The sequence below is a fragment of the Pinus tabuliformis genome, chromosome 5_1, assembly GCF_031772625.1.
Source record: "Pinus tabuliformis cultivar Carrire ecotype Pingquan chromosome 5_1, CPIR1, whole genome shotgun sequence".
In the NCBI taxonomy this organism is placed as follows: domain Eukaryota; kingdom Viridiplantae; phylum Streptophyta; class Pinopsida; order Pinales; family Pinaceae; genus Pinus; species Pinus tabuliformis.
Genome location: NC_142305.1, coordinates 232,964,628 through 233,108,806, shown reverse-complemented (window position 1 = coordinate 233,108,806; position 144,179 = coordinate 232,964,628). Strand labels below are relative to the sequence as shown.

The window sequence follows — 144,179 nt, the reverse complement described above, 5'->3', positions numbered from 1 at the left end:
TCTCATTAGTTTATTGCATTTTTTATTATATTTATGCTAATAGATTGAGTTTGGTTGGTCATTATGCCATGGAGTCTAATGTGTGTTTAATGCAGATTTTTGGTCAATTTTGGAGACAAAGTCAAAGATTTCATGGACATTTGGCAGCAAATATTTGAAGAAGACAAGGGGGAGGATTTATAGGAGGGTATCCCCCTCATTTATGACTCCCCACTTCGAATTTTCCATCATGCAACTCGGAGCACAAGTAGTCACATCAATGCACCAAAGAGGCAGTTGAGCAAGTGGAGGATAACTTCTGTTTATCTCAAGTTTTGGGAGCCAAGCCTCCTTGCTTTTAAGGAAGTTGTTGGGAGCTTCATTTGTATAAGTAGAGAGGCCTAGGGCCTCATTAGGTTGTTGGAAGTTAGTCAAATTTTCGAATTTTTGTTGCAGCTTTGCTCTGCTCAACTTCGAACTTACTTTTGTTGACAGTTTCATGTAATCCTATTATTATTTTGATAGTTAAGATGAGATCTTGTTCGAACTAACACTGAGTTACCTCAGAGGGCTGAAGCTCTTGGGTTAGGGCCCAATCCAAGCAGCCAAGCTCCTCTTCTTTTGTATTTATATGCTTTGTTTCAATTTATGAATTAGTTGTTGTTAGATAGATTTCTGTCTTAGTTAAGAATAGGTTGCTTTTGGTGATTTAAAAGGGTTGTTTCCATTTCAGTTTGTTGTAGCAGGTTGAACAGTGATAGGAAAAAGATACAAAAAGGCCATCAACAGAGCCTTGGCCTCCTTTCCTCCCTCTGGGACCATGAATTGAGGCCAAGACCCTCTTGCTGCCACAAAAAAACACAGATTTGCCTTTTCCATAGGATTTCTAGTGTTGCAGTTTGTTAGAAGGTTAATGCTTTGCTGTAGATATTTTTCACCATGCTCATTTCTGTCTTTGTAATAAATTTCCTTCCATGCTTTCTTTCCATGTATCATTTTTCAGCATTTACTTTCCTAGATCATTGTTTAGATTAGCTTGATGAAAATTTTGTTTTTTGATGTATCTAGTTTCTTTGCTTGCTTAATTCCATTGTTTGATTTTCAGTTCTCTTGCAGCTAGTCCTCTTCTCACAATAAGTCAGCCAATCATCCATCACCATTTCTCTTTGATCTATGTCCCACAGGTCACCCAAAGTCCCTCACAAATTTGCCTTATTTTTCTGCACTTTTCTCATGAACTTTCCTTTCTTTCCTTGAACAAGTCCAACCATCTTTCTCTTCCCTAATCCTTTTTGATGAACCATAGACACCTTAACACATCACCCTAGCCTTCAGCTACCCTTTCCACCCGCTTTCCCACCTTCAAAACCTCCAAAACTGTTCTGGGCATCCTCCTGAAAACCTCCTGTAGATCCCCTGCAGTATCGTGTAGATTTTCCTGTAGGTGTCTTTGTGAACTCCGATTGCGGGAAAAGCCTCCAAAAGGCCACCTAGGACCTCCTAGGACCCATCCACACCTTCCTACACCTCTGAAAACTCCAAAGTCGTCCTCCATCACCACCTAATCATTGTCATAGTCACAAACAAATAAATTACATGCATGACAATTTCACCTAAAAATACATAAAAATCCAAAAAGATGTTTTTTTCTCATTTCCTTCTAGAAATAGCTTGAGTAGATGTTGTTTACTTCCTAGGTTAAGTAATGGCATTCATTTCATGGTTTTTATCTCTCTTTCTGCAAAAGTAGGATTAGTTGGTTAATTAGGGTTTGCTAGGTTTACCTTACATTTCAGTCTTCTTCTCCTTTCTGCAAGTAGAGTAGCCTATGTAAAGTAAGCTTTCCTTTCTTTCATCACATATAGAGCTTCTTCTGGAATCCATAGAAGTTGGCTTGAGCTCCTAGTGATCTTGCGTCGCTGACCAAGCGACAGCCTACAGTAAGAACTAGTACTTGTGCATACAACACCGTCGCTTCCAAGTTTGTTACGAACTACTGGGTTGATAAAAGTAAAGTAAGAAGCCCAAGAGTTGCAACATTATTGTTGCAATATTGGTGCTCACCATCTGGCTGAGATATGCTCCTCCCCTATTATGTTATTTGTCTAGGTGTATAGCCCTTTTTTTGGCTTGAAGTCCATTAAATCCCATTGTTGAATCATGTTTTCCACTAAGGGGAGGAGTCGGTCCCTGCTGCTGGTTCCTCCTCTTTTTTCCTTTGGGTCAAGGATTAGATTGAAGTCTCCGGCAATAATTATATTATTGAGGGAGTAAGCTTCCAAAAAATCAGTCAGGGTTTGCAAACATTATTCCTTTCTACATAAAGTACAGGAACATTGAGATTAAAGAGAGCAACGTTTATCTAACTTAGTAGGTGTCGGAGTTCGGTGTAAATCCAGTGTTGCATCTAAAAGGACCTTTCAATTTGGAATTTGTCAGCCTCCCAGAGAGTGGCTAACCCGCCGCATGTACCTCTAGCACTTACCGCTTTTCCAGTTTTTGTTTTCCATTTTGCTTTGCTGAGTTCCAAAAGGGTTTCTCCTTCTATTTTAGTCTCTTGGAGCATGAGGATCTTGGGAAGTTCTGTATTTAATAGGATCTTGACTGCTTCAGCTTTTGATGGGTTCCCTAGTCCTCTACAGTTCCAAGAGACAAATCGCATTATTGACTGGTAGGGGTTGAGGCAGCTCCTCCCTAAGCAGGCCTGGTTCTAGTATTTCTACCGATAGACATCTCTATAGTTGCCTGACTGCCTTGCATTTTTAGTCTCTCTGCTTCTTATTCCCTGGCCTCTCGATGAGATTTCCTCCCCACTCTTTTCAAGGGCCTCTCAGATGTTTCATCTTCTAAGGATCCTGATGTCTCAAGGGTCTTCTTTCTTGTCATATCTACATAGGAAAGGAAACTAGAGGCACCTTTTGGGGTTTGGACTAGTTCCTCTTGCCTTTTTCCTTCTTCCATGTTGTTTGTCTGTTATTCATTCTCTTTATCTACTGGATCTTGGTGATCTTCTGGTGTGTTGAGAATATCAAAGGGGTTGGTTGATATGTTTGCTATTGGAGGGACTGAACTTCCTTCTGCTTGGGGTTCTGGAGGATCAACTCTCCCAGTGGAGGCGGCTTTCCCTTTATTCTTGTTGCTCTACTTGGTTGGTCCTAATTTCTGGACCTAAGTCCATTGGTCTCCCTTCTCTTTCTCAACTACATCCTCTAATTTATTTTTACAAATGCTTAGCCAAGTGCCCGTAGCCATGACAGTGTCTGCATTTAAATGGTAGTTGCTCGTAATCTAGCAACTGTATGTGTGACCAATCGGCCACCGTGAGTTTAATGGCTTCAAGGAGACCTTCCTCCAGGTCTACTTCTACACAGATTCTAGCAAAGGAATACTGGTCTCTTCTTTCTACTCGGTCGATGTATTTGCCTAGCTTATTACCTATGGTTTCCAAGGATTTAGGGTTCCAGCAATGAAGAGGAAGGTGGGGTAGTCTCACCCAAACTAAAACGGCCGAGAGCGCATACTAGGTGGGTCTAAGTCTGGAGTCCATTTGTTTAGATAAAGTCTCTGAGGCCCCATGAAATACAGGCCATTTCTGAATATTAGGTTTCTGCCTTCTGCTGCTTCAAATACAAATACAAAGAATCCTTTGCCGACAAAATTGCTTTTTATTCCATCTTTGACCAAGGGACGCCAGTTCCTTTGAACCCAAGCTTCTACCGCTTTTAGCGAGGGCCATAAGCCTATGAACTGACCGATAAGTCCTCTTTCTTCTAGGTTTAAAGAAGCTTTGCAAGGCTCTTCAGTAGGCAAAGAAACTATGGGGATAGGTTCCATTTTTTTCACGAACTTCTATTGGTTTTCGAATGTTGGCCTTTTGTTGCAAGCTGCAACCAGATCCCTGAAAGCTGCTAGCTCTGGTGGCAGGGGAATTTCCTTTTCACGACCCCCTCCTGGGACCATGGCTATGACGCTTCACGCAATCTCAAGGTTGGGTGTGTCTCTTTGCGTGCTCCCCTAGCTTCCTCCTGCCAAACGGAGGTTGCCCCAGGTCCCGCTAACTGGTTCCTCTCGAGAGGGCTGCACTAGGCTCCCTCTCTGCTCCAAAAAAAACTATCCTAGTGTTTTTGCTTTTCATTTGTTTTTTCCTTGTTTTAATTACTGCCTTCAAGCGAAGTTTACAAACAAGTGGAAATGAATTTTTGAAAACCAAAAGAGGTTTTTTTGGGAACGAGATATTTAAAAAATATATCTCTTAGTTTTTACACAGATATCACGGTTTAGGAGATATGAAGGAATATTTGTAGCTCATTTTTCCAAATTTAAATATTAAATGATTTCTTGTTTTAGTCATTAAATTTGAGTGTGGTTTTTGAGAAGGTGAAAGATGCTTTTGTTGGGAATTGGGTGATTTACGAAAACCTCTTTAAGTTTTTCAACAGGTGTCATGGTTTAGAAGATTCGAATAACTCTTTAAATCTTATTTTTCAGGAATTCGCCAAAAAAAAAATCTTTCTATTTTTACAATCTTTCCCAGATTTTAAGGAAACACTTGAAGGGCAGTTGACATATTCTTTGGCACCAAATCAACTCCATATAAGAAAAAGATCATATCCAAAATTCAAGGGTAGAAAAAATTGAAAAATAGGAAGCGGAGAAGAAAATACAATCTTGTTAATGATAGTGATAATTTAAACTTGATATTGTTGTTCGTTTCCAAAATGTGCAAATCCATAGATGGTGTTATTGAAGGCATTAATGCAAGAGATTTTAAACATTACAACATACAGATAAGAACAAATGTAAACAAATCATCTTTCACATCATTCATATGATGTAAGTATCCTATTAAAAGGATAAATTATCCTATTACTATCATACCCAGTTTAGTTGGTAAGAGATTATATGTCCTTTTGATGATGGAGGAAAACCAATTTCTTGAACTCAAAAACCTTCCCTCCCTACAAAAAAAGGCTCTGCACTTGCCAGGGTTTGAAACAAATTACTATATACAATGTGAAGCCCTGATCATAGACAGATGGATCATCAAACTAACTTTGGTACATATAGAAAAGGTAATATAATAAATGAGATTAGCATGATGGAAATATAGATTTACTTAGAATAAGGTTCATCATCTCAGCAACACATCTAACTCGATGTCGTATCTTGTCTTGTCGGTCCTTCGCTTTCGTACTGCTCACTAGCTACCCCTTAGTCTTTCAAAGGAAAACACATAGAGATTCCAAGAGGGATGGCACCTAACACTACTGCAAGTCACTTCTGTAGCATGTACACGGGTTGATCCAATCTGCTCTCTGGGTAGGCCTAATTCCCGAGCTCCAAATTGCCAGGCTAGCAGTCACCTTTGTCCATCAATGTGTTTCACTTCGGCACCAATATTCACCCAACATTTAACTTCTCTTTGTCACTTCAAGATAGCTCATATAGGGCTACTTTAGGCTATCAACATGCTACCCTCCACCAAACCAATGATGCCCAATACTACATTGCAATATTTGCATCGATGAAGGCTCACGGTCACCCAATCACACCTCCAAATTGGCTCCCACGGGCTTCCCAATACTCAGATCCAAATCTGACCCAAAATCATGGATCCAACACCTCAAAAACGCATCTCGGCTCATTGTTTGAGGTCCTCTTTTACTACAACAATTTTGGGCCTAGTTAGGGCACTGTTAGCCCTGTTGGCATGTGGCCCAAAATGGATCCAAAACACTCCCGAAGTCTTCAAAATATTCTTAAGGATCATTCAAATATAAAAAACAATCACATGCCAAGAGCCCTTGGAAGGGTGGAAAAGCACTATCGGGAGGCAAAAACACATAAAAATAGTGAAAAAACCAAGTATTGGAGGCATAGACAGTGAAATGCACAGCAGTCGTCAGATATGGACGATCAATGGTCCAGATCTGATCGACGGGTCGCAATCGGCGGATTGGGGATGGACCATATGGAACTTGTGATGGCGATCGGCGACGCAACGTTGACCGTCGATCAAGCGCGCAGATCGACAGCCCACGTCGCATCGCAGGATCGCTATCAGAAAACACAAGGAGCGCTCACCATGGGCTTGAGGCATGAGCAATATGTGATTGCGATCAATCGCATCGGCGAATCACAATCGGGGAAACATTATGGATAGGACCAAAGTGACTTGCGATATGTGATAAGACCCGGACCTGAAAGAGTTTGTGAAGGGAAATGCATAAAATTTGAGATCCGCAAGAAAGACATTTTTAATGTATTTTCACGTATTTCGTTATTTAACGAAATACAAAGAGCAGCGCTGATGCAATAAGACCCAGACCCGAAAGGGTTCGTGAAGAGAAATATATAATATTTGAAGTCCGGAGGGAGCCATTTTCATGTTATTTTCACGATTTTTGTATTTCTAAAATACAAAGAAAATACACAGGGACAGGCCATGTGCGACATGCGACAACGGCTCAGAGGGGGGACCCGATAGAGGAATAGACAGTGTTTAAGGACTTTTGAAGTCCGAAATAAGCAGATCTTGGTGGGATTTCTCATTGTTGCAGTGTTTTCTGTGTAAAACATAAAACAGTCATTGTTAGCATTTGAAAGGATTTCAAAAGGCCCACAGACCCATTCCATCACATAACAGAGGCCAGGAGACAGAGGCAGAAGGCTAGAAGGGGAAAGGCAAAATTGCAACATAGAAAAACGAACATAAGGGATCATGGGGCATCGCTAGCATGAGCGAGCTCCTTGACAGCGTAGCAAACTACCAAAATGCAGTTACTCAGCTGTTAGAAGAAGAAACCTTCGAGCCCATGCGTGCCTAGTCATGGCATCAAATAGTTAAAAAGACAGAAAGGATAGATTAAGACCTCTCGAGCCTCAGAAGGCTCGAGAGCATTGTAAAAGGCCTATAAATATGTGAAAGTTCAGAGTAACAAGGGTTCAACTTTTGGAGACTGTGGATACTCTACTACTCTAGCTTCTCATCTTCATTCTAGCAATATAAGCTTCTTTTGATGTTACATGTTCAATTCCCATTTTCTCCTCTGTTCTAAGCTTGCACTTGAATAGGTTATTCATGTTTTCTTCTGTGTCTAATGCCAGATAATTGTCATCTTATCTCTGCGTTGATAAATTAGATTTGCAAACTTTATTTATTTCCTATAGCTAGCCATTCATATGTGTTTATGTATGCATCTGCTGGTACAGTCAGTATTCTCCATCTATCCATTGAATCTATAAATATTGAGCATTAGTGGTCTAAAGCCTTGTAAAGCTGAGGCTGTTCATGCATGTCTTGAGTGAAAACAGAGTTGAAACAGTCATCTGACTTGATTCAAACCATCATCCATTCCAATAGTTCAAAGAACAATATTGAAGATTTATATGTTACCAGGCATCTCCGAGCTACAACCTAGGAGAGCTTCCTGGAGTGATAACATAATTGGTGCCATTGTTGGGGAGAGGAGACTGAAGCTCAGCTTCCCTGGGAGATGACACAGATCCAGCTTTGATGATAGACAAAGTTTGGACACTTTTTCGGTTGTAATCATCTATCTGGCGAATCTACTGAAGGATGAACCTCTTGGAGACTCCACTTCATAGTTTTGGATCAGTTTGTGAGGCATACTTGGAGAAATCCTCAGAAGTCACAAGCTGACCCAGTACCTGACCCTAAAAAAATCATCAAAGAGGGAAAGGTATTGCAGAAAGGAGCATCAAGTTCAAGTAAATCTAAACAATATTCTATATCTCCTAAAGAAAATCTTGTAATAGAACAAATACATGTTGAGAGTATAGCATCTAATACTAGCAGTGAAGAAAAAATCTCAGAGATTCATAAAGCTCCTTATTCTTTAGGTTCTCCTTTTGTTGTAGGCCCAAAGGAAACCTCACCTCCTATCCATCAAACTCCTCTAATACTGCCCACTCCTTTGAATGCCATGCCTACTGGAGAATATCAAAAGTATAGGCGTAAGTTCACTGGGACTGAAGGTGTTACAGCTGAAGAACATCTTGAATCATTCTATAGCTATGCTGATAACCTGGACATTAGTGAAGATGACGTGTGGATGAGAGTCTTTGGCCAAAGCCTAGATGGAGAGGCTAGAAAATGGTTGACCCCAAGATCTATAGCAGATATTGAGGCTTTAGATGATGCATTCCTAAAGCATTGGGGGGGTAAGAAGGATCTACTCTACTACCACACCGAGTTTGGGAACTTAAAGAGGGAAAAGGGTGAGTTGTTGTTTGATTTCAATAAGAGATTTAATCGCATGTACATCAAAATACCAACTGAAGTAAAACCCATCACTACCTCTGTTAAACTCACATATGCCAGTGCCTTTGATTCCGGCTTCTGTCTACTGTTGAGGGAGAGGCGATGTGCTACTTTGGCTGATATGAAGGATGCAGCCTTGGAAGTATAATCAAACATCATGGCTGCAGATAAGCTCAAGGGGAATGGTGATAGAATGAGACAGAGGGGCGACTCTTCATCATCTTTAGATCCCAATATAGATCAAATGACCAAGATGATAAAGTCTTTAGCCTCTAAAATCTCCAAATTAAAGGTTGAGCAGCACCCTAGGAAAGGAAGAGTCCCTAATACCTTTTCTCCTAGAAATCCAAATCCAAATCCATATAGAAGAGCTAATGAGAAGTTGCAGATTTTGCAAAGAAGCAAAGATGCCAATGAAGACCAAAGGGTGAAGACCCCTTTCCAGAACGTAGTCATGGAAGAATAACAGCTAGAAGAAGATTATGAGATCCATTGTATGGAAGACAAAGGCAGTGCCTTCTTTTTTACCTCGGCTGCCTATGAAAAGTCATTATTCAATGACTAGAACAACCAAGAATGGGATGGTGAAGCTATCTGCAAACTGAAGATCAGCACAGATATAATCTGAGGTCAAAGATGAATAATGCCAAGGAAACTCCTATTCAAAGAGCTGTTGTCCCTACAGTACAGCAAGCTAATAATCAGAGGCGATTGGCAGTTGATCCCATCATCCTCAAATCTCCAGCTCACGAGGTAAGAGGCCTTGACAAGTCTCCTTCTCCTTTCAGTTTTCAATCAGAAATTCAGAAGCTAAGAATACCTATACCTCTGATTTAACTAGTGAAGAATGAATCCTTCAAGAGATCTATCCTCGAGGCCCTTGAGCTTAATACCATCCAAGACTCCACCAACTATGTAAATCTGCAAGATGACAAACCAGCGGTTTTTCTCAGCCCAATGATTGAAAATTGTGAAGACATCTCCCCATCATTCTCTGTCTCTTTGACTATTCATGATAAAATCCTTCACAACTACCTTCTGGACACTGGAGCCAGCCATAATCTAATGCCCAAGGCTATCATGGATGAGTTGGGTCTTGACATTACCAAGCCTTATCATGACCTATTTTCTGTTAACTCTAGAAAAGTGAAATGTTTGGGATTAATCAAAGACCTAGTCATCACCTTGTCTCAGTTGCCCATGAAGAGCATGATGATGGATATTGTGGTAGCAGATGTACCCCCCAAGTTTGGCATGTTGCTTTCCAGAGGCTGGATCAAGAGATTAGGCGAAACATTGCAAAATGATCTGTCCTATGCGATTGTCCCAGTTTTTGGAGGTGAGAGTAAGAGATTATACATAGAGGCTCAGTTGGCTTATATCATCAGTGATGAGAAGAATCCCACTAATCATCCCATCTATGCTGTTGAAACTGATTTTGGAGCCTGTATTCTTCAGATTGAAGAATCCCAGCTGGCTTCCACACAACTTAAGAAACCAGTTTGCCAGGTCACAGAGGAAGAATGCCCACAAATTTGGGACATGTTATTTGATGGAGCTCGCTCTAAGGAAGTTGCAGGGTTAGGTCTAGTCCTTGTGTCCCCCACACAGGAATGTATTCATTTGTCTTTCAAATTAACTTTTCAGGTCACAAATAACATAGCAGAGTACGAAGCCTTGATATCGGGCTTAAACACTGCTAAAGAAATGGGCATCAAAGGTCTGAAAGTGTTTGGAGACGCATACCTTATCATTCAACTGGTTAACAAGACTTTCCAAGCAAAGCATCCAAGGCTAGAAGCATACAAAGATGAGGTATGGAAGCTCAAGGACTCTTGTAATGTTTTCAGCATTTCTTACATCCTGAGAATGAAGAACCAGCTTGTTGATTCCCTTGTTGTCTCTGCTAGCACGTTTATTCCTCCTTTGCCTCCTAAGTTGACTTATGAAGTTCAAGTGAAATATAGACCATCTCAGCTTGACAATGTCAAATACTGGAAAGTTTTTGAAGACGATGATGAAATTAATAGGCTTTTACAAGTCTTTGATGAATTTGTTGAAATGCACATTGACTAAGGAAACGAAGCCATTGAAGAATTGGTGGACATGACTGAATCCATGGGTATTCAATTGGTGCATTCTACCTCATATTATCCTCAAGGCAATGGCCTGGCAGAATCATCTAACAAGAGTCTTGTAAGGATAATCAAAAAACTGTTGGAGGACAACAAAATGAGCTGGGATTCCAAGTTGAAGTTTGCACTGTGGGCTGACAGAGTAACCAACAAGAAGTCCATAGGAAATTCTCCATTCATGCTGGTTTATGGCACTGATGCTATTTTTCCTATCCAGCTGATTCTCCCTATGGCCAAATTCTTTCAAGAAGAACAGGATGAAACAAATAACATGGTAAGGAGAATGAATAACCTGGTTGAATTACAACAGATCAAAGAGAAGCTGGTTGAGAAGTCAAAAGAAAATCAAAGAAACCTTTGTCAGGAAGGCAAAAGTGGGCAATTTCCAAGTTGGTGACTGGGTTCTCAAATGGGATGCACTGAAGGAAAAGAAAGGTAATCATGGTAAGTTTGACTCCTTATGGACAGGTCCGTTTGTCATCGCTCAAATTCAGTAGAACAATACCTTTATTCTGCACAGTCTGGAAGGAGGAGATGTTTTTGGTAGCCCAGTCAATGGGCGGTTCTTGAAACTTTATTTCATTTAAGGCTTTAAAGCCTTGATATTGTAAATATGTTTTTCAGTTTTTATTTTTATGCAAAATAGACTCCATGCCCAATGGAACACTAGGAGATAGATTTGATTTTTGGTTTTACAGGAAAGGCATTGGTCTGTGGTTCTTGAAACCTCATAGGGAGGCTTTCATCCCCAGAAGGAGCCAATGTTAGCCCTGTTGGCATGTGGCCCAAAATGGATCCAAAATACTCCCAAAGTCTTCAAATTCTTCTTAAGGATCATTTAAAGATCAAAAGAATCACATGCCAAGAGCCCTTGGAAGCGTGGAAAAGCACTATCGGGAGGCAAAAACAGTGAAAAAACTAAGTATCGGAGGCATAGACAATGAAATGCACAACAACCGTCAGATCTGGCCAATCAATAGTCCAGATCTGATCGACAGGTCACAATCGATGGATTGGGGATGAACCGTATGGAACTTGCGATGGTGATCGACGACGCAACATGGACCGTCGATCAAGCGCGCAGATCAATGGCCCACGTCACATCGTAGGATCGCTATCGGAAAATACGAGCACTCACCATCGGCCCGGGGCATGAGTGATATGTGATTGCGATCAATCGCATCGGCGGATCGCAACCGAGGAAACATTATGGAGCAGTACCAAAGTGACTTGCGATATGCGATAAGACCCGGACCCGAAAGGGTTCGTGAAGGGAAATGCATAAAATTTGAGATCCACAGGAAAGGCATTTTTAATGTATTTTCACGTATTTCGTTATTTAACAAAATACAAAGAGCAGCGCCGATGCAATAAGACGCAGACCCGAAAGGGTTCGTGAAGAGAAATATATAAAATTTGAAGTCCGGAGGGAGCCATTTTCATGTTATTTACACGATTTTTGTATTTCTAAAATACAAAGAAAATACACAGGGATAGGCCATGTGCGACATGCGAAAGCGATTCAGAGGGCAAACTCGATAGAGGAATAGACAGTGTTTAAGGAATTTTGAAGTCCGAAATAAGCAGAGCTTGGCGGGATTTCTCATTGTTGCAGTGTTTTCTGTGTAAAACAGAAAATAGTCATTGTTAGCATTTAAAAGGATTTCAAAAGGCCCACAGACCCATTCCATCACATAACAGAGGCCGAGAGACAAAGACAGAAGGCCAAAACGGGAAAGGCAACAATGCAACACAATAAAACCAACAGAAGGGATCATGGAGCATCGTTAGCACGAGTGAGCTCCCTAACAGCGCAACAAACTACCCGAGTGCAGTTACTCAACTGTTAGAAGAAGAAACCTCTGAGCCCATGCGTGCCTAGTCATGGTATCAAACAGTTAAAAAGACAGAAAGGATAGATTAAGACCTCTCGAGCCTCAAAAGGCTCGAGAGCATTGTAAAATGCCTATAAATATGTGAAAGTTCAAAGTAACAAGGGTTCAACTTTTGGAGACTGTGGATACTCTACTACTCTAGCTTCTCATCTTCGTTCTAGCAATATAAGCTTCTTTTGTTGTTACATGTTCAATTCCCATCTTCTCTTCTGTTCTAATCTTGCACTTGAATAGGTTATTCATGTTTTCTTCTGTGTCTAATGCTAGATAACTGTCATCTTATCTCTGCGTTGATAAATTAGATTTGCAAGCTTTATTTACTTCCTGTAGCTAGCCATTCATATGTGTTTATGTATGCATCTACTGGTACAGTCAGTATTCTCCATCTATCCATTGAATCTATAAACTATTGAGCATTAGTGGTCTAAAGCCTTGTAAAGCTGAGGGTGTTCATGCATGTCTTGAGTGAAAACAGAGTTGAAACAGTCATCTGACTTGATTCAAACCATCATCCATTCCAATAGTTCAGAGAACAATATTGAAGATTTATATGTTATCAGACATCTCCAAGCTACAACCTAGGAGAGCTTCCTAGAGTGATAACAAGCACAATACACAGTCCTAACTGTTGGAAATACTGAGAGGGAGGGTGAATCATTATTCTTTTTTTTAATTGTTCTAGTGATTGCCAAAAGCATATATAGATATGTATATGTATACACAGAACACAGAAATCAACAGTTGGAATTAATGCTTTTATTAAAACTCAAGGCAGTGCAATGAAATAAATACAATATAAGTATATATCTGATTGTGAATAGTTGCCAAGCTCCAACTTGGACTTCAGTGAGGCTCCAACCTCCAAAGCACAAACTCTGTTTTGCAGTGGTTCTACACCTAGGAGCACCTGCCCCCAATGACTTCAGTCCTGTTCAATTCTGAGGCTCTAACCCAACCTTAGTATAAACTGGTATGTTGCTACACTCTATTCAGCTGAGGTTCTCTCACTCCTACTCTCCTGCCTCCACTGCTTATGCTGCCTCTGCTGCTTCTACTACCTCACACTCTGGTTCTTCACCACAACAACAGCACGAACAGTTCTCTGTTTTTACTGTTTTATACATTCCCATGCCTTTTTCCATTCGTTTACGCTTACACCGCCTCTTAGGCTTCCTCCTCGGTCGTTGCGGCTTCCTCTGCGCTGTGAAAGTTCAATGACTTTCTGGGGAACATAGATTCATTAGACTGGTCCAAACGATCCATGGAGAACACATCCTCTCGGTTTACTGTAACAGTGCTCCTTTTGGCAATGATTGCGACATACATAGATTTCTTTCAATTAAACAGAGATGTTTTGTCCTGATCGCAATCATAGTTGCCATGATTCACCCCTTTTCACTGACGCTTAGCCTTCTGAACCATCGGAACAGCCATCGTAAGCCTTTCGGATTAAAACACCCTGCGCAAGCCAGACATTCCATTACACAGAGAATATGAGAAAAAATAGTCAAACAGACTAAAAGGCGAACTTCAGGAAATATTACAATCGCACCTATTCCTGTATCGGGTCCGCGCTTAAATCACAATCGGCGATTCGTGACTCCTGGGGGTCCTTTATATATTGGACCCATGACTCCGCCAATGGCCAACGGCCGATCCTCCACTGCTCCGATGGACTGGATGCGATATGGTATTAAACCATAGTTAATATGCCCATCGGGTCCACAGCTTATCGCAGTCGATGCTTCCAATGTGGCAAGGCTTTACGGCTTGCATATGCGATGGATGCAATCCTTTTGAATAGATTTTGAATCCTTTTGAGCAAGCAAATGCCAAGAACATCTTGATAGCTTCCATACGGGCCACTGGTGCAAATGTCTCTTCAAAGTCAATTCCTTCAATTTGTGAATAGCCTTTTGCAGACAAGTCTTGCCTTGTTTCTGATAACCTATCCTTCCTCATTCATTTTATTTTTGAACACCCATTTGGTTCCTATTATGTTTTTGTCCTTTTGGACAAGGTACCAGCCCCCATGTCTTGTTCTTCTCAATTTGGGACATTTCTTCTTCCATGGCTTTTACCCAATGAGGATCCTTACTTGCTTCTGCAAATCTTTTTGGTTCTATCATAGATAGGAGGGAAATGACTTTTCTCTTGGGTGTGATTGTTATACTTCTTCGGGTCTGCACACCTTCATCTCTATCGCCAATGATCTGCTCTTCTAGATGATGTCTTTGGACATACTTCATCTTTGAAGGGGTATTAGGTGGTTCTCTTTCCTCTTCTTCTTCTTCTTCTTCCTCATCTATTTCTTCTTCTTTAGGTTCTTCTTCTTCAATGAGAAAGTCATCTTCATGTTCTTCAATTTTATTTTCTGGAAGATCTTCATCAACCTTTACATCAATGCTTTCCACTATTTTCTTTAGTAGATAATTGTAGCACTTGTAAGCCTTACTCCGTGTAGAGTATCCAAGAAATATCCCTTCATCAACCCAAGAATCAAACTTTCTGGGTGAGACATCATTTATTTTTATCAAGCACTTGCTTCCAAAGATCTTGAAGTACTTCACCAAAGTAGGTCTTCCTTTCCATAGCTCATAAGGATTTTTTTCACAATTTGGTCTTAATTGAGTTCGATTCAATGTATAGACAATTGTCCCTACTGCTTCTCTCCAGAATCTAGGCTGTAAGTATGCTGCTAATAGCATTGTTCTTGCCATTTCTTGGACTGTTCGATTTCTTCTTTCAACTACCCCATTTTGGTGAGGTGTTCTGGTAGCATAGAATTCCCTTTTAATTCCATCAATATTACAGAACTCACTAAATTCGTTTGATGTGAATTCTCCCCCTCGGTCTATTCTGAGGCACTTAATTTTTGAATCTTTTTCATTTTCTACAAGGGCTTTTAGATTCTTAAAACACTCAAAAGTTTCAGATTTAAAATTTATAAAATATATCCACATCATTCTAGTATAATCATCAACAAATAACACAAAGTACCTTTCTCCTCGGAGTCCCTGATTTCTAGTTGGCACACACACATCAGCATTGATGATCTCCAAGGGCTTCGATGTAGAGAGATCCTTTGTCTTGTGGTTGGTTCTGGTCTGATTTCCATGTTGACATGGACCACATACTCCTTGATTTGGTTTAAACAGCCTTGGGATGTCTCGTACAGCTTTGATCTTGCTGATATTGATCAAATTTTCGAAGATTGTATGTCCAAGTCGCTTGTGCCACAGCCAACTCTCATCTATCTGACTCAAGTAGCATTTATTTTCTTGAATCTTGTTCAGAATGTAAATGTTGTCTAATGTTCTCACCCCTTTTTCCACAAGTTCCCCTAAGGCAGAGTTCCTTATTTCACAGTCTTTGGTGCTGAAAACAACCTTATGTCCTTGATCACAAATTTGGCTGACACTCGGGAGGTTGTGTTTGAGTTCGTCAACTAGCAGAGCTTTCTGAGCTTTTCCTTTTCAATTGATCAGAGTAACTGTTCCTTTTCCTGCAATTCTGCCAGATCCGCTTCCAAAGGACACATTCCCTTCCTTTTTACTCAGTGAGACAAACTTCCTTCTGTCTCCTGTCATGTGTCTGGAGCACCCACTATCCACAAACCAATGGTTTCCATTATTTTGAGCATATAGAGCCAGGCCGCATTTACCCATGCTGGAGTTCTTGCTACTCGTCTATCTTCCTTTGAGTGGGCAGTCTTGTTCATAGTGTCCATTATTGTAGCGGAAATAGAGAATCAGATCAAATTTGGTCAAGGGATCAAATGAATTGAAGGTTTCGATTTGTCCCTACCTTTTGGGGGCATATGAGTTGATTATTCGGTCCTTTAGGTTTGTCTTTTCACTTCTGCGAGCCATACAATGTCTGGCTTGATGACCGAAGTTTTTACAGTGAAAGCACTGTACAAGAAAGATGGTTTTGTACCTATTGAAGCAACCATGGTTTGAGTCAATTTCCTTCCTGGGAATTACTCCTCCCTCGTTTTTTGGATTTGTGATGGGCCCTTGGTGGAGTACAGGTTTATATTTGCTGTAGTGTCCATGATTCGGCTCCACATTCTTCTTTGGAGTAATTCTCTCTTCATTCTTGGGATCTGGGATGCACTTTTGATAACATACTTTTTCATCTTTTGGATTGCAGGAAAGTGCATCGGCATAGCTTTTCACATTATTCTTAGTGCTTGAGGATTCTCCTTTGAAACCTATTCCAGACTTGTCATGTTGAGGTTTTTGATTTTTCAGAATAGTCTCAAGTATTTGAGAGCTTTTATAGCCCTTTTTAATTTGCTCCAACTCCTTTCTCAGAGACACTATTTCAACCTCACGTTCTTCACAAGTCTCTTCTTTTTCATTAAGCTTTGCTTCCAAGAGATCTTCTCTCCTTCTTATTTCCTTGTTTTCCACTTTGAGAGAAATAATTTTGTTCCGTAGTTTCTCATTTTCTTCAAGGGCGCTTATTAACAGTTCATCTACATTTCCTTCCAGCCCTGAGTCATCATCATCTGCGAGTGCAATGAATAATGTTTCTTGGCTTTCATCATGATCACTTTCCTCATCTGATTTCTTTTTAATGACCATAAATTCATCCTCATTAGACTCATCTTACTTGGAGAAGAAGTTTTTCTTATTGAACCCTTTATTTTTTTGTGCCATTCTTTTAGAATTTCCTTCATCATCACTGTCATGTTTATGAGGACATCTTGCTGCATAATGACCTATTTTACCACATTTAAAACAGATAAGAGGATCCTTGCCTTTAAGCTTAGATCCTCTCCTAAGCTTTCGTACAAATTGAGCCAATTCAGATTCCACATCTAACTCATCACTATAGTCATTCCTTTCTTTCCCCTTCTTTGACTTTGAGGCCTTGAATGCTACATCTTTGGAGCTTGGGCCACCTTTCCTCATTTCATAGGCAGTGAGAATTCCATGGAGTTCATCCATTTTGAGGGTATCTAGATCCTTTGCTTCTTCTATAACGCTTATTTTGGAGTCAAATATGTCTGGAAGATACCTTAATACCTTTTGAACAATGGTACTTTCTTCAATTTTTCCGTTCAATCCTTTCAGGGAATTTACCACTTCAGCTACTCGAAGGAGGTATGCTACAATATCTTCTTCATCTTCCATCCTCAAACTTTCAAATTGTCTTATGTGAGTTTAAAGCTTTGCCTTTTTTACTTTTGAGTCTCCATCATACAAGCCAACTATCTTCTCCCACATTTCGTTGGTAGAGGTACAGTACATGACTGTTGTAAACTTGAAATCAGTGATTCCACTAGTGATGGAGTTCAAGGCCTTTGCATTTGCGATGTAGGCTTTCCTCTCCTCTGGGTTTGTTGGAAGAGTGGAAGTCGTTTGGTATTCATTTTGAACAAAATGCCAGACTTCAGGTCCAAGGGACATTAAGTAGTAGGTCATTCTTTTCTTCCAGAAACCAAAGTTAGTGCCATCGAACAAAGGAGGTCTTCCTGACACTTCGTGATTTATCATCATGGCTGCGGATCCTTCTTCAAGCTGTTAAGATAGTATGAAGAAGCCGGCTCCGATACCAATTGTTGGAAATACTGAGAGGGGGGGTGAATCAACAATTTTTTTTTTAATTGTTCTAGTGATTGCCAAAAGCATATATAGATATGTATATGTATACACAAAACATATAAATCAACAGCTGGAATTAATGCTTTTATTAACTCAAGACAATGCAATGAAATAAATACAATATAAGTATATATCTGATTGTGAATAGTTTCCAAGCTCCAACTTGGACTTCAATGAGGCTCCAACCTTCAGAGCACCAACTCTGTTTTGCAGTGGTTCTACACTTAGGAGCACCTACCCCCAATGACTTCAGTCCTGTTCAATTTTGAGGCTCCAACCCAACCTTGGTATAAACTGGTATGCTGCTACACTCTATTCAGCTAAGGTTCTCTCACTCCTACTCTCCTGCCTCTGTTGCTTCTGCTGCCTCTACAGCCTCCACTGCTTCTGCTGCCTCTTCTGCCTCTGCTGCTTCTGCTACCTCACACTCTGGTTCTTCACCACAACAACAACACGAACAGTTCTCTGTTTTTACTGTTTTATACATTCCCATGCCTCTGTCCATTTGTTTTGCCTTACACTCCCTCTTAGGCTTCTTCCTCGATCGTTGTGCCTTCCTCTGTGCTGTGCAAGTTCACTGACTTTCTGGGGATACGTAGATTCATTAGACTGGTCCAAACAATCCATGGAGAACACATCCTCCCGGTTTACCATAACAGTGCTCCTTTTGGCAATGATTGCGGCATACACAGAGTTCTTTCAATTAAACGGAGTTGTTTTGTCCCGATCACAATCATAATTTCCATGATTCACCCCTTTCACTGAAGTTCAGCCTTCTAAACCGTCAGAACAGCCATCGTAAGCCTTTCAGCTTAAAACACCCCATGCAAGCCAAACATTCCATTAAGAAAAAACAGTCAAACAGACTAAAAGGCGGACTTAAGGAAATATTACAATCGCACCTATTCCTGTATCAGGTCCACACTTAAATAGCAATTGGTGATTCGTGACTCTCGGGGTTCCTTTATATATCAGACCCATGACTCCACCGATGGCCGACGGCCGATCCTCCACTACTCTGACGGATTAGATGCGATATGGTATTAAACCATATTTAATATGCTTGTCGGGTCCACAGCCTATCGCAGTCGGTGCTTCCAATGTGGCAAGGATTTATGGCTTGCAATATACGACGGATGCAATCATAGGTTAAGTCATATTTGTAATGTGAGGCGGGTCCGCGTGGATATGCATCGCAGTTGGGAGTTGCCCCTGGTGTTATAGACATTTTTGTGCCTTACAGCTCTAAGCATGAAATGTCCATAAACCAAGGGATCCTAAGTCCCTAAAAGTGTTGTTCCAGCTCCTAAAGAAATAAGGTCATCAAATTACAGCTTCTCCCAGAAGTTCTCCACCAGAAACTGCTCAGAACTAGTCAAATCAGGATCATTTCAACTGCTCCACTAGCTAGCTGCGTTGCAAAGCACCCAAATACACTAGCTAGGTGCGTTGCAACGCACCTAAATGCACTACCAGGGTGCGTTGAGCGGGAAATGACAAGTGGCAGATTCATTCCACGAGGTGGAGAGACAATGGAAGCTTCTAGAATCTTCCCCAATGACACTTGCCTCACTGAATTCGACCAGTGATGAGTAAGAGGCTCTCAGTCTCTAAGTGGAAGCAAGAACTGACAGAGAGAAGTCACTAATCAATTCATGAGCTGACTCATCCTCTTTGCATACATCTATATATGGATCCCTCACCAAGAGATCCAGAGGCTGGAATTTTGTACATTGCAGAGAATTGCTATTGGTTTTGAGATAGATATCAGAGTATTGGGTGATTTATGCTTTGTTGGAGGTGAAGAGGGGATTCTATGCTGGGAGGTTGATGCTGGATCAGGAATCATCGGTTGTAACTCCTCCTGGATCTTCTTGTTTTATCAATAAAACTATTTGAGTTTCTCCTACATGCTTGTATATCATTGATGTTGTTTACATTTGTATGTTTAGCTTAAATCTGATCCTAAGCTATTTATGAATATAAATCCATGTCTTTGTGTAGTTTCCTTCTTCTGTGATCTTACAGGAACTTGGTGAAGCTGGGCAAGTAAGGGAGCAGGTAGCTGGAAGTCGTCAAAGAGGAGAGAGATTGGATCAAAGGACTAGCGCAAGACACAGGTTGGTTCATCCTATTCCTCTTCGTTTATAGTTCATAAAGGAGAATACGAAAGTAGTTTTCCCTGTTTGTTTCTGAGGTCACTGTCACACCTCAGTGGGATAGGGTCGTTCTGAATAGACAATTTTCCCCTTAACACCTGGCATAGGTCCGATGTGATATCACTATCGGCGATTACAATAGACCGCTTGACATATTGTAGCTCCCACTTCCGAAGTTCCGATGCGATACTCGCTACTGGCGATCGAAAGTCACACAGGGTCAGGGCTCAACGTTAACATAGACCCCTCATAGCGATGCGATGTGCCGGACCCGATACAACTCAACACTCCCATGTATAGAGTTTCAAGTCCGCAATCTGCCTCCAATAGTGTTAAGCCTATGTATATGGGCTTTCTATCCACTGATAGTGTTAAAGCATGCATACATGGGTTTTACGGGCCCGATAGTATATATATATATATATATATATATATATATATATAGGTTTGTGCCTCCGATAGTGTAAAAACACATATGTATGATATATGCTCCTCCGCGTGTATCTTCATGCATATAATTATTTTGTGGCCCGATAGCTCCCGATAAAATAAATGCACCCATTGCTCCTCTGATGGCTCTGTCTGCTTCCTTATAGCTCTGCTTGTTCCTCTGTTGCTGCGATGGCTGTCTGCATCCTATGTTCTGCTCCTCTTGGCTCCTTTTTCTCCTCGAATATTTTTGTATTGACATCAATGAAAATCTGTGTCCAACACTAACAGCCCTCACAAAAGTGTTGCAATAGTCCCCCTTTTGTTGCAAATTCCCTTATCTAGCAAGACTCCAACTCCATGTTGCCTATTCAATGCACCAATTCCCTCAATTAGGCTTTACAACCCTCTTGTCTTGCCTAGAACATGCCTGTAGTGGCTTCTAGGGATTTCAGCTTGCTACAACAAGCCTTTTCCTAGTTGCCACAACCCTTCTAAACGGTTTGCACCCTTCCTTGGCCCTCAAAACAAACTTCCCTTCCTCAACCTCCAAGAACAGGGCATCGGCCTTCCAACCGGCATTGCGGTCCTCCTAAAATAACCCAAAACAATCCTTAAATTGACCTCGTTGTCTGTCTTCTTGGCTGTGGCCCAAAACAAGGAACTCTATCTCCTCCACCAAGTTCTTCTCTTGTGTATGAGTGTTGCATAATGGATGAGGAATAATTCCTCCGCTCCACCTCTATATATACACATAAACAGAGCTCCACGATTTCATTTGAAGAGACATGTCTCTTGGACCAATCCTACATGACTTGACTATCCATAATTAATTATCAACTTCAAAAATCCATATCTTCATTTCTAGAGCTCCAATTTGAGTGATATTTGGAGCATCGGAATCGACATGCCAAGCTCTATCACCTCAAATTTTCTCATGCTCAAATTATTCATGGTTTTGGCCCAAAACATGAAGGGTGGAAAACCCCAACCTTGGGTTCCAAGCCCACAAGTGACTCTTGTGGCGCTTTGTCCTCCAAACTCTGAACCCTAGGGCTTGGAGTACCTCCAAAGTTACACAAATAAACGGTCCCTCTTAGCGAGGAAGGTACTTCCAAAACTAGGAAGTAACTCATCATCATCATCACTGCTCGCAACACTTTCCCAACTCTTAGTGCTCACAATTGCAACAATAACAGTTTTGTGAACTATGCCTCTCTCAAAAGTGTCGTTGTCACTACTAAAAGCACCTTGGTTCTTCTTCTTATCCTATAATGTCTTCCATTCTCTCCATGATTCCTTCTTGGCAGTTGTAGGAGCACCCTTCCTCCCCACTAACCACACACACTTCTTGGACTGCAGAGTCTCCCTCTGAATTTGCAAGTTCCCTCTCGAAATTGACTCCCTCTAAGTCTCTGGAACCTCGACCTTCTTCTCAGGAACCTGTACCTTCTCCTATGAATCCTGCACCTACTCCTGCCTCTCTGGAACCTATACCTTCTTCTTTCCATGATCCATAAGCTTGCTCGTTAACCTGTAGAAATCATGCTCTCTAACTCCAAGTACAATTCCATCAGACTTAGAGCCTATGGGCCTAAGTCTTGCCTTCCCATCCTGTAACAAGACCTCAAACCCCTTTCTCTCGATTATCGAGACACGCTATATCTGAGTCCTGGTACAAATAGTATATCCTGGACCCACATCACTTGTATTTTCTCCATCCTAAATAGCACAACACCCGATCCTCAGATCTCCAACTAAATCTTATCACCCAACACCATGTCCAACTTTGAGTCCCATTTAGCTAGAATCTCAAAAACCTCTTGTGACCTTATCATATGCTTCATCGCACCACTATCCACATACCATCTAGCCTCATCGATAGTACCCTACGAGAAATGAGAGATCATAGAAAAGTATTCCTCCTCTAATCTCTTGGTGAGATCATCTATCTCAGCAGAAGTGGAAACACCGACGACTTGCTTTCATTTCTTCTTATCGTCATCTCCCTTCCTTTTCATCAGACATATCGACAAAAAATAACCCATCTTGCCACAGTTAAAACACTTGACCTTACTCAATTCATTCTTATTCTTACCCTTCATTCACGCTATAAGTGCCATGTCATCATCGAAAGTCTTCTTCTTTGGATGAGGATCCTCGTCTCGCAATTCTTCCTAAATGAATTCGTCCCAAAGCCTATTCTAGTCGGGTAACTTCTCACTGGAAACAATCCCCTTGATGAAGGGCTTCCATTCCTCATTGAACCCTTTCAAATCAATCCTCACCATATCTCCATCTGAAATAGTCACATTGACGACAACAAGCTCATTTTTGACCTAAGATAATCTTGTCAGATACAAATTCATGCCTTCACTCTTTATCATCTTGGTGGACTTCATCTTATCCTCCAATACCAATACCCAGTTCTCATTCTTATTCTGGAACAAATTCTGAAGATCCATCCACATCTCATGTGCGGTGTTCTTCTTGAAAAAATGAGGTACTAGGACATCCTTCACACCATCAAGTATGATCAATATTTCCCTCGTATCCAAATCATCGTACACTTCCAACTCCTTCGGGTCAATTGGCTTCTTGATGGCTTTCTCGGCGAACTCCCAGATATTATTGACCTACAAGACCAACTCGATCCTTTACTTCCATGGACTATAGTTGGATAACCCCTCCAACCTGTCCTCATATGGGATACCAGCCTGTAACTTCAACATTTTCACCTACAATGTGACCAACTCCCTATTAAGTTGTACTTCGTTGTGCTCAACTTTGATTCACTGACTTCCAAAGTAGCTCGGACATGCTCTGATACCATGTTGAATTTCCACGATCTTGGGTCTAGGTTAGAATCTTAGAATCTCTTACGCTACCAAACCAAGAATCTCAACAAGAACTACTTTGCACAGCAAAAAATATAAAGCAGTAAATTACATATGTACAAGTATACACAATTTTTAACAAATATTGTACAATAATGTACAATCCAATCTTCGTTATATCAAACCAAATCTGAATAATACAATAGTCTATGGTATAAAATATACGATGATAAACTTCAATGCTCAGACTTTATGTCGTATCTTGTCTTGTAGGTCCTTCACTTTCGTACTACTCACTAGCTTCCCTTTATTCCTTCAAAGGACAACACATAGAGACTCCAGAAGGGCTGCCACCTAACACTACTGCAAGTCACTTTTGTAGTATGTACATGGGCTGATCCAATATGCTCTTTGGGTATGCCTAATTCCCAAGCTCCAAACTGTCAGGCTAGCAGTCACCTTTGTCCATCAAGGTGTTGCATTTCAGCACCATTCTTCACCCAACCTTCAGCTCCTCTTCGTCACTTAACTAGGGCTACTTTGGGCTATCAACATGCTGCCCTCCACCAGACCAATAATGCCTAATACTACACTACAAGATTTTCCCCCATGAAGGCTCACGATCACCCAATCAAGCCTCAAAATTGGCTCCCATAGGTTGCCCAATACTCTGATCCAAATCTAACCCAAAATCATGGATCCAACACCTCAAAAACACATCTCAACTCACTGTTTGAGGTCCTCTTTGACTGTTGCAATTCTGGGTCTAGTTAGGGCACAATACACAGTCCTAACAACCCTCACAAAATTGTTGCAACAATCCTCCTTTTGTTGCGGATTCCCTTCTCCAACAAGCCTCCAACTCCACGTTGCTTGTTCACTGCACCAATTCCCTCAATTAGGCCTTACGACCCTCTTGTCTTGCCTAGAACAAGCATGTAGTGGCTTCTAGGGCTTGTGGCTTGCTATAACAAGCCTTCTCCTTACTGTGACAACCCTTCTCAAGGGTTTGCACCCTTCCTTGGCCCTCAAAACAGACTTCCCTTCCTCGGCCTCTGAGAACAGGGCCTCAGCCCTCCAACCAGCACTTTGGTCCTCCTGAAATAACCCAAAACAATCCTTCAATTGACCTTGTTGTCCTTCTTCTTGGCTGCGACCCAAAATAGGGAACCCTCTCTCCTCCACCGAGTTCTTCTCTTGTGTATAAGTGTTTCACAATGTATGAGGAATAAGTCCTCCACTCCACCTCTATATACACACATAAAGGGGGCTCCAAGAATTCATTTGAAGTGACATGTCTCTTGGATCAAGCCTACATGACTTGACAATCCATAATTAACTGTCAACTTCAAAAATTCATATCTTCATTTCTATAGCTCTGATTTTAGTGATCTTTGGAGCGTTGGAATAGTCACACCAATCTCTATCACCTCAAATTTTCTTATACTCAAATTATTCATGGTTTTGGCCGAAATATCGATGGGTGCAAAACCCCAACCTTGGGTTGCAAGCCCACAAGTGACTCTTGTGGTGATTTTCCCTCCAAACCCTGAACCCTAGGGCTTGGAGTACCTCCCAAGCTATACAAATCAACACATACCTTTTTGTATCTCAAGGAAGGTTATACATTTGAACAAGTCAATTTAGATTAGCATAATATATATATATATATATATAGTGACATCAACATATCAACATCATGCATGATAACACAAAACTGCAATAATAACCACATGCACGATAACCATAACCATCATAATGCATGCATAACAATATGAATTTTAGCCCATCTAGTCCAAGTGTTTGAACATGGAAGCTTTGATACCACCCTGTAATGACCCCTCCCACATTTACCCACTTTTACAAGCTCTTCAAAGTAAACATGAGCTTAGTGTCACTATGATATGACCCAACCTCTATGTTCCAGTTATGGAAGTGCAACCTACAAACTGAAACATCCTCAATGCCTACAGACCACTCAAGAGCTTGACAACCAACTCAGGTGATTAATCCCTGAGCTGGAACTCTTTTTCTCTAGCTTAATTCCACAACTAAACACATAACACATCATCCATGCGGTTGGGAGGCTACAACCGCACTCACAAATTTGTCTCCATGCGGTTATGACCCAAAATCCCCAGTTATGTGCATGCGGTGGTGACATCTATGCCAGTTTTTCAAGCCAGCCTTCAGGCCACTTCCCATAACTATCTGTAACTTTTCAGAAACATAACTACAATGATAACAATGCCAACCATTCAAAACTTGAGCAATATCTTAACCTAGACATGGCTAATATATGATAGACATTTCGTTAAACATATGATGAACATAGAAGCTATAGGTCATGAATGCATATATGATGATAAACTTCTTAACTTCATCTGTGAATCACCAAGAAATCTCTATGCCCTCTCAAGCTAGCTATAATAACACTTGTTAGCCCATGCATTCATCAACCATTCAATAATTTGTCAAATCGTGAAATATATCCATAGTAAGATCACATCATATAACTAGTATGCATATAACAAAAATATAATCCATGAAAAATTAGCCATAAAATCAACATAATAACGAGTACAAGTGCTCACAGATCACAATAGGAAAATAACTCATATTAACATAAGCAAAATCCAACCAAGTCAGGGACTCCCACGTATCACCGACCATAGATTGGCTAAACCAAAATATTTCTTTCAGCCAATCACACCCACGCCATATTCCAAGTATGAATGTGGGATCATGTGGGTTAAACCAAAATAAAACCAACGAGCACTTCCAGAGGCCAAACCACCTCAACCCTCAACCACAGTGATTTCACCTAATCGGTCCATAAATCACTAATACCAAACTAGATCGGTCTTTACCCAAGTTGTCTATGGCTCCAGGGACTACTAACTCAACCCACAGCCTCCAGAGAACCCAATCTATTCCAGGGCTCCAGATAATTTGTCCCAACCCACATCCATAGGGAACCTGAGAACTAATAAAAAATCCAAATGGATAACCCACTACATCATGGATATCCAAGAAATGGAAAGGCAAGGTTGAAACCACTATTAATCCAAGCAAATCTCCATGCCAGCGACAACACATAACCAAGGAACCACATGCACATACCATGCATCCAAAAACCAACAAGGAAATCTCACATGCAACCAGTTACTTGCAAAGTATCCTTGGTGCAGCTACTAATTCAACCTTCTCTTTCGTTGCCCACCAATTCCTTGCTTTCTCCAAGTCCAAGTGAATGCTTGAATGCTCTAAGAATTCTTTGTGTGCATGAGTGTAAGAGAGCAAAGCTAAAACTGACAAAAAGCTAGCAATTGTTTCTCTAATGCCTTGTTATCATTGATGTCTCATTTTTCTTTCATTTTCCTATATTTTTCGTCTAATTTCCCTTACATGCAAATTTGTGTCTCTTCACCTTACTTTTCTCCTATTCTCCTTTATTTTCATAATTAAATGTCATCTATTGCCTCTTTGCCTTTGCCAAATTCCATAGCCATAAATAAACGACAAGTGATTCCCACTATAATGTTTGCCCAAAATTCAACCTAGAATACATGTCCCATGACCTTGGTTTTATTTTATTTACATGGAAAATCAACCAAGGGTGGTTACACCAACCCACCATTGATTAATCCCTCACAGATAGTTGTCAACCCACCTCGGTAGGCCTTTAGGTGATACCATTCATAACATCAACCTAATATGAACTAACTCACCATTTGTATTATTTTTTTAAATGTAGTATATAAATGCCTAAAGACTGGTGGAGAAAGACTCCACTGATGTTTAGACTGTGCTCGATCTGTTGATGTTGTTAGTGATGTTGCTACCTTTTCCTTTAGTTCCAGATGAAGAATACATATGCCTTATAAACTATAGAAACAAAAGTTTTATTTCTCAAATGTGCATTTGGTTCCTCTTTTATTATATCAAGGGCTTAAGGTCTTCCTTTCCATATAACAATGCTCCTGGGACGAGGTCCTTCAAACCTTGAAGATAAACTATTTGTCTTACCTCACACACTTTGCTTTATTTACGATTACCCACTCAATTTGCCATTAACAATTGCCTATTGTTGTTCTTCTTGGGGTTGGACCCGAATTTGTGTCATTGGCTCTTTGATTTTGCTTTCATCTCTTATTTTTGCTCTTTTTTTAACCACAACTTCCCAATTAAAAATGAATGAAACACCAATTCAAATTCAATCGAAGTAAAATGTAGACCCACCTTAAAAATGCAGATGATGTACTTCAAAAACCACCACTGATGTTTTGACCTTTTGGTTCTTTTAAGGTAGATTTATCTATTTTATTTTTTAATGTAATGCTTCTGTACATAGACAAATCAAGTCGACACAGTCAAAGATACTACGCACAAGAATATTAATGAGAGTGTGAAACCAAGTCAATCATAGTGGTGATATATACATATTTAAATGCGGTGGATGGAGGTTGTTGAAGTGGGGTGTGAGGCCGATCTTTCCCATTATTACCTTTTCTCTTCATGAGTCTTATTTTCCCATTCCCATAGTAGTGGTAACCATAGTTAGTATGATGTCTTAACATAAAAACACCCTAATATTTAAAGGATCTTTCCATTTCCAAATCAATTGATACCACCATTTCCTCTATACATCCTCATTAACTACAGTTAAGGCCTCATATCCTAATTTAGTTGTTAACATCCCTAGAGAGTGATTCCAATACCAAACTAGAGTATCAGCCACATCCAACAATGAGAGTCCAAATATGGTAAGCCCACTAACAAAATCCTTCCATTATGAAGTCAACACACCTACTAGCCCAATTTCTTTTGCTTGAAGCCAAACCTATGAACCATCATTCCACACTCCTCTGACTCCAATATCTGTTGAAGTATACAACCCACAATCTGCTCTAGATGTTGTTTCAGATTTGGAGCACCCACAATCACCCTTGTTCAATTTGTAGGACATTACATCTCGGTAATTTTATCACCGATAATTTGCTTCAAATGGAGATCTAGCAAACTTGACAATTTTTAGTACTATCTAACAAAATGGTTTTTAGTATAAATTTTATAACAATGCAAAAAATCAATTTTTAAAACTCCACAATTTTGGTTTTTTAATGAAGGAACATTCGATTTCGAAGGAGCTTCCTTCTCACCATTTTGGAATCTTCATTCCATTAATATAATGTAGAAGATAAAACCTAAAATGTGGGGTTTTATTTTCAACATTATATTAAAATAATGGAATGAAGATTCTAAAATGGTGGGAAAGAAGTTGGTTTGAATCAAATGTTCAGTTAAAAAACTAAAATTGAGGGGTTTTATTGAAATAGAATGTCGAGGACAAAAACTAAAAATTGTGGGTTTTTATCGATTGGTTCTTTGCATGGTTATTGAAAAAAAAAAACTAAATTTGAACTTTATAGTACTAAAATTTGAAAAGTTCGATCTCTCCACTTGAAATAAACAATCAACAATAAAGTTGCCAAAGGAAGTAAAATTGGACTCCTCCTTGTTAAAGTTGGACTACTTTCTCATATGTCTTGATACAAGAATAAACCAAACTCTAGGCTGGTAACAATCTCCTTGATGATGTTTCAGATTTGGAGAGAGCAAGTAAATCTCCTCTCCTTCGATCCAGGGATCTTCCCCCAATCAAACCAAGAGCCTCTCCCCACTTTCCATGTTAACCATCTGCGCAATACCTAGAATGCATTCCATGATATAATTTGATTTTAAATACATATTTTTCATCATTTTGTCCTACATATTTTGATCAAACTTTTTATGGTCAAGGAATTTTCAAAAAAGAAATATATTATTCATTTTATTCATTTTTTTTTACAGGGATCAGAAAACAGATTAAACGTGGTTGAAAAATGGACATGATGCATTGAAGTTTCTTGTTATCCCAATCCAGGACAAGCAGTGATTATGTATGTGTTATACAATATTGCAACGAACAAAGTCCTCCAAAGGAAAAGGGATATACTCGAAGGAAAACAAACAATGAAGCATACTATATTACACCTATAAAAGGCTTGGGAACAACTAAGGACTATGGATCCAATGGCATTGTAGTTTTCACCAATGCTAAACTTGTGTGCAACAAGATGAAAGGCATGTACCAAGTAAAAAAGTAGAAGTTAAAACAACTACATAGAGAAGAAAAAAATATTGCTAGTCAATTTCAATCATTTAGCATAAGTCATTGTGCAAATGTCAATAGGATGTTTAGTGATCTATTGTATGGGGCAATCCCAACTCAATATTTGTGTGTGAAAGATGAATTGATATCAAGAACCATTCCATTGAAATTTATAGATGAACATTGTAAGATATCTATGATATGTGTGTGTTTTTTAGTTATAAATGTGGTGTCTTTAATGACCAAGTGGTTCTTTCAATACTATACTAAGTGTGCCCCCACTGTGTAATAATTACCCAGTGAATTATCAAGGTGACAAGTTTAAGAAAATTTTGTATTTAATTCTCATGATGTGCACTTTAGCATTTGCGTTTTTGGTCTTGAGTACATTTTAATTGAACATTTAAATAGGTTATTTACTTGTTTATATTTATCTTGGGTCGAAGAGAACTAAACACCAAATAATTTTGAAGAAACCCTTAAATAGTTACATTTATCTGTCTTATTAAAATTTTGAATTCTTTATCTTTTTAAATAGTATTTTTAAAGATTTTTAAATACATGAGATAACTTGGGGTTTTTTTTAAAGATCATATCACTATATATATCCATCCATATATGTGGATTGAGGGTTTGCATATCACATGAGCAGTCAGCACCTGATTGTTCGAAGCGTAAACATGATAGAGCATCAGGTGAGTCTCGAGCATCGACTCAAGCGCGAACTTCTATGCATTCCGACGAGATTGGTTGTGGATTAAGGAGAGAGCATCAAATGAATAAGGGGAGAACCATCATTCGTTACATCATCATTTTGGTATATATATGTTTATACGCAAACTTACTTAAATGATATTGGTAGAATCATACGTACATAAATATTGAATTGATTTTTGTTAATTTAACTTTATTAATTCATAAATTCCATATTTTTTTAGAAGCGTCTCTCTTTAGGTTGAGGAGAGTATCAAATGGATTACTAGAGGAACATTGTTCATTACATCATCATCTTGGTATATATATGTTTATGTGCATTCACTTCCTTAAGTGATAAATTTGAATACTCATATGTACATACATATTGAATTGACTTTTGTCAATTTAACTTTATTAATTTACAATTTCCATCTTTTTCAGAAGCATCTCTCACTAACCTTCTCTCAATTGTCAACAAGCTCAATCAACTCATGTGCATGCGCGTGAGAGTGCTCAACCATCTTCAGGTGGTCGTGAATCTCAATTGGATCATGTACCTCCATCTGGTAAATTATATAATTTAAATTTATTTATGTTAAAACAAATTTGTGTACGTAAATAAATTGTATGTCTATTTTTCATGTATATAAATACATTGAAATGTTTTAATATTTATGTAATTATATTAAAGTGGGGGTGAAAATGTAGAAGAAAGTCAAGGTAGGCGAAGGATGGTGTTTCAAGAAGAAGACTATACACCATTAACCACCTATTTGTTAGATGTTCCTCATGAGCTTCCTTGGGAGACAAATGTCCAAGAGTGTACGTTACAGAGGTGTACATCTCATTATTCAAAATTGAAGAACAATCTTGGGAAGTTGGAGCTCCCTGCAGAGAGTCGACAAAGCTTAGAAATATTTTTTCACTCTCTAAATACATTTATTGATATTTATAATAACCTTAGGCCAATAATTGATTGCTTTTTTGATATGATGAGGCGTCATAAGGCAACAATGATGGGTCCTGATAAATGGGACGAGGTGCATAGGAGGGTCACAAAACAACAAGTCAAATCTATGTTTAATTTTAAAGAAGGGCCAAAAAGAAAGATGTTGAAGGTGCAATATTTCAAGAACCCTGAAATAGCCCACCATTTGTATGATAGGTTCCTTGTAGTGTATGGCAAGTTTCCATGGAATGACAAGGTTAAACATTACTTGTTATGATTCTTTGATGCAAAGTTCTTCAAGAGTATGAAATCTAATTATACCGACCTTCATCCAAATATTATGGTGCTACAAAAGGTTATACATATGATCAGAAGGGTGCATTTAGGGATACTTAATTGCTTCGTCCTCTGCCTCCTTTGGTACCTCAACCACCACGTCTTGTAACTCTGCAATCAAAGATGGATGCCACTTCTCAGATTGGTCGAGAAGCAAGGGATGTTATTCTAGACAACGTACAAATTGCATTGACCATAATTGATGTCGGTTTAAATCGAAAAAGATGCACGCGTTAATTTTGTATTTAAACCAAATGTGGAAATTGATAACATGAAAATTGAAGAGGTTAGAGTGTATACAAAGGCTTGTCGTGATGGCTAGCGAGACCTAATTGGTCATGAGGAAGAGGGCATGGGATCGATATGTGTTAATGTTTAGAAGAGATGTTTTAATGTAATGTAAATTATGAGGATCTAATTTTATGTTAAATTGGATTCACATAAATTTTGTAATTTTTTTTTCAGATATAATCTATCACGAATGTTTTATATGTTCACCATTTGCAGTGAAATCGATTATTGAACGAAAATTTTGATATAACATTGTTGGGTTTAGGTTCAAACGAAGATATGTTAGAGATATTAGTTTTTTTTTAAGAACATGTCCATACTATTAATTTACTTTTTATTATATTAGTATTGTGAAGACATTTTTGTAAAAGAAATGATTACATAATTAATGTTCACAAATTTCCATTCCATCTGGCATATTTGGCACTGCGCGACTCTCTTCATCCATATTAGCAGATGTGCTAGAGATTGGCTTGTCACAAGGATTGAATATTTCAGCTTTGTTTCATTATAAATTGAAGCAAGTCATTTAACTATTCAAAGCAAGTTGTAAACTTTACAAATTTTAAAATAAAAAGTGAGATCTATCTTATAATTCTAAAAATTTTGAATTTTAGGTTTGTGAAGGCATTTTTCCCTCCCCGGGTATGTTAGCTATGGAGTCAACTATGGATATTAGATCGTCTAGACATTTTCAAAAAGTTGTTACAAACTTACGAGTTCATGCATTTTCATGTGTAATTTTAATATATATATATATATATATATATATATATATATATATATATATATATATATATGATATATATGCGTTGTCCAGGGCATCCACGAAGATACACTTCTGGGTGAACACCACGATGAAAGAGTGCACATGCATGTTGTTCAAGGCACTCTGGAGGTATTACGCAGAATTTGAAACCTTTTATAATTTTGTTTTGATGATAAAATTCTCATTAAATTAATACACTAAAATTTAATTTAAAAGTACCCAATCTTATGTATATATGCATATTAATATTACACATGTTTTGCAGGGCACCCATGAGGACGAGGATGATGATATATCATGGATGCAAGCAAGATTCTCCTTGATGCATATTTGTGTTTGTTAATATTTTTATTATAAACTTTTATCATGTTATAAATTTTGGACATATTTTTCATAGAACTCGAAGTTTATACATTTTGCATGATGAATCTTATAATGTTGTAGAAGATACAATGGAAGTGGGTTGACACTTAGGTTTTGCCATCTTATCTCGATTTTATTTTATTTTCAATTTGGTTCTTTTTCTTTTGATTTTAAAATATTCCCGAAATCAATCATTAAGTCCAACACCATCCCTTCACTGAGCTATATGTAGCGGTGGGTGGTCATGTATAGACTGTCCAATCCGTCATTCGTTCAAACCCGATTGTCTGTACACCACCACCCATTGTAGGCGAAAAGATAGGGTTCATGATTGTTAATGTGCGACCGCATTTTTTATGAGCAACCGAGACGATATTGAGGTAACATGTATTAAGATCACAAGTCAGGTGTCGAGAACGGGATGCAAGGTCATGCAAGGAAACTGCAACGCGTGCATGAATGTCAAACTGCAGGCCACTAATCATATTCATTGTTCGACCCTTCGACTCTTCACCACTCAAAATGAATAATCTTTTACATCAACCAAAGGTTTAAATCAGAAAGATTTCAAAAGATCTGCCGCGAGGAAGAATGCACCTGGAATCGAACCCTTGATCTTTATGGATCTGCAACGAGGGTGGCAAGGAAGAACGCACCTAGAATCAAACCATAATTAGCATGGAATCGAACCTTAAGCAGATCAAGTTCTAGTTTCCACTTGCCGAATCATCATTTATTGCCGAGATAAGCACCGATAAAAGCTCATTCACTAAATAATTCACAGAAAATCAGAAAGATTTCCAAAGACCTGCCATGAGGAAGAACGCACTTGGAATCGAACCCTTGATCCTTGTGGGCCTGCGATGAGGGTGGCAAGGAATAACGCACTTGTAATCAAACCATAATTAGCCTAGAATCGAACCCTGAGCAGATCAAGTTCTAGTTTCCACCTGCTAAATCATCATTTCTTGCTCAGATAAGCACCGGTAAAAGCTCATTCTTTGAACAATTCACAGAAAATCAGAAAGATTTCCAAAGATCTGTCGCGGGGAAGAATGCACCTAGAATCGAACCCTAAGCAGATCAAGTTCTAGTTTCCACCTACTGAATTGTCGTTTCTTGCCGAGATAAACACCGATAAAATCTCATTCGCTAAACAATTCACAGAAAATCAGAAAGATTTCCAACGATCTGCCGTCGTCCACAATTTATGAGCAATCTCGCTTAGGGTTTGAGCATTCAAAGTCCCCCAAATTTATGATACCATTGTGGGGGTATATATTTGAACTTTGATATATATTTGATCTCTGCGGATCTGCGACGAGGGTGAATTATTACGTGGTTTGATCTATGGCGAGGAAGAACCTTTGATCTCTACATATCTGCAACATGGGTAAATTATTATGTGGTTTGATCTGTGGTGAGGAAAAAACTTTGATCTCTGCCGATCTGCTACGAGGGTGAATTCTTACGTGGTTTGATTTGTGGCAAGGAATAACCTTTGATCTCTGCGGATCTGTGACGAGGGTGAATTCTTAAATACCTTTGTGATAATATTGGAACATGGCTCTGCTATGAGGTGATAATATATGGTTATGTGATAACATTATTTGAATCCGGTCTGCGATTCAATCCAAGGGCACGTGCGGTCTGCGGTCCGGTTTGCTAATATCAGGTGCACACATTCTTTATCTTTTTCTAATACATATCTACTCATATATTTTCAAGTATGAATAATTCACCACAACTACCAAAGATTACCAAAGGTATACCTAGCACAGTTACTCTACAAAGCCTTTATGAGTATATAGAGTCTTTAGAGAAATGTAGAGAAGAAAGAGAAGTCAAGCGACAAACAGAGTTAGAAAGTTGGAAAATAAATTCACATCTCTTGAAGACAAGATCCAAAAACAAATAGAAAATAAAATAGAACTATTAGAGAATAAAATGGAGGCAATGGAGACTAGGTTGCAAGTTATAGAAAAACAAAACCAAGATATGAACCAAACATCCCAGTAAGAAGACGTTGATACTTTAGAGAGTCTTAAAATGAAGGACATGATTAAAGAACTAGAAGAAAAAGTTAATAGTCGCCTCACCCTAAAAGTGTGGCAGGTAAATTAGATATAAAACCAATTAAAGATGAAATGAAAAAATTGATAGAATTAGACCATGAGCGTAACAAAGGGGCCTTGAACCTTATAATCTTCTATTTGAAAGAGGAGGTAGATGAGAATACTTTAAATGTAGCCCAGACAGAATTACATAATAGATTACAAATTGAAACAACACGTCTCACATAAGCAACAAGGTTGGGGAAATTAACTGAGAATAAAGGAAGGTTGACCCGAATAAAGGTGAGCTCTACTAACCATAAGTATGACATACTTAGTAAAACCTCAAGTCTAAAAGGAACGGGAATATTTATAAATGAAGATCTCATTCCAGAAGATCAAGCAGAATTAAGAAAGGAGGTTCAAAAGGTAAAAGAAGCTAGGAAGGAAGGAAAATGGGCAATAATCATAAATAGAAAAGCCATTATTCGAGATAGAAACCAAAAAGATAGTAATAAATAGCAATTCAACATGCTCCAGATTCTTTCTTGGAACTACCGGGGCTTTCCATGGAACAAAGGCCCCAAGCTAATTTGGATCTCGAATGATGTTGATATTATATTGCTTGTTGAAACTTGGGAACATGAAGAATCTAAGGTGCCTAACATAGATGGCTTTGCACTATGGTCTACCTGGAACAAGCGATCCTCCCGTAGAGGCATTGGGGGTATAGCTTGTTACATTAAGAAGAACATCTCCCCCCATGCTAGGATTTATAAAAATGACCCTTACAACCAATATAGTTGGATATATATTTCTAATATTAATGATAAAAATACCTACATAGCAATCTGTTATTTCCCCCGTCAATTCTAACTTCTATAAGAAAAAGAATCTAGATAAAAATAGTCCTTACAATGGTTTAGAGAATGATATTTCTAGCCTAAGGAATGAAGGTAATATCCTTTTAATGGGTGACTTTAATGCTCGAACTTCAAGCAACCAAGCGATTCTTGTAAGCAATAATTCCAACACTAATCCTCTTTGGTTATATGAAGACCTTACTCTAGTTAGCCAATACAAAAGGAGCTCTGAAGACCTCGGGGAGAATTTGTTTGGGTCGGAGCTAGTCAAGCTCTGTAGTGCTCAGGATCTCATAATTTGCAACGGTCTAAAGAACTGGCCCCATTCTAGCCAGATGACCTGCATCCATGGGTTTGGTAGCAGCGTGGTAGACTATATTATTTGTGATCTCCCTTTATACAATGAAATAATAAATTTTGACATCTTAAATGACCACGAGCCTGACTCTGATCATAGGTCTTTACTTATAACTCTCAATTTTGTCATGCATAGAGATCCCATAGAAGATAATCCTTATAGCCAAAAAGAACTTAATCTTTGATAGAAATAAAAACGATCTCTTTGTAAATGAATTAAAAACTAACTTGCTTCCTTTATCTAGCATAGACAACATAGAAGACCTCTATCATAATTTTACTACAACCCTCTCATACTCTATTAACAAGTTCTCAATTGAAGTTTCAATTAATAAAGGAAATAGCAAAACCAACCCACGACATGACAAAGATTGTAAAAGTGCGAGGAGAGCAATTAAGGAAGTTGTTGATGAATCTCTTAAAATTGGCAAGATAAAAATATACAAAGCCCTAACTAAAAGGAAAAAAAGGCATGATATTCGTAAAAGACAATAGAATCTCTTAAACCTCTCTAAGGTAGCTCCTAAGAAATTCTGGAGGCAGATTCTAACAAGGGAAACTAAAGATAATAATGAAATTTCTTTACGCGACTGGAATTCTTATCTTAAAAAGCTTTATGAATCTCCAAATGTCATGGATAACTTTGAAACCCTGCTCATAACGAAAGAAGTTTTCTCATTAGAAGACATTGAATTTGGGGTTAAATGCCTCGCAAATGGGAAAGCTAAGGAAATTGGAGGTTACTAGGCGAAAATCTTAAAAATTGGAGGTCTTGTCCTCATCCCCCACATCCACAAGCTTTTCAATCAAGCGGTCAAGAAAGGGTTCCCTAAACCATGGACTTAGAGCCTCATTATCCCTATATTTAAAAGTGGGGATACAAATAACCCCTCTAATTATCAGGCAATTATGATCAGCCCTCTCTTAGCCAAGTTATATGGTATTATTTTGGAAAAGAAGTTGAGCATATCGCTTGAAAGTAAAGGTAAGCGAGCTAAATTCCAAGCGGGTTTTAGAAGGCAACACTCAATGATAGACCACCTCGTTACGCTTAGAATCATTGTGGAGGAATGCCACAATGATAAATCCAATCTCTTTTGTTGCTTTGTGGAATTTAGAAAGGATTTTGATACGGTTCCTAGAAACAACCTATGGATTAGATTAGAAGAGCTAAAGGTTCCTTTCGAGTTGAGAGCTACCGCTATAAGGTTATACGAGAATGTAATTGCCAAGTTAAAGAGAAATGAGGGGTGGTTGAAAGATATTAAGTGTAATATCAAAGTTAAACAAGGTTTCCCCCTCTCCCTACCTTATTTGGAATTTACATTGACAAGCTAGAAGGTTGTTTAGAGGAAGCAGGTTGTGCTGGCACAATCTTAGCTGGGATAGTCATCATCCTTCTTCTCTATGTTGATGATATTGTTCTTCTCGCAAGGTTCCCATATGAACTTGATAAGTAGCTTAAACTCCTTAAGGATTTCTGCTCTACCATGGGTATGATTGTTAACGCTGGCAAAACAAAAGTTATGATTATCAAATCCAAGAAGGACACTTACGCTAATTTTATGTATGACAATAGTAACTTGGAGGAAGTGTCTTCTTACAAGTACCTAGAAATTGATATTCATCACAATCTCAACTGGAACTATAGCATTGAGAAAAGGATTAATGGGGGGTGGAAAGCTTACTTTGGTCTTGAAAATAATTGTAAAACGGAAAACCTCATAAGGTGGGATAGAAAGAAGTCCCTCTTTGAAACTTTAGTCACTCATGTTATCTCATATTCTCCTTATAGAAGTGGGTCTTTCCCCTATCGAGAGCTTAGCTATGACTAGGCTTATGTTGTACAAGAACAAACTCAATAACATAGGAGACCATAGACTTCCTAAGCTAGCTTTAAATTCCAGCCAAAACCACCTAAGGCTCAAATGAGGTTGGTATAAAGACACCAGGGCCTGGTTAAACCATTGGGAGATTAACGAGAATGTTGCATTGCAAAACATTAATAACATTAAAAATATTGTTACTTCTAAGTTCAAATAAAAAATGTGGTGTGAGAAATATTTAACAGCTAAAAGAAAATTAAGATATTATAAGGAGGTCATCAACCCCACTCTAGAAGATCAAAAGTATCTCTCTGTTTAACTAGCTCAAAGAAGAAAATTAATATAGCCAAGATTAGAACAAACTCTCATGAGCTCCATAGTGAAACGGGTCGTTGGGTAGTTCCTAAAACACCATGGATGGAAAGGATCTGCCATCTCTGTGAGAATATGAACATCGAGGATGAAAATCACTTCCTCTTAGAGTGCCCCGTGTACAACCACATTAGATCTCAATTTCATAATCTTTGTTGCAATACTGACCTTCCTAGCCTTTTACGATGTCAAAATTATAGTGAGCTCAGGAGGCTTCTCTCCAAGCTTTTTGAGCATAGGAATAAAATCTTAAATCAAACTAAATAATTTGTTTCTTTAGGTCTGATAGACCAAAGTTTGGTCTCAGTGGATGTTAACCACCATCATCATCATGAATCTTATCATGGTGTAGAAGTCTTAAAGCAATCACAACTTAAAATTGCATTATAAAACATAGTGTACATGTTGCATTCATGAATAGATTATCATCTTGTCTAAAAGAGCTACTATGGATGTGGGTTGAAACTTAAGTTTTAAAATAAAGTTGTTCAAAACAAACATATTATAAAATTGCATTATAAAACATAGTACATTTTGCATGATGCACGGTTTGATACTTCAAGGTTTTACATTTAAGTTCATGAATATGAAGCAATGAAAGTAAATTTTCATTTAGTTGGTACTTTGCATGGTTCACATATGTAGAGTTTTATAACCCTACTTTTGATACCCTTTGTAATAGTTACAGTTTCCCCATACCAAAATTTGAGCGATATATGTTTGAAGTTAAATGATAAGTAGAATGCATCAAGTGATAAATAGAATGCATATAGGTTAAATGTGGATAGTAGAATGCATCAAAATTGTGAACAAATGTAGTAACATATAAGTCACATTTTGGATGCCATCATTACCCACCATAGTTCTCATTGATCAACCTTTGCTTGGTTGTTCTAGTTAATTCCTAGTTACTTGATTATGTCTTAACACGATTACAAAATATAATCTCCTTTTCAACCAAAAAATAAAGACATGTATACACCCTTTTATGACATGTTCACTTTTCACTCGTTTACTTAACAAAACTTGCAAAATAAAATAAACTTGGTTTCAATAAAAGCTTTGAATGCTTTCATAACCAATTTTTCTCACCCTTTGAACCTTTCAATAAGGTCTTCTACCAAATATAGTTGACACATCAAATTCTGATTATCCTCCTTCTGTTAGAGGTAATGTTATATTGATCTAGTCTATTTGAATGCACATGTATGAAAGGTTTTTTCAACCTAGGGATAGAAAAGTGTTGAAACACATAGTTTTGTAATTGAAAGCATGACTAGTGGTGGCTTAAACCCAATGGTTAGGTTGTTGAGACATGAAAAATCTTGAGTGTTTGATGGTAGACCTTAAATTGTTGCAAATTGTTAGGTTAGTTTTGAGCTATTGCCATAGAAGATCTGGAAGAAATTCTATTATAGCCTCATGAACTTCTGTTTTATAAGTAGATTTGGAGTAGTAAGTGCCCCATATATAGTAGACCATTGTACTTTCTCCCTCCTTTTATGAGATTTATGGTACATATATATGAGATATGTGTTTGTACAAAGGACATTCCATCAAGCTTGTTAAATACATACATTCTAAAGTTAAAGTACCTTCTTTGTCTTAAAGTCTCTTACTATTGTATTTTTCATGAAATGTTGAATCTAACTGAAGTTGCATTAATCTCAAAGTGAGCCTAACTTTTGTCTTAGTAAATAAAATTTTCAAATATTAAATACTATATGTGGAGCATGCATTGTTAGCTAATAGGTTCATATAATGGAGATTATGCAATGCACATATAAATGGTGTACGCATTGGATGCATAGGACAAACACATAATAAAATGCATGTTTTTAACCTGTTTAGGACACTAATTTGATTCTATCAAGATGTACAAGAGATGCAAAACATTTGAAATTGATGGCAATGAGATTTTAATAAAGTAAATAATGTCACTAAGATAGCACTAAAAATATTTGAAAAGACACAAAGATGAGATAAAGAAGAAAAATGCATCGAAAACATGATAGAAGTATGATCAACAATAAACAAGAAGATTTGGATGCTACATCCTTACGTTATAGTAGTATTTGGGATCTTTGAATTCCCTTTTAACTTAACAACAAAGGCACCACGCTGAATCCTGCATAGTAGCTAGAAGGATAAAAAATGTGCTCAACAACTTCATGGAGCTTTTAGGAGGACTCCTAAACAACAAAAAATGCAGAATATATGGATGGAACGCCCCTCCTCGCACTCTTCAAAGAATATCTCAGATTTTGGATATCCCCTTCCAAGCAAGATGGAGCCATTTCCTCTATCTCGGCCTTCCTATATCTAAAGAAAACCTGAAGACAGAATTGTGGAATAATCATATTGAGAAAATGAAAAAAAAAATTCAAAATTGGGGGATGAATTGGCTCAACTTAGCAGGTAGAGTGATCCTAATCAAATCTATGCTCACAACTCTTCCAATCTATCAATTCGTAGTTATTTTAGCTCCAGCAAGCATCCATAAGCAAATCGAGTTAATAATAAGGGGATTTCTCTAGAAAGGAGGGAAAGTTGAATAAAAAAAGTTCAGCTTAGTAAAATGGGATCAAGTTGCCTTGCCTTATGAAAAAGGAGGCATGTGCATAAGACTCTATGCTCATCTGAGCTTGGCTCTTGGGGAAAAAATAGCATGGAGGTTTATCACAAGGAAGGATTGTTGGTAGAAGAAAGTCCTGGAATCTAAATATATGAATCATGCTCAATCTCTCCTTCTAGAAGAAGGCTTCCCGATCAGGCCATACACTCAAGTTTGGAATCTAGTAAAAAAATCCCTTCCTCTCATCAAGGAGAACTCATCCAAACTCCATGAGAATAGTAAAGGCATTAAATTTTGTGAAGATAGTATCATGGGGAACCCTCCCCTAGCCACCCAAATAAATCTCCAAAACTTAAGAATATGGATGAGCACAAATGGAATTTGCACTCTGGAAGATATCTCTCTATGGAAAAATGGTAATTGGGCAGACTGGAAGACCCCCAACCTTCCTCGAAATCTCAAATCTCAATGGAACTCATTAATAATCCTTCTAAAGGGAGTTTCTCCACTTAGCCTTGATTCCCAAGACTCATTTAGATGGGACCCTAATGGTGGAGAGTACTCGGTGAAATCTGGTTATCTGACCATTCAAGCACAACAAGATAAACAAGATTGGGTTCCTTGGAGAATAATGTGGAAATATGAAAGTTTGCCAAAGGTTAAAATATTCATTTGGACACTTCTAAAAGGCAAAGTCCTAACTGCTGACAATCTTAAAAAAAAGGATTCTCAGGTCCTTCCAGATGTCCAATGTGCTTAATGGCGGAAGAAAGCATCCAACATCTTTTTCTTGACTGCTCCTTCGCAAAAGAATGTTGGCATCTACTAGTAAGTCCCCTGGAGGTCAATCTGAATCTATCTTTGTCTTTCAATGAATTCTTTACAACTTGGAAAAGGGAATACCCTTACTCTCTAAAAAAAGGATACCATCAAAAGGTACTGGAATAGTTTCCCTTCCTTCTTGTGCTAGAAACTCTGGTTAGCAAGAAATCAACAAATCTTCAATGGTCGACCTCCTAAATTCCTATCTTAAAAAGGAGTAAAACAATAGACATCAATTAGATTCAACAAGAGGATAAAATCTGGATTAGATATGCAATGAGCAGGCCTAATTGGCCAAGCATCACCAAATTAAATCCAAATATTTAGAATTGGAAAATAAGGCTAAAAAATGAAGAATTCATCCTATGGATGAAAAATTTAAATAGAACCTGCCTCTTTTTCGATGGTGCTTCCAAAGCAAATCCAGGCAAAGCTAGAGCTAGAGGCATCCTCTTAGAACCAGGTGGAAATAACCCAATTACCTACGAATGGGGTCTTGGGGAAAATTCAAACAATAGGGCAAAGGCTTACGGACTGTTGTTGGGCACAATGATTTTAAAAAAAAGGAAAATACATAATTCAATAATATTGGGTGACTCGGCCATAATAATTCAAGCGATGGTGGAAAGAAGCAACCCAACAAACATGGCATTGAGTCAAATCATAAGAAGAATTAGACAAAATTTGGTTAATCTGGGCAAAGTCTCATTCAAACATATTTTGAGAGAGAATAATAAATCAAATGACATTCAAGCCAACATGGCAGTGGCTCGGTCTCCCGGTGAATCTCAAATTTCTCAAATCCTAATTCCATAATTCTCCCTATAGACAAATCATGCCAATGTCACTTCGTCATATGGATTGTAGTTTGACTAAATCCATAATTCCACCTTATTTTTTGAATCCAAATCTCCCTCGAATCCTCCTTGTCCTTCTTTCCTGCCCCTGATCGAATCCTGAGCCTGTTGTGTTCCCTTAGACTCCCTGGGATCTCTCTATTGCTCTCCCGCTCATTCTCTCCTTTTTTCTAGTTATTTCCCTCCTTAACTCTCCCTTCCCCATCTCCTGTTGTGGCATGATCTTTCCTATCTGCACCGCACTCTCCCCTCACTCTGCATTTATCCTCTCGCCTCAGTCATTATTTGTTTTCTAGTTAGCCTTTCCTCTCCTTTGTTCCAGGCTAGTTCTCCTGCTCCCCTTATCCCTTCGTGATTCTAAGTCTCTTTGCCTCCCCACTGTGCTCTATCTTCTTTCTAGACGCAACTCCATTTGCCTGCATGCAATCCTTTCTTCCTCCTTCTCCTCATTGGGTCTCCCCTCCATTGCACTCTCCTCCACCTCAATGTCACAACAGTTTTGTACAATCTTCTGTCATCGAAGAAGAGTTCGTTGCTCTTAACACAACTATGGATATGAATCCATTAGACAGAGCCTCCCAAAATGATAAATGTGTTGTTTGCAGGGAAAACAAATTCATGATTGATCAACTTCGTGAGATAGTTAAGGACTATAGGATTCAGTCCAAGTCTGAGAATGCTCTCCTGAAAAAACAACTCAATGATCAGAACTCTGAAATGGCAGCACTCAAGGACAAGTGCCAACACATGGAGGACTCTTTCAACTATCTCAAGGGCCTTATCATCAACCAAACTAGTGAGAACTCTAACTATTAGGGCAGCAGGATCCGATCTCAGCAAGAACCTTCAGTCAACCAGTTTTAGATGATCTGATCTAATTCTACTTCAAAAAATTTGGCACTGTTTTAAAGCTTTCATATGTTTTGTAAATGTAAATATTTGCTCAATCAGTTTGTAAGTCTCTATAAGCAGAATGTAGTTGCAAATCTAGGTAATTTTGGATGTAAGGCTTGGGGAACCCAGGACTGCGCTCCCTTTTCTTCCTATATCAAAAAGCTCTATAATGGGAGCTTGCTCTTTTTTCTTTTGGAATAGAAACCACAATAGCCGATCTTGTTTAAAAAACAACAAAGGTGCCACATTAATCAAAACAATTTTGTAATACCTAGTAGTAGCTATAATGGAGAGCTTAAGAGTTCACATAAATATTTCTCAACATAATATATTAATAAGAAAATAAATCTTCATAATATTTCACCAAAATACAATGTTCATGTAAGACATGCAATAAAAAATAAATGAAAACAAATATATAAATGACATCAAGAATAATTGTTACATTACCAATTATTAAGATTTCAACTTGGGTTTTTTGACATAAATGTCTTGCCCAACCACTAAACTCTCAAATAAGATCCACAATCAAAGTATGAGTTGTTATAGCATTCATAGGCACATTGATAAAAAACACATCTTATTAATATCAATAGGTTTCTAGATAAATTTCATGATAAAGATAAATAAAATAACTTATCCTTGATAGGCATGATAAATATATCTTATTATAAGGAGCAAAAAAAATTATTTTGGATGATGCTCTATCAAGTTCAATCATTAATTGACATTTACTCATCATATTTGAGGAATTTCTTTTAATATTTGAAAGACCATCAAATCTCATTGAATATCATTAGAAGGCATTTAACCTAAAGCTTACATTCAACATCTAATGTGGCATGAGATTAACAAAGAAATCAACTTTCTAAAGGCTCCCCTTAATTAGAACTATACAACATGAAATATCAAGCATGAACATAATTGGATATAATAACATACTCAATTCTTTGATACATTCAAAGGTTAAAAAAATAATTGAAAGAAGAAAACTTGATAAAATTAAATGAAGAAAAAAAGAGATGACAATAAATCCACTTGAAGACAAAAGAGAAACATGCCAAAAAGCATAGAAATTTATAATAAATGCATTATTTGAAATATTATTATTCAATGAAGTCTAAAGAACATTGTTGAAAAATCGAAAGCCAAAGGTTATGGAAGGCTAGCAATCTACTTTGACTCTTTCTAAGAGATGAATACAAGGAGAAGATATTGTTGGCTAGTTCAATTAAAAAAATTCTAATGGAATGCCATCCACAACAATATGGTTGGCTTTTAACATTCTCCATTTTTTAAATTTCGTTTTTTTTTAATGACTGAACTTTTACCAACTTTATGCACGTTGCACACACCAATTGACTATATTTACAACTTATGGCATTAGGTTGATAGTCTTGAAAGTAAACATGATTCTTGGTTTGATGATTTTCTTGGAAAAAATATCCTTTCAGTATAATAGACCCTCTTTCATATATAAAATTATTATCATCACAGTCCTCCAATAACTTTATCTTTCATTCAGTGCACCACATCATATAATACTTGACATTTTATATGTCGTTAATGGATGCAACTACAACAAAAACATCTCCTCCACAATAAAAACCAATGTGAAAATTCAAATCATCATTAACAAGAAATTAGTTATCAACATGTACAATTTTATTAGATCTAGATATAATTTAGCTATTATCTATACTTATACACAATGATTAAGAAAATAAAACATATATATCCTTTGAAAGCAATTGGAATGTTACCTTCTCTAAAAAGATCAAAAACTCTATCACCTTCGAATGACATTATAGTCTCCTCTGGTTCCATCTCTTCCATGTTTGCAAGCAACATTTTTCCCTATGTATTAAGTTTTGTATGTTGTCACGCTTTCACATACATACTGTTTTCACAAGCATCATTGAATTTTGTTTCCTCTATGCAAACAAGACAAAAATAAGATCTTTTTCTTTAATCAAATGCAAACCCATTTTGGTACTCTTTCATTTTAATTGAATGCAATTTTTGAGTCCCTTTAACTATTACAACTTCATGTGGAATCAATCTATATATATCTTGGACTCCAATATGCCAAAAAAAATTGTAGTAAATTCAAACAAGAATATAAATATGTTATTTAAAATGCAATTTATATATCAAAGATAATCATCGATTAGTTATTTAAGTTATACTTTATGATTTTTTAACAATTTAAAAATCAATAAAAATTATCATATATTAAAAATATATACAAGTTCATATATATATATATATATATATATATATATATATATATATATATATATATACATACCTGCATACCTCACTTGATGTGTTAGTCTCATGGCTTAGTGCAACAATGCACCATTAAACAACTTGATCACTTGAGACAAGTCGGTTAGCAGAGTGATCCATCTAATATCTTCAAAGTGCTCATTTTATACATGCCCCTGCGCCATCGTGTTCTCCTTTTCCATGATCGGTCTCAAAGAAATTCCAACAATGTTTAATGTGTATCACGTGTACGATCATCGTTGATATAAAAATGATATTCTTTAAAAACATGTCGATTGTCATTGGTGCTTTCCATATGATCAAAATTTTGTTTGGCATGTCTATATAGAACACAGATAAGCATAGAGACTTGGTCAGAATGATAATATTTACTTTGTATTTCATTTTGTGCAACAAATGTGTAATTTTTTGCAAAATCAACTATCGACAAAATTGTCCTTATTGGAAAAATTTCATGGGATTTTTTGAATTGCAGGTCATGCCATCAATCTCTGTGGTGTATTTATAAATTTCTGTTTCAAACTTATTCAAAAAATCTATCAAATAAATTTCATCTTCTTGTAAATCAATCCTTTTAGTACTTGTGCTACCACTTGCACCAATCGATCTATGGATATATTCATATCTCTTCCATTCCACTTTTATGTTGGACAATGACTGATCATTCATATCAATAGGAAATTTTTTTGAAACAAAGTAAAATTTCCACAATGATCACATGTTTTACCACCAACACATTTCTTTTGGAAAAATAATTCATGATTTTATCTTCCACATTCCTTTGCTTGCACACACGTTAGGGTTTCCTTTGAAGATGTTGTTGTTGCGAAGACTACCATTTTCTTTTTTACAAATCAATTGCAACAAGGGTTGGTAGTTTGCAGGGGCAATATTTGTCGGCAGCTTGGGCTGTTGTGCGGGATCCATATTGCCGCTACAACAAGGGTTAGCAACTCTGCAAGCAAACCCAAGGCTCTGTCCAATTTAAAAATAAATAAATAAATTATATTTTCATATCTTGTCCAAAAACATTTTAATAATTAAAAATAATAATAATAATTTGTATATTCAATTTTTGATATTTCTAAGTAAAAACAAATTATATTATTAATTGAAAATATTAAAAAATATATTATTATTAAATATTATTTTTATATGAAAATAAAAAACTAATTTACTTTTTCAGAGATAAGTTTTTCGAATCTATCACATAAATCTTTTAAATTGCCATTGCATTTCGAACCAGCGAATGTGGTTTGTCTTTAGGAGGATTAGATGAAGAGAATTTGATCTAGTACGAGGAATAAAAAAATGGGGAAAATTCCTACACGTTCAATGATTAGGTCAAAGGTCAAAGAAAATAGGATTTAGGAAATAAATAAAATAGAAATAAAACATTAAGTCAAAGGTCAGAGAAAATAACATTTAGAAAATAACTAAGATAAAAAACTAAATGATTGATTGAGTTTAGGCTTCCATATCTAGATTATAAAAAAAAGAAGATTGGAATCAATCACATCAAGAATATATGTCGACGCGTTTCGAACCAACCAATGTGATTCATCGTCAAATAAATTTTAAGGTTAATAATAGCTTAAATCAAATATATATATATATATATATATATATATATATATATATATATATATATATATATATATATATATATATATATATATATATATATATATATATATATATATATATATATATATGGGAAAGAGTCATGCTTGAGGAGAGTAGATAGGGAATGCAGTCCCCAGTTCCTGTAGACATGAATCCAAAAATTCTAGTGTTTCCAACTACATTTCTAGCATACTGTTGTACAAACTGAGAAAGCAAGAAAATACACTTACATAACTTTCAGAAACTAAGAAACTTCAAAACACTTATGAGGCATTTTAATATTTGTTACAGATTGATCTTGCTGAGATCTGTGTTTACTGCTCTGATAGTTGGAGTTTTCTCCCTCCTGATTCAAAGTAATGTTTTTGAGGTAGCTGACTGTTTCCTCAAGGTGAGTGCATTTGTTGGTAAGGAAGTCTATTTCAGCCTTCTGACTCTCTAATTGTCTCTTCAAAGCTGAGTTTTCAAACCTCATTTGAATCTTCAAGTCTTGGATTGTCTCTCTTATCTCAACGATCATGAATTTGTTAGCTCGGCATGTAGCACATTTCTCATTTTGGGAAGCTCGGTCTACTGGATTTAAGTCCATTGTTGAGGCATCTTCTGTTGTCTTATGATCTGAAATATGATCCTCTGTGGTATGTTGGTTCTTCTTGGTGTCTCTGCTAGGTGAAGGCACTATTGTTGTTCCCCGGAGCTTGATAGAATGATGCATATGTTCCTTCTTTCTAGTTGGACGAAGATCCAATTTCCCTTGATTAATGCACCAATCTACTGGCTTGATTCGAAATAGGAACCAAAAGGATTCAAGATTTACTGCAGAGAAAGTGGAAATGGAGGAGATAAGATAGAGGCCAAAGATGAGAGCAGATTTGGGCGAATAGGCAAAGGGAGAGCAGAGCAATGATAGCTTGGAGCTCATGAAAGGATTGTGAGCATGAGGGGAGAAGGGGAAGCAATCCAAAGGCAGCGAGCTTGCAGGAGGCTTGGGATCGCAGAGAGGGGGAGCGAGAAGGCACAAGATGGCAGATGGAAGGCGAAGAAGGAAGGATCATGGGCTGAGAAGAAAGGAGGGGACAACAGAGAAACAAAGAGCATGTTGGAGAGGGTGATCAACATGAAGAACAGAGGAAGATCGAGGAGTGAAGAGAGGAGAGGGAATCCCAAAATTTAAAGGAGAGGGGGGAGTGGTGGTAGGCCAAATCAGCTGGGAAGAGATGAAGACCTGGGAGAGCTTGATTAGAGGCAAAATGCATATCTTTGAGAAGATAGAAGGGCAGAAATTGCATAGTGTGATGCATGTGGAGTCACGATATCTCCATGACCTATCAGCCAAAAAGGATTCACTGCGGGGATAAGAATGGGTACAACAAATCACATATGCTTTGAAACTCGAAATATAATCGATGGAAGAGATTTTTGACATGATTTTCAGACAGGGATGAAAAGACTAAGGGATAGGTGTGAAGAACACCTCCTCAAGAACTCTTATTTCCCCTCCAGACCTGGCTACAACCAAATTTACATGGTGGTCAGCGGAGCTGTTGTTTTCCCGCAAGATGTGTTTAAAAGTGACATTTCCCAAGTCTTCCATATTTTGCCTTATTCTATTGAGGATTTGGTGCATGGTAGCATTTGGAGGGTTTCTTCTATTGATCATGGCTTTAATGATGATAGTTGAATCTCCCATGACCTGTCAGCCAAAAAGGATTCATTGCGGGGATAAGAATGGGTACAACAGATCACATATGCTTTGAAACTCGAAATATAATCGATGGAAGAGATTTTTGACATGATTTTCAGACATGGACGAAAGGACCAAGGGATAGGTGTGAAGAACACCTCCTCAACAACTCTTATTTCCCCTTCAGACCTGGTTGCTGCCAAATTCGCATGGTGGTCAGCGAAGCTGTTGTTTTCCCGCAAGATGTGTTTAAAAGTGACATTTCCTAGTTCTTCCATATTTTGCCTTATTCTATTGAGGATTTGGTGCATGGTAGCATTTGGAGGGTTTCTTTTGTTGATCATGGCTTCAATGATGATAGTTGAATCTCCCATTATAATAGGATCTTTGATTTCCTTTTTTTTAGTACCTTGGTGCCCATTAACAGGCCATAAACCTCGACCCTATTGGTAGAGGCTCCCCCCAACCCCCACTCAAAAGTGACTAAATTATTTCCCCCTTCTTTGAGGAGGATCCCTCCTACTCCAGCTCTACCCGGATTGTTTTTGGAGGCACCGTCGAAGAAAAGATAATGCATGTTCAAATTTCCTTTCCATGTTGAAAATTCTTCCTTATTTAATTTAATTTTCTAGTTTTGAGTTGGGGGTCTAACATTGGGACTGATATTCCAGTTACTTCTGATTGTTGCTTGGTTGATCCAATTCCTTTCTTCTTGCTGGAGGCTGCTACTGTCTATTGCTTTTAAGCCTTTCAAGTTTATAAATTCTAAAGTGAGGCCCCAAGTCTTTGACAAAACTCTTCCAATCTTTGGGGTTTGGTCTTTAAAGATGCATTGATTTCTTGAGAGCCAAATCTGCCAACAGAGAAATGACGGGAGACTTTCCCATAATATTTTGATGGTTTGCTTGTTTTTCAATGAATAAGGGTAATTTTTTTTCCATTCAATCAAGAAGTCATTAAAGGTTGTAGAGAAGTTGATCTCCATTTCCAAAGGAATTTTAAGCTGCTTCCAACACTCTCTAGTGAAGGGGCAATCCAAGAAGAGGTGTTGGATGTATTCTTCTTCATTTAGGCACATTGAGTACCTTGACTGGCCGGAGAATCTCTTTCTTTTAAGGTTATCAGTTGTGATAATTTTGAATTTTAGGAGAGTCGAGCTTAAAATATTAACTTTGGGGAGGCTTTATGTCTTCCATATAGATTTCCAGAGGGGCCAATCTTGTTCATCTTGCTGTGCCTGGAGAGTGATATATCCGGAATTGACTGAGTAAGCACCCCCACTAGGATCCTAGATAACTGTGTCATCATCTTCCATATTTGTTGGGGTTGATCATTTGAGATAGAGGACTAAGAGATCCCATTGGATTTTTGAATTTGGAGGCAGATTTGGAATGTGTCAATCATGCAAATTTCTGTTTTTCCATTGAGATACAGAGTGCAGGGAAGTTATCCCCTTATCTTGCATCCATTCTCTTAACTCATGGATACCTGAATAGGATGATAAAGGCTCTTTCCCCATGATTCTGTCTCCCCATACTTTAATACTTTTTCCATTTTTGGGCATCTTCGAGGTGTACTTGGTGATAGTAGATAACATTTTTGACTAGCTTCCATACTTGCGAGCATGGCCTTATTGGGACATTTTCATCCAGCAAGTGAGTTCTTTTATGATTCATATATTTTGAAGCCAATTTTTGTTTCCACCCGCTGTCCTTTCCGGTTATCATTCTCCGTATTATTTTGGCCCCTAAGGCAACATTCATAATTCTTGACAGCCTTATGGATAAACCTCCCTTCTCATAAGGTAAAATTACTTGTTCCCATTTGACCAAGTTGAACTTTTTGGTCTCGTTTTTCCCTCCATGTCATAGAAAACCCCTAATTATTAACTCCATTTGTTTGTGGATGCTGGCCGGAGCCATAATAGTGGCATATTGGTAAATTGGCAGCACAGTGAGCATGGCTTTGATTAGGGTCACCCTGCTCGCTATGTTCAACCACAACATGCCCCAACTTTGGATTTTTTCCTTCATCTTTTCAGTTTGTGTGCTCCATAACTCAGCCTTTAGATTTTTTTTTGATATAGGTAGTCCTAGGTAGAAGAAGTGACTCCAATTTTCCTGTATGGGAATCTCAAGGATCTGTGATATTCTTTGCATGGTGTGAGAGGAAGCATTCCAGCCGTATATTCTACATTTTGCATTGTTTAGGAGACCACCTGAAACCTCCATGAATTTATCTAGGATTTTTTTGAACCTTTAGGCAATAGTGCATGAGACTTCACCCATCAACAATGTGTCATCTATGGATATGATATCTGCAAACCAGTTAGTGTTCTTTCTCTCCCACTCTTTTCCAAAGCTCTACTTAATGAATCTGCCATTATTATATATAAGAAAGGTGAAATAGGACAGTCCTACCTCAACCCTCTTGAACTTTGTAATAAATCACTCGGTCTTCGTTAATCAACAGGGCTATCCATGGTCCCATAATGCAAGTGTTAATTACCTCAATGATGTTGTTTGAGAAGCCAAATTTCTTTAAGACAACAATGAGGTAAGGAAGACTTACACGGTCAAAGGCATTGGCCATATCCAGTTTTATGATGATTCCATGTTCTTTTTTCAGCATGCTTGAGTGTAGAGCTTCCTGGACAACCAAAACGTTGTCAATAATCTGTCTATTTGGAACAAAGCCTCCTTGGTTTTCCGAGATAATCTAAGGGAGAACTTTCTTAATTCGGTTGGCTATGATCTTCGTTATTATTTTGTAAGAAGAGTTGCACAATGATATAGGTCAGAATCTGCTAAATGTGGAAGGCCTTGCGTCCTTTGGAATTAAAGCCAAAAAGGAGGATTTAGTAAAACCTCCCCTTTTTTTTAATAAAGACATTCCTTATCATTCTTACTAAATCCTTTTTTATTATATGTTGGTGTTGCATGTAAAAAGCAATTGTGAATCTGTCTAGACCCGTTGCTTTATCCGGACGGAGACCCCAAACAGCTGCCTCGATTTCTTCTTCTTTGATTTCTTACATAATTTCCGAATTTTGGACAACACTTATCTTGTTTGGCACATGCTACAAAAATGTTTCGAAGTTTGCTTTTTCTCCATTTGCTGTTAGGAGGTTTTTAAAATGTTTATGTGCTTCTTTTTTTAATTCAGCAGCTCCTCTAATTTCTTGTCCCTCTATTTGGATTTTGTCAATCTAATTTCTAGCCCTTCTGATTTTCATAGTATTATGAAAAAGGTTGTATTTTTATCCCTTGCTTTTAACCATAGGCTTCTTGACTTTAGTCTCACCACTTCCTCTTCTTTCCGGTTTTCTCTGTATATTTCCCAAAAGAGGGCCTTTTCCTAAAGATGGTCCTCTTTGGTCTCCTCCTCATTTTCTTTTGCCTCTTGAAGTTCCTCCATTATTTTTAATAACTCAGCCTTTCTTTTCTTTGTTTGTTTTTCGTTTTCTATGGCCCATTTTTTTAGTTCCTTTCTCAAGTTTTGTTTTTTTTGTTTTGTTTTGTTTGTTTGTTTGTTTTTTTTGTTTGTTTTTTTTGTTTTGTTTTTTTTATTATTATTATTCTTGGTTTCCCACACATAATAGGGGGACCCCGTGACTTTTGGGACCACACATCCGCAATTATATTTTGAAATATTCATTGTTGTTCCATGTTTGGCAGTATCTGAAAGGTATTGGACCTTGATTTTCCATTAGCCCCATAGAAATTACCACCGGATTGTGATCTGATGTTGTTGTGTGAATGATTCTTGATCTTGCTGAATTGTAGTTGGAGATGATGTTGTCCTGAACCAAAATGTGATCTAATATTTCCTTTATATTGCTACTTCCTACCATTTTGTTGCTCCGCATATACTTACCATTGTTGGGAGGAATGTCTATTAGATTTTTTTCTATTATATTTTCGATGGCATCCTTTGAAGAGTTTGAATGGTAAACCCCGCCAAATTTCTCCTCCACATTAAGGAAAAGATTGAGGTCCCCTCGCAAAATTATTCTTCTATTTTGAGTATCATTTAAGGTCTCTTGAACCATATTCCAACATTGTTCTTTTTCCTTGAAGTGATTTTGTGCATATATGTTAACAATGCAGAATTGCTCATTAGTGGTTGTGTCTTTTAGGTCTATTCTAATCCAGTGTTGTTCCTTTTTTTTCTGAAGCAGCTCCCATTTTCCTTTCCTCCATAAGGTGCATATACCCCCTGAGGCCCCTATAGCTTGTTGAGTTGTTCCCTCGTAATTTTTTAGATTTTTGATCATTTTTTCTGAGTCTTGGCAACTAGTTTTGGTCTCATGAAGCATTAGAATATATGGGATTTCCTTTACTAGAAAATCTTTTGATGCATTTACTTTAAAAGGCATCCCCAAACCACGACACATCCAGGAGACCACAATCATTATTTATTTAGTTGATGGGCAGAGGGTCATTTCACTCTTTGGTGGTTTTGGTTTTTCTCGGAACTTTTCCCAAAAAAGGAGTCCATGGGCTACTGCGTTCCTAATGCCATTTCTTTTGTTGTCGCTTCATCTCTAAGTTCTTTTTTAGATTTTCCTCCTGCTTTCTTTTGGTAATCTAAGATTTGAAGTGATTCCTTTGATTGGTTTCTTGTCAAAATTCTATCAACTGAGGGGGGAGGGGGGCTGCGAGGGATAATAGGAGTCGAGGGGCTGATGATATGGGGAGGAGAGAGATGAGGGGAGGAGGGGTGGGATGTGGAAGGGATGGGAGGTTCATCAAGAGGTCTAAAGCGGTTGGGATTGATGAAAGATTAGGAGATTAGGGGAGGATTTCCTTGGGGAGGATGAGAGGGAAGGTGTTAGGTCCATATACTACTAGTGTAACCCCTTATTGTTATTAGTAAAACCCCCTTATAATATTGTTTTGCCCACGTAGTCCCCATATTGTTATTATTGTGCCCTTATATTATTATTGTTATGTCAGCTCTAATTATATTATGACCATTTAGACTCCTATATATAGAAAGGAGGTCTTGTCATTTGTATCATCCAAGAATTGTTCATTTATGTAATGTAAAGGAGGTTGCCCCCTCGAAGAGACTGAATTCTAAGGCGTTGATCTATCCTTTCTATCTTTTTGTGAGCTTGTTTCATAACATTTGGTATCTGAGCTTTGGATTCTATGGTTTCGCTGCTCCAAACAGGTCATCGTGGCATTTTTGTAATAATGTTTTTTCTGCAACGTTTCAGAAGATAAAAAACAAACCCATTTGAGACGAAATCTCGCTGAACCTTGATTCCAAATTTCAGATCTTGTGTCGCTACATTTTAGGATATATGATTTGAGGAAGTTAGGGTTTTTGCAAGCTCCAAAATTTCATATAAAACAGGTCATTGTGGAATTGTCGAGATAAGTTTTTCTCTAAGAAGTTTCAGAATGTAAAACAAAAACCCATTTGAGAAGAAATTTGTTTGAACCTTGGGTCCGAATTTCAGCTCTTGTTTCACTATATTTTCTTAGATACAATCAAAGACATTTAGGGTTTCTGCAGGCTCCCGAATTACATCCCAAACAGGTGACCTAGGGAAAATAGTCATAACTATCTCTCTGAGCATCAGATTGAAATTTCGTAAGAAGTGGAGGAAAGAGGATGGATTGTAGTTTCCTTTATATTTTTTTTTCAGATCCAATGGTCAAAACAATGACGTGTGGCACTTCATACAAGTTTGCTCTTCTGAAAATTTATATAATCAGGTCATCTTGGGAGATTGTGCATAACTGTTTCTTGGAGAATCCAATTTAAATCACATTAGTGGCATTGGAAAGAGAACGCAAAGGGCTACTGCTGATCATAATTTCAGAACTGGAAGATCCAAAATTACAGAGTTACAGTCGTTTCAAGATCAAGCTCCTAAAATCAAGGAAAGGCGATATTAGGAAGTTTGATGGCAAGGATCCGGTAAATTGGATACTACAGATGGAGAAATATTTTGATCTACATGAGGTGCAACTATTAAAAAAGGTACCTATTGCATCTTCATATTTAGAACCAGATCAATTTTTATGGTATAAAGAGCTTTGTTCTCGTAAACCACTTGTTACGTGGTCAATTTTCACGCAAGAAATGATAGCACATTATTAGGATACAAAGAGAAACAACTTCTTTAGCCAATTGATAAATCTCAAAGAAAAGTATTCAATGGAAAAGCACACTGAGGACTTTCAAAAATTAAATATAAGGGTAAATGATATTCCAAAGAAGAAAAGGATTGATGTCTTCATAGGTACTTTAAAGGATAACATTCAACATGAGGTTCGTCTTTGGGAACTTGATTCATTGGAAAAGGCATTTGGGTGGGCAAGAAAAATTGAAAGCGAAATTATGGAAACAAGGAATCCCACCACTCACAACTATAATTATGGAAGTGTTTTTCCTCCTAGCCTTCCACAACCTACAAGGTTTACATCACAACAATTGGAAGAAAAAAGAGAAAAAGGGCTTTGTTACAATTGTGATAGCAAATGCACTAAAGGTCATAAGTGTGATGAGAAGAAATTATTTTACATAGATTATGAAGAGGAGGAAGAAAAGGATCAAGAAACATAAAAAGAAGAGGATATACACTAGGAACTAACACCAGAGAAAGAATAAATGAATCCGACCATATCTTGTAAAGCATTGGCAAGAATTACCACTCCTCAAACTCTTCAAATAAAAGGACATATCAAGAAGAAAAAGGTTCAAGAAGTGAAAGATCACATCGAGAAAGAAGAAATGAATCCAACCATATCTTGTAATGCATTGGTGAGAATTACCACTCCTCAAATTATCAAGATAGAAGGACATATCAAGAAGAAAAATGTTCAAGAAGTGAAAGATCACATCGAGAATCAAGAAATGAATCTAACCATATCTTGTAAAGCATTGGAAGAAATTACCACTCCTCAAACTCTCAAGATAGAAGGACATATCAAGAAGAAAATGGTTCAAGCAGCGAGAGATCACATCGAGCATCAACAACAAGTTCTCCAAGTTTTAAAGGCTAACGCCACTTTGGTGCAGAATCGAATGAAACAACAGGCAGATCAACATCGGAGTGAAAAAAGTTTTGATGTAGTTGATTGGGTATTTTTACAGCTACACCTCAAGCAAGCTATTTATGAGAAGGAAATGTTGGCAATACTACATGCACTTAAGAAATGGCGACCTTACCCAATGGGAAGACACTTCAAGGTAAAAATGGATCATGATAGTCTTAAATACTTTTTAGAACAAATATTTTCTTTAGAAGAACATAAAAAATGGGTCACAAATATGTTGGGTTATGACTTCGACATCATCTACAGAAAAGGGAAGCAAAATTTTGTTGCAGATGCACTCTCAAGAAAGGATAAGGATGTGGAAGCATTGTTTTGTGTTATTTCTATTATCCAACCAGATTTGATAAATGAAGCAAGGGATGAATGGAAGAAGGACGAAGAAGTGTGGCCACTCATTCAAAAGTTACAGAAGATCCCAATTCAAACAATATTGCCAGAACTTGAAGATGAATGAAAAACCATATTGGAATCTGGAGTAGTCACAAAATCAAGAACCTAATAGCTACGAAATCAATCAATTTCAGAGTATCTCATCAAGTGGAAGAACTTACCCACTGAAGATTCCACATGGGAGGACAAGAATTTTATACAGAAGCATCAAGAACTATTCAAGCATTGAGGACAACACTTTTTGAAGGAGAGGGGCATGTTAGGTCCCTATACTACTAGGGTAACCCCTTATTGTTATTAGTACAACCCCCTTATAATATTGTTTTGCCCGTGTAGTCCCCATATTGTTATTATTGTGCCCCATAGAAGCCCACTATTGTTATTATTGTGCCCTTCTATTATTATTGTTATGTCAGCTCTAATTATATTATGACCCTTTAGACTCCTATATATAGAAAGGAGGTCTTGTCATTTGTATCATCCAAGAATTGTTCATTTATGTAATGTAAAGGAGGTTGCCCCCTCGAAGAGGCTGAATTCTAAGGCATTGATCTATCCTTTCTATCTTTTTGTGAGCTTGTTTCATAACAGGAGCAGCAGATGGGGGGTGGGGAGCCTGGGGTTGGCTTGAGGAGGGTAGGGGTTGTTTGTTTGTCGATTTTTTCTTTTTAACTTGTTCCCATTTTGCTTTTGACTCTTCTAAATTTTCACTTTTTTGTTTTTTGGGACATCTATTTGAAAAATAACCATATTCATGACATATCTTGCATTTAAATGGTATCTACTCATAGTCCAGTTGTTGTATGTGCGTCCATTGATCTACTTTGATCTTTACTGCCTCCGGTAAGCCCTTCCCTAGATCCACTTCGACACATATCCTCGCACAAGCATGCATGTTCTCTTTTGGTTCGCATCTATCAATATACTTCCCCACTACATTCCCGATGGCCCTGACAGATTCATCGCCCCAACAATGTAGGGGGAGATGAGGGAGTCTTACCCAAACCGACACTGTGCTAGGTACATCCATTTCAGGGTCGAAGTCGGGGGTCCATCTGTTTAAGTACAGGCCTCGCATGTCCATGAAGTATGGGCCGTTTCTAAAGATTAGGTCTCGATCTTCCTTTGTTTCAAAATGAAAGGTGTAATACCCTCTTCCAAAAAATCTTATGGAGATTTTTCCATTTATTGAAGAGGTCCAGTTCCTCTCAACCCATTTCTGAACCGAACGAGGTGATGGCCAGAGATCTGTAAACTGGTTGACCAATCCCCTTTCAAATAGAGACAGAGTCGCCCGGCGGGGAAGAGACGGAGGTAGTGAGATCTCAGGGATGTCTTCAAGTTTCTTCACAAACTTGGATATCGAAGGTCTGGCTCTTGGGGGGCCAATGACAGAGATCAGAGATGCAAAGGCATCTGCATTTTCATCGTGCTCATAGATAAAATTTTCTAGAGGAGGATCTTCATCCTCTGGTGGATCTGAAGGTTCCATGATTGCAACAGGAGTCCGCTCTGATCAAGTCTAAGCTCAAGACTAGGGAGGCCCTCGGGGCGCACCAGGGAGGGGCTCACGGGGAGAGCGCGTGCAACAGTTTAATGAAATCGATTACTTTGAGTATAAACAAAATTTTGATAGAGTTATTATAAATATATTATTATTAATAAATTAATAAAACAATATTTAGGGTAAATGAAATCCTAACCCCAAGGAATATAAAAATTAGGGAAATTAATATTAAAAATTAAAAGTAAAATATAAAATTATACTATTAATAAATAATAAATGATAATAAAAATTTGTATTAATCTAAAAAGTTAAAATATTATATAATAATTAAATATTAATAATATACATTAACAATGTCCACAGGGTCTTAGATAGACGGTGATCAGGTTCTTTGTTAAGGCACTTCTTGATGTGAAGTCACCGATTCAATTCCCCGTCCTGATCGGGGTGATATTGATCAGACTTAAACAGGAACGCAATAAGATACAGAGATAACCATAAAGACAAATATGCAGTGGAAATAATACTTCATTCATTACTGTAAAATACTAAAATATGCTTACAAATAGAAATGGAAATAACCCAGCTAGGGCGATGGTAGCTTATCTCTAAGAAGGGATGTGTCGGCTACATGCCTCTAAACTGTTCTCCAAAAACTGTGTTACAATGAGGCTCGAGGGCCTATTTATTTGTTGAGAAACAATGGAAAACCCTTCACATTCCAAAACCTAACCCTAGAAGATGAAACGCCAAATTGTGGGTCCTGTTTTTGGGTAAGTTGGTACATCAACTTCCCGAGGTCGCGAATTGGTCGTACTATCTCCGTTTGACGCGCATGATAGCCCGTTGGAAAGATATCTCCGAGGAATACGAAGGAAAAGACGATTTTAGACCAAAAAATAGCTAGCGGTGGATTTCCCAAAAAACGTCGTTTAGGGCCTCAAAACGGCTCCAGAAGTTTAGGACCCGAAAAACTGCTAAAAATAGTAAACTATGCTATAATTAAGGAAACAGAAAAACTGAAAGAGACAGTTGTGGGGGTCCAAATGGGATAGGTGGGTGGCCACCAACATCCACCTGGATCAGATATATTGAACATGATAAAGATGTAGTCCCACCAAGCTTGCAATATATATATTGTCTCGCACACACACATATTAACATAAATAGAGTTTAATAATACTAAAATCACTCTAAATATAATGTATTATAAAAAACAACATACATAAATAAAAATATATACTATTAATTTATTATTATTATTATTAATGAAATGAGAAAAATAAAAACAATATTAGAAATAAATAATAATAACCGTTTAAAAAAAAGCAGAAAAGGAGGGGGGAGACACGGTTCAGGAGGAAACAAAACCAGAAGAAAGGACAATAATTAGTTCATGTTGATCTTCCAACCACCGTCTTTGTTTAAATTTCCAAAGTGTTATTCAATTTCAATGGATTCTATGAACTTCCTATGTTGATAGTGATTTATCTTAGTTATGTTATAACAACTTTAAACATAGTAATAATAATAGTCCACCATACCCATATATAATATATGGTTTTAGCAACATTAAACCAATGGTCCGCTGCATTTAAAACTCGACCCAAAGTCCTAGCAGTGATATAACACGACTCCCTGTGGCATGTGACCAGTTCACTATTTACCTGCTCCCCGATGATTATATATAGGATCTTGAAGTCTTCAATGCAAATATGGTGTTCGTTTTTCTCAGCATGCTCCACAAAAGCAGAGAAATGTGATCCACAATGCTTAATGTCAATTATATGCTCTTGGATTCTTTGCTTAATATATCAACCTGTTTCGCAAACATAGGGAACACCACATAAACGCATAATCAAGTAGATATTTTTCATGTTAGAAGGATCAATAAGATCCTTGATTGACCTCAACATACCCTGAATGGTACCAAACAACTTGAAGGAGACGAAAACTTCATTTTTTCTTAAAATGCGAGCAATCCTCTAAGTCATTCCCTTAATATAGGGAAGTTGAACCTTGAGGATATGATCTATAAGGTCACTTTTTTTGTCTAGGACCTTGGATGGCTTTAGGGAAAGCCTTGATGCCCTCACATTTCTTAAAACCATTTTTCACGAAAACTTCCAGCAAGTGGGTTTTCTCCTCTTTAAGGTGACTTTCATTGGAAATCCTTAAAGCATGGGTGGCGAAGTTGTTCAACATGTTGAATTTTTGCATTGGATGATGATGGGACTTAGCATGGAGGTATTGCTCTGTATGAGTCTTTTTACGAAACACCTGGTGCGAAATGGAACCAACATCATTTATGGAAGGCTACCATTACTTTCAACCTCCATAGTAAACTTGATAAAATAAAATTAACTAGTGAGTTGTTACTCGAATAATTCCAATTTCTCACGATCATGGAGCCAAATAATGCAAGTATCGTCAACAAATTGTTTATAAAGCTTCAGACGGAAAGGCACTAAGACTAAGGCCTTGGTATTGAAGTTTTGCATTGAACTTTACTAAAGAAAACCCTAGCTCTAAAGAATCTCAAATAAATATATTTTTGACCTATGGAGTCTTAGGAGGGGGTGTCCCCAGCTATAAGAGAGTGCCAGGAGTCCAAAGGATCTAATGGTTTTTCCATCTGAATGTTGGTTTGAATTTTATGGAGAGCTACAATTCGCTTCCAAAAGTTTTTTTTGTTGAAGCATGAGTCGGTCCTTCTTAATTATTATATCATTAACACAAATTACATAATATAGAACCACCCAAAGGAGATGTGGGCCAAAAATTAACGAGCCACACAAAGCCTTGGGAGCCAAGCAAAAGGCCCACAATCTGGGCCAAGGGCCCACAAAACATTACATCGTGGCCTCCATGATTCACTCTTTCGCCAAGACCATGTGATCCGCTTCTAGAGATATGACGGTCGAGGGTCTATTTCGAACAACGAACATGCAAACACTTTAAGTTTTGAATCGGACCCGATACGGAAATAGAGATTGCCATATAAGGATTTCAGGTCCACCTGGGGGGATAACCCTCGGGCATGTAATCTACCCAAAATCCACTGATTCCACTCTTGCTGATTAACTTGCATGGTGGTTAACAAAACACTCGGATCCGAAATCTAATACAGTCACCGCTTAAATTCATTTCGGGTCCGTTTGACTTGGTAACTACCTTGTTATTTTGCATGCGAAATTCCTAGGATTGCCTCAAATTTGCCTATCTGCCAGCATGTTAACTAGACTCCCGACATAGCTAATTCAAAGGTGATCTTAGATACTTTCGATTTCATAAAGAGACTTGTATTGTATATTGACTTCCGCCCATGCAATTTAGATTCCCTGTACTGTATATTCCCACCCGAAGACCAAATACCTTGTTCACATATTTCCAAGCACTTCTTCATCACATAGATCAAAATTCCTCTGTTTCCATTAGTCTGCATCCTTCTAGTTTCCCTTGCTTTGAAAGAACTCCCTGTCCGCGTTCGCCTGTCTGAGACACTCTTCCCTCAATCTTCCTTGGGGGGTCTCTATCCAGTCATATATTTTATTGCTCTTAGCATAGAGTACGCCTTCATTAGCTAATATGTCTGCTAATTTGTTGGTTGTTTGGCGCACATGAGTAAAACTAAGGGTTCTCATGTTCTGCAGATGGGATTGAATCCACTGATAAACTTGCAGAAGCCGCCAATGTCTTGAGACTTTATCTGGAGCTGAGCCATAATAAATTTTCTTGACTGAATTAATAATCAATTCGAAATCAGCTTCAATTATGGTACTATGAAGATTAGAGTCCCTCAAGATTTCTAGGCAATGCTCAAGGGCCATGAGCTCTGCCATATTGTTAGTGGCTTTCCCAAATGATTATGAAAGATGGTTTTTATGAAACCCTTTTCATCCCTTATTACTCCTCCATACCTAGCCATACCCGAGTTTCCTTTTGAGGCCCCATCTATATTGCATTTCATAAAACCCTGAGGGGGAGGTTGCCAGAAATCCTTATCAGTTAATATATGCCTTACATTCAAGCTTTTGCCCTGTGGGACAAGCCCCTAAAGACCCAAATGAAGTAGTATTTGCACATCTGTATCTTTTGGTTGTTCCTCATAGGGGTTTTTAATGAGGGTCCCTACCGTCTCATTGAGCTGTCTTAAAATCTGATCCAAGGTGCTCTGGGCAGAACCTTTCCTTTTCTTGAATATTATGTTGTTGCGTTCTTTCTAGACATCCCATATTAGAAAGCCTGGCACTAAAGCCCATGCTTTGTTGATTACTTCATTATCAGAGAAATTTTTCCTCCACTTCTTCAAAGTACTAGTAATGCTGCCCATGCCCATGTCTGTTTGTCTGAATATTGAGGCTACCCAGTTCCGCAAGGTGGATGTGAATGGGCATAAGTCAAGAAGGTGATCCATAGTTTCTTCTTGTAATTCACATAGCTGGCATCTAGATGGACCGGGTATCCCTCTTTTCCTAAGGTTTTCCCAGGTCAGAATTTTCTTATGTTGCACTAACCATGTGAACAGTTTGATTTTCATCCATCTTTGGTTCTGCCAAAGGTCCTTCCATACCCAATCACGGTTTGGAAAGTCAATCCCAAGGGCTATGCATTTGGCCTCTTTGAGGTTAAAGTTGCCTTCATTGTTTTTGCCCCATCTCAGCTGGTCTGAATCTGCTGATGTCAGAATCTTTCTCTGTTCCAAGATGGCTATTAAAGCTTCTGCCCGTGCCTTCAACGGGGAGTCATCATTGTATACCAGGTTCTTCCATATTCTCCATTTTTCCTCGCTTCTTTCCTGAGCCCAGAAGTCATTTTCCTTGAGTAACCCTTTGTTGTCAATATCGTTCTTAAGATTGGCGAATTCTTCTCTTAACAATTTAGGTTCCTGTTGCCAACTATCTTCCCAAAACCAAGCAAGGTTTCCATCTCTTATTTCTCAGAAACTATGTTTTTGAACAATGGCTCTATTCTCCCAAGATTTGTTCCAAATGTGGGAGCCTTTAATGAGCCCAGACATTCTAATGTGATCCCTTTCTTGCCAATTGTTTGCATATTTCTGTTTCCAAATTTTGGCCCAAGGTGAAGCCGAATCTTTTAGCCATCTCCACCATAGTTTTGCCCCCAAAACTTTGTTAAGTATTTCAGGGTCATCAAGTCCTAAACCTCCATGAGTCTTAGGTTTACAGATCTTTTCCTAGGCTACCAACGCCCATTTTTTCTTTTCTTCCCCTTTGCCCCAAAGAAAATCTCCTTGGATATTTCTGCAATGTTGCATAACTCCTTTAGGAGCTGGAAGAGCTGAAAACATAAAGATGGGGACCGTTTGTAGGACAGCTTTTGTAAGCACTAGTCATCCTGCTAAATTCAAAGACTTGTTTGTCCATTTCCAGATTTTGTCCTGGAGCTTATTAGTCACAGGGTCCCAAATTGCCTTGCTCAGAGGTTTGTCTGTTAGAGGTACTCCCAAATATTTGGAAGGTAGCATATCTCTTTGAAATCCTGGAATTCTGGATATGTTTCTATGAATAGCAATGTTAGTATTAAAAAAGAAAATCTTTGATTTGGTAAGGCTTACCTCTGTACCTGCAACCATTGCAAAGTCATTTAGTATTTGTTTGTAGGCTAGAGCCTCCTTGACCGTGGGTGTACCCTGCAGCATGGTATCGTCCACAAATTGCTGATGAGTCACAGCATCTCCATTCATGGTGAGTTTGAGACCCTGGATTTGGCCTTCTACTTTGGCAAATTTGATAGCATTACCTAGCCCTTCCATCATAATAATAAAGAGGAAGGGTGAGAGTGGATCTCATTGTTTGAGACCTCGCGAAGGTTTAAATGTAGTGGATGGTGAACCGTTCAGTAGGATTGAAAAAATGGAGGAAGTTACCTGGGCCATTACCCATCTTATCCAGTTATGGTCGAAGCCATAAGCTATTAAAACTTCCCTGATGTAAGCCTAGCTCAACTTATCATAAGCCTTTTCTAGGTCAAGTTGTATAATCTTGTCTGCTTGTTGCTCTTAAGTGAGTGAACCACCTCGTGAGCTTGAATGATATTGTTGAGAATTTTCCTACCTTCCACATATCCAGTTTGCTCCTTAGAGACGAGAGCTGGAAGAAGGGGCTTAAGCCTGTCGGCAATTATTTTGGAAATGATTTTGTACACCACATTGCATAATGCTATTGGTCTAAACCTCTCTGGTCATAGCATTATCCTTTTTTGGAATCAAGACTATGAAAGAGGTATTGAGCACCTTCAAAACAGTTTTGTTTTTCCTAGAGTCCTCCACCACATCAATGATATCGTGCTTGATTATTCCCCAACATGCTTTAAAGAAGTAAATATTAAAACCATCCGGACCTGGCACTTTTCTTTTTTGCATCTCTTTGATGACTCTGCTGACCTCCTCTTCATTCACTGGTCTGTTTAGATTGTAATTGTATTCTCTTGTCACAAGCTTAGGGATGTGCTTTGTAAATTCAATGATGAATTGTGATTTGTCTAAGAGAGGTTCCTCAGCTATGCCTTGGAAATGATGAACCATAGCAGCTTCTATTTCTTTGTGGGTATTGAGTTGATTTCCTTGAGAATCTTTGATTTTTGAAATCCTGTTATGAGACCTGTGATCCATGGTAGATTTGTGAAAAAACCTTGTATTCCTTTCTCCTTCTTTTAACCATTGTACCCTTGATTTATGTTTCCAGTATATCTCTTCTTGCTTGCATAATCCTTCCTATTCTTGTTGATGATGGTCAGCTTGTTCCTTTCTCTCCTTGTTGAAGCCATCTGTGATTAGGATCGAATTAATTTCACATAGCTTCTGTTCAACTACTTTTTTGGCTTCAAAAATATTGCCAAACTCATTCTTATTCCAATCTTTAAGTTTGAGATTGATGTGTTTCAATCTTTTATGCAGGAGGAACATTTTAGTGCCCTGAACTTGCAAATACTCTGCCCACCATTTTTCAATATTGCTAATAAAGTCAGGATGGGTAAGCCAAATGTTTTCAAACCTGAAAGGTATGTTTCTTGGAGTTCTTATAAAGGACGCTTCAAGTTGAACAAGCCAGTGATCCGATCCACCAAAATGAAGAATCGTGGCTGACAAGCCCAGGCCTGTAAGGATAAGGTCCTCCGAGATAATAAATCTGTCCAGTTTTGAGGCCACTTGAGACTCTCCTCCCATTTTATTATTCCAGGTGAAGATACCATTACTTGTCTCCGTATCTATTAGCCTCATGTCATTTATGAAATTATGAAATGTTATGAAGTCTCTACCTAGTGATCTGGTTCCACCTTTTTTTTTCTGATAGGGACCTGATCATGTTAAAGTCCCCTCCCAGAATCCAGGGGACACCCGAATGTCTGTTTCTTAATTCCTCCAGTGAGGTAAGAAGCCCGAGTTTATCTTCAAGCTTTTATGGACCATAAACATTTGTGATCAAATAAACTTCCTTGTCCCCCAAAGGTTGGATGACCACTGATAGATAGTTCCTGGATGCTTCAGCATCTAGGATTCCTAGTTTCTTAGGGTTCCAAAGTGTGAGAATTCCTCTTGCTGTTTTATCCGCTTTAACCTCTAAATATTCATATTTAATAAGCCATTTGCTGTGAATTTCTCTTATTTTTTCTATTGAACATTTTGTTTCCTGGATAAATATCATATCTGGTTTTTCTACTTTCATTCTATTGCTGAGATTTCTTTGTTTTATTTTGCTTCCAAGACCCCTAATATTCCATGTTGTAAGCTTCATTAAGAAAGATCTGTAAAGGAATAACTAGTTAGGTCTTTCATCTTACCTGAGTTGATCATGGTTTTCCACATTCAATCAGCAGCTCATTCTGCCTTTTTCTTCCTCTTTTCCTTCCTGGGATCTTGGGAGCCTGCCCCCCTGTTGTCTCCATAGTTTTAACCCCTCCATTATCTTGACTATCATGGTTTCTTTTGATCCTTGCACCCTTTGCCCGCGTTCTCCAAAGGAAGAGTTGTTGTACTTTGTTAAATTCATCTTGATGTAGTGACTCCATTCCTTTGGTTGTTCCTTCCTCCAGGAATTTTTCTAGATCGAGATGCTCCCTTTCCAATATGTCCTGTAGTTCATGATCCTCTGTCCCCACTTCACTAGGGGTCATCTCTTGGTCTCTATCAAGTTCCATGGTACTTGGCTAATCCTCCCTTTGCTGGATTTTATCAGTCCTATCCTTCTTGTTCTCATCCTTTTCCTTCTCTACAGGATTGTCCTCCATTACTTGATTCCTTTCTTCATCCCCCTCTTCTTCTTCTAATATCTTAAACCTATTATGACTAGGTTGTTTTTCCTCATAGTTTTTTTTTTTGGTTTTTTCTCCCTCCTTTTCCTTTGCCTCCCACCTTGGTAAAGCTTTCAGTCTCTTTGCCTGAGGTTGCTTTGATACTACTCTCCATTTTACTTAAAGGGCAGTCTCTAAAGAGGTGGTTGTGTTCATGGCATTTGCAACATCTGAAGGGTACATGCTCATAGTCCACTGCTTGTACCCATTCTTCATTATAAACTTCTAGAATTATTTCATCTTGCAAAACCCCCGAAAGGTCCATTTCCACACATATTCTGGCAAAAGAGGTATATTTTTCTCACAGAATGGCTTCTAATATTTTTCAAAATGCCCTAGTTTATTACCTATGGCTTTTAATGATTCTAGCTGCCAGTAACCTAGAGGTAGGGAATATAGTCTTACCCACACCGGCACCGATGTAAATGTTTCTCGCTCCAGAACAAAGTTCATTACCCATGGCCTCATGTAGAGGCCTGCAACGGCATAGAAGTAAGGCCCTCCTTCAAACACCCTGTCTCTATCCACTAGGTTCGTAAACACAATTGTGAAGAAACCCTTGGATCCAAGGTGTAGATCTATTTCTCCCTTAGGTTTCCAATGGTTCTTTATCCAAGCGTGAAGAGCCTTCTCCGTTGGCCAAAACCCCATGAATTTACATATCACTGCATAAGTTGCCATGTGCTCCCTGTGTGCCTGTAGTGCTGGATCACTTAACACCACTCGAGGTGTGATGGATGCCTTAGGTTTACATGGTCTTGTCCTACTACTGGGTTCCACCTTCTGACCGTCTCCTCCTGTGCTCTTCTCTCTTCTGACTTCCTCCTGCATTTCTGCCTGCCTCTGTGCTTTGATGTTGTCTCGTTTTCCTCTGTCTATACCCTCGTTTTCCGCTCCCATGTGTTTCTTGAAGCGGTTTGATACAACCTGACTGTAGGAGGGAGTGGAGCTCCCCCCTTCTCGCCCCTCCATGGTGCCCAACTCTGAATCCTGCTACAAACCCTAGTTTCGCACGTTTTCGAAGCTCCCTCCTACACTTTCAAGAATCACAAATAATTCGCTTCCAAAAGTTATTTAGGGACATATTGTGAATATTGTCCAGGGGTATAAAAACCAAGCCAAGTAGAAGAATGAGTTTCATAAGGTCCAACATTTGTGTTTGTCCAAATCCCATGTGAGCACACTACCCACTATCAGTCAAGCAAGCATTTTTCAAAATCCAACCCCTTGTGCAAAATGTGCATTGATGTTTAATAAACAAAACACTAGATTTGAAGACCCTCAAATGAATCAATTTTCAACTTATGGATTCATGAAGGGGTGTCCATAGTTGTATCCCAATGCAAGGAATCCAATGAAACTTATGGTTTTCCTATTCAAGACCCAATTTGAATTTTATGGTGAGTTGAAACTCACTTCCAAGAGCCATTTATGGAGATATTGTGAATTTGTTTGGGGGATATAAAAAACATATTGAACAACAAAAATGAGTATCATAAACTCAAGTATTTGTGTTTCGATGAGGCCCATGTGAGCACACGACTCACAATTACTTGAACAAGAATTTTGCCCCATTGTTAAATATGTTAACACATGCCCCATTGTACATCTTCCATGATCCAAATCTTTAGCTCAGTCTGTATCAACAAAGTCATGTAGGTCCAACACTTTGACCAATATTTGTCTTTCTTTGTAGCACAATTCATAACTAGTAGTGCTACACGAATAATTGAAAACCCTCTTTACTATTGTCCCATGCTTCTTCCCTGGTCTTGAACTAAACCTGCTCAATACTCCCATTGCATGTTTTATGTCTAGTCCTATAGAAACCATTACATACATAAAGCTTTCAATTGTACTGGCATATGGAACAAGGACACATCCTCTTCCTCTTTGTATGCCTTGGGACACTAATATGTAGATAAATTTACACCTACAATAATATGGATCTTTACTAGTTTACGTTTATTTATTTATTTTATGTGCGGTTCACAAACCCCAAAGATCGGTGGCTTCTACGTCTAGAGAAAATATCTGGGTAGATCCACTCAAAGGGATCATGATCTAGTCGGTTCATTAGCAGAGCCCAACCCCAAGAGTTTCAAGGAGAATTAACCATGTGACCTCTCATTAACAAGGTGCTTTAACGATGGGAACTCGACCAATTGATCTAACCCTTGGGGCTCACATACTAGTTTAAGTTCTTATATATTAAACATCTACAATATTGTATCGACAAACTTCCTTTGATTTAACCATAGTTTCGTGTTTTCCTGATCTCTTTTAATTTCCATACCCAAAATTAAATTTGCAGTACCAAGATCCTTTGTGTCAAATTTAGAGGACAACTTACTTTTCACTGTTTGGATGATTTCCATGTTATTTCCAATCAACAACATATCATCCACATACAAGACCAAATAAAGATGATTGCCAACTATTTGAAATATAAACAATGATTTGCTTTGCTCCTTGTGAAGGCAAGTCCCAATATATAAGTATCAAATTTTTTATATCACAACCTTGGTGATTGATTTAACCCATACAATGAATTTTTTTGCCTTCATACAGGCTCTTTCTTTCCTTGCATTGCAAAGCCTTCGAGCTACTTCATGTATATTTCTTCCTCTAGAAACCCATATAGGAATTTTGTCTTCACACCCATTTGTTTTACTTCAAAATCAAAGGCAACAACAATAGATAAAAGAAACATAATAGGTTTTAACATGGTAATGAGAGAAAAAATCTCATCAAAGTCAATTCCCTCTACCTAGGAATAACCTTTCGCTACTAATTGAGCTTTGTATTTCTCCACTTGAGCATCTGCATTCAACTTCTTATTAAACAATAGTTTGTTGCCAATGGTGATTCATCCCACCAACAACTCCACCATACCCCAAGCCTCATTCTTGTCTGAGACTACCATTTCTTCAACTATAGCCTTTTTCTAGAGTTCTCCATCCTCTGAATTCATTACCTTCCTAGCAGTTCTAGTATTGTCATGTGTGATAAAGAAAACAAGTAAAAATTGAAATAAGGTGGCGTATACCTTTATGGCCATCTTCTTTCCCAAATCGATCTCCTTAATACGAGAGTATGTGATTCTTCTTCATCTTATTTGTGTTATTATGTAGAGTCTCATTCATCATCCTTCAATTCAAACTCTATCCTTTCTAGTTCTTTCTCCTTTGATATAACTTCCTCTTCGACAACATTTTTTATTTCTCTAAACACCACATCTCAACTATTCACAACCTTCTTAGCTTATAGGTTCCAAAGCTTGAACCTTTTAGACCATTTTTATTTCTAATAAATATACACTTTCCAGTTTCTTATCTAGCTTATTCTTATTCTCCTCTGGAACGTGAACATACACATCATAGCCAAATATCCTGAGATGTTTAAGAGATGGTTTCTTACCAAACCATACTTCATGTGGAGTCTTGTCATCCAATGATAACAAGGGTGGTCTATTTACCAATAACATGCAACATCCACTACCTTTGCTAAGAATTCATGTCCTATCATGACACCATTGAGCATGCTACTTGCTTTCTCCATCAACATCATGTTCATCGTTTTTGCAACACCATTCTATTGAGGTGTGTATGGAGTAGTTTTTTGCCTTGCTATACCACAATTCTTACATGAATCTTCAAATTCATTCCCACAATATTCCCCACCATTATTTATTCTCAACACCTTAATTTTCTTCTCTGTTAGATTTTTCACGAAAGCCTTAAACACTTTGAATTTGTCAAAAACTCCATATTTCTTTGAGTAAATAAATCCATGTATTCCTCAGTGAGTCATCTATAAATAAAGACACATTACATGGCTTTACCCAATGAATGATGGAACTGACATAGGTCCAAACACATCATTGTGTAACAACTGTAATATTCCCTTTTCCCTTGTCGCACCAAAGGATAATCTTACCTAATTTTGATTCCCATACACATAATGTCCACATAGATCAAAATCTAAAGAGCAATTAGACAAAACTTCTATTGCACCATTACCATGTGGTACTCAAAGTCCCTTCACTCTAATATGTCCCCATATTTGATCCCACAAAATAGTATTTTCTCTAAAGATTATACAAGTTTTTCCTTCTTTAGCTCCACTCTCAAGTACAATGGAACTGTTGCACCCATCACTGACACTGCTTGCAAACAACATATATAGAGTTCCTATATGAACTTTCCTTAGAAATACCATTGCTTCTCAAACCATTCTACAAGTGTCCTTTTCAAACGTTTTTTTTACACCTGCATCACTCATCTTGTTTACAAAAATTAAATTTTGGGTTAGTTTTTGGATGTGTAGAACATCAAGGAGTGTTCTAATCCTTCCCCCCATGAGCTTCAACTTTACTTTTCCCCGTCCTATAATTTTAGTTGTCGTGTCATCTCCTAGGAAAACATCACCACCATCATACCTTTCGTATTCACAAAACCACTCCATATGAGGATTCATATGAAAGAATGCCCTTAAGTTGACAAGCTATGCCACATGATCCACATGTGTACTCAAAGAGTTGAAATACACATCTCCTCCATCATTTGAGGAGTTTTTTGTTTCTATAAAAGGAGCATCATCAGAATTGTCCCCTTTCTTAGCAATTTTGGATCTACAGTCTTTCTTGCAATATCCTTAAATTCCACGTCTCCTATATACCTTTACCAATTTCCCTAGAGATTCAGATCTTCCTCTAGATTTAGATCTCCCACTTGAGAACTTGTTTTTATTCCTATTATGGGAGAATCCTCTTACAAACAAGGCGTTTGTGTTTTGACTGATTTTCCACTTTTTTTTTTTTGTCTCATCTCCTTTGATAACAAGGATGAATCCATTTCATAGAAACTTAAAGTAGTTTCATTACTACCTATGGTAATAACCATACTATCCCACGAATCTAGTAAGGAACACAACAAACTGATACACCTATCTTCTCTAAAATCTTAATATCAACATATAATAGCTAACTTACCACGATATTGAAGGAGTTCAAATGCTATGTCACCTACTCTCCATCCTTCATCCTTAGTTTTTTCATCTTTTTCCCGCGGGAGCAATTTTATCACTAAGGACTTAGATTGATATAAAGTCCATAACTTGTCCCACAACGCATTCATTATAGCTTCTCCTAAAACATTCTGGAATATTGAATTTGAGATACATAACCATATTGTGCACTTTGACTTTCAATCCAACTTAGTCTAGTTTTCTATCGACATCCCTGTCAGTGCAAAACTTGGATCCTCAATGATCCACTGACCTTTGTCCACTAACAAATATTCCATTTTGAGCTTCCAAAGCTCAAACCTTTGCCCATTGAATTTCTTGATCTCTATATTTGAACCGTTCAACATTTCCTTTCGCCACAAGAATCGATATTTATACCTCCCATTGTAACAAGGTCTACCATAAGCATGAGGAAAAATCCTTACCACAAAAGTGTCCTATTGAAGCCAAAATTGCTCGGACACCAAATGTTTAAGCTTATGTAATTAGTTGTTGCAAACAAATTCTGAGTAAAACATAAAATATGCAATGGCATATACACACATTAACACGGATATTTTACCTTGAAAACCCAAACCAGGAAAATCATTTTTTTTAATGTATATCCTCTTTACATTATTACAATATAATATGTATGTCTCACAACATTCATAAACTACTAGTCCATTTACCTTGGATTACAATCAAATTGTAGTTCCTTGACCATAATTACAAAAACCATAGGTTGAACCACCATGCACCAAAAAATTGCTAAAAGTGAAAACCGTGTGTTGAAAACTGACAAAAATGAATGCAAAAAACCACCATTTTTTTAGGGGGACTTTGTGCTCCTTGCAACCCCCCCATTGTGCTTGACTCAATGTATAATGGGTGGGGCTAGTCATGTAAAGAACATAACATATACCCAATAGTAAAGGCAGTTAATGAGTCTGAACTTCAACAATATTTGATACCAAAATGAGATGTACCCTTATTGTAATGTATAATTCACTTTGCAACTTTCTAATGGATTTCTCGCAGATCTTGCATAATCCAAGAAACCATACTAACATTACAAGAAAATATTAGGTTGACTATGCATTAACTAAATAAGGCTACAGACCAACTTTTGATAAAGGATAACACTAACTTTCAAAGCTTGACACTCTTTAGTCAACTTGATACCTGACTGAAATAATGGAGCACATTGCTTACAACCGTCCATCTAAAATTGTTTTAGTTAGTCTAATGCATATTAAGGTTAAGAGATAAAATGGTCATTGTTCAATGGCGAGATGCAACAGACCAAGATTTTTCATCTCAAAGGTGTACGCAAGTTGACTCTTTAATCAAAGAATTTGATCAATATTATTGGTAGTTATGACCAAATCATCAATATATACAAAAGAATTAAAGGATCATCATTATCATGTAATACACAGAGACTACAATAAAGATTCACAATGTTTGAACCAAATATTTAAAAAGAATTGGTCAATCTTAGCATACCAAACTGAGAGGGGTTGCTTCAAACCATACAATGACTTATGCAATCGACATTCAAAATTGGAATTTATCATAAAATGAGGGGTTTGCTCCATGTATATTTCTTAAGATAAGACACTATAAAGAAAGGCACTCTTAACATCCATTTGATGATTTTGCCAGCCAAAATGAGCAACAAAAGAAATAATCATTCAGACAAAATTCATCTGTGCAACAAAGGCAAAGGTTTCGGTGTAGTTGATGCCTTCTTATTGATAAACCTTTCGTGAACAAATGAGCCTTATGACGCTCAACAACATTTTCAAGAGTGAATTTGGTCTTGTAAGTCTGTTGACACTTCTTAACATTCTTCCTCTGCGATCGAGGAACTATGCCTCAAGTGTATTTCTTTAAAAAAGATTCCATGTCAATTTGCATATCTTGCTCCCATTGAAGTTATCCTCATGCATCATTATAGGAGTTTAAATACAAAAAATTCATGAACATGACCCATTGGAACAATATTGGCACGTTGCTTATGATCGCTAGTTTGTTGGCCTAAGGAAACATTACCGACATTGGGTCTAACAACTTTAATTATTTTAGCAACCCATCAAGGCAAACAAGAAGTTGGGGAATTGATATTTACTTCATAAAGTCAATTGACAGAGATTATGGTTTCAACCAGAGATGACCATTGGTCAATCGACTCAAGAGCAACAATTCACTGAGTGGTTGAGATGCTAAAACAATAAATAATTGATCCATTGCTTGCAATAATATCAAAGGGATCATTGTGCAATATTATGGAGGAAGAATCCAACAACTTAATGCCAAAAAAATTCTCACTAAAGATTACACTTCTCTTGTTAATGATTTTCTATTTGAGAGGATCAAATTGTCAATATGCTTTTGACTTTTTAGAGTATCCCATCATGATGCTCGCATGACTCTTCACATCCAATTTCTTTTTGTAATCATTCAAAATATGCACCCTAGAAATAGATCCAAAAACTCTAAGGTGGATGATTGAGGGCTTCTTACTACACCATCTCTTGACTAGAATCACATAACTAACAACTCTAGTCGGAATAAGATTCATGAGATAGTTGGCACAATAAACAACTTTAACCCAAAACTTGGTAAATCTTTGGCATGTAAGAGACATAGAGACATTTTGACTAGGGCTCAATTCTTAAGTTTTGCCACACTATTCTATTGAGGAGTACGAGGAACCAACTTTTACCAAGGGATGCCCAACTTAAAAAATATTCTTAAATGGGTTGATTCACATACTATCCTCCATTATTAGCTCTCAGACATCTATGGGACGACCACATTGTTTTTCAACTAATGCTCTAAATTTCTTAAATCTTTCAAAGACATGACTCCTATTTTTCAAGAAATAAACCCAAATAAATATTGAGAAATGATCAATAAAGGTTAAATATGCTTCACACCTATCAATGAAGGCTTATTAATATAACGAAGGTCATTATGAACAAGCTCTAATGCTTTTCATGCACACCCCGCTTTCCCTTAGTTGAAAAGTGCTTAATGATGTTTGCATTGCACATGCCCTCTTAAAACTCCATTAGGTGGAAGAACCTTTGTTAAACCAACCATTACAATATTTTTTAGACTTTGAAAATTAAAGAGTCTTAGTTGTTCATGCCAAAGTTTGCTCCAATCATTAATCTATGTAATGAGAGCAATCGACTCAATAATCAGGAAAGCCATGAAATTTATAGAATTCACCTTTTGAGTCAAGAACCCCTTTGGTAACAATCAACTTGTTTTTCTTTAGGTCTTTAACAAAGAATTGATCTGACTAAAATTTGACAATTTTGCTGGCCTGTGTCAACTGGGAAACTAACAACATATTCACGCTCAAACTAGGACATGATAAAACATTCATGATTCTACCATATCGAAAACAATTGTCACTATGACTAACAATATCATCTGGTAAATAAATCATTTGCTCATCAACCTTGTCTAAGTAAGAAAATAGAGAAGCTCCATTTGCCATGTAATGAGTGCAACCATAATTGACTCACCACTCAAGTGAGGGGTTTATCAAAAGCTCGGAGCATTTATTGTGAGGCTTCATTGGAAAAAAGTCAAATACATCAATGAGATGAAAAAGCAATCTATCTAATAAACTATCTTTAACCTCGTAAAAAATAAAATAATTTTTTTAGCCTGACCCCTTCATTTTTATTTATTCGTTTTTAAAAAAACCAATAACTCTACCCAAGATTTTTAATTAAAAATATTTATATATGTTTTTTTATTTCTCCTATAACTTTGATGTGGCTTTATTTTCAAAATCACCTCTACGCTACCTTGCATTTTTATTCCCAACGGCAGACCAGGAAAAAGTTAAACCTAACGGCGAATAAGAAAAAAAGTTAAGAAGTCACCGTTAATTTTGACGGAAATTTATCCCGCCCGAACGCCAATTCAAACACAGCGCGTCTGCCAAAAAGCAACCCAACAAACACAATCCATTCTGTAAAATTTCAAATACTTCGTCTGCCGTTTGAAATCGAGTTTGGGAGGTCGAGGGGTCGAATCCACGATGGGCAAAGTCGAAGAAAACATTCCTAAGCAGCAGAGAAAGAGACCAGATGACTTTCCTCTGTGCATCGGCAAGATTTTGAATGAATGCCAGCAGTCTTATGCTCTGCATCCGCGCGGAATCAAGGATCTGGTTGTGATCAGGAGGGATCACAAGGACGAATTCATGAAGCAATGGTGGCAGACATTAAGGCCCGTGTTTCTCGTCATGAAGAGGGAGCCGGCCGTCGAAAGAATCGTCAGATTTGTTGCTTCTTTCGCGGCGTACAGGGATGAAAGACACGGGGATGAATGCGATGCGTTCTTGGAAGAGTTCTTTGGGATTTTATTATACTCCTCTGATGCCTCTAACAAGGCCGTTCGGTTCCGAGCATGCCAGATCCTTTCCGAGGTATACATGATTCTACTTTGAGGAATACCTAGAGCTATCAAGCATAATTCAGATACTTACATACCTTGAAATATGCAAATGCTTTTAAATATTTAAATGAATACATAGTTAGGTAATTTTATTTAAGTTGATCCCAAATTAATCCCTCACAATACGCTGTTTGGAATTTAGCTGTAATAACATTAATTCTTCGAACCTTAAAATTTATCTCTGAAACCTTTGCAGTTATTAATTTTTAATCAAGATTTGCTTTAAGATCTATCTCTGAAATCACATTTGGCTCTAAATTTAGCTCCAAACTTTTTAGTATTATTAACATTGAAGCGAGATTAACATCGACAGTAGTCCGTTCCCGAAATCTAGGCACACAATTTTGCTATTTTAAAGTCAGATCAGCCTCCATAGAGTCCATTCTTACTGAAAATTTGCAGCAACTTAGTTAGGGTCACTAATTTGTGTAGAATATTGTGTATCTTTTTTCCAGAAGTAATTACTGGACAAACTGTCTATCGAAGTAAAATTTAGCCCATTTGGACCTTTCTCCTGTATAATCCTCTAATATAGACGATATCAAAATCCGATGATGCCCATTTTCTGAGATAATACATTTCAGACGCCGGAGACAACTTTACACTCGTCAATACATTTCGGTAGAATATATTTCATATTTTTAAGGGAGATATTAAAGTACAGTTTGCTTGGAAAGTTTTGTCTGGGTCAGTGTTACTCTGCTCTCACAGATAAATTCAGTTGGTTCTGCAATGATTTATTTAAACCTTGTGACTGATATCTGGCAACAGTTTATGTTAATTCCTTCCAAATTGCACTAAATGCTGCTACATTTGGAGTTGTTGATTGCCAGGACTAACAAGTTTACATGTGTTTAATACTCAGAGTAGATTCATCTTAACCCGGATCTATTGAGAGAGATAAAAATAGAAATGAGGCTTAAATCTAGTACTTTAGATATTGGGTTCAATTACTTATTAGTGCTTAAAAAGTCGATATATGTTCATATATCTTATAATCATATGATTATTCTTGATTACTTTTAACTCTCTAAATTTTGCTGTCAGTTTGTTTTTCACTTTTTTCACAATGGATCTTAATTTTTCTTTTTGTTTTAATTTATTAGCGTTTTTTTCTAAATAGTGGCTGGAAACTTATATTTGCAAAGAGATAGTGTCTACCCATAACAGGTTGTAATGTGCATTTTTGCAAAACCATTTTTTTCATAATCTTTCTTACCCATGGCCTGACTTTACTAAATTTTCATACCCAAAACAAAAACCCAAAGTTACATGCAGTTTTGTATGTAATTTTTTTATAGAATAGATCTCCAATCTTACAACACTTACTATCCATGCCTTATTGTTATCCTATTTTTCCATTTGAAGAAACGTATTCTTTTCATGGATGTTCTCAAGAGTAGGAATATTCAAATCAAATGGGCCTGAGGAGAAGAAGACCTGAAATGCAAAAGAAATTGAGCTTGTTCATGACATAAGGGGTCGTAATGCTCTTTGAAGTTCTTCTAATTGCTTTTGCATCTTGTCAATTTCATCCAAGAGCCTTTGAATCAGAGTCCAATTCTCGATGATCATATTAACTGTGGTCGTTAAGTTAGTTGTTAGCTTGTTTGCATGGATGAGGAGCTCCATGCATGTTTGCTGCAAATATGCCTCCTTGTTTCTCTACATCATTGCCTTTGTCTTTTTGCCTCGTGTCGCTTGTCCAACGTGCATTGCCTCCATCAATGTAGTGTTTACGTTGACTTTGACTAGGAAGATGTAACCCTTGTAGACCCTTTCCTCCTTTACCAACATAACATAGAGAGGTTGCAAGGAAAATGATGAGAATCTTTGTTGGGAAAAAGGTCTAAGAGTAAGTCCTTGCTAATAACCTTTGCCATCATTGATCATTGGTGCAAAATATGCCCACACAAGCGTGACACAGAGTCTCGACTAATGCCATGAATATAGGGTGAGGTTGTTGTTGATGTCCCACGCCAGAGTAGCCATATCACTTGTGATAAGGGAGTGAGTGGATTGTCCTGAATAATCCCCACAGAGGATGAGGGGTGGTGACATTGTTGTGTATTAGCACCATAAATACACAATCATGGTCCCATGCACCCATAATCTCGTTCGTTTTGTTTCGATGCTTGCCATATTGCCGATCATCATTGTATTGCGTGCTTCCAATCCCACCATCATGGAATCAGGATCATCCACAAGGTTCCATTTATGCTCAAGGTTCCTAAGGGCCACTTGATGGCTATCTTTGCCATTGAGTCTGCTTTAGTATTCAATTCATGCAAGAGACAAATTGGCCTATATTTTGGAATGGAATCTATTTATTTATTTATACTATTATGTATACAATACAAATTCAAGTCTTGTGGGCTAGTGTTTAGGTTGAAGTTTTGAACGATATTTTTTGAGTCTCCAACTATCATTAGCTCGTGCATTGTGTATTTTTTAATTAAGTTGTTTCCTTGCGTTAGAGTAAACCACTCATTTTGGTTGTTTGATGCTGTGCATAGGCTCCATCAATAAATTGTTTTGATTTGTCCTCCACTACTATAGATCACCCCCTTAACTTGCCAACCTTGTCTTAGATTACATCATGCACCTCATTTACCTTAGGCTGTAAAATACCCCATGCTTCTCTCAATGCAATTATTATTATTATTATTATTTTAAACTCAAAAATAGATATCACAACTAGCTCAAAGAGGCCGGGCACTAGAAGCTGCCCTCTTGTATGGGTAAAACAACCCATAAGGGGTGAATCTCTAAACATAAGCATTTTTGTTTGACTAAAATGGCACTATAGGAGGGTACTCTTCAAATTGTAAGGAATTGCTCTTTTTGGCCTTAACTGTGTACACATGCCTCTTTGGAATTGAAACTTGTTCAATGAACCTCTAAACATAAGCATTTTTGTTTGACTAAAATGCCACTATAGGAGAGTACTCTTCAAATTTTTAAGAAATTGCTCTTGTTGGCCCCAATTGCTTACACATGCCTTTTTGGAGTCGAACCTTGGTCAATGGCCTAATAAGCCATTCTCTTCACCACAGAACCATGACTTTATTGATGTTGATGTTATAATAACTAGACCATTCACCAAACCAAAGAATCCCAAAAATGTGAATTAGATTGGAACCAGAAAAAGGGAAAAATTGTGCCAAAAAATAAATAAATTATTAAAATTACAAAGAAAAACATATATATTATTGTGCACCCATATGAATCCAAACCATTTATACACAAATATGCAAAAGTTCTTGTTTATCGAGTAAGTAAGAGTGCATATAACAAAAAGAGCACTTAGTGGAATACATCTCTGGACCAAAATACATCAAGAAACATGCTTTAAATGGCCTCTTGAGTCCAAAAATAAGCATAGTACTAAACTACAATACTAACTAGTATTAATGGCTATCATCATTATCATCATCCTCTTTCTCATCCTCATCCTCAAAATGAGTGTATTGAGACTCTATAGTGGGATCCCAACTTGATTTCCCTAGCCCTAAAGGCAGAGGTGGGTCCAAGTACATCTAAGAAAGGTCTTGATTGTGAAATGATGGTTCCTCACTCTCCACAACTCGCTCTGATGATGGATCAAAGTCACCCAAAACTATGTTGCTTGATTTAGGGGTATTGTTCAACAATCAATTAGATATCCACTTAAGGTTGTATTGATAATTGAACATAATCCATGTCATTCAATTGTTTTTGCTCCAAATGATCCATCTTCTTGGTGTGTATACACAAAAAATCTCTCCAATTTCGTTCATACCTTGAAGCACTACATGTTTGGCTCAATACTTGAATTGCAAATCTTCATAAATTAGGGCATTGGCTTCCAGACTGTTGCCACCAATATGTTGTAATAAGATTTGAAGGAAAGAATTATTAGCGAATGATTGAAACTTGGATTGAAGTCTTTCAAGGAGTAATATAATTTGAAAACTTAGACATTTCTTACTTGGATTTGTTTTGCTTCTAATAGCCATAGACATGCCAAAGGTACTAGTATTCTAATTGAAATTGAAGTGCTTGCCATGTATCTCGTTTTGAATCTTGGGATTTGGGACTATCTGCTCAATGCATTTCTACAATCTCTCTTTTACGTCCCCATCTACTTCAAAATCTTTATTATAATGGCACCTTCAAAATTCAATAAACAAAAAAACTCGTCGATTGATTTTGAATGTTTGGTAAAACTTTTATCAATTCTAATCAATATTAGAACTTATAAACTTATGAAAATTAGAATTAAATATCTTGGGTTTAGGTAATAACCAGCTACACTCAAAGCTTTATGAGTTGTTTGTTCCATTTTTCATCAATGATTATCCATAGAGGAAGATGCTTTTGTATTTTATACCCATATGCTTCCTTTGTTGCCTCTATAGCCTAATCCATGACCTCATAAACAAAACCCATGTTGGGTTTATTACCATCAACCATTCGCAACACTCTCACAAGATGATTACTAATAACAATATCTCTTTTGCCTTTCTCTATTTTTTTTTTCAAACACTTTGTCGACCGCCTCTTTCTCTTCAACATTTTTGTTCCACTAAGATGCATTCTATTCATCACAAGAAAACATCTTCCACAAGTTGCCTTTTTGCTGAACAAGGGATTGCGCTGAAAGAAAATTTGTTGCAAATCGTGTAATGGCGGACCGAACAAGTTCTCTACCCTCATTATGTTTCTTGATAAGGTTCAAAACGCATGAGTGGTTGTAGATATACCTAGTAATGGATTTTGCTTTGTTTTTGATCACCTTTATAACATTCTCCACCCCTAATTCCATAACCATTTCAACCAAAAGATGAAGCATCCTTCACCTGATCAGATGCATGGACAAATTTGAGAAACATGGTACCTTTTGGGCAAGCAATCATGAAATTTAAAATGGTGTGGGATCTTCCATCAATCCATCCATCAAACATAATTATGTGCATTGTTTTGGTCCATGATTGCTTGAACTCTATGATGTACTCATTTATTATTTCGTCCTCATTTTGTAAAGGTTGCCCCTTGGTATTGTGAAAACTCGGGCGTTTGAAGCCCAAATCACATGCAAGTATACCATCAAACACATCTTTATAATTTGTGAAATTGAAAGGTATATTCTGCATCATACCACCATCTAGCAATGCATTCCTAAGTCGGCTCATCTATCATCTTCCATTTAGCATCAATGGTGGGTTGAGCACCAACGTTGGTGTTGAGGTAGAAAGAAACAGTTAACCCCTTTCTGTGTCGTTTTCAAATGGGATGAACTAGAACCCATGGCAGAAACATGTTCATCTCTAATTATAACAAGGAAACTGGAGGATTCTTCAACACTAGTTGCTGAAAATAGTAGCGAGAAAATGATTCCTTGATTTGTGCCTTAATTCAAGGAGTCAAATTCGAGTTCCTTCTTGTGCATGCTCAAGTTCCTAAAAACTAAGAGATTCCCTATAAATTAAGATGCGGTCCTAAAATTTAGGAATGTCCCTAAAATTTAGGATGAGTTAGGTTGCAGTTAATTGATGTGTTGAAATCGAAAGTTGAGTTTTTAATTTTTGTAGTGTGAATTGATTGAGGAAAAGCACTAGTGATTGATTTTCAAGTGGTTGACTTGAAATAGGACGAGTTGCATGGACAATTAACTCATGCTAACTTGTTAAAATTGGCAACTAGGGCCAAACTTCACCTTGGACATCGCATATGATGGAAATGATATTTTTATTAGATTCCTCTTTCCGAGAGGTGCAAGATTGATCTAAAGAGCATCTCACTCTGACAATCATAAATGGAATTATGAATTTCTTCTATGGACAAATTGTTAAGTTCGGCTCCAGTCTAATGTAGGCTCAATAAGCCCAACAAATGTGTCACTTCACCCTCAACATTGTGTATAAATAAGAGAGGCCTTTTCCTCATTTGCACACACCATCAACACATCTTTATCTCTCTTCTTCTCATTGGTTCGCATAACAAAAATGAGAATCTCTTTTCTTCATGTGTTGACTTGGGTTGATTGGAAATTACAGGCATAAAATCGCAATTTTTTTTGGGCCAATTGCAGGGATGTTGACGAGCGTTGATTGAGGGTTAAATTTCCTCCTTTGAATGCATTTTTCAGGCAGAAAATTTGATCTCTTGAGGTTGCATCTCTTGGCACAGAAATCGAAGAAATTGAAGCAGTTTGACTTGCGTTGACCGAGTTTAACAAAGATTTTCAGAACTGTTTTGGGCTGATTCTAACTATCTTTGGAGGCTGAGTTGACTGGGTTTGATCAAGCTCATTTGGAGGAGTTTCTCTGTTGGTTTGACCAATGTTGGCTTTCTGGTTAAAGCATCCTTTTAACTGCTGTTTGATTGGACTGTTTTGACAGTGATTAGGCAAGTAAATTTTGTATGATGTACTCTCTCTCTCTCTGCTAAACTTTTGAAGAATAACAAGAAGATTTGATGAAAGGGTTTTCCCCAAATCGGGTTTTTAACCTAGCATCCACCAAATATTGTGTCCTCTTGTCTTGGCTTGTCTTCTGCTTATTGTTTATGTTCTATCTGCATTTACTATAAATGTTTATGTGATTGTTAATTTGGAAATTGATATTGGGCTAATAAGAAAAATTGAAGTAAATTGCTCTAAAGCATAGAGCATACCATTGTTATTTAAATTTAACATGGTATCAAAGCTGAGGTGAAGACAAAGCCCAAGCAAGAATGAGAAAAGCAATCACTGAGATTTGTTGGGCAAGGACAAGATTCAATGGCCTCCTCATCTTACTTCAAATTTGATGACAAGCTCAATGATAATTCTGATTATCATGCATGGAAGATGTCTCTTGACTTGACTTTGGAAGAACATGATGCTACGGACTATGTGCAGGGAAAGATTGCTGAATGTCTTTTAAATGCACTGGTTGTCGCTAAGACAAAGTACAAGAAAGGTGAGGTCAAAGCCAAGAAGATCATCAGGGATTCTATTCACAAGCAGTTAGTTGCTTACATCTTCGATCTAGGCACTTCTAAGGAGATGTATGACAAGTTGGTTAGCATGTTTAAAGCTAGCAATGCAAACAAAGTCCTCTTTCTCAAGAACAAGTTGAAGGACATAAAGAAGGGAAGATGAGAAGATATCCAATCCTACTTCATGAGGATTACCGAAATAAAAAATGATCTTCTATCTATTGGAGAAGTTATAATTGACATGGAGCTCACTCTCATTGCCCTTAGAGGTCTCCCTCGTGAATGGGATGTGTTCAACACTACTATCCTCAACAATGACCAGATTCCAAGTTTTGATGAATTGTTGACTAGATGTACTCAAGAAGAGACAAGGATGATGGAGAGAGACATGCCTTCAAATAGGAATGATCCTACTGCATTCTCTGCTCATGCTAAAAAGAAGAACAATGCAGGTTCAAAGAAGCAAGGTCAAGGAAGACAAGGATTCAAAGATGGAAGAAAGGGAAGATGTTTCAATTGTAACAGGTTTGGCCACTATGCCAGGGAGTGTCCAAATAAAAAGGATACACCTCGGGATGATGAGAAGAGCAACAACTGCAACAATTTCAGGGGCAACAATAATCAAAGGAATGGCAGGGTCAACACCAAAGGAAAAAGAAGTGTTCTCGCTACTCAATATGGAAATGGCCAACTACCCAAAAGATAAAGAAACTCTAGGTATGATGAACCTAATGTTGTAGATAACAAGTAAAAAGAATTGTATATTCTATCTACCCTCTCTACTCCCTCTCCGTCGGATACCTTGGGTAATTGGCTTATTGATAGTGGTGCCTCAAGGCACTTTACTGGGTATAAAGAAGCCCTTTCAAATTCGATAGAAAAAGATACAAATATGGAAATCATTCTCGGAGACAATACCACTTATCCCGTGAAAGGAATTGGGAATGTTACTCTTCAATTGAATTAAGGTAACATCATTCATCTACAAGATGTACTATATGTACTCGATCTAAAGAAGAACTTGGTATCTATCTTAGCAATGGAGGACAAAGGATCCAAGGTGGCATTTATTGATGGAAAGGTATGTGTTTGGAACAGAAATTCAAAGAAGCATTCACTCTTCGATTCAGGGTTGACAACCTATATCAAGTTGGAGGAAGTCCACTAGTAGTTATGTCTTGCGACACATCTCTTCAATCCGAATTATGGCACCGAAGGTTTGCTCATCTTCATTATAAGGCTCTACCCGATGCAAGGAAGATCGTGACAGGTATGCCTGAATTTGAAGTAGAACATGAAGGTGTTTGTCAGGGTTGTGCTGAAGGAAAACATACAAGGGGACAATTCCCCTCGTGTGATGGCAAAACTACCAACATTTTGCAATTGGTTCATTCTGATCTATCTAGTATGTTGCCTGTGACATATTTGGGAGGATATTTGTATTATGCTATTTTTGTGGATGACTTCTCTCACAAAACTTGGATTTATTTCTTGAAGAAGAAGGATGAAATGTTCCAATGGTTCCGCTTTTTCAAAGCTTTTGTTGAAAATCAAACAGGGAAGAAGATCAAAATATTGAGGATCGATAATGGAACCGAATATGAATCAAATGAGTTCAATGACTATTGTAGAGAAGCTGGCATTAAGAGGGAGACTACTACCGCATATACTCCTGAGCAAAATGGAGTTGCTGAAAGAAAGAATCGTTCCATTATAGAAGCCACCTGTGCCATGCTTCATGATCAAGGCCTTCCAAAGTTCCTATGGGGAGAAGCTGCCAACACTGACGTGTATGTTCAAAATAGATGCCCTCATCAAGCATTGGAATCCAAAATTCCCGAAGAAGTTTTCACTGGTAACAAACCTGATGTTTCTCATTTTAGAATTTTTGGTAGCCCTGTATATTTTCATGTGTTGAAAGAAAAGAGAAGCAAATTGGATGCATTTGGGAAGAAAGGAACATTTATGGGCTACAGTGAAACTTCAAAGGCATATAGAATCTATGTGCGTGGTTAAAGAGAAGTGGAATTAAGTTATGATGTCACCTTCGATGAAAATGTTGCCCTTGGGAAAGTTAGAGACCTTCCTATTCCAAGGAAGGACAAAGAAGAAGATACGGGAAGAACTGAAGGATGAGTTGATGCCCGATGTTGAAGGATTGATGGATCCCATTGATCCACCTCCCAATGAGCTCTCCTCCTAAAAAAGGAGACCCTCATGGATGAGGGGCACTCTCGAAGATGCCGAGAGACATATTGCACCAAGGGAAACATTTCGTGAAAGCAAGAAGATGAATAAGTACCTAGGGTACTTAGCTACCATGAGCACCATTGTTCAAACTGAGTCTTGCACATTCAAAGAAGATGTGAAGCACCAAGTTTGGAAGGATGCTATGAGCGAAGAGTATGAGTCGATTATGAAGAATGATGTCTGGGATGTGGTCCTTTGGACCCAAGGACAAATTTGTTGTCACCTTGAAATGGCTCTACAAGATCAAGCATGGAGCTGATGGAAGTGCTGAAAAGTTCAAGGCCAGGTTTGTTGCTCATGGCTTCTGTCAAAAGGAAGGTGTGGACTATGATGAGATATTTGCAACAGTTGCTCGATATACCACCATTCGTTCGATCATTGCCCTTGCTGCCTCTCAAGGATGGAATTTACATCAAATGGATGTCAAGACCGCTTTCTTGCATGACTCACTTAAGGAGGAAGTCTATGTAGAACAACCCGAGGGGTTTGAAATTCAATATCGGGAGACACATGTATGCAGGTTGAAGAAAGACTTCTATGGGTTAAGGCAAGGTCCCCGGGCTTGGTATGAGAGGATCGACAATTATCAGATGAAATTGTGTTTTACAAGAAGTGAAGTTGATCCGAACCCTTACTTCAAGGTTGAAAATGATAGACCTCTCATCTTGGTACTTTATGTGGATGATCTCTTTTTGAAAGGTGTAGACCCTCTCATTCATCAATGCAAGAGGGATTTGGCTTCCTAATTTGAGATGAAGGACCTTGGATTGATGCACTACTTCCTAGGCTTGGAGGTCTGGCAAAAGCTAGGTGAGATTTTCCTTTCTCAAGGAAAATACATTGTGAAGCTACTTGAAAGATTTGGGATGGTGGATTGTAAGTCTGTGACTACTCCTATGGAACTCAACTTCAAGAAGCTATGCAGAAGTGCTGCTAGGCCCAATTTGGGAAATCCTTCTGAGTATCGTCAACTCGTGGGGGCCTTGATGTTCTTAGTGAACTCTCATCCGAACATATGCTTTGTAGTGAATACATTGAGTCAATTTATGGTCGAGCCTCATCACATACATTGGATTGTTGCTTGTTATGAATATAATTCATAACAAGTAATTTAATAAAATAAATATAAATATTAATTAATTAAATATTAATTAAGTTAAATAGTCATTAAGTGAAAAGGCATGTCTAAAATATGCGGGTCCTCATTGTAACCAATCATCATCTTATACAATTATATATATTAATAAATTATTATTAAAATACCTCACGTGTATTTTTAACAATTAAATCTACAAGCTATCAGTTTTCATACTTCAACCATAGCTTTTATGCTTCAGTGGTATCAGAGCCATGGCACACGATATAATCATGCGGGTCTTTGAACGTTGTTCGCCGCACAATGTGCCATTACGTTCACGTCCTGAATGCATTGAACAATTTAGTAAAATTCAAGAAGCATTTTAGCATTTAGAAAAATCATTTGTAGAAGTTAAAGCATGTCGAAAGGAAATCGATAATAAAGAAGACAATGCTCTAGATGAAGTTGATGTTGAAAGTGAAGGAGAAGGGGGGCACTCTAATTCTAATCAATCTAAAATGACTACATTGCAATCTGTTGAAAATTCCAATTTGCCTGCAAGTAGTTGCAACAATCACACTTCTGCCAGGTTCACCAATTTAGAGGATTATGCTGATTGCAGACTTCACAACCAGGAAGTTGAGCAATCACCTCTGACCAATGAGCATTTGGAGCAATCAAGTAATATTTGTAGTCGACTAGGAGAACAAACACAGGAAATTCAAAGTCCCATTTCAGAATTTGCCAAGTCTGGTTACAAAATAAGAAAAGGGGGAGTACGTGGTAAATTAAATACAAAGAAAACCAGTAGCACGAATGTGTTTTCTCAGGCATCAAGAAGGTCAAGTACTTTTGAGTGGCGTAGTTAGAGAACACATCTTCTGCCAGCTCCTTTGTTTGTAAAGCCAGATCACACAATGTCAAGGCACTCTGAACCAATGAAAGCAGATCTAGTTCTAGGGCATGTTCTGTGTAAGGCATCAGTTCCATGGAGTGCTAGGAGCAGGAATATGTTGGAGAAGGATAAAGTGCTGAAAACAGTTAAAGGGATCTTGAACAAATTGACTCCTGAGAAAGTTGCTTCATTGAAAGATCGGTTGCTCAAATCTGGAATTACTAATGCAGACATATTGCAGGGTGTGATTTCACTGGTATTTGATAAGGCTGTGATGGAACCAATGTTTTGCTTTATGTATGCGGAGTTGTGTGTGCATCTTAGTTCGGGACTCCCTGAATTCCCCCCTGAGGAACCTGATGGAAAACCAATACACTTCAAAAGAGTCTTGCTAAGCACTTGCCAGAAGGAATTTGAAGGCGCTGATAATATGCGCGTAAAATTAAAAGAAATGACCAGACCCCTACTCCAAGAAAAAGAGCATCTCTTAAAATGTCGAACTCTTGGAAATATCAGATTCATTGCAGAGTTATTCAAACAAAAAATGTTACCCAAACCGATTGTTTATTTCTACATTAAGGAATTATTTGGGGAGGACATCAAATCAACTCCTATAACTGAAAATATAGAGCCCCTTTGCCAACTATTTTCATTAATTGTAAAGCAATTGGAAGAGATGGAGGACTCTACGACGAAGCAGTCGAAGGGAACACTTGTTTCTCAAGCAAACTTATGGACAATTTACCACCGTCATCCCCAGAATATTATTTGCGGAAAGCTTTCAATTTTGGACGTCTCGTCGACTCAGAAACTCTTCCCAACATTATTTTATATTATGAACGATCTTAGTCTTCAAATGCCGCGGAGATACTCCAAAATATTATTCTGCTGCTTGCCCGCAGTTTCATCAGACTCGAGCCAGTGTGTAAATCCATACGCTGCGTCGTTTAGTCACCAACGTGTAAGCCACCCGTTGTGTCGTTTGGTTCGGTTCACACGCTTGAATCTGCCGTCGGTTCACATGTTTCAATACATATATATGGTAATACAAGCTCCCGCCGTCAACCACGCTGCTGTCAAGCAGGTTGCCAACACAACATTCTTGTTCAACACCCTTTCCTGTGTTGCAGTTCGCTCTGAAATATTTTCTTGTACACGACTACCCTGCTCTTCAAGTTTTTACAAAGAAGTTATCAAAATCATTCCAAGACGTGGAGAAGTCATCGAACTAGCTAAACGACATAATAACGCCTACTTTTTTGTAAAGCTTGATGCAGTCCACAAACATCTATATTACGGGATTCTCAAAATTGAGTGGTGGCCAGTAAATGCACATGACATAAGCTTAGTCGTATGCACATGACATAAGCTTAGTCGTTCTACGAGCTTGTTCTGATGAAGCAGGCTATACATGGGCAGAGTATGCGTGGTTTCAACCATAATAACAAAATTAAAAATTATAATTGCGAAGATATGAGTGCGTTTGGTTTACAAAATGGTCTTATCTATCTACCGGCTTTGACAATTGAATGGTAATGTTTTGACAATGACACTCAGTAATTGAAGGCGGTTTTCAGTAACAATTTTTATGCAAGTAGCAAATCGGTTCGGTTTATGCAGAGTGATATTTCACTATCAAAATATAAACCAACATATTTTATGGTCATACTATTAATTTAATTAATTAAATTAAAATAAAATAAAATTTAGAGTTATTTTAAAAAAATTATAGAGTTATTATTAAAAAAAGAAAAAAAACTTATTTTAAAAAAATAAAAATAAATTGAGTTAATAAAAAGAAAAAAATAGAGAAAAAAAGAATTTTTTTTTTAGACTTGTTAATATCTATATATATATATATTTTTTTAATAAAAAAATCCAAGGAAATAGTACTGATAAACTACATGACAAATCGATGACCAGATTATATACATCGAGACGACAAACACTAAGTGAAGAAAATTGCCAGCAATATAGCTTTGAGGACAAAGCTTTTGAAGGAAGGGGCTATGTTATGAATATAATTCATAACAAGTAACTAAATAAAATAAATATAAATATTAATTAAGTTAAATAGTCATTAAGTGAAAAGGCATGTCTAAAAGACATGCCCATTTACGAAAGGACACCTGCTTAGGTATATAAATGCGGGTCCTCATTGTAAACAATCATCATCTTATACAATTATATATATTAATAAATTATTATTAAAATACCCTTCTTATATTTTAACAATTAAATCTACAAGCTATCTGTTTTCATACTTCAGCCATAGTTTTTATGCTTCATTGCCAAGAATCCCTTGAGATATCTCCGGGGCACAATCACCTATGGACTGAGATACATTGCCGACAATGTGAGGCTCCATGGTTTTTCTGATGCTGACTGGGCTGGTAGTGTGGTGGATGGTAAGAGCACATCTGGATGTTGCTTCTCACTAGGTTATGCTTAGATATTTCGGATGAGCAGGAAGCAGAAATCGGTTGCTTTGAGCACTGCTCAAGCATAATACATTGCTGCAAGTATGGCTTGTGAAGTTGTTTGGTTGTGGAAGCTCTTTAGTGAGTTGTTTGGGCATATGCTGGATACCACCGTGATCTACTGTGACAACCAAAGTGGGATTCGTCTTTTTGAGAATCCCGTGTTTCATGATCGCTTAAGCATATTGATATCAGGTACCACTTTATCCGGGATATTATACAGCAAGGAGCAATAAAGCTCCATCACATTGGGACTGATGAACAAATCGCAGATATTTTTACAAAGCCCTTGGGGAAGGTCAAATTCTTAACCTTTCGTCAACGACTTGGAGTCATGGAGAGACCCTCTTAGGAGGGTCCTGTTTGAGTTGGAAATTGAGCTTTGGGAGCTCCGAGGGGCTTGGGGTACTTCTTGGAGCTATGAGCGACCATAGGGTGAGTGGTTTACCTTCTCCTAGTGGTGTGCTATGTACAGGGTGAGTGGTTCACTTTCCCCTGTGATACCCCATGATGGTTGATATATGCATAGGATGAGTGGTTCACCTTCTCCTACGACATATGAGCAGGATGAGTGGTTCACCTTCTCTTGCCAAAACATCCTACCCATGCAGTCTGGTACTCATGGGAAGTACCTCTCATCTGGTGAATGAGCTGGGAAACGAGGATAGGGCCCATAACACTACCGATGGACACATTATGTACTGCCTTACTCCCTATGATAGGATGTTTGATATTGATCTGGGATCAATTGAGATTGACTTCGGGTCAGTGGAGAGTTGCAAAGTCTTGTGACTCAGTCTCGATCATTTCTTCTTCATTATTTCTTCATGGTTCAACTGAGCAGAGCAAAGCAGGGATCACAGAGATGGTACAGATTGATAGATGGTTTGGCAAGTGGATTTCTCCTTAGTTGAGAGGGAGTGTTAAAATTGGCAACTAGGGCTAAACTTCGCCTTGGACAACTCATATGATGGAAATGATATTTTTATTGGATTCCTCTTTCCGAGAAGTGCAAGATTGATCTAAAGATCATCTCATTATGACAAGCAGATTTGGAATTATGAATTTATTTCTTCTATGGACAAATTGTCAAGGTCGACTCCAATTTAATGTAGGCTCAAGAAGCCCAACAGATGTGTCACTTCACCCTCAACGTTGTGTATAAATAGGAGAGACCTTCTCCTCATTTGGACACACCATCAACACATCTTTCTCTCTCTTCTTCTCATTGATTCGTACAACCAAAAGGAGCATCTATTTTCTTCATGCGTTGATTGGAAATTACAGGTAGAAAATTGCAGATCTGTTTTGTGCCAATTGCAAGGACATTGACTAGCGTTGACCAAAGGTCAAATCTCCTCCTTTGATTGCGTTTTTTAGGCAGAAAATCGGATCTCTTGAGATTGCATCTCCAGGCACAAAAATTGAGGAAATTGTAGCAGTTTGACTTGCGTTGACTGTAGGACCTTTGATCGCAGTGTTGACCGAGTGTGACCGATATTATGAGGATTGTTTTGCGTTGATTCAGACTGCCTTTGGAGGCCGATCTCATTTGGAGGAGTTTTTCTGCTGGTTTGACCAACGTTGACTTTTTGGTTAGGGCATCCTGTTGATTGCTGTTTGATTGCACTGTTTTGATTGGGCAAGTAAATTTTGAATGATGTACTCTCTCTCTCTTTGCTGAACTTTTGAAGAATAATAAGAAGATTTGATTAAAGGTTTTTCCCCACATTGGGGTTTTTCCCTGGCATCTGCCAAATATTGTGTCCTCTTGTCTTGGCTTGTCTTCTGCTTATTGTTTATGTTCTATCTACATTTACTATCAATGTTTATGTGATTGCTAATCTGGAAATTGATATTGGGCTAATAAGAAAAATTGAAGTAAATTGCTCTAAAGCATAGAACACACCATTGCTATCTAAAATTAACATAACTCGTTCAGTCACAAAAGCATCTTCCTTAATCAGAAACTCACTAATATTAACCATTAGAATTGCCTTTAAAAGGAGGAACGAAGGCACAAGTTTATTCACTTTTTTGGTGAGCACGAGTTGGTGAGACCAAGCAATAGGAAGCATAAGTTTGTGCGTGGAGCTTGTGAGAGGAAGTGTGTGCAAGAGCAAAATGTGCACAAATTGGTAGAGGGCAACAAAGATCAACTGTCTTGCAAGGGTTTCAAGCCTGGTGCAAGGCAGGAAAACTAGGTTGTTTTCAGATTGGAACAATTATTTTGTAAGAGATCAATTACCCTGTTTTTTCGATCAATAAAATTCTCAATAATAAACAAAGGGTTTTTTCCTAGTTGGGTTTCCTAGACAATTTTGTGTTGTTGAATTGTGTGATTGTGATTTTATTTTTGTTACTATTCTGTCGCATCTAGTAGAGAAATTCTATTTTAATGTGAGTTTTTTATTATTATTAATTTCAGATTGCTCATATTAGCGGATCAAAATTTCATGGATTTTTACACTATTGATGCTCTTCAAGTTTAGTGTCCATGAAAATAACATCATCTTTTTAATTTTGTCTGTATCTTTTTTAACTTTCTTGTTCAATCTCTTTTTTGCTATGATGACTTCAATCAAACGCAACATATGACTTCTTAGGTCATCAAGGGCTTTATCACAAAGTTATACTTGGCCTCACCAATGTGCTAAGCATTCCTTAATTCTATGGATCCTCCCACATTTAACTTTCTTGCCACAATAGTTGCATACTTTTTCCCCAGATGCATTTAAATGGCAGTGTAACCATGTTAGATTATTCTTGCTTTTTAGGGGCCATGTCATCCTTTACATCAACAGAAAAAAAAATCCTGCATACAAAGTCCTAATAATTCTTAATTTCTAGGAAAAACATAGATTTTTATGACAAAAATACAAGAAAACAAAAATCAGCATACAAAGCCCTTGCAATTCTTAATTTCTACAAAAAAACAATTTTTAAGAGAACAAATACAAAAAGATTAGGTGCCTTGACATACCTTGAGAAGCCTTCCAAATGTTGATAAGAAGAGCAACTCTCGATGATAGCAAAACCGACTTCAAAAAATAGCTCAAAAACTGCTTCAATCACCTCCAAAAAACAACTAAAAAACAACCCTACATCTTTGGGAAGAACACCCTTGGAGCACCTCGAAGTCTCCCCAACAAACTTATCCCAAAAACTCTCCAACTCATCCCGTCAACCAACTATTCAAGTCTGACCAAAAATCTCCTGTAAACAACCCAACAAAATTGTAAATATCTCTCAAACTCATTATGAAAATTTAGCTCAAGAAATTCAAGAAGCTCAAATAAATAGTGTGAGTGAAAGATGGGGGGGGGGGCTGTGCCTTTAAATAGGTTTTAAAGGGGCCTAGGGTTATTTTAAATGTAGGCCACTTCACGAGTTTTTTTTTTTTTTTTTGGGCCCTCCAATCACTTCGTATGATGTTGTACAAAATCTGTGATCTAGTGAAAAATCCCTTGTTCCGTATTGAATTGGCCATTTTCGCTCTCTGACTTTGCTTCAAACTTTTTTGGCCCAAAATTGAAAATTGTTTTAATTGGCTGTGTTGTTTCGATTTGGTCTAATTCTTATAACACTGGTCGATGTATGCTTAATTTAATGATCATGATACAACTTGCAAAGGCTATTTGATTAAGATTTATTTATTTATATATTTTCTTGTAGCTTAATATTTTTGATCAATTGTTTAAAAAATGTATCTATTTAACTTCTTATTTTGAATTGTTAATTTTACTTCAATTTTTCTTGTTAGCCCAATATCAATTTCCAAATTAGCAATCACATTAACATTGATAGTAAATGCAGATAGAACATAAACAATAAGCAGAATACAAGCCAAGACAAGAGGACACAATATTTGGCGAATGCCACGGAAAAAGCCCAATGTGGGGAAAACCCTTTTATCAAATCTTTTTATTATTCTTCAAAAGTTCAGCACAGAGAGAGAGAGAGAGTACATCATACAAAATTTACTTGCCCAATCACTATGAACTGTCCAATCAAATTGCAGTCAATAGGATGCCCTAACCAGAAAGTTAATGCTGGTCAAACTAGCAGAAAGTCTCCTCCAAATCAACTCGGTCAAACCTAGTGAACTCGGCCTCCAAAGACAGTCCAAATCAGCCCAAAACAATCTTGAAATTCTTAGTCAAAGTCGGTCAAGGCAACAATCAAAGTTGCTATAGTCAATGCTGGTCAACTTGCTCAAAAAATCTCCGTATTTGTGCCAAAATATGCGGCTTGCCCAAATAGAGATTCTCCCACAAAAATTGCAGTCAAATGAAGTCAAACAATGCCCGGTCAACGTTGGTCAAAGTTGGCTGCAACTCGGTCAACACAGAGAATAGAAATGCCCAATCAAACCTTTGCACGTGTGGAGAAGAACAGGCTGCTTGTGATTTGTACCACCCAATAAGATGAAGAGAGAATGATGTGTGTCCAAATGAGGAAAATGCCTCTTCTATTTATACATAACGTTGAGGGTGAAGAGACACGTCTGTTGGGCTTCATGAGCCTACATTAGACTTTTAGCCGACCTTGTCAATTCGTCCATAGAAGAAATAAATTCATAATTCCATTTGTACTTGTCAGAATGAGATGATTTTTAGATCAATCTTGCACGTCTTCGAAAGAGGAATCCAATAAAAACATCATCTCTATCATATGAGTTGTCCAAGGTGGAGTTTGGCCCTAGTTGCCAATTTTAACACTCCTCTCAACTAGGGAGAAATCCACCTGCCAAACCATTTGTCAATCTGCACCATCTCTGACATCCCTGTTGTGCTTTGCTGAACCATAAAGAAATATGAAGAAGAAATGATTGAGAGTGTATCATACCACTCTCCACTAACCCAAAGTCAGTTTCCATTGATCCTAGATCAATATCAAACATCTTAGCGTAGGGAGTACAATAGTACACAATGCGCCCATCCATAGTACTATGGTCCCTATCCTCATTTCCCAACTCATTGGCCTGATGAAAGGTACTTCCCATGAGTCCTGGACTGCATGGGTAGGATGTATCGACAAGAGAACGTGAACTACTCACCTTGCTCATATGACATAGGAGAAGGTGAACCACTCATCATATGCATATATCAACCATCATGGGGTATCACAGGGGAAGGTGAATCACTCACTCTGTACACAACGCACCTCTAGGGGAAGGTGAACTGCTCACCCTATGTTTGCTCAAAGCTCCAAGAAGTACTCCAAGCCCCCCGGAGCTCCTAGAGATTAATATCCAACTCAAATGGGACCCTCATAATAGGGTCTCTCTCACGGAAGGTTAAGAATTTGACTTTCCTAAGAATATTTGCGACATGTTCATTAGTCCCAATGTGATGGAGCCTTATTGCTCCCTGTTGTACCATATCCCGAATAAAGCGGTACTTGATATCAATATACTTGGAGCAGTTATGAAACATGGGATTCTCAGAAAGATGAATCCCACTTTGGTTGTCGCAGTAGGTCACTGTGGTATCTAGCACATGCCCAAACAACTCACTAAAGAGCTTCCTCAACCAAACAACTTTACAGGAGGCCGTACTAGCAACAATATATTCAGCCTCGACAGTGTTCAAAGCAATTGATTTCTGCTTCCTACTCATCCAGGATATCAAAGTAGAACTTAGTGAGAAACAACATCTCGATGTGCTCTTACGATTCACTATACTGCCAGCCCGGTCAACATCAGAATAACCATGGAGCCTCAAATTCTCGACAGTTTATCTTAGTCCATAGGTGATTGTGCCTTGATGATATCTCAAGAGATTCTTGGTAACAATCCAATGTATGTGATGAGGCTTGACCATACATTGACTTAATGTATTCATTGCATAGCATATGTTCGGAGGAGAGTTCACCAAGAACATCAGGGACCCCACGAGTTGACGATACTCAGAAGGATTTACCAAATCGGGTCCAGCAATACTTCCGCATAACTTCTTGAAGTTAAGTTCCATTGGAGTAATCATGATCTTACAATCCACCATCCCAAATCTTTCAAGTAGCTTCGCATTGTATTTTCCTTGGGAAAGGAAAATCTCACTTGCCAGACCTCCAAGCCTAGGAAGTAGTGCATCAATCCTAGGTCCTTCATCTTGAATTCGGAAGCCAACTCCCTCTTGCATTGATAAATAAGAGGGTCTGCACCTGTCAGAAAGAGATCGTCCACATAAAGTACCAAAATAGATTTATTTATTTATTTTTTTTATCATTTTCAACCTTGAAATAAAGGTTCAGATCAAATTCACTTGTGAAACCTAACTTAATTAGATAGCTGTCGATCCTCTCATACCAAGCCCGAGGAGCTTGCTTCAACCCATAGAGGGCTTTCTTCAACCTACGTACATGTGTCTTTCGATCTAGAACTTCGAACCGCTCGGGTTGTTCTACATAGATTTCCTCCTTAAGTGAACCATGCAAAAAGGCAGTTTTGACATCCATTTGATGTAAATTCCATCCTTGAGAGGCAACAAGGGCAATGATCGAACGAATGGTGGTATATCGGGCAACTGTTGCAAATATCTCATCATTGTCCTCACCTTCCTTTTGAGAGAAGCCTCAAGCAACAAACCTGGCCTTGAACTTTTCAACACTTCCATCAGCTGCGTGCTTGATCTTGTAGAGCCATTTTGAGGTGACAACAAATTTTTCCTTGGGTTTAGGGACCACATCCCAGACATCATTTTTCATAATCGATTCAAACTCTTCGTTCATAGCATCCTTCCAAACTTGGTGCTTCACAACTTATTTGAATGTGCAAGGCTCAGTTTGAACAATGGTGCTCGTGGTAGCGAAGTACCCTTGGTACCTATTTGGCTTCTTACTTTCACGAAATGTCCCCTTCGGTGCAATATGTCTCTTGACATTTTCGAGAGTGTCCCTATGCCATGAGGGTCTCCTTTTTGAGGAGGGCTCATGGGGAGGTGGATCAATGGGATCCATCGATCCTTCAACATTGGGCATCGACTCATCTTGCGGTTCTCCCTGCTTTCTTGTATCTTCTTCTTTGTCCTTCCTTGGAATAGGAAGGTTCTTAATCTTCCCAAGGGCAACATCTTCATCGAAGGTGACATCTTGACGTATTTCCAGTTCTCTTTGACCAGGCACATAGATTCTATATGCCTTTGAAATTTCACTGTAGTCCACAAATGTTCCTTTCTTCCCAGATGCATCCAATTTGATTTTCTTTTCTTTCAGCACATGAAAATACACGGGGCTACCAAAAATTCTAAAGTGAGAAACATCAGGTTTCTTACCGGTGAAAACTTCTTCGAGAGTTTTGGAGTCCAATGCTTGATGATGGCATCTATTTTGAACATACATGACAGTGTTGGCAGCTTCTCCCCATAGAAACTTCAGAAGGCTTTGATCATGAAGCATGGCATGGGTGGCTTCTATAATGGACCGATTCTTTCTTTCAACAACTCCATTTTGCTCAGGATTATATGCGGTAGTAGTCTCCCTCTTAATGCCATCTTCTCTACAATAGTCATTGAACTCATTTGATTCATATTCGGTTCCTTTATCGGTCCTCAATATTTTGATCTTCTTCTCTGTTTGATTTTCAACCAAGGTTTTGAAAGAGCGGAACCATGTGAAAACTTCGTTCTTCTTCTTCAAGAAATAAATCCAAGTTTTGCGAGAGAAGTCATCCACAAAGATAGCATAATATAAATATCCTCCCAAAGATGTCACAGGCAACATATCAGATAGATCAGAATGAACCTTCATGTTCTACTTTAAATTGGGGCATACCTGTCACCATCTTCTTTGCATCGGGTAGGGCTTTATAACGAAGATGAGCAAATCTTCAGTGCCAAAATTCATATTGAAGAGATGTGTCGCAAGACATAGCTCCCAATGGACTTCCTCCAACTTGATATAGGCTGTCAACCCTAAATCCAAGAGTAAATGCTTCTTTGAAATTTAATTTCCAAACACATATCTTTCCATCAATGAATGCCACCTTGAATCCTTTGTCCTCAATCACCGAGATAGATACCAGGTTCTTCTTTAGATCGGGTACATATAGTACTTCTTGTAGATGAATGGTGTTACCTCGATTCAATTGAAGAGTAACATTCCCAACTCCTTTCACGGGATAGGTTGCATTGTCTCTAAGAATGATTTCCAAATTTGTATCCTTTTCAATCAGATTTGAAAGGACTTTCTTATACCCAGTGAAGTGCCTTGAGGCACCACTATCAATCAACCAATTTCCCAAGGTATCCAGAGGAGAGGAAGTAGAGTGGGTAGATATCAGATAAATTCTTTTTGCTTTTTATCTACAACATTAGATTCATCATACTTGGAGTTTCTTGATCTTTTGGGAGGTCGACCATTTCCATGTTGAGTAGCGGGAGCATTCCTTTTTCCTTTGTTGTTGAACCCACCCTTTGATTGTTGTTGCCCCTGAAATTGTTGCAGTTGTTGTTGTCATCATCTTGAGGTGTATCCCTTCTATTAGGACCTAAGTCACCAGGTTCGTGTTCGAGTTCGAGTTTGGCAACTTTGAAATTCGTATAAAGTTTGGCAACTAAAATTTTGCCGATAAAGTTCGACATAAAATTCGACATAGAAATTCGAAAAAAAATGTATATATATATATATATATATATATATATATATAATCAATTTGAAGTCAAATTCAAAGTCCATAATGCACATTGCAAAGACATAACATTATTGCTCAAACATTTAAATCATTTTGACATAATTTTATAAACCATGAAAGCGAGTGCCAAATTCCAATAAAGAACCAAGTTCCAACTTCCATACATAGTAAACAAGGTGAGAAATTCATCATAGACATTGGCAATTTGACACACATATCAGATTCAACAAAACCATGGACCATATAAGATTTCATATATTGAAAAACAATATGATAAAAAAAGTATTCAAAATATATAAACTTGAAAGTTTAAAGTAGCTTGACAGTGTTAGAAAATTGTTCATGCAAAAAGTAAACTAGAAATCTAAAACAGGAACACAAGTTTTATTCTTGATGTTCCTGTGGCCCACTTGTTATATCAAAAAGTTCTATATCATCAAGAGCAGTAGGAGTTATGAATCTGCTAGATGCTTCAGCATTAGATTCATCAGTCAATTCCCTACTAATTGATGCATTTGGAATAGGATCGATCCATGGAGTAGAGGAATTGGATGACTCTTTAGTCACATTCTTCAATGCCAGCTGCAAGTTACTACGAACATAAACAAGATCTTCTAATCTTCTAGATAACAATCTATTTCTTTTCTTGGAATGAATGTGGTCAAAGGAACTCCAATTCCTTTCACATGCTGATGCACTTGATCCCTGGCTTAAGATACGAATTGCAAAATTTTGCAATTTTGGTGCCCTTGAACCATAAAATTCCCACCATACTGCTGGATCACTTCTGCTCCTATCATACTTTGCTGATTGTGTTCCAAATAACCCTTCTTCTAACCTGTATGCCCTCAACTGACTTCTGATCAAACCTGCAATTTTTGGATCTGGATTTAGCTTCTCAATAGCTTCTCAATTTCTTCATCCCTATGTCTTGGTAACCCAAACAATCTAGGGTTCAAATAGCATGCTGCTGCATGTAATGGACTATGCATCATCTTCCATCTTTGATCAATTAAATCCCATATCTCTTGGTAATCAGCTTCCACATTATTAAAAGCAGTTGCAATGGTCTCTTTGCAACGATCAATGCTTTCATAAACAAAACCCATACAAGGTTTGTCACCATCAACCATGCGGAGCACATTAACAATTGGGCCACAAATTTTTAAAACCTTGTTTGAATTTTCCCAAAAGCCATTGTTGAGCACTATTTGTTCAACATTTTTCCCCTTAGTTTCTTTTGAAAGGGTAGATCTCTCTCACTCAGTGTTGCAAAAAACAGTGCTTAGGCTCGCTTTTTCCTCAACGACTCTTTTCAGAGTAATATAAAAAGTGGCAAACCTTGTATCACAAGGCCTCAACAACTCTTTTGATGCATTTTTCTTGTATATGCTCAAAGTGAGACGATGGTTGATGATGAAGTTTGCAATTGTTTTGCCTCTTCGGATTGTCTCATTGACCCAAGGAAATTTGGCTAAGTCATGCAACATTAAATCCAAGCAGTGCGCTGCACAAGGGGTTCAATAAATCTGATTATACTTTTCCATAATCAGCTTCCCATAATCAGCTTCCCTGCACCAACACAATTTGATGCATTATCTGTAATAAAATGGACAACATTTTCCTCCCCAACCTCTTGAATCGCTTCATCCAAAATTCCAAAAATAAATTATGATGTCTTCACTCGATCCATTGCATTTACTGCCTTTAAGAAAAGTACCCCTTGAGGACTATAAACAAGCACATTGATCAATGGGCGATGACACAAATCTGACCAACCATCACTCAAAATTGTGCATCCTGTAAGCTTCCAAGACTCTTTAATCTGAACCAACTTTCCTGTCACTCTATCTTTTGTTTTCTTTAGCAAAGTTGTCCTTAAAGCTTCAGATCCAGGAGGAACATAGCCCTTCCCAAAATCAATGGCCTTTTTAATTACATTTTTAAAATATGGACTCCTCGCCACATTAAAGGGAATTGCACATGCATAAAAGAATTCTGCAACAACATCATCAACTTCTTGTTTCTCAACAGGTTTCCAGAATTGATTTAATGTTTTGGTTCCACCTGTTTTTGCTTGAGTAGAACTTGATCCACCAATGTTTGAGATTGAATTAATGGTGTTGGAGGAAGACATGGCAATCTCCCTCTCAATTCGCTGCCTCTTATTTACCCTTTTCTCCTTTTGCATCTTTGAATTGGAATGGTCTTTCTGCACTGTGGCTTTTTGTTCATCAGAGATCTTAGTGTAGGCTTCAACACCACCTCCACTTCCATTGCTAATACCGAGAAGGTGATCCACTGCTCTAGTTAAAGTGCCAGTGAAATCATGTCCACACAGTTGACATGAAGTGAGGAGCGGGCCTCCTCTAAGTGTAGACGTAAAGTTTAAGGGGCTGAAAGTGAGATAAACACAGAAGTAGTAAGGTCTGGAGCTAAGGAAATTAAGGGTCCGAATCTGAAGTGTTATAGGACAAAGATCAAGGCCAAGTAACCTCAGGAAGTATGCCCTAGACTGAGACCTTCAGGACTATGCTGAGTTCATGACAGGTATGTGGTTGAGTCTTCTAGTTGATGATTGTAGTGTTGATGGTATAATGAAGTCTGTCCAATAAGGAACATTTGGACAATGTGTCTTATGGTCTAAAATCAGTCAACTTAAAGTCTGCAAAGGGACTGTGTGAGGGCTGATTTGTGGAGCCCTAAGTACAGTGATCTAAGGGGTGAATCATTGTTGTGAGGGCTGTTGTGGAAGAGCCTGTGTATAGTGATATTGGAGCAACCTTGTCATTGCTAGAGGGCAGATTTGATGAACCTTATGTTCAGTCACCTTTGCAGCACCTAAGGGACTGATAGAAAGCGGATTGATGAGCTGATGTATAAGAGAATCTGAAGTTGCAGACCTTCTTGTGAGCAGTAGCAGTAAAAGCATTGGAGCAGCAGTACTTTCTGCAAGTATATGTGGCAAAGGACCTGCCAGGTATTCAAGACAAGTGGACTGAAAGGGCTGTGGTAAGTGCTTCTTCAGCAAGTAAGTCAAGTTGTTCTTGTTCAAGGATAGATTGATTGTCATACGTTGTTGACATCAAGCCCTAGTTTTCCTTGTATCAGGGCTAGTTGTAAGTGCCATGATCGTACAGGGGCCCTATGTTTTTTGTATTCAAGTTGTAATATAACAAGTTTTGGGTTGACAAAATTTTGTGTACTACATTGATTCACCGTTGTACATTTTCCGCTGTGCAAAGTGCTTGTGTTGTGGCATTTTAGTGTGTTTATGATTGTGTGTTAGACATAGACCTGATTATGAAGTGCCAGGGAAAAATCAACAGGTCTTGTAGCTTATGTCAAGGATCCCATTATTAGCATTAGTGATAAGTTTGATGATTGGTCATGTTGATCAATGGTATGTAGAAAGCTAGTAGCCTGTAGCTTGTTGATTTTTGCACCCTAGAGGCCTTTTAGAGTCTCATTGATTATGTATTTTGTTTCAAATATATATTGCACTTTGTGCCATTTTATTATATTCACCCCTACATAGCATATACATCAGCGGACTTTGCATATTTTGTCTCTAATGGTTTAAAATCTTTAAAATGTGTTTTTTACATTAAACTTGTAATATTTTATGCAGTTTTTATTAAACTAAGTCATAAAATTCAAAATGGTCTGATTTTGAGCCCAGTTAGAGTTGAACCCAAGTGAAATGTTGTTCAATTCCGATGCTGAGTCTGATTTTTAAAACATTGCATGTATGCATGACACCTAGCCTCCATGCTTATATGCATTAACCATCTTGAATGGTGACCTTATCATTATGGTGACTTAACACTTGAGTTACAAGTTGCAAAATTGGCTTCAGTATGGATTTTAGTTAGGTCACTACATTCCTAGCTCTCAATTCAACCTGGCACCCTTAATCTGTAACTAGATATTATATACCATTTCTGGATGGCTGTAGAGAGCTAAGGGTCATTTTAGTCAGAGCTTGTAATTTTAGAATACAAAATATACATTGTCACGAATCTTTAATTAATGTTTTGTTAATGAAAATTTAATTCATATTGCAGTCAAAATATCTCTCTCACATGCTTTCTGATATCATATTGTATTAATGCCTGAATACTTGATTCTCAATTATAAAGTTATTCTCTCATTCTGTAGTCATTGCTTCAGTTATTTACCTCACAAAGTGATTGGTGACTAAATTCCTACTCTATGAAGGCAAGACCGCCACATTGGAATAGGGTAATAATCTGTGTCAGGTCTGTGGAGATGTAACTAATCTTTAAGTATGTGTTGAGAAGTATGTTTTTTCTGTTTTCTCTAGGTGATTATGAGGTTACCAGATAATGCAGAAGTGAGCAATGAAGTTTGGGATGAAGTCATAGACTGCATGCAAAGACGGATGCAGGATAAAGTTCCCATCACCAGGGTTTATGCTGTTCGTGCTTTGGCACGCTTTGCAAATGATATTGAAAATGTGAACATTGTTGATCTCTACAAAGAAGCTTTGGTTTCTGAGCAAAATGCTGTAAGTTTTTCAACTTTTTTGAGGTTAATTATTAGATTCTTTTCAAGTCATAGACAAGGGGGCATGCCTGTCAAAGTCATTGAGGTGCCTGTGCAATCCTACTTGTCAGTATCTAAAATCCATATTTGATTAAGTTGTTGGGAAACAATTGCATAATAATTAGAATTTATGCATTTACCAGATTGCGAAACTGCTAACCTTTAGGTCTTGCTCCATAGGGATGATTTGCCCTTCAAATGCTTCTTTGAGTGTTTCTTTAGTGATTAACAAATGATAAAGGAAACTAAATTCTACTCAAGTGTTCAGTTACATACACTAAACCCTATAGGAAGTGTGGGTGCTGAAACAATTGTTGGAGAAGCAATTATAAAAAATATATATTTTTAATGATTTAGGACTGTTATTATTAATGTTTTCAGTGGTGTAGAGGATGCAAGAACCTTCAAATGATTAAATCTAGATTTGGTATGGATTTAAAAGGATCAGGTAGTTTAAAATATGCCTCATGGTGTACAAGTAATGCACGTCAATTTGATTTATGGTCATATTCATAAGTTTGCGAATGCAGTCCTGTTATTATTAACAGCATACCAACCTAGCTTTTCATGAAACTGTATAATGAGTATAGAGAAGAATGTAACTGTGTTTATGTGTAGGAGGTGCGTAAAATGTTAGTGTTGTCAATTCCTCCTTCAAATGCAACAGCATTGGATATTATAGAACGGACACTTGATGTGAATGACTCTGTGCGCAAAGCTGCTTACCGTGTTTTGGCAAATAAATTTCCTCTTCAAAGCCTCAGGTATGGCAGATTATTATATTCTTGCTGTTGAATTTCAATGCATGGATTTTCATTTGATCTTCTGCATTGGAAATGGAATGCAGTATCAAGCTTCGTACTACAATCCTTCGAAGGGGACTGGCAGACAGAGTGCCAGCTGTGACAGCAGAATGTATAAAGATGATGAAAGATGCATGGCTCACAAAATGCTGTGAAGGTGATCCTATTGCTTTACTTAAATATCTTGATGTTGAAACTAATGAATCAGTAGGGGAGGCAGTAATGGAGGAGCTTTTGAAAGCTGGAATAGTACAGATCAAGGATGGTCAGAGCCTCCGACAATTTTTTATTACAGAGAATGAAGCAAAAAATGGTAAGTGATTTTTCTTAATAAAGACTATATTTTGCACTAATATTAGAAGCACCCAGACAAATGCTCCATGATGCATATTGAATACACAAGCCAGTGAGCCGAATGCAGCTATTAGTTACTGTCTTTGCTAGTTTTCATTCAATCCAGTTTAAAGTTTTTAGGCAGCTCTATCTATTGCTTTTCTGGAATAAATAATATTTTCTGCAAAATGTGCCAGCATTCAATATCTTTTTGTTTCATGCTTTGAAATTGTGAAACTATTCTTCTTAATCATTTTTTGACAGTTTAAGACTTGAATTTGGGATTGGATTCTGTGGAATCATCTTTATTGGTTGGTCAATCATGATCAGGCAACATAAAATGAATAATTTTGCTGATGTTGTAAGTTATCCTTGCAGGAATAATGCTATTGTGTTTAGTTTGGCAGCCTTTCTCATTCTAGCCTTATTGATAACTCATCAGTTTATTTCAGCCTTGTGACAGATAACCAACCTGAAAACATTCGGCTGAATATGAATGTTGGATCTATAGTTTGAGTTGGCATGTGTCATTTCTATCTAAATGAATCAAATTTTCAGGGGATTTTTCAAAGTAAATGAATTTCTTAATCAATGTTGCGAACTTCGTGATCGGGATTAAATCAGCGAGGGTCTGGAATCAGAAAAAATCGTAAAAATCGGGAAAAAATTGCCAAAAATTGCCAAAAATCGGCAAAAACATTTTTTTATTTTTTTTTTATTTTTAAATATTTAAAGCATCCACAACATAAAATAAATGCATTAAGACATAAATATGAAAAGAGAACTAACATATAAGATGCTTAATATCATGGCTAGTGCTACATCACACATAACAACGAATCATGTCATGAGTCCCGAATCAGTCTCAAAATATCAACAAAAAATATAATAATGTATCTCATATCATGAGTCATAATGTCATATACAATGAAATGAACCAAATAAATAATACTACTAATTTTCTCTGCCCCTCTTGCCAGAAAATGTAACAACTTTCCCTGTAGATGAAGAAGGTGCTGGAGCTGGCATTGCCAATGGACTCTGCTGTGCTTCAGAAGCTGAAGAACTAGGAGCTATAGGAGGTAAACCACGTCCTCTATTGGAGAGCATAGTAGGTGTTGTCACCTCCTCCTCCTCCTCCTCTGCAACTGCTGCCCCCTCCACTACCTCCTCCTCCTCCTCCTCTGCAACTGCTGCCCCCTCCACTACCTCCTCCCTCTAACCAATCTGGGCTGACTCCATGATAGGCCTCTCGACCTCAACCCTCCAAACAACAGTGGTGTCAATCCCATCCAATGAGATGGCCTCCACATCAGGTGTCTTCTCAAGTTGCCTCACCCACAATTGAAGATTTTAGTAGACGTAGACCATGTCATTAAGTCACTAGGACTCCAACTCGTACAAGGGCCATGAATTAATAAATTAATAATTATAAAATTTAATGAATTCAAAAAATTAATTGGAATATTTTTAACTTATTGCGCTTCTTGGTGTGTATTTTTTCAAATACACTTTAGTTGCGCTCGCATCTGAAGGAGCTACATGTTTGGCTGAGCACACGAATGGCAAGCCTTTGGAGATTGGGTACTCTGTCACCATAGCTTCTCCACCATGCATATACAAAAAATAAGATAAACATAAGAAAAAGTTGAAATTTGAAAGTTGAAGCAAAGTGTGAAGAGACAATGAAATTTGAAACAAACTAAAGCTTACCTGGCATTTTAGTCTTCCTATCCACAATAGCCATGTTAAAGCTAAATGTGCCTCTTGCCATATTGTATATCTCCATTTCATTGGAGATTTTTGCACGTTTTGTTGGAGATGACACCATCTTCTAAACACAAGTGAAGAATCCATCCATGACATCAACATCAAATAAGAAGCCACAAGAATAAGAAAATGCAGTGTTTAGGTAGATCCCTACAACATGAATGGGACAATGAAGTGTATTGTTCCATTGCTAATCAATCACTTCCCATATGAGTTGTTGTTTCTGAAACCCATCGAGAAAGTTTCAACTCTACTGTTGAAATCCTATTGTAGCTACTGGAAATTATTCTTCTATTTGTTAATTGGTTTAACAATTTATTTGCTAGGACAAATACTAAATTAATCTCACTGCAACCTTCACAAATAAACTGGGGAAAAAATAGCGCTGGAAACTGAGAAATGCTAGGACACATAAAATTTACCCAATTATTTTTGGACAAATGTCCTCGAGAAAACTCAATGCGGGAAAACCGGTGCAAGAACTAAGGGTTTTATATTATTAAGCAATAGTGAGAACTTCTGTGTACAATTTGGATGTCGAATATTGGCAATCCTGCAGTGAAATAATTGGTAAAAATATGTAGAGGGAAATTACCCTCACGCCGAGCAATCTCGACTCTTGACTGCCACTAAAAAGCAAGCCTTCCAACTAGGCCTGCGTAGACTCTGCGTCTATATGATGCTTCCTGCCATACGTGCTGTCCGAATCATTGGCTAATCAAACCGTCCTGCTTGCTCCTAACCGGGAAAATGCTTCTCCAGTGCTCTCAAACCTCTGCCCGACCTATGGAACTGAAAATGTCTTCCTTCCCAACAAATCGAACTACCTTCTTGAGGCTCTATGTTGACTCAGTTCAACCTTTTGGAGAAATCTTGACCTCTTTGCAAATGCACTCGTTGGATTTGGAAATCTTCGTCCAACCTCACTCTCTCTGCCTCTCATTATCTCTGCTTCCCTACTAAAGCTCTAATTCTTCTAGCATTGTTGGCTCTTTGAAAATCGAACCCTCTAAGGAAATCGAACTCTCTGTGGTTCTCACAAGTGTATTCCCCAAGTGGCCATCGACTTCTTCTTATAATCCTCTGTTGGAACCCCAACAACCAAGATTAAAACTTAATCAAGGGCCAAGATCATATTGGAGCCGATTGATGTGAGTTTCTAGAGAATTCTTACCTTATCTTAATTAATTATGATTAATTAACCAGTTTTCCTAAGTTTATAGTTAGGGAACATTAAAAAAATATGTTAATAATCTAATTAACACACTTCTAGCTGCAATTTCCATAAACGATTTCTAGGTTGTGGAGATCTCATATGTTTTAGCTTCTCCACAGAGATTCGAGACTAGAACACGTGTGGTGCTACAAAAACTAACACTCCCTCTTAGCAAGGGCTTTGCTTTAGTGTTGCACACCTTGCCAAAACACCTTGTCTCCGTACCACCCAATGTCATGCTGTTGATGTCTGGTCATACTGCCCACCAACCACTGCGCAATTTTGATGCTACATATGTGCTGTTGCTAACGTTGCTATGCTACTACTAACTCTGCATCTGCACTGCAACTCCCTCTCATATGTTGTTGTTGCAACTACAACTACTACAATTGAGAAGCATTTGAAATACTGAATCAACTGTGTTTAGTTTGATGCCTCTATCTCCTGAGTCTCCGACTACTACTAGTTACTGCACTGTCACTGAAGAATTTGCGTTGCTGCTAACTTTGCACTGAGCCACCTACTTTGCTGTCAACACTGCACTAGGCTCCTCAACACCTCACTGCTACTAGTTTGGAACTGTCAGTTTGAAATTTGATTGCTTCATTGACACTGATCCATCCTGCTATTGAATATTGTGGGCCACTCGTAGCAGGGTAATGATCCATGAGGAGGACACCTCAAGGACCCTACCCAAGTTTGCACCTCTGGGACTATAGCTATAGATCGTCCCACCTCTCTCCTAGAGGTATGGTTGCAAACATGGCAAACTCTTCCTCTAGTGTAAAGGATAGCTTGTCTTTCTCAGCAGACGCTGCCTCCTGGTCCTGCTTCTCTTGCTTGTCCTTCTTCTTGAGAGGACACTGCGTGCTGTAGTGACTGAATTCACCACATTTGAAGCACTTGACCTTTGACATCCCCTTTTTCTTCGTCTTCTCCCCTGCCCCTGATTGGGACCCTTGGATGCTAGGGCCACATTCTTCTCGTCCTCCTCACTCTTCACGCCCTTGCTGCTGCTTCTGTTGATGGCACTCTTGAATAGAGCACACCTCAACTCCTCCTGTTCCAGATTGGCCCACATCCTGTCCCATCTTGGCAATGTGTCTCTGCCCAAGAATCTTTGGACAAGGAACTTCCAATCCTCTGAGACACTGTTTAGTGCCAGTCGTACAAGCTTTGTGGGTTGGGGCACCTCCCCAACGACTACTAGTTGATCACGAACCTCCTAAATCCTAGTGAGGAAGCCATCTATGCTCTCGCCCTTCTGCATCCTTATGCTTCTCAACTTCTCCTGGAGAAACATCTTCCAGTTCCCGAAAGAACTCTGATATACGTGGAGAGAGCATCCCACATTTCCTTGGCAGTCCCTTGGCTAGCTACATGTGAGACTATATGATCTCGAACTCCATCCAAGATCATCCGCTTCACCTTCACCATTTCTTTTCTGTACTTCTTCAACCAATCCGCATCCTGGGGTACCGCTACAACATTGTCCACATAGGCTTTCATGCCATATTCATCTAGAAGGAATGACATCCTAGGCTTCCAGATGACATAGTTCGAGGATCCCTCCAACCTATCCTAATCTGTAAGCCTAACAATGGCCATCTCTAAATTTGTCTAAAACTCTCTTTTTCGCTCTGCTTGGCTGTTGAATTTGCTACTCGTACTCCCTTCTGGAGTGAGAAGATTTGCTCTCAGCTACTGCCAATCTGCAACTGGAAAATTAGATCTCTAAGACTCGAGATCCCTTGAGAGAAATTTTCCCTCTATGTGCGCTTTCCTCTTCCACTTGACGCTGATTCTGCTGCTGCAAAACCCATTACATCCAACCAAGGAATCTGCTCAGTGAAAATCTGTGCTACAACTGCTCCCTTGCCTTGCTGGAATCACTATTTTGGGCAAATAGAATTTTCTGCCAAGCTAGGCACTGCACAACACCAAAAAAATTTCGGCATGTTGCTCCCTCTAAACAACGAAATTTTCTTGTTCTGCTTCTAAGCTTACCGATTGATCAATCATTCTCTGATACCATGTGAAAATTTCAACTTGACTGCAATTTATTCTTCTAATTGTTAAATAATTTAACAATTTATTTTCTATGACAAATACTAAATTAATCTCACTACAACCTTCACAAATAAACTGTTGAGGAAAATAGCACTGGAAATTGAGAAATGCTAGCACACACTCAAAATTTACATAGTTATTTATGGACAAATGTCTCCGAAAAACCCAATGCGGGAAAATTGGTGTAGTAGCTAAGGGTTTTATATTATTATGCAGCAGTGAAAAATTCTGAGTACAATTAGGATGCCCAATACTGACAATCTTGTAGAGAAATAGCTGGAAAAAATATCTAGAGGGAAGTTACTCTCACTCTGAGCAATCCTAGCTCTTGACTGCCATTGAAAAGCAAGCTGTCCAACTAGGCTTGCGCAGGCTCTGCGTCAACCTGATGCTGTCTACCACACGTGTTGCCCGAATTGTCTACTAGTCAAGCCGTCCTACCAATTGTTGATTGGGAAAACGCTTCTCCAGCCCTCTGGAATCTCTTCGCCCTCTTCCCACTCTCTGGAATTGAAAACGTCTTCCTTCCCAGCAAATCGAACTGCCTGCTTAAGACTCTGTGTTGCCTCTACGCAACCTTCTGGAGAAATCTCAACCTCTCTACAAATGCACTCACTGGATTTGGAAATCTTCCTCCAGCCTCATTGTCTCTGCTCCTCATTTTCTTTGCTTCCCTACTGAAGCTCGAATTCTTCTAGCACTGCTGTCTCTTTGAAAATTGAACTCTCCAAGGAAATCGAACTCTCTGTGGTTCTCACGAGTCACAAGTGTATTTCCCAAGTGCCCATCAACTTCTTAGAATCCTCTGTTGGACCTCCAACAACCAAGATTAAAACATAATCAACGACGAAGATCATATCTGAGTCGATCCGTGTTCGTTTCTAGAAAATTCTCATCTTATTGTAATTAATTATAATTAATTAACCAATTTTCCTAAGCTTAGATCTAGGAAACATTAAAAAATAGGTTATTAATCTAATTAAAACACTTCTAGGTGGAGTTTCCAGAAACGGTTTTTGGGTTATGGAAATCTCACGTGTTTTAGCCTCTCCACAAAGTTTCGAGACTAGAACATGTCCAATGCTACAAAAACTAACACCCCTCATTCCCCTTATCATCATGGTAGTTGCAAATGGATTTTTTGGCCTTATCCATGGCCTCATACAAGTAGTCCATTGTGGGCTTGTTTCCATCAACTAATCGAAGAACCTTTACGAAATGTTTAGTAATGCTACACACCTCCTGCACTCCTGCCACTCCTTTGAAAGAAACATTTTCTTCACATCCCACATAGAATTCAAGAGGGATTGAAGAGATATGAAGCTAGTGGCAAATCGTGTAATGGAAAGGCGCACTAACTCATTGTTCTTGGTGAATGTACTCACCAAATTAAGCACAAATGCATGATTATATATAAATTTTGTAATGCTTTTTGATGATTCAACAATATCCTTGACAAAAGGAATTTTTCCTATGTCCTCAAACATCAAATCAATGCAGTGTGCAACACAAGGTGTCCAAAATAAGTTAGGATACCTCTCTATAAGCATCTTGCCAACAACAACATAATTTGCAACATTGTCCATTGCTAGCACCTCCTGAATGAACACATCCAACAAATCACATAATAACCGTGCATTTTTGATTTGTGCAGATGCATCAACAGATTTCATAAACATTGTCCCCTTGGGACAATTAACCAAGAAGTTAATAAGGGTTTTAAATTTTTCATCGGTCCAACCATCTGACATCACCGTGCATCTTGCATGTGCCCATGAGACCATAAACTCCTCTAATCTCTTAGCGCATTCAACCTTTTCATTCTGAAGAATGTGCCCTCTAAAATCATCATATGAAGGGTCTTTGTACCCCAGACCAACAATAGCAATAACATCAATCACAAGCTTGAAAAATGGATTGTTGTTGGCAACGTTCAAGGGAATATCACTCCAAAGAAGACACATTCCCAACAACTTGTCAACTTCTTCCTTCTCCCTTTTTTTAAGAGTTGATGTGAGAGATGGTTATGCTCCAAGTGTGGTTCCAGGAACAAAAAATGATGAGGCAACTATGGGGTTGAGTGTAGATGCTGATGCTAAAGAAGAACCAATACCACTCTCACAGTCACCAACCAATCTTTCCACACCACCCTCCACTATTTGACTCTTCAAAGTTGCCTTGGTCACTTTGGTTGTTTCTATTTCTTCTAATGATTTGAGGGCTTTGCAAATGATGTCTAAATTTGTGTTTGTGCAAGGCCCTACCTCATGTCCAGGAATTTGTGCAAGGTGGAACTTCAATCTATATACCCCTTGTCATTTGATGCCCACATAACTTGCAAGTCAAATTTGATTTGTCAAACCCTCTATCAGGTTCACCAGATTCCCACATAGGGTCCAATTTCCTTGGCATGTTTGTAACTTTGTTGAATCTTGAGTTTTAATCTAAAATTGAAGTTTTAAGTTTGAACCTAGGGCACAAGAAGAGTTGCAAGTCAAACAAATGGAATTAAAATTTACACACAACATTTTGAATTTTTGACAACAAAAACCTTCAACTCAATGCAACAATAATGGCAAAAACACACATTCAAACCCAAACAAAAATCATAGAAAAAAACTAGGGCACAAGATGACATTAAACAAATAAAACTAACAATCAAGATCTTGCATTTTTGAAAGAAAAAACTCCTCTCCACTAAATGCAACAAAAATGACAAAAAAAACACACTCAAATCCAAGCAAAATTCATGGAAAATATATTGGTGATAGAAAACCAAAGAAAAACCAGAAAAAAAACAAAAAAATAGGGCCAAATTTGAAGCCCATGCTTGAAAAGCACGCCTTGTTGAAGAAACTTGGTCCAAACTTGAAATTGTTTTGCTTGGGATGCTAAATTGCTTCACTTTTCTCCTCGCTTGCCCTTGTAGATGAGTTGTTATCCTCCTTAGCTCTCACCCCCTTTGTTTGCAAAATGAGAAAGAAAAAAACAAAATTTTAGCTTTAAAGTCACTTTGCTGCGTGGCCCTATGATTTTTACCCATAGACTTGATTTTTTTTCGGAAAAAATCGTTTTTTTTTTTTTTTTTTTTTTTTTTTTTTTTTAAATAAAAAAAATTGTGTTTTTTTTCAAATAAAAGAATCGCCAATAAAATCGGGCGATTTAATCGGCATCTAAGTCACTTGACATGGGGACACAAGACACAAAGCACACGTGGATTTGAGAGACCCCCAGAACAAGACACGTTATCTATATATATATATATATATATAAAAATTAGATATTTCTTACACAAATTCTCATTCATGATACAAATTCATTGATTCAAACATAGATCTTCATCTAGATGTAAGTTTTATAAAGTAAAATTATGCATAGTCATACAAATACAATTGTGACATAAATGATAAATAATTATACATATACAATTGTGACATAAATGATAAATGATAAATCATAATACATATTCATCAATGATCCACAATAGGAGAAAGACATGATACTATAGTTTTCTCATTAAGTCATCAGAATCAAAATGTGTATAGTGTTATATAGTAGCAATGCCGCTGGAAAATAGAAATAGCAAATACAAAACAACTACAAGCCTGAAGGCAGTAGGTAGTTCATGACTCATCAATCCTCATAATCAAAATCAACATCATTGTACTCATCGTCATGGTCACGATTTCTCTCCTCTGCTGCATCCTCCTCCTCTGTATCCAATGTCATCTCTGCATTTGTTGGTGTGGGGGATTGTGAAAAATCAGTTACCCGATTCCTACTGTAGCAAACTGATGATATTTCTCCTATTTGTTAATTACTTGAACAAATTACTTGCAGTTTTCTACAACAAATATCAAAATACATACGCTACAACCTATGTTGGAATTTTTAAGTTTAACCCGTTAGAAATTCTTCCTGTGCTATTTGATTTATTTCTTCCTACTTGTTCCATTACTTTACAAGTTATTTACCAAGTAAATACTGAAAATAAATACAAGCACAGTATCAACACATACAGATCAACAACTGAAAGTAAACAAGCACGTAAGTGACACCGTTGTTTTTGGACTAATGTCCTTGGAAAAACCCAATGAGGGAAAACCGGTGCAACTATTCAGAGGGTTTTATTATTATGCAGTTTCAAAATACAACCTGGGTATCATAAATGGCTCACCCAACAGAGAATGCCCTCGGCAGTAGTACCTCTCAGTCAGAGACAAATATTTCGGCTAAATCATCGGATGAATGATCCCATAGCAGCAATGCAACTTCTGCTGCTCTGCGTTACTCTGATAGGGACTGCATCATCCTATCCGGCTCTCCAGCTCCTAGTTTGTAACACGAAAAATCTCCTAGTGCTGCCTCTAAGTTTTGCGTTAGCCTCTCTGGCCCAGCGTCAACCTCTCTGGTCCAACGTCAGCCTCTTTGGGCTCTGCGTCAGCCTCTTTGGGCTCTGCGTTAGCCTCTGGAGCCTCTACGTCTCACACGTTGGCCCTTATCTGGCTTTACGCGGCTCTTGGTTGCCTCTGCATGGCCTCTAGTTGCCTTTGCATTGCTGTAAAACCCCAAATTGTAATTGCTTTTTTTACTAGAACATGAAAATTTGAATACTGAATTTGAAAGATTAATCTAATGAGTACTAACCAGTGTTTTAAAAACCGGTTACCGGTCAAACCGGCCGGTTAGCAAGCTGGCCATTCTGAACCGGCCAAAAAACCCGGTTTGGAAGACAGTTTCTCCAATTTTTGACCCTAACCGGTGAAAACCGGCCGGTTTAGGACAGAACCGGCCGGTTTAGGACGGAACCGGTCGGTTTGTATCAAACTGGCCGGTTTTAGGCATGCCCACCATAACTTCCAAAAAGCGGATTTCTAACTATGGTTTTGGGGTTTTGGGGGGGAACTAAGGGTGTTTTCCCTCCAAAAACACTCTCTGCAAGCTATAAGAGGCCCCTCTCACTCTCATTTGTCTCACACAACTGATTTGGAGTGTTTGTGAGTTTGTTTGTGAGCTTGGAGAGTGTTGAGTTTTTGCTGAAGTAGTCATCTTGGAGTTGGAGTTGGAGCTATTTTGGAGATAGTGTGTAGCTGTCAGTGGAGTTGCCATCTTCAGAGGAGGCTAAGGAAGCTAGTTTGCATTTCCAGGTAAGGATTTGCACTTGAAAATTCCTTATTTGACTGTTGTTCATGAATTAATTTTTTTTATGTGTTATAAACTTCTCACTTCTATGATCTACCATCCAGGGAGTCATCATGCCTCCAAAAGCCAGAGATACTGCATGGGCTCATTGTGATATGATTGATGGCAAAATCATCTGCAAATTTTGCCAAAAATCCATTCAAGGAGGGGGTATTAACAGGTTCAAGCAATACTTGGCTGGGATAGGAGGCCATGTAAAGCCATGTGGAGCACCAAATGAAATAATAGGGCATATTAGGGCAGAATACCTTCAGAAGTTTGAGACTCAAGTCACTGAACCAATAGAGAAGTTTGTGAGTGCAAAGTTTGGAAGTCAAGACTCAACCAATTGAGTTTGATCATGATGACTGAGACTCATGAGAAGTTTCAACTTCAAGTGATAATGTTGATCACTATTATAGTATTTACTATTATCATATATGTAGAGTCTAGACTGAAGTCTTGTAGTAGGCCACTGGCCCCATAGTTTGTAGGCTTTCTTTTTGCACTCTATAGGCCATTTAGAGCCTCATTGCTTATGTATTTTGTCGATGATATGTATTGCACTCGGTGCCATTTTGATATATTCACCTTTACATGGTATATAAATGACCAATCTTTGCATATTTTGTCTTTATTGGCTTGGAATCATGGTTTTAAATCTTAAAAATAGTTTTTTTCATTAAAAAATAATTATTTAATGTATTTTTCTAAAACTGGTTCGTGTAGACCAAACCAGTCCCGGTTAGACCGGTTTCGGTTGGTAAACCGGTTCATTAGGTGGACCGGTCTGGTCACCGGTTCTGGTTTTAAAAACATTGGTACTAACCTGTTTGCTTTGCTGACAATCTGTCCGCTTTGCTGTTTGCTTTGCGGAAATTCTTGTCCGACTACGTTACTAAACGACCAAACCTCCCTACCGAACTGAGTACAACCTAGGTACTTAGTCTCAGAAAGCTTTCCAATTGAAGCAATCTGATTTCCCCGTGCCCAAAAACTTCAGTATAACCAAGACTTACAATATCCAGAAAATGTTCTTCACTCTGTTGCCCTCAAAATGTTTTTTCCCTTCTGCTTTTATTTCTTCATCCACGGCCTTCTTCTCATTTTCGTGTCAATAATTTGGTTACGTGTAACTTTTATGAAATCAAATCTCATATGATTTCGTTGATTTTTATTTGGATACGTAGTTTGAAATAAGATTTTTTTTGAATTAATTAAATTATTAATTTTGAATTAATTTGTATTATTATTTTATTAATTTTAGATTATAAATTTTAATCTGTACTTTAAAATTAATATTTTCTGATGGTTTTAAGAACTTATCATATATAATACTCTGGTGAGGTATTACTTTATTACTTTAATTTATATCTCCTCTTGTAGTAACTAGTTTACATATAGTGCAATACATGCGGGTCTATGCATACGTAGCTATCGTATGGAGGTCTTGTATGTATGCTAAAACTCGTATTTTATTTATAGAATTTCCTTTATAAAATTTAAATTATAGAAATTCAATCATAAAATATAATAATTAAATATGACTAAATGGTTTTTTCAATAATTTTTTTTTCTTTCAACCTAATGTTTATTTAATTTATTTTATAAAATTTAAATTATAGAAATTCAATATAATTATTAAATATGACTAAATGGTTTTTAATTAATTTAATTTAATAAGATATATATATATATATATATATATTGTTTATATATATATAGTGGAGTCCTATACTTAAAAAAATATTATCTCTAGGCACCCAGCTCGTTTATTAATGGAATATCAGGCTTATAATCGATCATAGGTGCCATGACCTTTGTTGTCGATGATTTATTGACAGGATAGTTTAGATAATTTATATTGTGACTTATGGTCTTCAACGCAAGAGCCCACGGGGCATGCAATCCATTACGCGTCAGATAAGCTACCAATCTCACGCCATAATTTAGCACGCAATTGTTTAGCTGGGCGGGTGTCGAATGTCTTGCCTTGTATTTATTTGTAAACAGTAGTAGGAAAGGCATTTGACTGAGATCCAGAGTGAGCAGTTTCACTACCATCTTGCGCTGTTCCAACTTCCCCCTAAACTCTTGATTCTCGACTTCCTTAATATGTACGCCCCTAAAATAGCTTGGTTAAACACTTAGCTTCGATCTTGATCTCCATTCAAGTGAGTTAGGTCGATTAGTGGGTAAGCCATATTTCCTTGGCTTAGACGTTGAGCATGGATCCGCTATAATGACGAGGCCGTGAGGCTTTCCAGGGGATGTTTTCTATTTACATTCCTGTCTATTAGAAAGGGCCGCTAAACGATCGAACCGGACAGATGCGGGTAGCTTGACAGCGTTACACGTCATTGAAACACAAGCTGGAGACACGTCGGCCCTTGCTCGATATTCAACAACGGTGAAGGTTTATATGATTATTTGTATTCAGTGGAGACATGTCTATGAGGTTTGTATAGCCGAAATAGCTCAGTTGGGAGAGCGTTAGACTGAAGATCTGATGGTCGCGTGTTTGATCCACGCTCACCGCGTCGTAGCTTGTCAGGTGTACGCTCTTCATATAGCAGATAGAAAGGTTTGTAGAGTTTATATAGCGGGAAAAATAACCCCGTGCATATTTCTGGTACGGCTAGCTTAGCTCATCACGTTCAAGAATAAAACTTCATACACAAATCAGATCTTTACAGTTATCTCTGTAGTTTCATCGATTAGCTTGGGATCTTACAATTGCATTGACATATCTAGCCCAATCTGCACTCCTCAAGCTTGGAAATAACAGATCAAAGCAGATCAAGGGGTGACTTTTCGTCTTTCATCAAGGGGTCAAGGTTTATAGGAACCCTGCGTGGGTTTAGTGCCAAGAGAAAAAAAATGTGTTGCTAAGGTGCAATTTGAATCCTTCTAAGACAAAGACAGATTTAACACACTCGTACAACGTACACTGAGATTCCCTAGATCTAGAGGGAAGAAATAGGAGAGACAGTTTATGCTGACAGGCACAAGGAAGGCCGTTAAAGGGTTTTATGAAGCAAAGTGAGAAAAGCCATTTTTCCATGCCAAAAGAGAATGACAGACACACAAAGCAAGAATAATGGAGTTAAAGCATAGTTGAAGATGCAAGTGAATTAAATGGTTCAATGAGTCCTGCGACCTAAGCAATTCATGTGATGTGTACCATATATATAGTTCCAACTTCCGACTAATTTTCTCTTATACTTATATACCAGTTCCCTTTATGTTTTCTTGTACATATGTATCTTTCCATCATTGGTATTCTGTTTATATCAAAATGACTTCAGGATTTCCTTTAATGGTCACATTCTGAACCAAAATGTTTGAATTTGTCCTTTATTTTAAAGTTTTTGCACTAAAAAAGTGGAAGCAACAAGCTTTTGCTAAAATCAAGGGGAGTATTATAAAGAGAAGTAATTATAAAGGGAAGCATACTGTTAAATTCAATGTTCTTGAAACCAGTGTTTTACGACTCCGACTCGGCCGAGGATCGACTCCGACTCCGACTCGGTAATGACTCGACCTAGTCGATTTCAATGACTCGGTCGTTGTAAAAAATACATTAATATTTATTTTTTTTATAAAAAAACATAATTTTAAATATTTTAAACATAATTTTAAAGATTTTCATTCATGTTTCCAAACACATAGCATTATAATATAGATGGAAGACAACATATGATCAAAGTAGGCTCATGAACCAATCCATTATATCAAAATGGTACCCAATGGCTACATAGTGACCTAGCCCATGTAGTGTTGACTTTTCCTTGGCAATTCAAAATCAAGTCTGTCTAAAACACTATCACAAACACACTAAAAAGCCACAACACCAAGCACTTTGCACAGCAGAAAATATACAACAGTGAATCAATGAAGTACACAATTTTTGTCAACCCAAAACTTGTTATATTACAATTTTCATACAATAAACATAGGGCTCCCATACCATGGATCATGGCCCTTACAATTAGCCCTGATGAAAGAAAAACTAGGGCTTGAGATCAACAATCTATGATCCTCAATCTGCCCAAGAACAAGAACAAACATGACTTGCTAAAGAAGTGCTTACACCAGCCCTTTCAATCCACTTGTCTTGAACACTCGACAAGTCCTTTGCCACCTATACTTGCAAAGAGTACTATTGTTCCAATGCCTCTGCCACAGCTGCTCACAAGGTCCTTTGTACCTTCAGATTCTCTTGCACAACAGCTCATCAAATTTTGGCTTCTATCAAAGGCACTGCTCCTCCAATGTCATTGAACTTAGGCTCAAGCGTCTACTGCCTTCACACAGTGGTCTGCAACACCAAATGAGACTGTTCATAAGCTAATCAAATCTTCCCTCTAACAATAACAAAGCTACTCTGAAGTCACTGCACTTGGGACACCAACAAACAGCCCTCAACACAATAACCCAACTGCTCATGAGACACTATATAGGGCACATACAGCCACTGTCCAAACCTTCTTGTTGAACAAACTTTAACTCACAACCCACAGTAATCTATCTCAACAAAAACTCAGCCTACATACCTTTCAAGGATTTCTGTTTCAGCCCTGAAAGTCTTGGTCCTGTGCACTTTAAACCACAGAGGATTTTCAAACCTCTTTAGGGCTTTTGCAACTGCCTCAGGTCAAACCCTAACTCAGCCACATCAGACCTCTGAAACTCTGTGTATACCTCACCTTTTAGGTCTTAACTCTCCTGTGCATATAGTTGAGGAACTTGGCCCTCACACCAGCTGTTCCACAGGCCTTACAGTCTCCTTCTCCAGAAAATACAAGGGTATCGGCCCTCCTCTTGTGCACAGAAATTAACACGGCCTGATCACAAAGATAAACAACAAACCATATGCCCAGAACCATGCATCAGCTACATGTCCAGCCCTCCTAACTCAACTTGTACCAGAACATAAGAAGCAGAGAAGCAAACTCGTCCTACCTTCTCCTCTCTAGCTCAGCTCCTTGAAGTCTGCGGCTACTTGAGAGTTTATACACTAGCACACTGATTGTAACTTGACATATCAAGTCTTCTCCTTTTACTGCAGGCTTGCAGTTTGCCACTCATAACTCAAACATAACAATTTTTTGGATAGAATGCCAATCAGGTCAGCTTCTGTAATGAAGGTCATCCTCCTTTTATGTATGAGACAAAGCTCAACAACCATGTCAATCATGATTTACGCTGCCTAGCCGGTTTTCATTGACTCGGCCTGGTCAATTCGGCCTGGTCATTGGATGACTAGGCCGAGTCATAGTTGACTCGGCCAAACTAGCCGGTTAGCTGGCCTGGTCGTAAATTTTTTTATTGGCTCGGTTTGACCAGGCCGTTTCCGAGTTGACTCGGCCTGGTTGTAAAACAATGCTTGAAACTAAGATTTCTAATAGAATTTAATTGGAGTCTACAAATACTACCTATGCGCTTAAGGTTTCTTGGTCTGAGAGTTATGAAAGATACTTCAGAAATCTAATATGAAATTACAAAAATAATACTGATTATAGTATTTATAATTCTTATTTATTATGACTGTAACCTTATGTTAACAGGTCTGAGAGTTTGACTTGGCTCTGATACCAAAATGTAAAATCCCAAATTGTATTCTTTTTTTTACCAGAACATGAAAATTTGAATACTGAATTTGAAAGATTAATCTAATGAGTACTAACCTGTTTGCTTTGCTGACAATCTGTCCACTCTATTGTCTGCTTTGTTGCAATTCTTGTCCGACTGCGTTACTAAAAGTCCAAACCTCCCTGTCGAACTGAGTACAACCTAGGTACTTAGTCTCAAAAAGCTTTCCAATTGAAGCAATCTGATTCCCCCGTTCCCAAAAACACCAGTATAACCAAGGCTTACAATATCTAGAAAATGTTCTTCATTCTGCTGCCCTCAAAATGGTTTTTCCCTTCTCCTTTTATTTCTTCATCCACCGCCTTCTCAAATCTCATATGATTTTTATTTGGATACATAGTTTGAAATAACATTTTTTTTGAATTAATTAAATTATTAATTTTGAATTAATTTATATTATTATTTTATTAATTTTAGATTATAAATTTTAATATGTACTTTAAAATTAATATTTTCTGCTGGTTTTAAGGACTTATCATATATATGATACTCTGGTGAGGTATTACTTTATTACCTTAATGTATATCTCCTCCTGTAGTAACTAGTTTACATATAGTGCGATACAAGCGGGTCCATGCATATGTAGCTATCGTATGGAGGTCTCATATGTATGCTAATGCTCCTATTTTATTTATAGACGGGTCATTACAGTTGCCTCTAGCTGGCTCTGCGTCAACCTCTCTCGGCTTTTGCGCTGATCCTCCCAATACTCACTCTGCCTCTTTGCTATGTATTCACTGCCCCTCAACTGTAACTCTGATCACTCACTCAATTTCCTCAACAAACCCTACCCTAGAAAATCGAGTTTTTGATCTCTCTTGGTGTGTCTTCAACTGATCCTCAAGCCTCCTCTTATACTTTTCTCGTTGGTCCGTCAATGGCCGAGATTAAATCTCTAATCAACGACTAAGATTAGATTTGGCTTGATGCATGACATTTGGACCATTCTAACCCAGTTTTATATTAATACTCATTAATATTTTATTTTTCCTAAGTTTAGACTTAGGAACTCCATTAAAAATATTAATTATTTTAATATCTCCCAAACCGGTTAGATTCTGCCCAAACTATTTTTGGGTCTTGGAGATCTCATGTGCTTTAGCCTCTCCACCAATTTTCGTGGCTAGAGCACATCCGATGTTACCACAAATCAACAACCTACACAAAATAAATACTGTAGAAGCTAAATACGACACCGGAGAGAAATAAACACACACACTTCTACATAGTTGTTTTTGGACGATGTCATCGGAAAAGCTCAACTCGGGAAAATTGGTGCAACAACTGAGGGTTTTATTATCATGTAGTAGTTTTTGAGTACAAATCGTTGGATGCCCAAACTGGCTATCCGATACAAAGAAAAACTGTCAAAGAGTTAGTGAGAAAAATCTCACATTGTTTTGGGAGCTTCGACATTGATCAGGGATAGGCTTGTTGGCCCCATGCTGTCTCTGCGCAGCTTCTACGTCACACTTGCTGGGCTCTACATCACCTCATCTTCTGATCTCCTGCTGTCTCGAAATTCGACCCTTTGGCCCTCTGGTCTCACACCTTGACTTTTGGCACTAAATCTCAACTCTCCTAGTTGAATTTCAAACTCCCTCTGAAGCTCTATGCTGCCTCTCTAAACTGCTCTATGCCTTCTTTGCCTTGCACTGTCCAGATCTGGAAAACTCTCCTTTGGACTACTATCCCTGCCCCTGACTGCAGGAAGATCACTCGATCTCACTCTGGCAACTCAACGTTGCTACTTCTTGAGAAATTCAATCTCTGATCTCTCATTCAATGTGTTCTCCAAGTGCCCATCAAACTCCTTATAATCTCTCGTTGGAGCTCCAACGACCAAGATTAAAACATAATCAAGGGCTAAGATTAACTGGGAGTTGATCCTCGTCTTCTTCTAGAAAATTCACACCCGATTTTTGGGTATTGGAGAATGCATGTGTCTTAGCCTCTCTGCAAAATCTCGAGGCAAGAGCACATTCAATGCTACAGAAATCAACACTCCCTCTTAGCGAGGAATGTGCTCTAGTGTTGCAACCTGCTGAAGCATTACTTTGTCTCTGCACCATCTCCTGCTGCGCTGCTGATGTTTGGCTCTATTGCCCACCAACTACTGCACAACTCTGATATGAGCTGCATCTGTATTGTTGCTGACCCTGCTGAATTGTTGTCAACTACTGCATCTGCACTGCAACCCTCTCTCCATCTGCTACTGCTGCAATTGCAACATCTGCAACGGAAAAACATCCAAAATATTGAACCAACTTTGTTTAGTATGATGCATTCGTCGTCCGAGTTCTAGTTTCTGGTAGCCTCTACATTGTCACTGAAGCCCCTGTGCTGCTGTTGACTCTACACTGCTGCCAACTCAGCTCTGCGCTACTCAGTCTCAGACCGCTACTAGCTACTGCATCTGTCACTTTGGCACCTGACTGCACCAACTGCCATTGGTCCATCTTAGTACCGCATAATATGGGCTCCCATAGCAAGGTCTTGATCTAAGAGGTGGACTCCTCAAGGATCTTGCCCATCCTGTAGCTCTCTAGGGCTACAACTCCAGATCGCCCCACCTCACCCCTGTAGGCATCTCGACAATCATGGCAAACTCTTCGTCGATTTTGGGGGACATCTTATCAATCCCTGCGGATGCAATTTACTGATCCCGCTCCTCGTCCTCGTCCTTTATGAGAGGACACTGAGTGTTGTAGTGGCCCAACTCGCCACACCTGAAGCACTTGATCTTCGAAATATCCTTCATTCTTCTTCGCTTCTCTTGCTGGCCCTTTGATGCGAGGGCCACATCCGCCTCTTCCTTCACTTGCTTCATCCCATTACTGCTACTACCAATGATGGTGGCCTTTACTAGATCACACCCCATTTCCTCCTGCTACAGATTGGCACACACATGCTCCCAATCTTGTAGTTTTTGTCTGCCCAAGATACTCTTGACAAAAACTTGCCAATCTTCAGAAACGCTATTTGGCGTTAACCGTACAAACTCTAATGGCTTGGGCGCTCATCCTCCTGAAACAAATTGGTCTCAGACCTCCTGAAGCCTCGTAAGGAAGGGGTCTACATGCTCCTCTTTCTACAGCCTCATGCATCTCAGCTTCTCCTCTAAGTACATCTTTCGCTGCTCGGAAGATCCTTAGTATAGCGTAACTAAGGCTTCCCACATCTGCCGAGTAGTGTCCTTGCGAGCAATATGGGATACCACATGATCTCGAACTCCGTCAAGAATGATCCTTTTAGCTCTCGCCATCTCAGCCTACTTTTTGTGTGGATCTGCATCGGCGGGTACACTTACCACACTATCGACATAGGTTTTGAGATCATGCTCATCTAGAAGGTAGGAGATCCTAGCCTCCCAGATCACATATTTGGAGGCTCTATCCAACCGATCTTGATCTCTCAACCTAGCTGATGCCATCTCTCCTGAAAAAGTCGAATTGCTCCCTCTTCTCCTCTGCGCAATTGTTGCCCAGCTATTCGCACTCCCTTATGGAGTGTGAAATCCCGCACATAGCTATTGCTCCCGTGCTAAGAAATTTCGAACTTCTTGCCTAGAATTCCTCTAAGGAAGGAATTCCCTCAGTATGTGCTCTTCTCTCCTTTTGACGCTATTCTGCCAACAATTGCTGCAAAGTAACTGCGTCCTAGGTGAAGATCTGCTTTGTAAGGAAACTGCGCTGCTCCCTTCTGCCTATGGAAAGCTTCGATCTCGAGAATCAAATTTCTTTGTCGTCTCACTTAGAGAAATCAATCTCACTCAAAGCTTCGACCTCATTGGCCCAAGGACTGCGTTTCCTCTGGGGTTTCGAACTACTGCCAAGACAGGATTTCGAACCTCCTTTTTCCTTTTTGCTCTGAGCTCTCCTACTCATGATCTGTGCTGTGATACCATGTGAAAAATCAGTTACCCGATTCCTACTGCAACAAACTGATGATATTTTCCCTATTTGTTAATTACTTGAACAAATTACTTGCAGTTTTCTACAACAAATATCGAAATACATACAATGCAACCTTCACAAAATAAGTATCGCGAAAACTAAATACGGCACAAGAGAGAAATAAACACACACACACATCTACACAATTGTTTTCGGACAATGTCCTCGGAAAAACCCAACTCGGGAAAACCGATGCAGGAACTGAGGGTTTTATTATTATGTACAAATCGTTGGATGCCCAAACTGGCTATTTGATACAGAGAAAAATTGGCAAAGAGTTAGTGAGAAAAATATCACATTGTTTCGGGAGATCCGACATTGATCAGGGACAGGATGGCTTCCCCACGCTGTCTCTGTGCAACTTCGACGTCAATCCTATGCAACTCTGTGTCACACTTGCTGGGCTCTGCGTCACTTCCTCTTCTGATATCCTGTTGTTTAGAAATTCGACCCTTTGGCACTCCGGTCTCACACCCCGACTTTTGGCACTAGATCTTGACTCTCCTAGCTGAGTTTCGAACTCCCTTTGAAGCTCTGCGCTACCTCTTTGAACAACTCTATGCCTTTTTTGCCTTGCACTCTCCAGATCTGGAAAACTCTCCTCCGGACTACTATCCTTGTGCCTCATTGCAAGAAGATTACTCGATCTCACTCCGACAACTCAACGCTGCTACTTCTTGGGAAATTCGATCTCTGACCTCTTATTCGATGTGTTCTCCAAGTGCCCATTGAACTCCTTATAATCTATCGTTGGAGCTCTAACAACCAAGATTAAAACATAATCAAGGGCTAAGATTAATTGGGAGTTGATCCTTGTCTTCTTCTAGAAGATTCACACCTGATTTAATTAATACCCTTTAATTAACCAAATTTCCTAAGTTGAGACTCAGGGAACCATTTAAAAAAGCTAATTATTTTAATTAAACCATCTCTAGGTAGAATTTTCCAAAACGATTTTTGGGTATTGGAGAATGCATGTGTCTTAGCCTCATTGCAAAATCTAGAGGCAAGAGCACATCCGATGCTACAGAAATCAACCAGGATGACCCCTCTACAGTATCACCATCATCAAAAGTGACAGGCTCTAACACTGGGTCATTAAGATCCATGTTGGCCAATGCTAACTCAACACTGCTGCCCAAACCCATATCATCAAGAAAGACATCCCATATCTTTGTATTTCCCTTCAACCACTCATCCCTTTGCCTGTAAATAAGACGAAGGTTGGGATGCACATACACCATTGTCTCTACCCTGGACTGCTCAAGCCTGCTCTTCTTGACACTATACAAATTCCCATATGTGTTCCAATTCACAACAAGAGGATGAAGTCACCTGAGAAAGGAGCCTCATGGCTAACTGTTGTAGAGGAGGGGTTGCCCCATGAGTTGCCCACAAAGAATAGGGTTTCTTAGCCCCCCTGTCTCTAATCATATCATATTTTGCAAATAGACCAATGCTAGTGGAAACATCTACAAAGGCATCCTCCACCTCATCAATGGATGCTTTATCTTGAAAACTCCGCCTCAATGTAGCTTTCCTCCCCTGTGAAATTTCCCCATGCATGTGAGGAGGGAATCTGCGGGAAGGTCCACCATTCAGCCACTCATGGCTGTAGTATTTTGGGTTCAATGAGTGAGCCAAACAATGTAAAGGTGTGCAATTCTTGTCCCATCTGCTGACAAGAATATCATGTATGGTGGTGAAGAAGGCCTTTGATGATGTCTCATACTAGGGGCATCAACTCTGTAAAATACTGCTCCTCACAAACTCAATCATGGAATCCCATTCCTCATAAACCTCTCCTAGGATGGGTTGGTCTGTATCTGCAAATCGAAGCAAAGAAATGATGGGGTCCATGATCTGAATAAGTAGATCTACCCTCTCGCACCAAGCATCATCTAACACTGTGTCTTTCACTCTTTTTGAGGCTGCTTGATTTGTCTTTCTCCAAAAAGACCAAAACTTTGAAATAACCATTGGCCCAAGAGCGGTCTTGACCTCCCTCAACCTCGTCAACATGATGAATGAAGAGGTAAACCGTGTATCCACAATCTTCAACATTGGTAGATTGGTGTACTCCTTGTAGATAGTGAGGGCATTTGTATGATTTGTACAAAGTTGCGGATATGCTGTGCATCCTCAATAATGCTTCCAATCCAAAGCACATCAAAAGCAATAGATTTAAGTGCTAAATTCAAAGAATGGACAATGCAAGGTGTCCAAAATAATTGTGGATATTTAGCTTCCACAATCATTCCAGCAACCTTGCAAACAAGTGCATTATTTGTAATGATTTGCACACAAGAATCAACACCTACATCTTCAATAACTTTAATAAACAACTCATCCATATATTGTGCATCCTTGTATTGTCCAAGTGCATCCATTGATTTCAATAAAACTGGACCATTCAAGGAAGGCACCATGAAGTTTATGAGTGGTTGTCGTACTGGATCTGTCTATCCATCAGAAACAATGCTAAACCCAGATGTTGGCCATGCTGATTTAATAGGCTCAAGCATTTTGTCCACCTCTTTCTTTGCCTTCGTCAACAAAGTGGTTCTAAGCTTCTATGACCTAGGAGACACATACCTTGATGGAGCTCCTTGAGTTAGAGCTGGACACATCTCAATAAATAAATGTGAGTGTGCAACATTAAAGGATATGAAGTTCTGATAGAAAAAAATGCAATGGTGAGATCAAACTCTTCCTATTTCTCTTTTCGAAAAATCTTGTCCATTGGACCAAGTGCCAATGCCTTTCTTTTTGCTGCTTGTCGCTCACCAGAACTCTCAAATGGAAAATTGTTGTTGCTTTTCCTCAAGAATGAAAGGGGGTCTTCATTCTTGTTTTTTTAGATGTTGCAGCCACATTTTCCATACCAAGGTTGACCTCTTTTTCCATTTCCTTCCTCTTAGGTAAAGACCCTAAGACACATGTGTACATATTGCAATTCCACAACTTGGTAAAGCCAACAAATGAGCTTTCACATGGAAATATGTGTTCATGAAATGAGTTTTGCAATAGTTGCATTTCCAAGCAACATTGCCTCCTCCCTTCATCTTGTTCCATGGCCCTTGCTCTCTTGTGACATATTTCCACAAGGGTTATTTGTTATCTTGAGGCTGTTGTCTTCCCTCAACATTTGAAGCTGTTGTTGCAACCCCACTTGCAATAGAGGGAACACTTGCAGACCTTGATGAAATTGGAAGAGGAGGGGCATCTCCACTGGGGACATTCTTCTCCTTCCTTTGCCCTTCCTTGTTGCCTTTGATTGAGACATGAATGCTGTAAAAAAATAAAGAAAAAATGCACAAATTTGTAAAACAAATGCACACAAAAACTGCTGTAATAAAAATGCAAAAAAAAATAGAGAGAAAATGCACTTACCTGTTGCTTGAATCACCTCTAAAATGCCCCCACACCCTTTGCTCTTAGCTCTCACACACCCACAACTCACCCACAATGACTTTGCTGAAGAAAAGAATGGCCAAATCACACTTTTAAAGGTGCACGAAGGGCAAAATTTCGTGACACATGTCTTGGAATCGAGACACGATTCGAAGGACATGTGTCCCACCAAATCATGTCCGATTCGGGACACGTGGGGCAAGGGCAGCGAATCCGATTTCTTAGATCGACATCGTGAAAAATTCGCGATGTTCGAAACACTGGTCTTAATCATAAGAAATTATTAGCAATGTCACACACATATCTTTGTCAAATACGAGGGAAAAACATGGTATTCATATTTTGAAATAAGTTTTCTTATCGAACATTTATAGAGTGGAATTCAACAAATGGAAATTTACATTATAATATCAACTAGCTTCCCTTTTTCTTTTCGCTGTTTCCAAACAAAAACCTAATGGGGAAAACCTTGGGCACTTGCCTGCATTTCTTGATGGTATATAAAGTTATTGGTGTTGATTGCGGTGCCTAACTTGTAATGTCCCCTATGGATTAATTGTCCATGGGAGGATGGAATAGCTTGTCCATTGGGTAAATTTTGGGACAAAAAGACTCAAATTGGGGGTTGCACTTGCAACACCTCACATTTGAGGAACCCCATGAGGAAATCTATAAATAAAGGAGAATTGGAATCACATTTTCACCGTTGATTTGGATTGGATTATCTCTGATTTTCTTGAGTTGAGTCTATGAGGGTTTTAAGACCCCTTCTGCTTGATTGGTTTTCGTGGAGGTGATCCCACCCTAACTGGTCATTTTTTTCTTGTTTTGGCACAACATATTCTTTGGAGCAGCTTGGAACTAGTTTGGCAAGCAAGGAAAGCTCTCTAGGTTGATTGGCTTATGGAAACAATTCAGTGACGTCATCATACAACTTGAGCCATTCTATGCAGTGGAATGAGGCACCTTCAGGCTTATGTTCCAAGCAGCAAGGCGGTTTGTAGGTCTGCAAGACTATTTCAAGCCTATGTTGAAGACAATGAGGCTTTTTTAGGGTTCTGGGCAGAGGGCCTCAAGGCCCAATTTTAATAGTGTAATATTCTGAGGTAGATTCTTATTTTGTCTTGACTAGAAAAGGAACAGATTTTTTGTGGCTACTGAACTAAAGCTCTCGTAGCACCAAGACTCCTAATTGTTATTTTTTCATCAATTGCTCTATGCTGTTACTATTACTTCAACAATATCCAATAACATCCAATTTTAACAATTTCCACTTCTTCAAACCAATGACAGTAGAGCAATAGTAGATAGAACAATTATTCAAATGCACAATGAAAGACAACCAAGAGACAAGAGACACAATATTTTGTCAATGACTAGGGAAAAACTCCACTAGGGTGAACCCCTTTGCAATTTTTCTTCTATTAGATTGTCTTCAAATGTTTAGCAGAGAGAGTACATCATCCAAGAGTCAAAGTCAAGCTTTGACTAGCTAATATCCAATATCCAGTCAAATCAATATGCCAAGCTATTATCCAAAAGAGAGACAAGAGAGAGTCAACAAAAGTCAACTCTTGAGCAACTGCAAATATGCCCAATTCAACAACAGTCAACAAAGTCAGCCCTAACTAGTCCACAAAGTCAATGGTCAACTCTCCAAAAGAGCTTGTTCAAGGCATCAGTAAATGTGGCCTAGAATGTTGGTCAAAGTCAGCCCAAAACAATCTTCAAAAACTTAGTCTAACTCGGTTAAAGGTGAGAGAAAGCCTTCTGTCACAGTACAAGTTTTTGCGGTCAAAGCAGAAAGTCAACATTAGTCAAACAGTCCAAATTGCCTCTGTTTTTGTGCCAGTCAACTCAACCTCAAAAAATCAGATTTTTGCAGGTGAATACATGAAGTCAAACTTGGTCAAACTGACAAGTCAAAAAGTCAACACAGAAATGTCAGAGTTGCCTCCAAGATCCTCGCACGTGTGAAGAGAAAAAGAGCTACCTTTAACCTGTACGAGCTAAACAAATGAAGAGAGAGTAGAAGGATGCGTTGTGTGATCTCCAAATGAGGCATGAGGTCACTTGTATTTATATACAACTTTGGAGGGGCAATTTGTCCTTAGGCCGACCTTAACAATTTGTGCAACTGTGTGCATGACCTCAAAAATCCACTTTCCCTTATCTGAATTGAGTGCTTCAAAAGTCAATTTTGGTCCTCTCGAAAAGAGGAATTCAATGCAATTGTTGGAATTTGTCGTTGAGCTGCCAACTTAACATTCCCTCTCAGCTTGGGAGAAATTCCAACAGTGTCATGTGAACCTTGTCATCATGCCATGTACATCTCTGCTTGTCTCTTCTCATCTCACGCTGAACACTCTCGAATCTATAGAGGAAGAATCAAAACTTTATGCCTCAGTTCAACGACGAATATCTTCAAGCAATGGTCCACAAACTTGCTCCAAATTTGGCATTCTTCAGATGTTTAACACAGCTCAAGCATTGGACTGCTGCAGATGTCTTATGCCTCAGATCCACTGAATTGCTGAGTTTGAATGACAATGACTAGGGTGAATTTATATTGGTTGGGAGGGGGCCCTATATTGGAGGCGACCTGAACCAATTAGGGCCGACATGCCCATAAAGATAAACATTTGTTATTTAATGAGTTCTCCAACAGGCCAACCAACAAAGGAGACTTAGAACCAGCGTTGTTAAAATCACGATATTATCGTTTTTTTCGCTATTTTTTCAGCAAAAAGATAAAATCGCAAGTAGTACTTGAACTTTTTTTTTTTTATTGGCGTTTTTTTTCGAAAAAATCGTGATTATTTGGGAAAAAATTGCGGGGGAATTTTTATTTTTATTTTTATTTTTTTATTTTTTTTTGGTCTCTGTGGAGGAAGAGGTGACCCAAGCTACCCCTGTCACAAGTAGAGGACGTGGTCTACCTCCTGTAGCTCCTAGTTCTTCAGCTTCTAGAGCACAACAGACTCCATAGTCTATTGCGGCCTGCCAACTCCACCGACATCTACATCTAGAGGGGCAAAGGAAATCAAAAGTATTAGACTTTAATTATTTGGTTCATTTCATTGCATATGACATTATGACTCATGATATGAGATACATTATTATATTTTTTGTTGATATTTTGAGGTTGAGTTAGGACTCAGGAGTCAGGACTTACTATTCAGGACATGATTCATAGTTATGTGTGATTTTATCACTAGAAATGATATTAAACATCTTATATATTAGTTTTTTAATCATATTTATGTGTCAATGTATTTATTTTATGTTGTAGATGGTTTAGATATTAAAAAAATTGAAAAAAAATGAATATTTTTGTACCAAACGATTTTTTCCTGATTATTGCTGTTTTTTTCCCGATTATTACGATTTTTTTTCCAATTTTTTTCCTCGCGCCGCTATTATCCCGAAAACGATTAGTGCAACATTGCTATGGATTTAGGCCACTTTAATTAACAATTTTGACCTCCTTTTGGGGGCAGCAATGAAATATTAAGGCCATAAATTTGTGGGGCAAGCGCTGATGAGAAACCCATCCATTTGGGGCATCAAATTCAACCTTGAATATCTCTTCAACCAAGAGGACCCACAAGGTGTGCCACCTATCAAACGAAATGGCGTGACAAGGGCCATCAATCTAGATTGTTGTTGCATCCAATTTCATTGACTTGTGCACGCATATCGTCAAACAAATGGTGGCCCGTTCACTCTTTGACATCAATGACAATTTCTTCCAACCGTGTCCTCATTTAAGGTGCTCCTTCTTTAATTGCTGCATTCCTCTCATGTTTGACAATGTCATTGTGAAGTTCCAAAGCTCCTCTTCAATATCTGTCCAAGTCCATCACCCACCTCCAAGAATTATGCTCCTCAGCCCTAGTGTCCTCAAGTGCTAAGTGGTAAGCTCCAAACCTATGACCAATGCTCCTCCTCCTAGGTAGATATCCCCCTAACCAAGCAAAATAGTCCCCCATTGTACGTGCCCAATGGGTTAGTCATCATGCCAATCATGCTAACAAACTCGTAGGTAATGATGCTATAATAGATATCTAAGGTCATGGATCTGCCCAAATGAAGCCATCCATGTGTCCAAGAATTGCTGCCAAGGGGCTAGGAGACCTGGCACTTCCCTAGCAAGATGAGAACATTTTTAGAGTAACCTCAAAAGCTAACAAGTATCATGTTTCAGTTTCATGTTTTCATCTATCCTATGCGATCCATTTGGATGACTTTGAATGAGAAAAGTGCACAGCTTTTGACTCAGTTTATGGTTCTATCAATTCTAGATGTATGCTATAGTTATTCTTGTGTGTTTGATCATTCAATGTTGTTCTATTTTCCCAATGCTGATAAAAAGTTATAGCTTTGATTCTTTATCCTTACAATTTTATTTCTGCACTCAACCTGCACTCGTCTCATCAAATCACTTTCATTTTGGACTTTTAAATAAATTGTAACGAAAGATACAATTGACCAGCATTCATCAAGTTAGAAAAAAAGTCCGACAGAATGGACTCTCTCTCTCTCTCTCACATATTCTGTTTTTCCTGTTTTGCGGGGTCTACCTGCTTATGTTGAACACTCAATTTCAAATGTCAGGCGACTTAGCTTACAAGCTGTTAACCAATCTGTCCAAATATGACATGATTGTACCCCTCAGCATTTCACAGCTCTTCCAGATAATTTGAACTATTCTCGTTTATTTCTAAAATTTGAGTACTAAAACACTTTTCAACTCATCTCTACAATCCTTTGTGTTTTCCGCATTTGTTCCACAAGTTTTATCTTTTTACAATAGCTAATTGTTTCAAACATATAATAAAGGGATATTATATAAACTTATAGTAGATTTGGATCTTTTTTGATATTTCTGTAGCTCAGGTTTTATCGTCACTCTTATTATGCTGAAACACTTGAGCATGCTTTACATCTGAAATAGTGGAGGAGAACAGTTTTAGAAATTTTAATTTATAATAAATTGTATCGTGTAAAATGCCAGATAATTGCACCCAGAAGGTGAAACTGATGGATGCAGAAACTGCTCTTTATTGGAGGATGTTATGCCGTCACTTGCATTGTGAGGCACAGGTTAGAGTTATTATAGATATCAATCTCATTTGCTTGTTTGCCAGTCCTAGTAATAAATGTTTATCTAATTAAATGAGTAAGAGCAGCATAGATGTTAGAATGCCCAGAAACTTTATTCTGTAGCTTTCTAAAGTATTTTGTCTGTATGTATTATGAAGGAAAAAGGTACCGATGCAGCTTCAACGCAGGGAGCAGAAGCAGTTGTTTATGCAGCAGCAGCTGCAGATAAAAATGAGCTCCTTGACAGGGTTCTTCCTTCAACAGTTGCTGAATATGTGCAGTTGGTGGAGGCACATCTTCTCGCAGGTAGTTGACAATGTTTGAATAAATAACATGTGAATCCATCCATTGGCATTATTTTTTGACAATAATGTGACACAAAAATTACTGTACAAAATCTAGGACTGATCATTCTGGGATTATATTTTTGTGCAATCTGCTTCATTTCTATCTTTTGTGTTTTTATTGTGAATACCAAGAGGAAGAGTGAAAACTCTTATGTGGCATATTATTATTCCTGTGGATTTTATGTAGATAAATTGACGACTCATGGTTGCAGGGTCAAACTATCGCTTTGTGTCCCGCCAGTTGTTATTACTGGGCTTGATGCTGGATTTCTCTGACGCAGCAAGTAGAAAGGTGGCAAGCTCTTTATTGCAAAAACTCTTGTATAAGCCAATTGAACATGCAATTGATGAAGAGGATGGTAAAGAGGTCGTCATTGGTGATGGTATAAATGTCGGTGGTGACAAAGAATGGGCCAGGGCTGTTACTGAGCTTGCAAGGAAAATACATGCATCTTCGGGTGAATTTGAAGATGTAGTTGCAACAGTTGTCACAGACCTAGGTAGGCCATGCAGAGAGGGAGGTGCAGATTTTCTGCAGTGGATGCATTGTCTTGCAGTGACTGGACTTGTTTTAGAGGGAATCAAATCCCTGCGAGGACTTCAGGGGAAAGCTATTGAAGCTTCCGAGATACTCCATGGTTTGTTGCTGCCAGCTGTAAGTTATCTATCAACAAGTGTTATTTTGATCCAACATGTTGTTTTCAAATTCGTACCTTTCGTGTTATATATATATATATAGCTTGTGATTTCATAGCGAATACAAGTGGATGTATTGGAAGCCATTGAGTGCTCCATGAGGTTATTAAATGATCTCCAGGAATTGATATTTATGTAATAACCTAAGAAAAATAACATTCTATAGATAAGGTTGTTTCTCAAATTTTCTCTTCACTCAGCTTTTTCCACATGTTTCTTTTTATTCATATTTGTATATAACTTTGCTTTTTTGTTTGAATTATCAGGCTAAACATATTCATGTAGAAGTACGCAGGGCTGCTACAAGATGCTTGGGTGTATATGGTCTACGAGAGAAGAAACCAAGCGAGCAAGCAGTAAGGCAGTTGCGATTGGCCTTCTGCAATGGCCCCTCACCAGTGCGGATAATGGCTGCAAAGGCATTGCTTGATCTTTGTATGTGGCATGGAGCAGCACTGGTAGATAAAGCCATGGGCATTGGGGCAGGGTTGGGTACTATTCCACCACCACATGATTCTGTATCTGAAGTTGCTTCGACCACTGCACCTGGAGAAGTCATAGATGGAGATGAAACAGATAGTGGTTTGAGGACATTGGATCTTTTATCATCTGGGCTAGATAGAGATGATTGGAATGAAGATGGAGCCATGGGTGATACAGAGACAACATGGGGTGTTCTTGCTGAGGGATTCGCAAAACTCTTACTTCAGAGTAAGCGGTATCCTGATATCTTATCCATGCAGTCCTCACTTTTTGCCAAATTGATATGCTTATACTTCAATGAGGAGACTAAGGAGTTACATAGGTAACTTTTCCCAAATTCTTGTTGGACGACTTAATCACTAAATTTAGTTTTGTTGTTGATGAAACAAGTCAATAATTGAATTCTATAGTGCAGGTTGAGACAGTGCTTGTCCGTATTCTTTGATCAATATCCTGCTCTATCAGCCGAGCATAAGGTATACTGACCTCTTGAAATGGTTGTTTTTGCATTAGAGAGTGCAAGTTATATCTTGATTGGCTATTCAAAAGTATTATCAGAAAATCTAAAAAGGATGCATGTGGTTTACTTTGATGTAAAGTGATATTGAACGATTCTGGATGTTTACAGAAATGCATTTCAAAGGCCTTCATTCCAGTCATGCGTTCAGTCTGGCCAGGAGTCTATGGGAATGCAGGAGGAAGTTCTACTATTATGGTCTCAGCTCTAAGAAAGAATGCATCACAAATATCTCGATTTATGCTACAGTTGTTACAGACACCTCTTTATAATGCCGAAGATGAATCTGCTGGTGTGGAAACTGGTCACCATTCTCCAAATGAAGAAGGTGGGCAAGAAATTTCTGCATCAAAACAAAGTGGACCTGAGGTTGATGCTGGACTTGAAGAACTTGCTATTCACATTGGAGTGGAGGTATGCATTGGAGCGTCAGTTTCTTTGAATTAATAGCTGCAAGATTCCAGCTTGATGAAATTCTTTAATCCTATGGAATGTCCTCCAGGTGGCAAGCTTTCCTTCAAAAAAAACTCCTGCAGGAAAATCCTATGTTGCAGCACTATGTAGAGTGGCTGTTCTACTAGACTTCCGTTCATCAGAGCAGGAGGCAATCAAGTGTATGAGGAAACTCCTTAACCAGTAAGTAGGTGCAATGCAAATCATTGATTGTGTGCTTTTGGTGGTGCTGCTTTCGCCAAGTTTGTCTGTCTAGGCTTCCCATTCAATTTCTACATGTGCAAGTGGATAGGATGTATTTCTGTTTGAAGAAGGACGACAGTGAGTTTGGTTAGGTGCTTATTAGGTGTGTGATAACAAATGAAGTGCAGTGGGTAGTAGTTGATGGTTGCAGGGGGAATGACTGCTATATATGGATGTAGTTGGTTGCAGGGAGAATGAGTTTCCACCATGTTAAGAAAATTCAAATAGTTTATTGAACTTCCTTTTCTCCTCATTTAATGCTTTAGCAGAGCTTGACTATGTGTGTACATGTTTTTGCAGCATGGTAGAGTCCATTTCAGGAGACAAGCAAGTTGTGAAAGATCTTGAAGGAATGATGGCACGTCTGAAAGCTATAGATGCGCATCCAAATGAGGGACTGCCAGATGAACAATTAAAAGTGATCCTTGGTGAGGCTAAAGCTCTTTTTGGGGTGAAACATTAGTTATGACTCAAGTTTCAAAGAATATTGAACAATTTGTTTTGCAGGTAATCTAGGACTGGACAGTGGCATTGACATTGAATCTATTGTTGAAGATTCAGTATGCACACCAGCACCCAAAAAGGCAGCAACCAGAAGTGAGCTTACTGCCCAGAACCAGAATTCATGCTAAAAATTTACAGTAGTCTACTATTGTATATCCTATATTTTGCTTTTATGGCGCTTGCTCTGTTAGACATGAAATGTTGCCTTAACTTGCAGGGAGGGCCAAGCGTGTAGAAACACCGGACAGCTCTTCCCCAGTCACTCTTGAACCCGTGACTCCTTGTACAACACGTGCACAACGGGTGAGCAAAACAGCCGCGCTTGGGAAAATGAGCCAAAAACTAGATTTGGAGATTACAGACGAAATCGATGAAGAGGAACTGAAGTTTATTTCTAAAACATCATCAGAGGATGATTTGGATTCCACTGATACCGAGTATGTGGCCGAGAGGGATGAGATGGAAGAAACAACTGGGAAAAAGGGATCTACCAGGCTGACTCAAGCTGAAAACCATTCAGAAGACAATCAGAGTCAAAATGAGAACGATGGCAACTTGCCAAAGCCCATGGCTCAAAAGAAAAAATCTTTTAAATCAAAGGAGAATCCATCTGTTCTGCGAACAACGAAAAAACCTTCTAGATCTGTTCGGGTAGCTTATGAAGAAGAGGAAGACAGTGATTTTGAAGTATCAAGTCAAAAGACACAAGAGAGGTCTGCATATAAGTCAACAAGAAAAAATACGGTCAAGTCAACAAAGAAAGCACAATCAAAAAAGCAAAGCGAGCATTTAGTCAGAATAATTAATTCCAATTCCGTGGGTGATTCAGAAGATGAGGGAAGCTCCCGAGCTTGAATTGGACCGGATTGCTCCATTCAGTTGCTTTCGACAGTGGGAATATTTGTTTTCTTTTTGGGTGTACTATCTGCAAACTTGTAGAGGATCATGTTTCGTTCTGGAAATCAACTCTTTCGTTGATTCATTCTCTGCACTTTCAATTTGATATTTGGAATTTGGTTTCTCTTAATTGTTTTTTCTCTAGCATTTGATCTGAAAAACTAGCAATACATGTACCTTACTTGAAAATTTGAAACAGATGACATTACAATGACTTTCAGTAGTCCCTTGCACTGCCTAAATCAATGCTTGTCAACATGATACTATTTTACTGAACATTAGCTTATGTGTTCATTATTTGTATTTTCCATCATGTTGTCCTCCTAATCTAATATATAACTTATATATAACTTGTTGAGTATCGATATTACTAAAACTTCTGTACTATTACAATGGTTATATTAGAAATTGCAACCCATCAAATTTCTGCTGTCATTAGAACAGGTGAGCCATGCCATCTTAGGTCGATACTCGTATTGTTGCCAGATTTATATTTGTGGCTATTCGAGGAGTATGCAGTTTTCGAAAACTTTTAAGCTCAGTGCACCTTGGATATAAGGATTCGAGTTCTGCAACCTGAACAAAATAACAATTACTTTTGATGATATTCCCCTCGCTTCTGATGACATTGCTGCATATCGCCTTTTCACATGCAACCCAAAATCTTGTTCCGAGACACAAATGTCTCGTACATTACTAACATCTAATGTGTATAACATCAGAGGGAAGGACTATGGACGTCTGTCTGACCATCCTTGTTATGTTGTGATTGTTTCACGTGAGTGATCTGTGCAAGTTCAATGTTTTTAATTTTCTAGTAATAAAAAAATAAAAAAAATGTAGTGATTGTTGAGCATCAACATCATGTCACCTAAAATAAATGAAACTATCACCAATTCCATAACACAATAGAAAAATTAAAGCCATTATGAACATAGCGTTGTAAGGAAAAAAAGCTGTAGAAATCTCATCATCCGTCACTATTTTTGTATGTCAATGTGAAAAAATCAGTATGAAAAAAAAGTGAATGTTTAGAAAACATCGAGGAAAGAATCGTAAAAATTGGGGCAAACATAAAAAAATAAAAATAAAAGTACAAAATATATTTATTTTTTCAAGATCAGAAAAGATGGGAGAAAACAGACAAAATTTAGGAAAAATCGCAAAAAATTGGTACAGGCAAGTCTCTTGATCGTTTCAAGTCAAGAAATCTGTTGAACACAGGTGAGACTCTTTGCAAATCGATTCCAAACACCAAAACTCCAGAGGCCGGAGTTGGTGATGGGACTTGCTTTTCTATTCCTTGTATCTTCCTCCACCACTGGCATATGGGTGATGCCTCCAGAGATTTGAACACGGGTGGGATCTTGATTTTTTGGCACATTGCTGAAAAATTGGCAATATTATCAACATTGATGCACACTATGAGGACTCCCTACAATCACCAGTATGGTAACTAGGATCACAAGTTAGTGTAGTATTGGCGTTTAGTAAGACGCTGAGGACATGCAAAATTTCAATATAGGATTCATCGTGACACTTAACATTATTTGGGTATTGAATCTCTTGGGAGACAACACATTTTTCATAACTTGTTTTGTTGCTCTTAAAAGTGCTTTTCACTCTAGAATGGTGGAGATGTTGTAATGTAATGTTTAACATTTTGACCAAGTCAAATTAAAAATAATATATATATAAACTGTAAAAATAAAGTAATAATAAAAATAAAAATGGTCCATAGTATTAATTCATGGTATTGAGAACTTATGATATTGACCCATGGTATTCATGTGGAATATAACTTATTTAAAGGAGGAAATTAAAGTAGCCTAGATCCATCTTAACTTCGGATCTACCACGCATTAAGAGAGATCAAATCTCTTCATATGCAAACCTCTTTTAGAGTGAAAATAGATTTGATCCATCTCAGTGCTTGTTAGGCCCGATGTTAAGATGGATCTATGCTGATTTAGTATCTCCACTCCATTCTTCATAGCTTGTTCTCTTTAGCATCTCCACTCCACCATGGATAGGATCGTGGAAAGCTAAGAAGCCCAAGTCAATTATAGGGTTATGATTGGCAACCCAATAAAACTTTTACCACTTAGTTTTCTCTTCTGCATAATGTGTCGACCTAACAAGAGGGAAGCATTAATCCTTTTGCTCATTGTGGCTTACCCCTTTTCTCTTCTGCATAATGTGTCAACCTAACAACAGGGAAACATTAATCCTTTTGCTCATTGTGGCTTACCCCAACAATTTGCAAGATAGCTCTTCATATGCTAATTGGCAAAATTAACTCAATCACAATTGTTGAGGATTGTCCACTGCCATGTCATATGGTAAGGGATCATACTCACATCCTAATCATACCACCATCACAATTTCATAACTTTTGGAGTGTATAGCATTTTTCCTTGCATGTTGTGAGGTTGTACTTTATAGCAACATGTAGCACTCCTATAACATGTTCTTTATAGTACTAAATGACTTTGCATTTTAAACTTAGCCATTATTAGGCATGAAAACTTGATTCGTGGCCAAACCATTTCAAATTGTTAAAAGTGGAAAAAAATATTTGAAGCTAGAAAGGGCTAAAATAATCATAAAGCTTCAAATCACTGTGGGATACCAATATCAAAGGTTTTTGAGATGTAATAAACTGCCAAAATGATAGGGCTCTAAGTCATTAGTAGCATCTCATTCCACATTCATAAAAACACTACTCTTGTGATGCTTATTTATGTGTGAATAATCCCAAATGCAACAATGGAGAGATAAAGGGGGTTTATAATGCATTACCCACACCATGATTTAGGGTTTTAGTCTTTGAGTTTATGTGACAACATTCATTTTTTTCTCTATTGCTAACCTGGTTTGTGGTGCTATTATTATAATACCATATCCTTAGGTTAAGTTTTGTTCCACATTAAAAAATACTCTAATCACACTTAAAAAAATACTCTAATCATAAGGTGAGGTTTTATGAATATGTTGGGTTTGAGTGTGTGTGACATGTGAATAATAAGACATGCATAAGAATTGTGAGAACACTTGGAGGCTTATGAGGCTTATAATGCGTTACCCACACCAAAATCATTGCAAATGTGGACACCATATTTGGCATGCTAAGTGTCATGCATTATGCACTATCTTTAGCTTGTGAATATTATCCATGCAATGCATTACAAACTAGTATTACAATGACATAACCCTAGGTGGGTTTTGGTTTAACATTAATGAATATTTTACTCCACCCTGTCTATGTTTGTGAGTGTGTATATATAATATGTGTAACACTTGTTAGATAATGGAGGTTAATTAGGCATGTATAACAATTTTGGAATAAAGCGAATTTATGAGGCATTACCAATACAAATGTTAGTTTTATGGTACAAATTTATGGGTTGACATGATACCATATCCTTAGGTTAAGTTTTGTTCCACATTAAAAAATACTCTAATCACACTTAAAAAAATACTCTAATCATAAGGTGAGGTTTTATGAATATGTTGGGTTTGAGTGTGTGTGACTAATCCCATACACAAAAATTTTGTGGCATACCAAATTTTGTTTTACATTAATAAATACTCTACTCCTACCTACGATAATTTTGTGTGACATGTGAATAATAAGACATGCATAAGAATTGTGAGAACACTTGGAGGCTTATGAGGCTTATAATGCGTTACCCACACCAAAATCATTGCAAATGTGGACACCATATTTGGCATGCTAAGTGTCATGCATTATGCACTATCTTTAGCTTGTGAATATTATCCATGCAATGCATTACAAACTAGTATTACAATGACATAACCCTAGGTGGGTTTTGGTTTAACATTAATGAATATTTTACTCCACCCTGTCTATGTTTGTGAGTGTGTATATATAATATGTGTAACACTTGTTAGATAATGGAGGTTAATTAGGCATGTATAACAATTTTGGAATAAAGCAAATTTATGAGGCATTACCAATACAAATGTTAGTTTTATGGTACAAATTTATGGGTTGACATGATAACCTCATCACAAATAGCTTTAAAAAGGCATTGCTTGCATCAAAATCTTAGTTAACGTGGATGATGTCTATGGAGCACAAACCCTTAAGTTGATGTGAAAACATCCTCACTTCAACACTAACATTAACAACAATTTTAATGTCATGCCTTATGTGTTGTCTTAAGCTTGTGATTGTTAGTCATGTGATGTCTTATGCCATTATTATGAGTGGCATAATCTTATATAGAATTTCAATGAACAACAACCAATACTTTGTTAATTAGGTTTAAAATTGTGTTGAGTAGTAATTGAACTGTGTCATTATCCATAAAGCTTGACCCAAATCACCAATGAATGGAATGAGAAACTAAACTACATGAGGGGTGATTCAATAAAAATATGAACAATGGTGCTTTGAAAAGGTAGAGGTCAAGACACTTGACTTTTTCAATAGTGGGTGTCTAGAGTTGTAGTTAGATTTAGAATGATAGGCTTGACCTACCAAACCCAACAAGCCTTGTACATTCTGCTAAGTTTAATGAACTCAAATGATATCTGATAATACAACAAAATAGGGACCACAAAATTTTAAATGTCCTAAAGGGATGGAAAATGAGTCTAGATCAGAGGATGGGATGTGTCAAAGACATTTGCTCATATGAAACCAACTCATAGCTTCTACCATAGACTAGAAAGGTTACTAACTCGATTATGTCAAAGTCTAACTATTACTTGTTATCGTGGATAACATAGATTAGCAAAGCCACCCTCCTTTGGTCTTATGGGGCTTCATGAGGTCACAAGTTCAAGTTAAAGAGTTGGTAGATGGACTCCTTGCAATAGCTAGGGATTTTTGAACAAGGTAGCCAAATCCAAAGTCATAGGAGGACATTGAATTTATTGAAATGTACACTCCAAGTGGTTGTTGGTGGGTCATTGATTTGCCAAATGACCTAGATTAAATTTTTTATAAAGGTCAAATATTTAAATAGTAAAAAACAAAACATAAAGATCTCATATTTATTCTTAATGTCATCATCATTGAGAATGACCTCTCCAAAAGATAACATAATATGCATATCAACATCATATAGATAACAAATACAAGTAAAAAACACCCTATAAATATAATTTCAAAACCATCAATAATATTAGTGTTTGATAGATGGAATATGTTAGCCTTTGTGAATTATGTTGAGTATTCTATGTGAAGTTCAATTTCCCAAGTTTAAGTTACATCTTCTTAGTTGTGAGTGTGGGAATATGTCATGCTTTAAATGCATTTTCTCATATTAATCTAATTCGTTATATTAGCAAGAAAAATTAAGGGAGAATAAGGGAATTTGTTGTATGGCTATGTTCTTTGCATGTTTATGCATGATTATATTGTTTATATGTGTTATATTCTTTACACCATGCAATGTTTGTACGTGTTAAAAACACTGTGAAGGGCAGCTAGGTCCTACCTACTTGGGGATTTGTTGTTGTAGCTCCAATAAAATATTTTTTTTTTGGGTTGTTATGGTAGATTTTTGCCAATAACTTTAGTCTATCATAATGTAATTTCTGGTTAATAGATAGGGTTTTGGATGCCATGGAAAGCCTATATATTGTATTATGAATGATGAAGTTGATATAATAAAAAAAAGACGTGTAACTTTAAGGTTTGCTAATTTCCAATTACAAGTTTTCAAAATAAATATCTATATATTGTGTTTATACTACTGATTATTCTGTTTATACTACTAATTATTTTACTTACGAATTTATAAACAAAATTACCAGCTTTATAAAAACTCGGATCGTCTTTTTAGAGGCTACATTCAATGCAAAGTTTTATACTTGTTTTGAAAATTGGTAATGTGACATCACCCTTTTTTCATTTTAGGGTTTAAAAACCAATTATCATGACTATGAAAGACATGAAAATACACCCTATAATGAAAAAGCGATGATGTAACACCACCCTTTTTTATTGGGGTTAAAATTCCAACATTTTTCAACCATGATATTAAAGACCAAGTACCCTGACGATGAAAAATATTAAAAATTAGCACCCAAAGTTTTTAAAATTTTAATTTTAATTTTTAAGATTTTTAGTTTCTATTTTACTTTTGCGGTTAAGATTATGTATTAATTAATGTTATAGTTTTGAAGTCTCATACCCTTGATAACAAAAAACATAAAATCAACTATAAATCTAAAAATGGGATTATATGGTTATTATTATTATTATTTTTGATATTATTAATTGATTATTTTTCAATAACTTACATTAAAAAAATTAATTGTGATATTTTTTAAAGGGGAAAAATAAATTTGAAAAAAGAAAAAACCACATTTTTGTTATAAAAAGTTAAAAAACATTTTTTTTTTGAAATTATATATATGTGTGCATGTGCAATAAAGAGAAAAATAAAAATAAATAAATAAATAAATAAATCTTACCCTTTGTAACCCAAAAAATACTTTGCCCTTTCCCTCAAAAAAAAAAAACTTGATTCTTTTTTGTTGATCAAAAACACTGAAGAAACCAAGTACATTCATAGTGTCATTAGCTCTTCCTACCTCACTTCGACTGGATTTGTTGGCGAGGAGAGTTGGAATATAAAGCAAAATATTTAACCGTTTGCACCTTATTTCCAGAGGGTTACACAACCATACAAGCCAAAAAGCTAACGAAATAAGAACACAACCTGCCACATTCATCTCGGGGTGGCGGACATGGTGGGTGCGTATTTGGCTCCCTTTGGTTATGCTGGTGAAATTAAATATGCTCCAGTTGAGCTTCAATCTCTTGTAGACGTTCATTTGTTCGTAGCTGACTTCTATGAACGTTTTCCAATTGTTCCAAGATTTTCTCTTGAGTGAATTGAATATCATTCAAATAGACCACATTTTCATTATGCTCCTCGTACCGATGATCCCAGAGAAAAAGCCCAATTTTTTTTTTTAATATAAAAAATTTAAACTTAAAATAATATATATATATATATATATTTCATTAACAAGAAATCTGGGATTTACATATTGGATATCAAATTCAAGCTAGTCTCTCACTAAGGAGAGCAGACCAAAGCCAAAAGCAAACTCTTTGTAAAAAAGAGAGATAAAGCATGACAATAAGAAAATTAAAACAAATGCCTCTAATATGTGAGTCAAGCTGGCCAAATACAATGAAACAATAAAAAGACGATTACTCATAAATAAAATATTAACCATCATGCTTTGGGTTTCAAGTCGGATCTTGGTACCGAGATGGGAGCCATTAGTTATGCTGATTCTGTCCAATTGCTAGGGGCATGCCAAGTCGGTGCTCAAGCCACTACATTATTTTTTATAGAGTGTGGAGATGATTATGTACATGCTTGAGAGCATGGAGGATGCAACACTTGAGGATGTCTGCATGTGACTCATGACAATCTAGATTGGTCCTTCCCATGAGGAATTTAATTTGTTTGTATAGATCAATCGCCTGCATACCCAATTGTTCAGTACCCAATTGCCCCATTTGACCAGTACTTCAATGTTTGACAGGGAGGACATGTGAGAGGAGGCTTCCTCCTCCATCCTCGTGAGCTCTTCTTGCACATGGGGAGGGGCAAGTTCCCAAAATTGAGAAGACGATGCCTGTAACTTGTAATGCACGCTAGTACATCCCTAATAACCACACTCTTGATATGAGGCAACCCTGCGTTTAACTTGACCTCACTATAGTGACATGAGGAAGATGCCTAAAATACAATTTAAATTAAAAAAAAAAATAGAA

At 37.9% G+C, this 144,179-nt stretch overlaps 1 protein-coding gene across 1 annotated transcript; it reads left to right on the top strand.

Moving 5' to 3' along the window:
• The first annotated feature begins 75,388 nt into the window (after positions 1-75,388).
• On the top strand, positions 75,389-136,632 carry EMB2656 (ARM repeat superfamily protein). Its single transcript, XM_089432007.1, has 14 exons — positions 75,389-75,865; positions 102,520-102,723; positions 103,380-103,525; positions 103,609-103,877; positions 132,177-132,265; positions 132,424-132,571; positions 132,825-133,267; positions 133,575-134,113; positions 134,207-134,267; positions 134,420-134,722; positions 134,811-134,944; positions 135,305-135,432; positions 135,512-135,601; positions 135,726-136,632. Exons 1-14 carry the CDS (start codon positions 75,476-75,478, stop codon positions 136,361-136,363), a joined length of 3,582 nt encoding a protein of 1,193 aa, XP_089288133.1. The 5' UTR covers positions 75,389-75,475; the 3' UTR covers positions 136,364-136,632.
• Positions 136,633-144,179: the final 7,547 nt, after the last annotated feature.

What these genes read in the sequence shown, in the direction of transcription:
- EMB2656 (XM_089432007.1), top strand. Translation starts at nt 75,476, where the DNA reads ATGGGCAAAGTCGAAGAAAACATTCCTAAGCAGCAGAGAAAGAGACCA. An exon ending in CTATTCACATTGGAGTGGAG is followed by an intron (nt 134,723 to 134,810) that starts GTATGCATTGGA and finishes AATGTCCTCCAG; the next exon opens with GTGGCAAGCTTTCCTTCAAA. An exon ending in ATGAGGAAACTCCTTAACCA is followed by an intron (nt 134,945 to 135,304) that starts GTAAGTAGGTGC and finishes ATGTTTTTGCAG; the next exon opens with CATGGTAGAGTCCATTTCAG.